The sequence below is a fragment of the Dermochelys coriacea genome, chromosome 1 (assembly GCF_009764565.3).
Source record: "Dermochelys coriacea isolate rDerCor1 chromosome 1, rDerCor1.pri.v4, whole genome shotgun sequence".
Taxonomy (NCBI): Eukaryota; Metazoa; Chordata; order Testudines; family Dermochelyidae; genus Dermochelys; species Dermochelys coriacea.
In genome coordinates this window covers 204,755,545-204,885,299 of record NC_050068.2, presented here as the reverse complement: position 1 = coordinate 204,885,299, position 129,755 = coordinate 204,755,545, and the positions used below count along the sequence as shown (strand labels likewise).

At 46.8% G+C, this 129,755-nt stretch overlaps 3 protein-coding genes across 13 annotated transcripts; 1 reads left to right on the top strand and 2 right to left on the bottom strand.

Moving 5' to 3' along the window:
• Positions 1–21,148: 21,148 nt before the first annotated feature.
• On the bottom strand, positions 21,149–59,904 carry CHD1L (chromodomain helicase DNA binding protein 1 like). Of its 3 annotated transcripts, XM_038387891.2 has the most exons (23): positions 59,671–59,904; positions 56,207–56,319; positions 55,233–55,336; positions 54,624–54,738; positions 52,774–52,805; positions 50,043–50,124; positions 48,599–48,761; positions 48,109–48,264; positions 45,700–45,792; positions 45,080–45,176; positions 43,803–43,876; positions 41,464–41,574; positions 38,471–38,585; positions 37,833–37,986; positions 36,053–36,218; positions 34,641–34,783; positions 34,081–34,244; positions 28,190–28,398; positions 26,234–26,332; positions 25,527–25,597; positions 25,162–25,276; positions 24,328–24,436; positions 21,149–21,439 (listed from the first exon to the last, which is right to left on the bottom strand). In XM_038387891.2, exons 1-23 carry the CDS (start codon positions 59,765–59,767, stop codon positions 21,361–21,363), a joined length of 2,661 nt encoding a protein of 886 aa, XP_038243819.1. In that variant the 5' UTR covers positions 59,768–59,904; the 3' UTR covers positions 21,149–21,360. The 3 variants fall into 3 exon arrangements, with proteins under 3 accessions (XP_038243819.1, XP_043368248.1, XP_043368250.1); XM_043512313.1 differs by lacking the exon at positions 41,464–41,574 and having other exon boundaries at positions 59,671–59,897; XM_043512315.1 differs by lacking the exons at positions 54,624–54,738; positions 56,207–56,319; positions 59,671–59,904 and having other exon boundaries at positions 55,233–55,312.
• A 1,461-nt stretch (positions 59,905–61,365) lies between these two features.
• Positions 61,366–90,403, top strand: LOC119850119 (fatty acid amide hydrolase-like). 3 transcript variants are annotated; one of them, XM_038387876.2, is made up of 20 exons: positions 61,366–61,696; positions 61,881–61,937; positions 66,263–66,300; positions 71,370–71,510; positions 72,839–72,901; positions 74,502–74,622; positions 75,165–75,257; positions 76,932–77,092; positions 77,426–77,511; positions 77,947–78,030; positions 79,741–79,803; positions 79,966–80,043; positions 80,182–80,270; positions 81,180–81,216; positions 83,161–83,309; positions 83,489–83,551; positions 83,941–84,016; positions 84,672–84,756; positions 85,000–85,087; positions 88,143–90,403. In XM_038387876.2, exons 1-20 carry the CDS (start codon positions 61,535–61,537, stop codon positions 88,251–88,253), a joined length of 1,845 nt encoding a protein of 614 aa, XP_038243804.1. In that variant the 5' UTR covers positions 61,366–61,534; the 3' UTR covers positions 88,254–90,403. The 3 variants fall into 3 exon arrangements, with proteins under 3 accessions (XP_038243804.1, XP_043368263.1, XP_043368268.1); XM_043512333.1 differs by lacking the exon at positions 61,366–61,696 and adding an exon at positions 70,067–70,259 and having other exon boundaries at positions 61,905–61,937; XM_043512328.1 differs by lacking the exon at positions 61,881–61,937 and having other exon boundaries at positions 61,464–61,696.
• A 1,878-nt stretch (positions 90,404–92,281) lies between these two features.
• On the bottom strand, positions 92,282–120,504 carry TMEM39A (transmembrane protein 39A). 7 transcript variants are annotated; one of them, XM_038387886.2, is made up of 11 exons: positions 120,003–120,504; positions 105,311–105,468; positions 103,211–103,404; positions 102,006–102,228; positions 98,696–98,779; positions 97,439–97,519; positions 96,941–97,095; positions 96,091–96,439; positions 95,012–95,199; positions 93,909–94,029; positions 92,282–92,793 (listed from the first exon to the last, which is right to left on the bottom strand). In XM_038387886.2, the coding sequence occupies exons 1-11, from the start codon at positions 120,004–120,006 to the stop codon at positions 92,560–92,562; spliced, it is 1,791 nt and encodes a 596-aa protein (XP_038243814.1). In that variant the 5' UTR covers positions 120,007–120,504; the 3' UTR covers positions 92,282–92,559. The 7 variants fall into 7 exon arrangements, with proteins under 7 accessions (XP_038243814.1, XP_038243811.1, XP_038243812.1 ...); XM_038387883.2 differs by lacking the exons at positions 93,909–94,029; positions 97,439–97,519 and having other exon boundaries at positions 120,003–120,503; XM_038387884.2 differs by lacking the exons at positions 97,439–97,519; positions 105,311–105,468 and having other exon boundaries at positions 120,003–120,500.
• Between the last annotated feature and the right edge of the window lie 9,251 nt (positions 120,505–129,755).

Below are 129,755 nucleotides of genomic sequence, written 5' to 3'. Positions count from 1 at the left end.
ATGTATTTGCAATATCTGTATATTTGATCTATATCTTATGCTGATTTATAATAGAACAAAGGCACAAAACTGATTAAGAGATTAAACTTTCATTTCACTCTGATGTGGTAGTTTGCTATACCTACTTTGCACTGGTGTATGCAGGGTATAACATGAGTGGAGTATCTATTTATTAACTCGGAGAAAAGCCACAAGAATTATTAAATGATTAGAAAACATCTTATAATGATAGACTCTATGACAGTCTGTACTCTTACGTTCATCCCTTTTATAGGACTATGATACATTTCATACAAAGTATGCCTTGTAAGGTATCATTTGAAAACTCATAATTTGCTGATCATTATTGTCCAGGTAAAATGTATGTGGCAACATTATATGTAAAGTTATAAGAGTCTACTATGTGCTATTATGACAACATGTTCCAAGTCTGGGGAACAAGCACAAATCAGTTCCTCAGAGACAATAGAGAAGCTGCCAATGCCTCTGCCAGGTTTCAACACAATTAAAGGGACCATCACTTAGTTAAATGATCGTTCTTTGTCAAGAAAGAGGGGTGGGTGAAAATCTACATCTTGACAAAGAAATAGCTTGTGATTCCCACTCAGACTTTCTGTCTCCTGACCCTCAGCTGGAGATGATTCTCAAAGAAGAGGAAAAACTATAAGAGGTGACAGCAGACACCCCAAATCTCCCACAGCATAAACAATACCTGAAGAACAAAGGAAGCAGCATTGGACTGGGGAGAAATCCTGACTGAAAGGCATTCAGCCAGTAAAACTATTGGAATATGTGGTGAGGGAGACTTTGCTTTGAATTCACTTAGTTTGTTCAGTTAGGCATTAGTTGCATTTTACTTTTATATTCTTGTAACCAATTCTGATTTTTATGCCTAATTACCTGTAATCACTTAAAATCGATCTTCTGTAGTTAATACATTTTTTATTGTTTTATCTAAACCAGTGTGCTTAGATTGAAGTGTTTGGGGAAATCCATTTGGGATAACAGGATTTGTGTGTATCATTTTCTATTAATAAAATGACAGACTTTATATGAGCTTGTGTTGTCCAGGAGAGAGCAGAGCAGTACAAGATGCACATTTATGGGGGAAAATGTGGGACTGGGAATTTGGTGGGTTGCTCTGCAGTATAATTCAGGAGTGGCTGGCCATAGCACTCGTATAACTGGGAGTAACTTACATGCTGGAGGCTGTGTTTGAGCAGACCAGGAACGGTAACTCTCACAGCGAAGCAGTGCAAAAGGCAACTCAGGCTGGAGAATTGAGGGGTCAAGGCCAGATTGTATCCTGGGTAATGTCACAGACTCAAAGGGCTCAATCTAGCTATTTTAAGAACAAGAAAGTTAAGAGATGACTTGACTAGTCTGTGGCTACATGGGGAACAAATATTTAATAATGGGCTCTTCAGTCTATCAGGGAAAGGAAGCTGAAGCTAGACAAATTCAAACTGGAAATAAGGGGTAAATTTTTGACAATGAGGGTAATTAACCCTTGGAACAATTTACCAAGAGTCCTGTTGGATTCTCTATCACTGACTATTTTTAAATCAAAATTGGATGTTTTTATAAAAAATCTTCCCTAGGAATTATTTGATGGCCTGTGTGATACAGGAGGTCAGATGAGATGATCACAATGGTCCCCTCTGGCCTTGGAATCTGTGAAAGGACTTACAGAGAGGACCGGGAGGACGTCACCCAGCCTGAAATGCTGATGAGCCGTGGCTTTACAGAAGGAGCGAGCACAGACTAGGATAGGGAATGTGTAAAAAAGTTTACAAACTGTGACATAGTGGGGATTTTCCCTTGTTATGTTGTATGTGAGTCTTACTGCTTTGCATGAATGCTGTGTGTGCCTCAGTTTCCCTGTGTGTTGCACCAGTGTCTAGATGTTGGGAATAAGGGTGTGGGACTTTTGAGGGGACTGCTCCAGCTGCCCGCACAGATGCTATTGCAGCCCCTTCATAACCTGAGACCCAAGAGGGGGATGCAACCAAGTGACTCTTGGCCCGGGAAGTGAGACAAATGCTGGAGGAGGAGCAACGGGCAGGGCAGGGGCCAGGCAGCTGGAACTGAGTCAGTCTCGGGTGACTTGGGGTGCAGGGGGAGGGCCAGAGCTCCCTGAAAGTCTTGGCTGAAAGTCATTGATTTCTGTGCTAACAAGTTTTGTCCTATGCTATGTTTTTGTTGACTAATAAGCCTTCTGTTTTACCGGCTGGCCGAGAGTCACGTCTGACTGCGGAGTTAGGGTGCAGGGCCCTCTGGTTTCCCCAGGACCCCCACCTGAGCGGACTCGCTGTGGGAAGCGAATGGTATGGAAGGGGATGCTGAATGCTCCAATGTCAGACCCAGGAAGGTCGAAGCTGTGTAAGCTTCTTGCCCTGGAGTCAGTATGCTCGCAGAGAGGAGGCTCCCCCAGAGTCCTGGCTGGCTTTGTATCAAATAGTTTCGGAGCATCGCCTCGGTGACTCCATGACACAAACCCCATACAGAACATAGGCAGAAGAGAGCCTTCCCCCGCTCATAGAACCAAGTTGACCATACCCCAGCACAGCTACCAGAACTGCCAACCATGGAGACAAGCACCCATAGCTGGGAGCAATAAGGAAAACAAGCCCAGCTATAAAGGAAGGAGAGCAGATAACGAAAGGGAAGGCAAAGGGGCAACAGCCTTACACCAAGCTGCTTTCAGGGGACCAATAGACTGCAAGCCTGAGGGTTTAAGGGCTGCTTGATTTATTTTATGTCAAGTTGATAAACTGGCCTAATCTGCGTTAAATAGAGGAAAGCCAGTTTGGCAGAAGTGGCCCACCCAAATAAGCCTGCACGCAGAACTTTGGACAGTAGGTCTCAGGACTTCGGTTGTTTTCAAAGACCTGTAACTCTCAGTGCTCTAACAGCAAGGTTTCTCAAAAAGAAAAGGAGTACTTGTGGCACCTTAGAGACTAACAAATTTATTAGAGCATAAGCTTTTGTGAGCTACAGCTCACTTCATCGGATGCATCCGATGAAGTGAGCTGTAGCTCACGAAAGCTTATGCTCTAATAAATTTGTTAGTCTCTAAGGTGCCACAAGTACTCCTTTTCTTTTTGTGAATACAGACTAACATGGCTGCTACTCTGAAACCTAGCAAGGTTTCTGTGGCTAATTCCTTTGCTAAGCCCATGTTCCTTGCTTTCCTGCCACGTTCTCCCAGAAGGGTTAAACGAGAAGCCCAGAGTACCCATAGCCAGGTGGAACTCTGGGGGAGTTTATGTAAACAACTGGGGGTCTTGGGAGGTCTGACACTGGTTGGGGGTCTAGGGCAGCTGGATGGCAGTGTCCCATCAAGGAAGGATGGCTTATGAGCTCTGAACCTGGAGTGTCCCCTAAAGTCCCAGAACTAGAGACAGTGACCAGGCTCTACCTGGACTCAGTTGACTTGGAAGCCTGTGGGACCCAGCAACTGGGTGGATGCATAACAGATTGGTGACTTGTAACACAGGGCAATGGTAATTTGGGTCCACTCTTCCCAGGCAGACTCTAGTAGGGGGTGGGCAAACTTTTTGGCCTGAGGGCCAATTCGGGTTTCTGAAATTATATGGAGGGCCAGTTAGGGGAGGCTGTGCCTCCCCAAACAGCCAGACATGGCCCAGCCCCCACCCCCCTATCCGACCCCCTCACTTCTCATCCCCCGACGACCTCCCTGGGACTCCTGCCCCATCCAACCCCCCCCCCATTCCCCGTGGACCCCTGCCCCATCCATCCCGCCCTGCTCTCGGTCTCCTGACCACCCCTAGACCCCCCGCCCTAACTCCCCACCACCACCCCATCCAACCCCCCCTTCCTGACTGCCCTCACGAACCCCTCGCCGCAACTGCCCCCACCCCATTCAAACCCCCCCTCCTTCCTGACTGCCCTCCGGAACCCCTTCCCCATCCACCCCCTCTGCTCCGTCCTCCGCCACCCCATCCAACCCCTCCTCTCCTTCCTGAGTGCCCCCTGGGATCCCTGCCCCCATTCAACCCCCATTTCCCCCTTCTGACCTCCCGCCCCCATCCATGCCCCTGACACCCCCTGAACTCCCCTGCCCACTATCCAAACCCCCCCCCCGCCACTCCCTGCCCCCTTACTGTGCTGCCTGGAGCACCGGTGGCTGCGGCTGCACCAGGACAGGCAGCCACGCACACAGAGGACTGGGTCAGGCTGGGCTCTCCAGCCCCGCTGCCCAGAGCATTGCGCCACAGGGCAGTGTGGCTGCAGGGAAGGGGGGACAATGGCAGAGGGGCCGGGGCAAGCCTCCAAGGCCAGGGGCTCAGGGGCTGGGCAGGATGGTCCCGTGGGCCGGATGTGGCCCACGAGCCATAGTTTGCCCACCTCTACTCTAGTAGATGGAATGTGTGATGTGTTCATGGTTACACGCTGACCTAGGATTGGTTATATGCTTACCGTTCACTGTCTGTTTAAAGCACAGGGGCGGGGCCGGATTACCTCTCCTGTGGCCCCGGGGCTATTAGATTCTGTGGGGTCCCTGTATACAAGTCTTTTTCCTAATTTAAAACAAAATGATCACAATTATGGCATCAAGGCTATTAACGCTATACTAAACTTGCCTTTTAATTATAATAAAGCCGTTCTGTGATTACATTTCAGTCTTAAAACGTAGAATATAGTTAAGTTAATTTAAAATAACCTACTTCTTACCTTAGAACAGCTGTTATATTAGTTTCTTTCTGGGAGGGAGTTTGGATGCAAGAGGGGGCTCCAGACTAGGGCAGAGTGTTGGGGTGCCGGAGACAGTGACGGGTGCAAGCTCTGGGAGGGAGTGCAGGATGGGGTGCGGGGTCTGGGAGGGAGTTTGGGTGCAGGAGGGGATTCTGACCCGGGGCAGGGGGTTGGGGTGCAAGAGGGGGTGTGAGGTGCAGCCTCCAGCCAGGAGGCGCTTACCACAGGTGGCTCCTGGCCAGTGGCACAGTAGGGCTCAGGCAGGCTGCCTGCATGCCATGGCCCCACGCCACTCTTGGAAGCGGCTGGCTGCTGACATGTCTCTGCGTGCCCCTGCGGGGAGGGGACAGCGTGTCTCTGTGCGCTGTCCATACCCGCAAGTGCTGCTCCATGATCGCTGCCCCTGAAGCTCCCATTGGCTGGTTTCCAGCCAATGGGAGCTGCGGGGATGGTGCTGGGGGCGGGGGCAGTGTGTGGAGCCACCTCCCACCCCTGCCCTGGGCCATAGAGACGTGCCAGCAGCTGGCCACTCCTGGGAGTAGCGTGGGGCCATGGCAGGCAGCCTGCCTAAGCTCTGCTGCGCGATGGTCCCCCTTGGCCCAGAGCCCTGGGCTGCAGCCCCTAAAGCCTCTGCATTAATCTGGCCCTGCATGATGAAATGTTTGGCATTAGTTGAGCTCTTTGTTAAGAGCATGGCTTGGATGTTTCTAAAGTGCTGTGCATATTTATAGCACTGAATACTGAGATAAAATAATTATTTCTTAATTTGACCCCTAAATTGTGCTTTCCCAAGCGAGATCAGTCTGTGCCCCAAGGAGTATGCAACCTCAATGGCACGTGAGAAAACATCTCAATAGGCCAGTTCCTTTCTGTTTTACCTATATTCCCTTTCACTTCTCATAAACAAGATGGCAGAAGTGAGTTTTAAGCAGCGATTTGATTGTGGTGAAGTAGCTGGCTTGGGAGACTTTATTCAGAGTCAGCAAAAAAAAACAAAAAAACCCAGTGATGCCTGCAAGAAAGGGAGATCAAGGGGTTATCAATGTGAAGGGCAATGGAGTTGCGTCCAACATCTGTGAGGGTTGCTCTAGGTGTCTTTCCACAGGTACCATAGATTGGTGTTTGTACACATCCCCATGCCTTGCAATCTGCCAAGGCCCAAATATGGGACATAATATGTGTCAAAGTTCCAGAATGGGGGACACAAAGAACAATTCATGAAGGCAACTGGAAATGCTGTGGGGATACATTCCTTTGGTGTAAACAACTGTCAACAATGATTCTGCATTTCTGTTGTAAATATTTTGCAATGTGAAAAGTGTGTGTGGAATTTAGATAATCTGGACCTAGAATGAGGGGCATGTGAGAAACATTCACATTTCTTCTTCCTGTACTGAACTCATCAGTGTTTTGAGTCATTGTGCCAGCACTTTGATATGCTGCTCATGGCAGGTGACACACTTGCCAGCTTATAAAGCTTGCTAAATAGACTTTTTAAATGTTCTCCTCTAGGACATCAATTGTTTAGTGGTGGCTAAGATTTCTCATGAACTCTAGAGATTTAAACTTCCTTTTAAGTAGTCTCTTTGCTGGGAAGTTTGCTTTTATTTTCCCAGCAGCATCTAAGCTATTGATTTGTTTTAAAGAAGCCCAACTTTTTCTGTTTATTTTTCTTAGTTTGTTTCTATTATATTTTCATGTCAGATTTTGGATTCTTTGCCATCCTGGTAAAATAAAAGACATACGTGGGAATCCCTGGGCCACTTTTGTCAAATACCGAGTTGGGAGCTGCTGTATGTTGATTCTGCTCTCCCTCTTCCAAAAATCTTTCTGGGATTATCATTCAGTTAATAAAGTTGACCCCAGGCTCCATCTCTCCTAGCACCATGGAAAAGCATCCCCAGCTGACCAAATCAAAGGTCTTTCTGGGCCTATAAGCAAGACTGATTTCCCATTTTCCTGTTGCTTATTATACTGCAGGACAATTGGTCACAGAGTGCCAAATGATCTTAAAAGACCTCCCGATCAGAAAAGCAATGGCAATAATGGCCCATGTCAGGGCCAAACCTTCCTTCCAATAGGCCCATCATTGCAATTAAGCAGCTCAACATTGAGGGACTATGCAATGCAAAGGGTAATTATATCACAATGATTCTGGGGACTCAAAATATCGATGTGTCTGTGCTACCAGCAACACACCTAGAGAGTGAAGGCCACTGATCAAAGATCAATGGATGCATCCTTGTATCTGCAAGCCATCACCCCAAATATGGACTCGTTACATACGTAAAACATGACCTTAAGGATTCCATTCAGGTCATGCAGATCCCCAAACTTTACTCAATTGCCATCAAGATCATCAATCTAACAGTCATAAACATGTACAAGTCTCTGTCAATGGAATGGCCATGTCCAGTTTTACCAACCCCATGCCATCCTACCATCCACATCAGCGATTTCAATAGCCACCATAGCCTATAAACCAGTGGTGAGCTGGAGCCAATTCACACTGGTTCGCTAGAACCGGTTGTTAAATTTAGAAGCCCTTTTAGAACTGGTAGTTCCGCGAGGGACAACCGGTTCTAAAAGGGCTTCTAAATTTAACTGGCCAAAAGTGGTGCCTTAGGCACCGACTTCATGGGTGCTCCAGCCCTGGAGCACCCAAGGGGAAAATCTGATGGGTGCAAAGCACCCACCAGCAGCTCCCCTTGCTGCCCCACCCCTGGCCCCAGTTCACCTCTGCTCTGCCTCTGCCTCCTTCCCTGAACGCGCCGCCCCCCTCTGCTTCTCTGCCCCCCACCCCAGGCTTCCCGCGAATCAGCTGTTCGCGCGGGAAGCTGGGGCAGGCTGCGGCTTCCCGCTCAGGCCCAGGGAGGCGGAGGGGAGCTGGGGCGGGGGGGCATGAGGAGGGCCACCCATGCCGCAACAGGTAACCCTGGGGGGGGGCCACGCAGGGGAATCGCTCCTCACCCCAGCTCACCTCCATCACCCTCGGCCTGAGCAGGAAGCTGCCGTCTGCTTTTCTGCCCTCCCAGGCTTCCCGCGCGAACAGCTGATTCGCGGGAAGCCGGGGGGGGGGCGGGTGGAGAAGCAGAGCAGAGCAGGACGGTGCGTTCAGGGGAGGAGGAGGAGCAGAGGTCAGCTGGGGACGAGCGCAGGATGGGGAGCTGCTGGTGGGTGCTCTGCACCCACCAAATTTTCCCTGTGGATGCTCCAGCCCCGGAGCACCCAGGGAGTTGGTGCCTAAGGCACCACTTTTGATGTGATCACTGGGGGAGCAGCCGCTCCCCTTGCTCCCCCCAGCTATGCTCCCCCACCCCTAGGAGCCAGAGGGACCTGCTGGATGCTTCCTGGGAGCTGCCCCAGGTAAGCACCGCTGTGACTCCCCACCTCTCCCCCAGCAGGTCCCTTTGGTTCTTAGGGGTGGGGTGGGCACCCACTACGGTGGCCCACGAGACCCTCCTGCCCAGTTTTGGGGGCAGTCAGGGGACAGGGCAGGGGTCCTGGGGGTGGGGGGGGGCATCAAGGAACACGGGGAGTTTGGATGGGGCAGGAGTCCCGGGGGCCAGGGGTGGGCAACGACCCCCTTGTGAGGTGAGGAGGGAACCCGTTATTAAGATTTTGGCAGCTCATCACTGCCTATAACAAGAATGACCATGCTATAGCATATCTGACATCCTGGTCTTTCACTGAAGACCAGCACCTGCTTTACAATGACAAATAGCCTGGCACATTCAGGTTGGCCCAAATGAGGAAGTGCTACACTTTTGACCTTTGCTTTGTGTTGCATAATATTAGCAGCCATCCAATACCATCTACAAGGTCAGTTCTTGATGACATTCCCAACAGCCATCTCCGCCTGGTCACAATTTGTGTATGTCTAGAAGTTCCACCCATTTGATCCCTTCTGAAACCATGCTGGAATTTACGGTTTGCTGATTGGCCTGCTTTGCGGTAATCATAGAGAGCACAATAAGCCCCATCCCACCATAACCGGCTCATTACCACTGCATTGTAGGCCAACTATTGGCCACCAAATTGAGCACTGCAAAGGGCCTCAGAAAAGCATTCTTCACTCCTTGCTCGACAGAAGAGAGTAAGGCACTCTTCCACAATATCAAGCCAACAAAGGCCCCAAAACCACAGCAGCATTGGTTGAGCCTCTGAATTCAGCAAGATGAAAAAGGTGGTATGAAACCCTGACAACTCTTGACTTCCCAAGATCAAGCCACAAAGCCTAGATTCTCTTCTGTCTTTTAGATAGTGTGACTCCAGAAACCTACAAACCACTTCAAGTAAGTGCAGATGCCATCTCTGTGACAGTTAATTGCCAACTCCCATGTGGCGGTGGATAAAACATAAGGCAGCAAGTCCACAATCAACTTTACTGCACACTAACCAGTACTAGTTGTCTTCACCCCTTTCTGTCCTCTATACAGTACGTAAAATGGACAAGGGTTTCTCCAACACTAAGTCCAAGAAAGTGGCAGGAATGGACAGAATATATCCAGATTTCCTGAAGAACCTTGGCCCAAAGACAGGAAGGTGACTGGCAGACTTCTTTATCAACATCCACTTGTCTGGAATAATACCAAGAGTGGAAGGTAGCTAAGATCATAGCATTGTGAAACCCGGAAAAGAGACCACTGACCCAAAAAACTACTGACCCATCTGCCTCCTGAGCTGTTGCTATAAACTGTTGGAGTGGTTCCTACTTCAAAGTTTACAAGTGATACTGGAGCTACTGGTTCCCAAAGAGCAGGCTGGATTTGGGACCAGTCGCAACTGTTGTGACCAGGTGCTGGGCTTCACCAGCTACACAGAATCTGGCTACCAGCAAAACTTAAAAACAGTGTCAGTGTTAATTGATGTTTCTTCTGCATACAATACTCTATGGCACAAAGGTCTCCTGTAGAAATGATCATTAGTTTCCCATACCAATCAACTATCAGACTCATCACTGAGATGATGAGTAATAGAAGATTCACCCTAAACCTTGGTGAATCTGCTAGCAAATCATGGAGACTTAACAATTGCCTCCCACAGGGATCCATTTTAGCATCTGCACTGTTCAGTCTCTATACCAGCGACATTCCGGTCACTCACATCATCCTGGAAATTCATCTATGCAGATGATTACTGCGCGAACAGTGCAAGAATAGTGCAAGCATCCTCTCTGAAGGCCACAGAAAAAGTCATGAACAACAGTCTCTGGATGCTTGAGGCATATTTCAAAGCTTGGCAACTGAAACCCGATGCTTCAAAAACACTTATAGATGCCATCAACTTGAACAACCACAAAGCCAAAGTGCCTCTGAAAGTGGAATTTTGTGGTCTGCCTTTATCCCATGACCACAATCCACAGTACATTGGAGTTACCCATGATTGGACATGAGCTATCGCCAACATCTTGACAACACCAAAAAGATTAAAACAAGGCTCAACATCATTCAGAAGCTCACTGGCACATCCTGGGGATGTGATGCATGTACACTTTGAATATCAGTATGAGCCCTAGTTTTGTCACATGCGGAGTATTGCATGCTAGTTTCGTGCAACAGCTCCCACACCAATCTCATTGACACTGAAATCAATGCCACGCTCAGGACTCTTAGAGGCTTTCTCAAATCAATACTAATACCGGGGCTCGCAGTTCTGGCAGGCATCGCATCAGCCAACATCAGGTGAGCTGCTGCTGTGGTCCAAGAGTACAATAAAAGCCTGGCCACTCTGGACCTGCCGATACACCAAGATCTCATTCACTGCCACACTCCTGACTCTAATCCAGGAAGCCTTTCTGGATCCATGTGTCAATGCTACAGGGCAATGGAAAGGATGCCAGCACTGGCTGACTTGAATTGTGGGCCACTTGTGATGTTCCAAACAAAGACCTGATTGAAGATCCAATTAAAGAAGTCTTGGGGAGTCTGCCTTCCTTATAGGCAGTGGACTTCACTGCGTTTAGACAACAGAAGGTGTGGATATCTGCTCCACAAATGGAAAATCAAATAATCACCAAATTGTGACCATGGTGAGGTACAAACCATGTGACATATGATGGGCAACAGCCCTCTGACACTTATAGTGGTGGCACAAGGGGGATCCACCTACCTATCCCAGAAGCATTAGAATGTCTTTTGAAGCTTAAGATTCAACTATAATCCCAGCCCGTTGCTTTTCAAATGCCATACAAAAGAAGAAGACTGCATGACAATGAATAACCTCCTTATTAGTCATAAATTTACCTGGACTAACACTTGATTGCCTTGGGTGGATTATGCTTACGAGTCAGAGGTGGCTGGGCCAAAATTAGCAGGGTATGTAGTGCTTCTCCTGAGATAGAACAGAAAGTAACAAAATAAAGGGGCCTGGCCCAGTGAAACCAACAACACTTTGTTCGAATTACTAGTCTCTTTCACATGTCTCCAGCCTGCAGTCTCCTGTGTAATAGGCTGGAGTGGACTGGCTTGTGTGTGAAAGACTGTTACCCTCTCACAGACTGTACGTCAGAGCTGCTTGTTTAAATTATCAGATCCCTATGTGGCTTGTTTGTGTGAGCATGCACACCCCTGCCCCCTCTGTTCAGTGGGATTCGTTAGATGCTCAGGTGTATATAGAGATGTATAGGTATATCAGCAGATAAGCAGAAGGAAAAAACCGTTACTCACCTTCTCATAACTGTTGTTCTTAGAGGTGTGTTGTTCATGTCCATTCCAAGCAGGCAGGCACACACCGCATGCATGGCAGCCGGAAGATTTTTCCCCTAGCAACATCCGTTGGGTTGGCCTGGGTGCCCCCTGGAGTCGTGCCTTAATGATGCTCAATATAGGGCTCTGCCAACCTGCCACCCCCTCAGTTCCTTCTTGCCAGCTACTCCAACAGAGGGGTAAGAGAGTAGGTATTGGAATGGACATGAACAACACATCTCGAAGAACAACAGTTAAGAGAAGGTGAGTAACCATTTTCTTCTTCAAGTGCTTGTTCATGTCAATTCCAAATCAGGTGATTCACAAGTCCAAGTTCCGGAGGTGGGGTTGGAGTTCAGATGTCACCTGACTGAAGCACTGCTCTACCAAAGGCCACGTTGTCTCTGGCCTGCTGGGTGATAGCATAATGCAATGTAAAAATGTATTGAGGACCATGTCACTGCCCTACATATTTCCTGGGTGGGAATCTGTCAGAAATGCTTTTGAGGAAGCCTGCGCCCTGGTGGAGTGAGCAGTGAGCGGAGGGGCATGCACCTCTGCCAGGTTGTAGCACTCCCAGATGCAGGACGTGATCCATGATGAAATTCATTGAGAGGAGACTGGAAGACCCTTCATCCTCTCTGCCACAGCCACAAACAGATGAATGGACTTCCAGAACAGCTTCGTTCTTTCCATGTAAAAGGCTAATGCTCTGCGGATGTCCAACGAGTGAAGCCTCTGCTCCCTGCTGCTTGCATGCGGCTTAGGATAGAACACTGGAGGAAGATGTCCTGGTTGATGTGAAATTGAGAGACGACCTTTGGGAGGAATGCTGGATGTGGCCTGAGCTGAACCTTGTCCTCATAGAACACCATGTAAGGAGGCTCTGATGTTAGGTTCTTGAGCTCAGACACCCTCCTGGCTGTGGTTATTGCTACCAGAAACGTCACCTTGTACGAGAGATAGAGCAAGGACCAATTGCCAGCGGTTTGAAGGGCGGCCGCATCAGTTTGGAAAGGACCAGATTAAGGTCCCAGGCTAGGACTGGTTGTCAGACATGAGGGTAAAGCCTGTTGAGACCTTTCAGGAAACGACTGACCATAGAGTTGGCAAAGACTGACTGGCTCGCTGCACCTGGCTGGAAGGCAGAAATGGTGGCCAAGTGTACCTTTATTGACGACATGGACAACTCTGCTTAAGATGGAGAAGGTAGTCCAGTATAAGTGGTATAGAGGCGAGCATCGGAGATGGACAGCGATGTGCCGACCAGATTGAAAATCTCCTCCACTTGGCCAGGTAGGTAGGTAGTCCTGGTGGAGGGTTTTCTACGGCCAAGGAGGACTTGTGTAACCATGTCCGAGCAGAAGAGCTCCATGAGATTCAGCCATGGAGCTTCCACGCCATGAGGTGCAACAACTTGAGAGTCGGGTGCCTGAATTATCAAGTCCAGGAAGAGCAGCAAGGTGACTGGGGCTTCCGCAGATATTTCCAGGAGAGATGTATACCAGTGTTGGGGGGGGCCAGGCTGGAGCTATCAATACCACCTAAGCTTCTTCCCTCCGTATCTTGAGGAGCACCTTGTGAACGAAGGGGATGGGCAGGAATGCATATAGGAGACGGCCTCCCCATGGGTTGAGGAATGTGTCCACAATGGAGCCTGGGCTGTGATTCAGGAAGGAGCAAAAGTGCTGGCACTTCCTGTTGCGTCGCGTGGTGAAAGCCCCACTGTTGGAAAATAGAGTTTGCGACATCCGGGTGTAGGGACCATTTGTGGCCGTGGAATGACCTGCTGAGGTAGTCCGCCAACTCGTTCTGTACTCCAGAGAGGTATTAAGCTTGCAAGTATATTGAATGCTACACACAAAAGTCCCACAGCCTGAGGGCTTTCTGGCACAGGGAAGAAGAACGTGCACCCCCGTTTGATGATGTAAAACATTGCCATGGTGTTGTTTGTAATAACTGATACACATCTCCCTGCCAAGTGGGCTTGGAAGGTCTGGCATGCCATGCAGACTGGTCTCAGCTCTCTGACACTGATGTGGAGAGCGAGTTCTGCCCGAGACCAAAGGCCTTGTGTCCTGAGGTCTCCCAGGTGTGCTCTCAGCCCAAGGCTGACATATCTGTCACTAGCGAGAGGGATGGCTGAAGGCTGGTGAAGGGGACACCTGCACACACTACCTGCAAGTCAAGCCATCACAGGAGAGAGTTGAGGACCAGGTGAGGCAGAGTCACGACCCTTTGCAAACTGTCCGGACCTGGCCGATACACTGAAGCTAACCACGATTGGAGTGGCTGCAGTCCGAGCCTGGCATGTTGCACCACATACAAGCATCCATGTGTCCCAGGAGTTTCAGGCAAATCCTTGATGTGGTAGTTAGGAACTGCCTGAGACTTCGAATGATATTGCCCAGAGCCCGGAACCTTGTTTCCGGGAGGTATGCCCTGGACTGTGTCGAATCCAGAACCACCCCTATATATTCTACCCTCTGAACTGGGGACAGTGTAAATTTTCCCACGTTCAGGAGAAGGCCCAGTTTGTCGAATGTCATTCTTATGAAGTCGACTTGTGCCTGCACTTGGGCCCTGGAGGGGCCCTTAATCAGCCAGTCGTCGAGGTACGGGAACACTTGTACCTGCCGCCCGCACAGGAATGCGGCCACAACTGCCATGCACTTGGTAAATACTCCAGGCGCCACTGTCAGACTGAATGGGAGGACTGTGAACTGGTAGTGGTTGTTGCTGACCACAAGCCTGAGGTACCTTCTGTGGGACGGTGTAATTGCTATATGAAAGTACGCGTCCTTTAAGTTGAGGGCGGCGTACCAGTCCTCTGGATCCAGGGAAGAGATGGTGGAGGCCAAAGTGACCATGTGGAACTGAAGTTTCTTCATGAACCCGTTGAGCTCTCACAGGTCTAGGATGGGCCTGAGCCCACCTATGGGCTTTTGGTATTAGGAAATACCAGGAATAGAAGCCCTTGCCCTTCAGCTCCTGAGAAACCTCTTCCACTGCCCCAGTGATAGGAGCGAGTGCACTTCCTGCATGAGGAGTTGCTCATGAGAAGGGTCCCTGAAGAGAGACGGGGAAGGGAGGTGGGAGGGCCGAGAATTGGAATGTATATTCCCTTTCTACTGTGCGGGAGCACCCATCGGTCCAATGTGATACAGGCCCACGCAGGGTAGAAAGGGGATAGTCGGGACAAGAAGGTAAGGTGGGTTGGATCCAGTTCATGCACTGGTATGCTGCCCTCTTGTGCACCTTCAAAAGGCCTGTTTCTGGCCCAAAGATGGCTTGGATTGGCCAGAGCCCTGGCGTGAGGACGGGTGTTGTCTTTTCCTGCCACTCCTGTTCCCCCTCTGGGAAACTTCCTGCCGGTTCTGTGGTTGGTACATCCATGGCAGAGGTTGTGGTTTGAAGTGTTTCCTCTGGGTGGCAGGAGAGTGGTGGCCCAATGACTTGAGTGTGGCTCTCGAGTCCTTTAGGCTATGCAGCCTTTTAGCTGTCTTTTCGGAAAAGAGAGCTGAACCCTCAAAGGGGAGGTCCTGGATAGTCTGCTGGACTTCATATGGCAGACTGGAGACCTGTAGCCAGGAGCTCCTTCTCATGGAAATCCCTGTGGCCATAAGCCAAGTGGCCCCATCCACCCCATCCAGAGCAGCCTGCAGTGAGGTCCAGGAGATAAGCTTCCCCTCCTCCACCAGAGCCGAAACTTTGGCATGGGAGTCCTGCGGGAGCAGCTCCATAAACTTAGCCATCACTCCACACATATTATAGCAGTACCTGCTAACAGTGGCCTGCTGGTTAGAAATACAGAGCTGAAAGCTGCCAGACAAGTAGACCTTTCTCCCAAAGAGGTAGAGTCTTTTCGCCTCCCGATTCTTTGAGGAGGGTTCCTGGTAGCTCTGGTGCTCATGCTGATTAGCAGCATCCACTACCAGGGAATCTGGTGGAGGGTGGGTGTATAAGTGCTCATAGCCCCTGGATGGCACAAAATAGCGTCTCTCATTGCACTTAGCCATAGGGAGCAATGAGGCTGGGGTCTGCCACAAAGTCTTTGTGGTGTCAGAGATGGTTTTTATGAGGGGCAGTGCAACGTACGCAGGCCCGGAGGAGGAGAGGATATCCACCGTGGGATCGGTGTCCTCCACAACCTCCTCTGCCTGGATGCCCAGGCCCTGGGCAGCCTGCCGCCACCGCAGCTGCTGCAGAACTCTGCTGTCCTCAAGGGCCAGGGCTACAGCAGTGCCTGCCACTACCTCATCTGCTGAGGAAGAGGATGAAAGCCCCGGAAGATTTGGCTGTTCCCTTCCCTCCGCACCCAGGGGGTCCCATGGCGCCTGGGGTTCCCGGGATGCTGATGTCGACCCCAACAGTGCCGTAACTAAAGAGGGAGAGTCCCCACTCCTCCTGGAAAATCCTAAGATGTTTGGCTGCAGGAAGTGCTGGGAGGTAGGCAGAGGAGCGGGGACAAGGCGTGCTCAGCGGTGGGGGGGGTAGGGAGGTGAGATGGGGTTGGGGGAGCTTGGCTGACAGGGGTACAGAGCACCCATGGAGTCGGCGCTTATGCACACACCTGATTGGAAATGACATGAACAAGCATTCAAAGAAGAACCTTGGTTTAGCTTACACATTGCAGAAGGGCTTGTTTTGAAGAAGATGGGGCTGAAGAGATATGAATATGGGGAATTCCTTCCCTTATGGCTTGGCTGCTATTTGAAAAGGGGGAAAGTGGAGCAGAGTGTACTAGTACAAGCTGTACAACACATAGCAACTTACATACAAAATATCTCCCACAGCCCTTTATAGAGTTAAATAATCTAATAAAGAATTCTACGCGGTGAGGAGTGGGGTCTCTGGGTTTGCACAAGCTCGCTGGCTGGGTTTTGCAAAACCAAACCTTGGTTTAGTTGGGATCTGATTTCCATTTCTCCTAACTTCCTAAAATTTGGAGGTGGGAGGTATATGTTTTAGATAAATGCCTGGTTTTGGTCCATCTCTAATGCAGATTGAAGTAATAATATTTTTAAAACAAGCTATGTAACAATTTCTCCTGTAAAGTTTGAAGGAGCAAAGTTCAGGTAGGTGCTACCTCCAAAGGGTAAGAGGTCTACCAAGCGGAAGAGGAACTGAAAGCAGAAGCTGGCCTGCTTTGCCCGAGAGGTATGAAATATAGTGCAAGCAATGGCCACCCCTCTTATTTCCAAACAGAGTATCTGGATCCTTGCAGAGATTTTATGGAGGAGCTCCTAGAGGTTTGGGGGAGGTAGGACCATGCTATGGAGGTAGCTTTCCCCCTATCAGGCCTATAGGTGCATGTTCCCCTTTGCTCACAGAAGCAGAGAAGAGCATATGAGGCCCCAAGTACATACGTCAGCATTTGGCCTCACGAGTCTGAAGTTGAGTCCCGTGTCTGGCCACCAGTAGCTGACTCAATATTGGTAAATAAACTTCAATCTATTTTGATTTCAGAGTAGCAGCCATGTTAGTCTGTATTCGCAAAAAGAAAAGGAGTACTTATGGCACCTTAAAGACTAACAAATTTATTTGAGCATAAGCTTTCGTGAGCTACTGAATGCATCCGATGAAGTGAGCTTAGCTCACGAAAGCTTATGCTCAAATAAAATTGTTAGTCTCTAAGGTGCCACAAGTACTCCTAATCTATTTTGGAGCACTCAAGCAATAGACCTGACAGAGCAAATTTATCCTCAGTGTCGAAGCCAGAGGACTTACAGCTGGGAGGGATTTGGCTGTAGGTGTTTGTGAGGCTGTGAAAAATGTTGGCACATGCTGAAAGGAGAAACAATTGGAAATTCAACCAATTAAAAGCTGTCGACAAAAGTAAGGGGGAAAGAGGGGTGGAGGAGCAAAGTGTTGTGCCTTTAAACTGCAATTTCACTTTAAATGTTGAGTAAAATTGGTAAAGAAAAATGAAAAACAAGATTTATATTTTAATTCGGGCAGAACAGAACATTTTTCTACGCTGGAGCAGAACATTTCCCAGCTCTTTGAAACCAGCCTAACAGCAACATGTGCTGCTTGAGACAGTTAACAGTGCCACCAGCTGGCCAGTTCAGAGAATGCCAGTGGTTCGTATCAATGAAAATAAGGTAACATATATTTAAATGACAGGTTTCAGAGTAGCAGCCGTGTTAGTCTGTATTCACAAAAAGAAAAGGAGTACTTGAGGCACCTTAGAGACTAACAAATTTATTAGAGCATAAGCTTTCGTGAGCTACAGCTCACTTCATCGGATGCATTTGGTGGAAAAAATAGAGGAGAGATTTATATACACACACAGAGAACATGAAACAATGGGTTTATCATACACACTGTAAGGAGAGTGATCACTTAAGATAAGCCATCACCAGCAGCAGGGGGGGGGGAAGGAGGAAAACCTTTCATGGTGACAAGCAAGGTAGGCTAATTCCAGCAGTTAACAAGAATATCAGAGGAACAGTGGGGGGTGGGGTGGGGGGGAGAAATAACATGGGGAAATAGTTTTACTTTGTGTAATGACTCATCCATTCCCAGTCTCTATTCAAGCCTAAGTTAATTGTATCCAGTTTGCAAATTAATTCCAATTCAGCAGTCTCTTGTTGGAGTCTGTTTTTGAAGCTTTTTTGTTGAAGGATAGCCACTCTTAGGTCTGTAATCGAGTGACCAGAGAGATTGAAGTGTTCTCCAACTGATTTTTGAATGTTATAATTCTTGACGTCTGATTTGTGTCCATTCATTCTTTTACGTAGAGACTGTCCAGTTATTTAAATTTAAATGGCACCTTTCATCTCCAAGAGCTTTACAAAGTAAGGCCCTGATCTTGCAAACTCTTACCCACGTAAGTAAGGGCTGTTCACATAAGAGCTTGTAGGTTTGGTTCCTAAAGGCCTGACCCTGAGAGGTGCTGAGCTCCTGCAACTCCCATTGGTTTTAATGGGAATTGAGTGATCAGAACCTCGGGGGGGGGGGGGGAGGGGAGCCCGGGGGGAGAGGTGGTGTTCTGGCAATACCATGTGTATGCGTATGCACAAATGTAAAATCTCCGTAAGACTGCTTGTGAAAGAAAGTACTAGCTAATGGGAAGAAGGGTGCCAGAATCAGGCTCAGTAATATTATTGAGTCACCCGATGGTGCTATTACAGTGTTACATTCAGCAGAGCGTATATATGCAGGAACATATTTAAACACATGCTTTCAGTTGGCTGCAGTGCACTTTCTTTTAGAAGCCAAACAGATCACCAGGGATGCCTGTTTGCTGTTCACAGCCTCTCTGACTGAATCATTTGTTAGGGATGCTACTCCTGACAGGCTATACCCAGCAAGGATGTTACATGGTGCCAAAAACATTATAGTCACAAACGTTTTACTGTGCCATACCGAGAAAAAAAGAAAAGGAGTATGTGTGGCACCTTAGAGACTAACGAATTTATTTGAGCATAAGCTTTCGTGAGCTACAGCTCACTTCATCGGATGCATTCGGTGGAAAATACAGTGGGGAGATTTATATACACACACAGAGAACATGAAACAATGGGTTTTATCATACACACTGTAGGAGAAAAGAAAAGGAGTACTTGTGGCACCTTAGAGACTAACAAATTTATTAGAGCATAAGCTTTCGTGAGCTACAGCTCACTTCATCGGATGCATTTGGTGGAAAAAACAGAGGAGAGATTTATATACACACACACAGAGAACATGAAACAATGGGTTTATCATACACACTGTAAGGAGAGTGATCACTTAAGATGAGCTATTACCAGCAAAAAGGAGGGGGAGAAAGGAGGAAGACCTTTTGTGGTGATAATCAAGGTGGGCCACTTCCAGCAGTTAACAAGAACATCTGAGGAACAGTAGGGGGTGGGGTGGGGGGAGAAATAACATGGGGAAATAGTTTTAGTTTATGTAATGACCCATCCACTCCCAGTCTCTATTCAAGCCTAAATTAATTGTATCCAGTTTACAAGTTAATCCCAATTCAGCAGTCTCTCGTTGGAGTCTGTTTTTGAAGTTTTTTTTGTTGAAGGATAGCCACTCTCAGGTCTGTAATCGTGTGACCGGAGAGATTGAAGTGTTCTCCGACTGGTTTTTTAATGTTATAATTCTTGAGTCTGATTTGTGTCCATTTATTCTTTTACGTAGAGACTGTCCAGTTTGACCAATGTACGAGGCAGAGGCATTGCTGGCACATGATGGCATATATCACATTGGTAGATGCGCAGGTGAACGAGCCTCTGATAGTGTGGCTGATGTGATTAGGCCCTATGATGGTGTCCCCTGAACAGATATGTGGACAGAGTTGGCAACGGGCTTTGTCGAACAGTGTGTATGATAAAACCCATTGTTTCATGTTCTGTGTGTGTGTATATAAATCTCCCCTCTGTATTTTCCACCGAATGCATCCGATGAAGTGAGCTGTAGCTCACAAAAGCTTATGCTCAAATAAATTTGTTAGTCTCTAAGGTGCCACAAGTACTCCTTTTCTTTTTTGCGAATACAGACTAACATGGCTGCTACTCTGAAACCTGTTATTATACAGAGAAAAGGCAATAATAAAACAACATTTTGCATTCTTTTTTTAAAAAAATTGGATCAAAGGATCACAAAACCTTTAGACCAGCATAAGGAAACCAGCTTTGCATGATAGCGGCAACACTCCAAGCATTCTATAATAAAGAGCAGTGGTGGGAGGAAGAAAGGAGTCTCTTATAAAGACCACCTCAGATTTTGTCAGACTTGTGTGTCCTGGCAAAGGATATTGGTTAGATCAGTGGTTCCCGAACTTTAACAGCCCACAAACCTCTTTTACTAAATTGTGAAATCTCGTGACCCCTCTCCTAAAAATGAATATTTCCCGGGATATAAGTTTAAATTTCCTCCGCACGGCTCCTGCTGCTGGACCCTATTGACCGCCCCAATCAACTGAGCTCGGGCTGCCAGCCCCTACTGCCCGGCCCTGCTCTCCTTGGGGCTCAGGCTGCCAGCCCCGCATGGAGCGCTGGGATTTGGGCGGCCGGCTCTCCCTGCTGACGGGGGCAAGACTTGGGCTCCCACCCCAACTGCCCAGCCCCGCTCTCCCTGGGGCTTGGGCTGCTAGCCCTGCAACCGGGTCCCACCTGCTGCCTCCAATGCCCAGGGTCCTCTGGCCGCCATTAGTGAAATTTTTCTGGTGAACCCCGTAACGTTCTGCGAACTCCAGTTTGGGAACCTCTAGGTTAGATGGATACTGCTTGGTTGCAAACAGGTGACTGTGCAACTAGTTCTAACTTAGAATTTTCTGTTTGAAGAAATATAACTAAAATGGGTTTCTTTGGAGTTGGGGCTGTTTATATGAAGTGTGTGTTATGCTGAGTTTTTACTGCAGACACCTCACTCACCAAAGAAAGAAGCTTTATCATTAGATCGTATCTGTAGTTTACATGACTGATTTTTTTCCTGGCCCTTTGGTGGCTGCTTGAGACAATCGTGTGTGGTGTGTGTGTGTCTACATATTTGTTAGGGATAGCTACAGCCCCACCCACCCAAACTGTCTCAAGCAGCCATCAAACAACCAGCAGAAAAATCAGCGTTGTAAACAAGAGATAAGGTTTTGAAGCAAAAGTCAAACAAAACTGTACTGCCAACCCTCAGAATAATTGAAGATGGTGGCTTAAAATAAGGGTTTATGATTGGTCGTTAGTGAAGGTTTAATTTTCCATCTTAAAAACTAGAGATGGGCCCAAACAAACACCCCAGATGCATGGAGCTCCTGAAGTTTGAAGAAGTTTTAATGCAGCTCCGTTCCATAACTAATATAAAAACCACTCTGAACTATAGAGGTATAGAAACCTGAAAACCAACAGTAACTTTGGATCTGCTTCAGAGAAGCAACGTAAATACAGGCTGGCTGTAGATGTGATGTTGAAGAGATCATGGTCTTTTAGAGATCAGGACACTTCTGAGTTAAATCATTGGATCTTCAAGGGTTTGACGTTGTCACTGAAGTTGTAGATGGTTGAGAAGAAGAGGAAGAGGCTTTATTCCTAGGGAAGTAGTATCTAAGGAGAAGGGTCAAGGCAATTTCAAACCAAATATGTACTAATGGCATTAACTTAAAGAGGTAAGGAGGTAGAATACTCACTATACTCTACACCAGTGGTTCCCAAACTAGGGGTGCCGCTTGTTCAGGGAAAGCCCCTGGCGGGCCGGGCTGGTTTGTTTACCTGCCGCGTCCACAGGTTCGGCTGATTGCAGCTCCCACTGGCTGCGGTTCACTGTTCTCGGCTAATGGGGGCTGAGGGAAGCAGCACAGGCCGAGGTACGTGCTGGCCACCCTTCCCGCAGCCCCCATTGGCCTGGAGCGGCAAACCGCAGTCAGTGGGAGGTAAACAAACTGGCCCGGCCCGCCAGGGCTTTCCCTGAACAAGCGGTGCCCCTAGTTTGGAACCACTGCTCTACACCTTGGTTCTTAATTTTCTGTCTCTCTCACAGCATTGCTGAACATGGCGTTATACAGCAGCTGCATTTTCCCCAAGAAGTGACAAAAATATAGTTTTAGCATTTCTCACTCCTGCCAGCCCTGCAGAACCTACTCACCTATGGAAGAGTCAGCTGAATTCTATTCTGCTTTGCACATCAAGACAGAGAGAAACTGAACAAACAGCATACACAATGAAAATCAAATTGGATTTGTAGGATTCTTTCCCAGTTTTAATAATCAAAAGTTGTCAGTAGCAATGTAGATAAGGACATTGGTTTAAAATATATTCATTTGAAATTGGTAAGTGTCCCTTTTCTTTTCACCTGGCCAATAGTTTATAAAGTGAAATATCCTGGAGCTACTGGTCCTTTTCCCCCCATCTCCCTCAAAGGCAATCCTTTAGTTGATGTTTACTGACTCGCTGATCGTTCCATCTTGCGTGACCTGTGATGGTAAACACGTAATTGCATGCACTGGTGAGCTAATTCAGTGAAATGACAGTGTGGTAAGCAAAGCAGTACCTTTTATATTTTGATATGAAGTAAAGTTATATGGCCATAAAACCCTTAAAGTGACTTTTTTTCCACATAAGCTGTTCACTTTCTATGAAAGTGTATGCTATTTTGTTACATGTGTGTACTCTCTCTCTCACACACACACCAAACTGTAATGGGTGTTCACTCCCCACCGCCCTGAAAGGGTAAAGGTGGCTCAGAAGGGGCTAATTAACCCTGGGGGGAGACTTTGGCTTGACTGACAAGCATTTATTAAGGATGGAGTCCATCTGGGCAGGAGTAGGCAGGGGCTTGCTTGTATAAAGCCAGGAAGTGAGAGCAGAAGGGGACTGCAGTCGCTCTCCGGGCCTAGTGAGGGAACCGGGGGAGTAAAAGCCTTGAGATCCGGACTCTGAGGGCAGAGGCTCACACAGAGGGGTGGTGGAGAAGGAAACCTGCAGAGGGCAGAGTAGGAAGATGTCCAGGGAAACTGCAGCAAGCGCTGAGATGGTGCAGACTTGTCTGCTGACTGTAGGGTCCCTGGGCTGGAAACCGGAGTAGTGGGTGGGTCTGGGTTCTCTTCCCAGCCGCTGGGAAAGTGGCACAGTCAAGGGAATACAGCCTGGAATGGCACCTGGATAGCTGGTCCAGTGAGACTTTTACCCCAGAAGGGGAAACCTGTCTAGCGACCAGGACTGCCAAGCCACAAAGAGGAAGCACTGCAATTCCTAGAGAATAGGAGGGACCACGGCACAAGCAACTGAAGTAAAGCAGCATCGAACCGGGCAGAGCTAGTCCCCGGATGCAGCCACAAAGGGGTGTTCCAGTGCTGAGTAAACCCCATCTCTCTCTTACACACACACTTCTTTAGAATGTGCTTTTCCTAATCTGCTCATTGTGTTTGTGTCTGGGTCAGTTTGATAAATTGTTTCTATAACTTCAATCATATCACTACAAACTTGGAACGTTAGAAGAAGGGCAATGGCTGTCAGCAGAGAACCACAGTATAGTATATACACACACACACACACAAATATCATCACCTAGCATGCTTAGTATCCAGTATGTAATATGTACTTAGATGAGAGTACTTAGATGACTAGGGACCGAATGGCTCGGCAGCAGTTCTGCGGAAAAGGACCTAGGGGTGACAGTGGACGAGAAGCTGGATATGAGTCAGCAGTGTGCCCTTGTTGCCAAGAAGGCCAATGGCATTTTGGGATGTATAAGTAGGGGCATAGCGAGCAGATCGAGGGACGTGATCGTTCCCCTCTATTCGACACTGGTGAGGCCTCATCTGGAGTACTGTGTCCAGTTTTGGGCCCCACACTACAGGAAGGATGTGGATAAATTGGAAAGAGTACAACGAAGGGCAACAAAAATGATTAGGGGTCTAGAGCACATGACTTATGAGGAGAGGCTGAGGGAGCTGGGATTGTTTAGTCTGCAGAAGAGAAGAATGAGGGGGGATTTGATAGCTGCTTTCAACTACCTGAAAGGGGGTTTCAAAGAGGATGGCTCTAGACTGTTCTCAATGGTAGCAGATGACAGAACGAGGAGTAATGGTCTCAAGTTGCAATGGGGGAGGTTTAGATTGGATATTAGGAAAAACTTTTTCACTAAGAGGGTGGTGAAACACTGGAATGCGTTACCTAGGGAGGTGGTAGAATCTCCTTCCTTAGAGGTTTTTAAGATCAGGCTCGACAAAGCCCTGGCTGGGATGATTTAACTGGGACTTGGTCCTGCTTTGAGCAGGGGGTTGGACTAGATGACCTTCTGGGGTCCCTTCCAACCCTGATATTCTATGATTCTATGATTCTATGAGAGGGAGATCAGACATCAGTTTGGAGTTGGACTGTCCTAGTAGGATATCTGTAGCCCACAGTGGATCCATGAAGATCTTACAGTGAACAAAGATCTGACAGGTCATTTTGATTTGAACAAAATAAAATAACCACGCTTCAAAGGATACATAAATGTGGGGATTCCTCTCGTTGCTAAATATTTTCGGATGAGCCGCTCAGTACCGTACCAGTTAAATCCCTTCGTTGCATGTCCAATACGTGGAAGATGGACACTTGCTGGAAGAGAGAGCAGAAAAGCTCTTTAGGGCCTGATGCATTAAAAATAAATAAATGGATGTGCCATTTAAGCTCCACTCAATGGCAGAAGAATTGCCTGTGTCATAATGTTCTAGCTGTAGTGGGTAAATTTGTCTCCCCTTCCATTTCAGAAGACAATCACAGAAGAGATGGAAGAGACCCATTAGAACTAGATCATCCCAATTCGTGGCCCTGCCAGAATCTTTAAGTGGAATTACATTCACAGCTCTGGGGTACATCATTCTTTCCATTTCAAAGGCACACAGACATAGGTGCTTACTCCGTGGGTGCTCCGGGGCTGGAGAACCCACGGGGAAAAATTGGTGGGTGCTCTGCACCCACCAGCAGCTCCCCGCCTCAGCTCACCTCCGCTCCACTGCTGCCTCCTCCCCTGAGCGCGCTGTGTCCCCGCTTCTCCCCCTAGCTCCCAGAACACCTATTTCGCGGAACAGCTGTTTTGTGGTGGCAAGCGCTCGGAGCGGGGAGGAGAGGGAATGCGGCATGCTCCGGGAAGAGGTGGGGCTGGGATTTGGGGAAGGAGTCCAGTTAGGACAGGGTGGGGGCAGAGACTTTGGGGAAGGGGTTGGAATGGGGGCGGGAGGGGGCAGGGCAGGGGTGGAGTCAGGGCAGGGCTGGGGGCGAGCACCCACCGGCGCCAGGGAAGGTTGGTGCCTATGCACACAGATGGACAGATGCACACTTACCATTCCTTTTCTTGGCTGCTAAAGAAATCTTCTTCAAGCCCTCCTCCAAAGCGGACAGCTTAATGCCAGACAAGTTGTTGGACCGATCCCGGTGTTGTGCTACAATCAGGGCCAACTAGGAAGAAAAACACGGGATGTATGTACACTGGCAGTCGTGGCAATGGCTGCTAGAAAACAACATTCAACACACACTTTATAGGCTGGAAAAAAAGCTGTCCCTTGTCTTGTCTTTGTTAACACTTATTTCAAGCCTGTCCTGCGCTGTATTAGGGTCACTGTTATTTTGTGTAACATGTAACATTCACTTCCTGTTGTTTCAAAAATACTTTAGTAGAGAGAACATCAAAGGGGCTTCTTATAGTTACCAAGTCCTGGCCTTTATTTCTGGATTCTTTATCGTCAATGGGGAATAAGAGGGTTCTTCCCAATGCCACGTCTGTCCGAAAATCAAAAACATAAGAAAACATTCAATCCCACGAAGAACAAAGGTGAGTCAATGCAATGCTGGCTGTTATAGACTTCTACACCATCCTTTCTAGTTCTCCTTGACACTGTGCACCACACAGACATTTTCTTTAGAGGGGGGAGGTGAGAAGATGGAGAAAGAAAATGATCAAAAGACATGAGGGGAGAGAGAGACTGAGAGAATAAAATTCCAGTCTACAGTAAGGTCTAATCTGTTCTTCACTAGTTCCTTAAAGGTTTAAGATCACTAGTACTTATGTGTACATAGGAGAACAAGGGGTACTGTAGAGAGCCCATGGCCTGGCTAGACACATATTGAAGTTGCTCCAACCCACCTACTCCTCTTAAAATCATTTTGACATTTGAACTGCAGGTTTAGAACACTGCCTTATAAAGAGAAGAAATACCATGACTAAAGAACAAGTTCTTTTTCCCCAGGAAAAGATCAAAACAACTGAGTTCTATGAAGAATCTTCTCACTCCGGAACAGAGGTCAGGGTCAAAATGTCTTCCTGTATTGTCACTTCCAACACCACACATAGGAAGTACCAGACTAAAAGGAGAGACCATCAGCTTCAAGCACTAAGATTATATTTTTCTCTTTTACCTTTCATCCTTCCTGCCAGCTCATATATTTTCCTGGGCTGATCAGAACGAACCTCAAGAGCTGTAAATAATCCTCCCCTTCCCCACCGGCCAGAATCATCTAAAACAAAATTAGAAGTTAGATTATTTTTTTTAAATTGAGATCCCTGTCCAAAGAGATGAGCTGCCAGGTGTATCTGTGCCAATAATGCCTTCTGCGCGGAATAGACATGTTCTCACTGCACATCATAGGACTTATTAGAAACAGACATGGAAGATGAGATGACACAAAATCCCTCAATAATGCAGCTCCCTCATTCTGTGCCGGAAACAGATCACATGATCCTAAAAGAGGATCCCTGCTCAGCATTTCCGGAAAGTAAACCTCCCACACGATCCTTGCCAAGCCATCCCAGGGGAAATTTCTCCCCACCCCACAGCGTGGCTGTTCACATGCAATCAGTCATCAAATCCTATTTCCATCCTGGTAACCTGGTCCTGAACCCTAGGCATACAGCACAACATCCATTACTTCCCCTCAGATGCTTCCTGAACCTCCAGAAGGCAGAGGATTCCCTGCCTCCCCCCGTGTGTTTTTACTTTTAAACAGAGCATGTTGGCTGAGTTTGAAATAAATGCCACAATCTAGGCATTCAGCCATCACCTTGCGGCTTTAACACCCCACTCAGGAGAAGCTCCAACAGGGATTTTATCTAAGGAGGCACAATTCACTGCCCTACCCCCAAGCTACGTGTAGCATAGGAGGAACGTGTCCTCCTTCCAGGTGCATGCGTCTTCCTCCCCCACTCTCCAGGGGTTAAGGTTAAATGCTCACCATAGAATTCAAATAGGAGACAGAACGGAATCCAGGGACTGCAACTGTTCCTAGCACTAGGCTCCATCCCTCCCCTCCATGCAAGGGCCCAGCGTGGGGTGGCCCATAGCTTTTCCGAGTACAGAGGAGGATTAGAAAAATAACTTTGCTCAGAGTAAGAGATAAGTTCAAAGGAGCTGACTGAAAACCACACAGGCAGGGGAATCCTCGTTCTAGGATTCCTCTCCAGCAGGACATCATGTCGGAGACACTGCCTTAGCCTAACCATTGGCTGTTCAGACCCTGGCGGCGTGACACTGGCAGACCGGGAGAGCTGGAGCCCTGTACAAGTTAATTCCTTCATGGGCATCCCATGCAGCCAAGGGTTGTGGCAGCTTTGTCCCTAGGCATACAGCACAACATACAGTGTAGTGCCAGGCAGTCCTTCTAGGACCATCACCTCTGTGTTTTCACTTCCCAAAGGGCCTCAGCTCTTTCTGCACAAAGCAACATTGAAGCTAAGACACTAAATGCCCAGATGCTGAGTTCAGCTAAAACACTCTCGCCCCATTGCTCCACTCTGCCGATGCCCTTGCCCAGCTAGACTAAGCAGATGCCCACCTTCTGCTGTCTGCGGTGCAAACCAGACACTACTTTCTGCTGCTGGCCCACAGGGCCTGCCCCACCATTGCTGGGTCATCTGGGTGGGCTTACACACATCTTCCTCCACAGAAAATGGACCTTATTAGTGTTAACACGCCCTGCAGAAATTCCGCACTTCAGCACAGATTTAGGGTGGGGGTCTTTGCAGATTTCAATGTGTTCTGAAAAATGTCACCTTTTGGTTAAGTTACATTTCCAGCCCATCTGGAAGGGAAGTAAACCTTCTGAATGGGACTCAAGGCCGAACGGCCCCACTGAGTCTGCAGACGTACAGGGCCCGGGTCTGCCCACTTACTGGGCCCACTGGGATGGAGGGAGGTCACGCTTCACCTTGTGAAGAGAGGGGCTGCATGCTAGGGAAATGCTACCCCCAGTCCTTCCTTTCTAACTGCACCTGCACCATGCCAGTGCCACTCTGCTGTTCCTACTGCTCAGCCATCGGGCTACAAGGCACAGTTCAGCCCTCTCCCCAGGAAGGCTTTTTGCTCTTGCCAGTCCCACCTATGCAATGGATGACGATCGCATCCTCCTCTTCGGCTCTGGGGTGGGTAACGTCACCCATCACATAGTTGATGGAGTTCAGCTCTGGGTCCATGTCATCTAACTCCACAACCAGCCCGTCCTCCCCCTCCTCAAAGGCATCCTCTGAGTCACTCTCCTCTGAAGGCAGACAGGGGGATCTGTAGTGATTTGCGTCCCACCAGCCCATCCTGAAACAAACAAGGCAAAAGAAGAACAGGCTAAATGAAAACTGGGAAGCCAAACTGCTGCTTTAAATCATAATCATGAATTGTAGGAGATGGGGTCGCGAGAGACAACGCTCAGCTCCAGAACCACAATTTCCCCCCCAAGTTCGGAAACCAGACTGTCACAGGGTGGCTGGTCCCTGGGATTGAGGTAGGTCCAGCCCCGCCCCGTGCCAGAGCAGGTGCTCCCAGCTGGGCCAATGAAGGGTCTATGGGTGCACCTGGGGCTAAAACAGGTCAGAGGGCGTTCCAGTGAGAGAGATCTGGCTCAGGCAGGGCTAGGAAGCAGCAGTAGCAGGGCTGCCAGAGTCCCCTGGGAGGGGAGGCAGCTAGAAGCAGCCTGAGATGTAAAGAGGAGCTGGTTTTGTTTAAATTTGGACAATAAACCTGCCTCAGAGAGACTGTGGGTCTGGCAGTGGGTGCTTTAGAGGCTGGGGAGAAGCCCTGCCTTATTTCATGTAGGCAGTTTGGCCAGCTGCTGATACAAGAGGAGAGTAAGGAATATCATTGGTGCAAAAGGAAACGACAGAGGACAAGCCCCTATCGTTGACTGGCCTCACCTTGTAGGGGTGACCCGGAACTAATGGAACCAGATTATGTGGCATCCTGCTTTGCCTGAGGAAGCTCTGCTCTCTCAAGCTGGTGCATGGAGGATGACAGCAGTGGCTAGAGTTCCCATTCCAGTTTCCTCCGGCAGCTAGATGAGAGAAGCAGCAGAAGGTGCACCTGGAGCTACAGAAGTGACTAACCAGGCTCAAAGAGCAGCAGCAACTCTCCTAGAGATTCTGCAGAGGGAAGGGATTGGTGGGTGCAGGTACAAAGCAGGAAAGAGGGGTTCGAGAGCCCTGAGGGCCAACAAAGGGAATGTTCTGCCTATGGGCAAGTGCGGCTTATAAAAAGCGACTGTCCTTATGTGAACTGTGCTTTTAAGACTGGCTCAGCTGCGCAGAGCACAGAAAAAACCCAGGAGACTCTGGGTGGAATCCTGCATTGTTATTGCGGCTCAAAAAGGGGCCAGGACAGGAGGCTTCTCAGGGGTTGTGTGTTTTTGTTGTAGGGGGGCTGAGGCTCATTAGAAGGCACTGCCCCACTAAAAACGGAAACTGTGAGAAACCTAGATGCCAAAGATTTTGGAGCCGGTGTAATCACTGGGAGGTTTGGATCGAGAGGGGTAGGAGGCAGCCAGACTGTTTCAGGTTTGGGGAAATGGGACACATATCTGGCACCCACTGGGAAGAGTGAACTTGGGAAGAATAGGTTTCAGAGTAGCAGCCGTGTCAGTCTGTATTCGCAAAAAGAAAAGGAGTATTTGTGGCGCCTTAGAGACTAACAACTTTATTTGAGCATAAGCTTTCGTGAGCTACAGCTCACTTCATCGGATGCATTCGGTGGAAAATACAGTCTTTTCCACCGAATGCATCTGATGAAATGAGCTGTAGCTCACGAAAGCTTATGCTCAAATAAAGTTGTTAGTCTCTAAGGTGCCACGAGTACTCCTTTTCTTCTTGGGAAGAATAGTGTCTGTGAGAGGGGAAGAGCTCTGCAGGAGGAGGGAAATAATTCCCCAGGCAGAGGCGGGTACTGGGAAGCAGAAGCTCACAGTAGAGACAAAACATGGTATCAGGGAGCCAGACAGGGCCTCAGAGGAGAAGTGAGAGAAGGGCACAGGCACGGAGACAGTAGGAAAAAAATGGAGTCACCACTTACAGCTACTAAAGCCACAGTTACAGCACTAAGAGGAGAGAACGTGAGAGGCCCGCTCTCCTTAGCAGAAAAGCGCTTGGTGGAGCTTGCTGCCTTGGAAGAGGCCCGACAGCAAGCCCAGAGAGAGAACGAGTTGCTGAAAGACCAGCAAGAGCTGGAGTGCCAGACTGAGCTCCTGCAGGAGGAGCAAGTGGGATCTGAAACATAAATCCAGGGCATGCAAAAGGAACTCCAAGGGAGAGCTGAGTTACTCTTTAAAGTCACTCAGCATGCCTGGTGAAGATGTAAATTGTAAGGTTGGTGTTAAAGACTGTGGGACTTGGGGAATACCGATGTGTATGAATCTGTATGGAAATTTTTGTATTTTGTTTTAGGGGTGAGAGCCATCCAGATGGGGCCTCACAGGCTGGTGTGCGGGGGGGGAGGGGGAAGCGTGCCTGTGAAAGAGGCAATTGTTTTCTGAAAAGTAGGGGAGGTGCATCACAGGGTGACTAAAATAGGTCCAACTCCCCTGTGGCAGAGCAGGTGCTCCCAGCTGGGCCAATGAAAGGTCTATGGCTGCACCCGGGGCTACACAAGGTCGGGGGAGTCCCAGTGAGACAGCGCTCAGCAGCTGCTGAAAGCAGCAGGACTGCCTGAATCCCCCAGGAGGGGAAGCAGTGAGAAGTCTGAGATGCAAAGGGCGATGGGAGGAACTGGTTTTGTATATGTTTGGACAATAAAACTGCCTCGGAGAGGCTGTGGCTGTCGCAGTAGATCCTTTAGAAGTTGGGGAGAAGCCCTACCTTGTTTCGAATACTATTATGACAGGTGGGTTTGTGGTGTTAAGAAGGAGAAAGGAGCTTTGCGATAACCATTTATAGAAACATGAAGGATGTGACTACAAAGGAGGGAGAGGAGTTGCCCAGGATGGCACAAAGGGGTACAACTAGAACTAATGAGATAAAATTTAGACATAGGCTCAATCAGAAAGTTCAAATCCAAATTCCATTGTACAGGTAAAGGGCCAAGTGTCAAATATGGATCTGAAGGCAAGCTGCCCAAAGTCTGAGCAGGGTCAGCGATGGGGTTCTTGTTCATAGAAATGGAGGGCTGGGAGGGACTTTGAGGGGCCATCTACTCCATCCCTCTAGGCTGAGGCAGGGCCAAGTAAACCTCGACCATCCCTGCAGGTGTCTGTCCAAAATATTCTTAAAAACCTCCAGTGACAGGGATTCCACAACCTCTCTTTGAAGTCTGTTCCAGAGCTTAACTATCCTTACGAAGTTTTTTCTAATATCTAACCTAAATCTCTCTTTCTGTAGATTAAGCCCATTACTTCTTGTCCTACCTTCACTGGATATGGAGAACAGCTGATCACCATCCTCTGAATAAAAACCCTTAACGTATGTGAAGACTTATCAGGTGCCTCCTCCGTCTTCTATTCTCAAGACTAAACAGATCCTGGTTTTTAAAACCTTTCCTCATAGGTCAGGTTTTCCTAAACATTTTATCGTTTTTATTATTCTCCTCTGGACTCTCTCCAAATCTGTCCACACCAATCCTAAAGTGTGGCACCCAGAACAGGACACGGTGCTCCAGCTAAGGACTCACCAGTGCTGAGTAGAATCGGACAATTACCTTCTGTGTCTGATATACAATACTCCTGTTAATACACCCCACAATATTAGCCTTTTTTGCAACTGCATATGAATTGACTCATATTCAATTTGTGATCCACTAGATGCTCCAGATCCTTTTCAGCAGTACTGCCACCTAGCCAGTTATTTCCCATTTTGTAGTTGTGCATTTGATTTGTTTTCTTCCTAAGTGTAGTACTTTACATTTGCCTTTACTGAATTTTATCCTGTTGATTTCAAACCAGTTCTTCAATATGTCAAGGTCATTTCGAATTCTAATCCTGTCCTCCAAAATGCTTGCAAACCCTCCCAGCTTGGCGCCATCTTCAAATTTTATAAGCCTACTCTCCACTCCATTATTCAAGTCATTAATGTTCTGGACTCAGAACAGACTCACGTGGGACCCCACTAAACACACCCTCCAAGTTTGACAGCAAGCCATAGATATCTACCGTTTGAGTACAGTCTTTCAATCAGGCCTGAATGCACCTTTTAGTAATTTCATCTACACCAGAGGTCTCAAACTCCCGGCCCGCGGGCCATCTGCGGCCTGCGAACCTCCCCAGTGTGGCCCGTGGGGCTCCAGCAGTTTTAGGGTCAGCTCTCTCCCTTGGCCCCACCTGGCATCCCTGGGCGCTCCCCCCCCGCAAGCGATTTACAATGGCCTGGGGCCCTGGCAGTGCAGTGGAGCTGAGTGGTGTCTGCCTGCTAGCTCCACGTGTCTGCTGGCTCCTCCTTGTGGCCCCAGGGCGGGGCGGGGCTGTGCCTCCGCGGGCTGCCCGAGCCCCGAGTGCCCCTGCGGCCAATGGGAAGATGCAGGGGTGGTGCCTGGGGGCAGCAGCACGCGGAGGCCCCCTGGCCCGGCCCGCCTGGGAGCCCCAGTTAAGTGCTGCCCCCCCGACCCCTTTCCATAGCCTGCATCTCCACCCTCTCCCCACATACCACCTCCAGCCCCAAACTCCCTCCCAGAGCCTGCACCCCAATCCCCTACCCCAGACTTCCTCCCCCACCCAAACTCCCTCCCAGAGCCTTAGGCAGGTGTGGGTGGAGTTTTGGGGGGCGGGTTCTGGGCGGCATGAGTAACATTATTGGCCCGCTAGGAGGATTTGAGCACTGGCACTGGCTCTAAGGTAAATTGAATTAGAGACCCCTGATCTAGACAAAATTTCCCTAGTTTGCTTATGAGAATGTTGTGTGGGACTGTAACAAACACCTTACCATTATCTAGACAAATCACATCTACAGATTTCCCCCATCCATTAGGCCAGTATCCCTCTCAAAGAAGGAAATAAGGTTGGTTTGGAATGATTTGTTCTGGACAAATCCATGCTGATTATTCCTTATAACCCTATTATCCTCTAAGAGTTTGCAATTGATTTGTTTAATAATTCGTTTAGGTATCCTTCCAGGTACTGAAGTTAGGCTGAGTGGTGTATAATTCCCCAAGACCACTTTGTTTCCCATATAAACATAGGTACTATGTTTGTCCTTCTCCAGTCCTCTGAGACCCCACCCATCATCCATGACTTCTCAAAGACAGTCGCTAATCATCCCAATATTGCTTCAGCTAGTTCCTCAAACACCCTAAGACGAATTTCATCAGGCACTACCAACTTGATGACATCTAACTTATTTAAATATTCTTTAGCCTATTGTTCCCCTATTTTGGCTTGCAATCCTTCTCCCTTGTTGTTAATATTAATTGTGTTAAGTATCTGGGCATAATTTACCTTTTGAGTGAAGATTAAAGCAAAACAGGCATTAAACAACTCAACCTTCTTGATATCATCAGTTATTAGCTCTCCTTTCCCACCAAGTAGAGGACCTACACTTTCCTTCAGCTTTCTCTTGCTCCCAATTGTAGTTATAGAACCTCTTATTATTACCTCTTATGTTCCTTGCTAAGTGTAACTCATTTTGTACCTTAGTCTTTCTGATTTTGTCCCCATATGCTTGTGCTATTCTTTTGTACACATCCTTAGTGAACGTTTCCACCTCGTGTAGTATTCAGGCCCACCTCTATGAAAGTTAGCAAAAATCGATGCTACCATTGTGTCAAAAGCCGTTTCTACATCAACACCTCTACATCCTGCAATTTAAGCACACACTTGAAAAACCAATGTCCAGCTGTGACTCCTTTTAGACATGACCTGCAGCTAATGTCTCCTCCTCCACCCTTCCCATGTCCCAAATGCCCTGTTATAGCAAGAGTAATAAGAATTTGCAGCTTCCTGACTTGTTTTTATCAGTCTGACATAGCCAGTTTCCCTGTTAACTGTAACAGACACCACATTGCTTAATATCAGGCAAAGCACAATCCTACTTTTTCTTGTGTTCAGCTTCTGCTTTCTTCTGTTTCTTTTCTTCCATGAGCCGTGCTCTCTTTGCTGCTGCCTCCTGTCGTTTCCTCCTTCTGACGTCCAGCTCTTCTGGGCTCAGTGCATGCTTCCTCCTTGTAGGCACCTCCTGAAGACCTGTGACAAGTACCTGGAAAAGAAAGGGGACTTGCAGGTAAACAGACATTTCTCCTCTCAAATTCCTATCAGATCCCATCTTATCCAATGTCCCATATCTGTTCCCTACAGTCTATTCCTCCAGAGCTTTGTCTGAATTGAATCACACTCAACTCATTTCAAGGAGGCCACCAAACCATCAGCTAACGACAGTGACCTGTACTGCAATGACCTGCATTTGAACCTCTCAATACTCATCTCTGATCCGTTCCCAATTCCCCTGAGTCATCCAGTCCTCAGAGTCTACTGTTAATTTCAAGACATTTGAAATTGAGTCTTTAAATATTTCCTCCACAAGATGGAGATTAAAATCTGCCTCATTTTCAATGACTCATTGACTGCATCATACGAGTCATTTCTTTCATTTTACATTTGCTTTATTTCGGAGGGCTCTTCCTTCTTGATTGGTCTCTTCAAGGACTTTCTGAAGATCCAAAAGCTGGTCAAATGCTCTTCTGTCTTCTCTGCTCAGGTCTTTCGAATAATCTTTGCCTTCATATATGTACATATGATCTTTAAAAAAAAAATTAAAACATATAAAGGTCTCCCAATGGGCCAGTGGTACCTGCTAAAATTACAATAAGTAACAAGTAATAATTAAAGTTACAGTAAGTAAGTAATTTAAACTCACACCCTCTTTGTGACACTATTGCCCATTCTAACAGGGATAGCTGTTGGAATAGTTTTGTGAGGAAAAACATAAGCATCTCATTGAGACAACTAAACCAAATTTCTGTCAAGGCATTAATCCTCAACGAGGATTACACGCATGGCGAGTTTGAAGTTTGAAGTGGAATTTCTTTGGCACTATCCAATACAAATGGAATCCTGGCTCCTAAGATCAGAAATTTCTTCAACAGCTACCATACATTGGGATCTGAGAAACCACAGTTCTTCTCTCAGTCTGCAACAGGAAATACCACTGCGTGGTAACCATTGGCAAATGGTAACTTATTACCAGTAGCCACTGGATGTGACCAAAGGCCCATTTTATAGGATCCCATTTCTGTAATATTATGGAAGCCCCAGTCACAATTCCATAGTTAAGGATGAGTTCCATTTTGCACTTAAAGCAGAGATTGTGGATCGAATACAGTGCATAGAGTGACACTACAAGGGGAAAATATGTGAAAAAGGATCTTTAAAAATCAGTTTAATCTAGTCTGGAACTGCACACAGTAACATGCCTTAATCCTAATCATATGGTTATTGCATGCTGTCACCACAGGACAGAGTTAAGGTTAATTGGGTGCCCTAACTCTGCATTTCTTTCCCTAATGCTTGGATTTTTTGAAGTGAAATTCCAGGGTTTGTAACACTTGGTTTGGGGATAATTACAACATCCCTATGATGTTTTTTACCCTTAAATTACTGATTTGTAACTCCATCTTAAGATAGATCTTTCTCTATGAATAAAGTCAATTATAATACAATACTTGACCCTTCCCTAGAGTCTTGCATCCAAGGATATCAAAGCATTTCACAGACATTAATTAATTTAGCCTTGCAACCCCCTGAAAGGCAAATCAGTTATTATTATCCCCATTTTACAGATACATATACAAAAGTAGGAAGGGAGTGTTCAACAGTTACAAATCAAGTCTGTGGCAGAGCCAGGAATAAAACTCATGTCTCCTGATTTCAAGTCCCCTACTCTAACCACAAACCCATCTTTCTTTCTTCCAAAGTTTCTTGAAAAACACAGTATAACCCCTTGAAATCTCCTCTAATAGCATCCAGACTTGAGCATGTTTTGTGTGCATTTAGGATCCCCGAACTTACTTTCTGTATCTTGCTCTCCGCTTTCTTCTTCACTTGGTAGCACAACATCATTTACCCACATTCCTTCTTTTGTCTCTCCAAGGATATTTTCCAGCTCCACATCCTGGATGGTGCTCCCCTCTGACGAGAGCAGCTTATCCAAACCAAACTTCAGGATTTCACTCAGCTTTAACGAACAAAAAGATGAAGTTTAACATCACCATCATATTTCATGCTACTCCAAGCCCACTGTGCCTCTAGGTTGAAATGAAAGTAGTTTGTGGAGATAGAAATCAAACACTTAATGTAACCCCCCAAAACACTCATGCTTTGTCAGCTGTTATTTTCACTCTGCTCTCATCAGTTATGCACCACCTAACTAGATCCATGTAACAAATCATGCACAGCAATATCCATCTTGACAGACATGGGTCACTAGTAGCTGCATAGACAGCTACTCAGACTACATGCAGACTCAGGCAGACAGCTCTGCATTGGGTCACATTCAAGAGGTTTTCTTCACAATCAGAAAGGCCAGAAACTTTTGTTTCTTTTTACAAGAATGCTTAAATGTCTGCAGAAATCAATGGGATGAAAAGTGCCAGCATGGCATATCACCACGCACAGGCTCAGTCCAATTTCTCAAACTGGAAGCCATCATTGCTCAGACAAATTTGTGGGGAAGAGGGAAGGAGAGGAGCTGTGCCATAGCTTTTCACTGTTTCACTTTACATGGAGTTCATGTCCCCCTACATTTCACTTAGTTTGGAGTTTGAAAAGATGATCTGGTTGTTCCTTCTGGCCTTATACTCTACCAAATTCATGGTCCACTTTGGTTAATTTCATGGTCATAGGATTTTAAAAATTGTAAATTTCATGATTTCAGCTATTTCAATCTGAAATTTCACTGTGTTGTAATTGTAGGGGTCCTGACCCAAAAAGGAGTTGGGGAGGGAGAGGTCGCAAGGATATTGTAGGAGGGTTTGCGGTATGCTAGCCTTACTTCTGCGCTGCTACTGGGCGGCTCTCTGGCCGCCCAGCTCTGAAGGCAGCGCCAAAGTAAGGATAGCAATACTGCGATCCCTCCTAAAATAACTTTGCGACCCCCCCCCTGCAACTCCCTTTTGGATCAGGACCCCCAATTTGAGAAATGCTGGTCTCCCCTGTGAAACCTGGATAGTAGAGGGAAAAAGCATACAAAAGACCAGATTTCACGGTCTGTGATGCATTTTTCATGGCCATGAATTTGGTAAGGCCCTAGGGCTCTTAAGTCCCAAAATCTCAAGGCAAAACTCAGCTTTCGGTTCCTAATCACAAATCTCTCCACCCTGGGATTCCAATTTGCCTAGAGCTCAGTGTAAATTTTGTCTGAAAGTTTGGCAAGCCTAGGACAAGTTGCGGGCTAGTAACAAAAAGCTACCATAGTGCTGATGGTATAGTTCTGTTTGTGTGGGAGAAGGAGGCAAAACAAATGAACTCCTAGAAGCAACGATGCAATTTTCATATAAATATCTATTATAGTCAAAAACAAGGAAAGAAAACCCCTCTGGAAAACATGCCCTAGTTAGACAGTGGTTGAGCATAAAAATTAGCATCTGATTGTCCCCAAATTTCAGTGGTGTTTAGATCTGGGATTTTGGCTTGCTCCATAAAAGGGATGCATTCAGATGCCATGTTCTCCAATCCTCCCCAAAGACAATAGTGTTTGGATCAGGCCCATCTCAAATACACACCCAGAATGGGGCCCTCTTACGTTTCTAAGGGATGATGCTGTCGAAGTCATGCTCAGCGATCATCTTACCTGCATGTCTGCTGCTTCCTGGCACTTGGGTACTCCGAGAGCAAACTGCCCCCCTTCGATAACAGTGTTTGTAAATTGGAGCTTCGACGCAGCTCGGCGGTAGATTATTTCTTCTACAGTGTCCCGTCCAATCAAGCGGATAATTTTTACAGGCCTTGCAAAATTGAAGAGAGTCAGTTTAATCATTTATATTGCATTAGAACAGTTTCCCTGAATCTGGGACCAAACCCTGCAGTCAGTCCTGACCCAGTGAGATGCCCAGTTAGCTAAGAGAAAGCACGCATAGAGCTGCAGAAGGAGATGCTGACCCGACCACCATGGTCAAAAGGAGGAAGGGACACTGCAGAGAGCAGCCAACTCACATTCTATCACCACTCCATAACTGCAGAGTTCCAGGTTCTGGAGACTTGGGGAGGCCGGGACTCCATGCAATCAAAGAAGGGAAGAGGTAGAACTATGCTGAGGACCCATGGCTCCTCTTTCTCTCTCCCCCCCGCCAATTATCCAAACCGCTCTTAGGTCTCCTCTGCTGTCAGAACTTGGGGGTGGGAGGGAAGCATTAGTGTGGCATTTAGTGAGAGGGTGAGCAATCAGATGTAAAATGCACTACAAGAAACTGTTCTGTTCCTATTTCTCACTTGTTCTGGCCAATCCTGTGAGCTCTTGCTGTGGCTTGCAAGTCATTTTGTGGGTTAAAATCACTATCAACAAAAATAACTGTATCTGCTGCAGTTAGATTCATGCCGACTCCACCTAAAAACAAGTTTTAAACAAAGGGGATTGTCAGTAACACACATTAGCAACATGAAATAAAGGGAGAAACGGTGTTTACACTTCAAAAGGGTGGATCAGTTCAGCTAAAATAAAAATAAACCCAACTTTGCTCCATCCCTCAAACCAACACTGAATCGTTTATGAGGCTCAGAAAAGTTTGGTTAACCTTCTGAATTTCATTTTCTTGCATTTCTATGCTTCTAGCTTTCCACCAGGCCTCATAACAGACGTGTTGTCTCGTGCACTAAAAAGCAATCTACAGGGGATTGTTTGTTGAGGCTGCTGGACACAGCTGGTGTTCTCTAGCTGACAGACCAACTAACACAGCTGGGCTGCCTAGTATCAATACAAAGGATCTCCCTAAGTCCTGGCAGAGACCAGTGACTCTGCCACAGAAACTGGAAACATCAAGTACAAAAATACAAGCCCGAGGATAGTGGACAGTCTGGGTTCTTACCCAAACTAAAACGTCGGAGATTTGCCCGTCACTACTTTCTGAAGTGCTAGCTCTCGTGGGCTGAAAAGACAAGTTAAACCAGAATATAGATTTGAGATATATACTGCCACTAAAAAGGAAGCACGTATTGAGGAGCATTTGCCTCTATCCAGGAGACGCACCTTTCTTCCTAGCAGGGCTGGTGCAACCACTAGGTGAACTAGGCGGTTGCCTAGGGTGCCAAGTGGTTGGGGGAGGCGGTGAAGTGGAGGTAAGCTGGGACAGCGGGGCGCGGGGAGGGCTGGCTGCAGCAAGTAACAGGGTTGGGGTGGCGCACAGGGGAACCACTCCCCGCCCCGCTCTGCTCCGCCTCCTCCCCTGAGCACTGCCCCGCTCTGCTTCTCTCCCTCCCAGGCTTGCGCGCCGAACAGCTGATTGGCGCCACAAGCCTGGGAGGCGGGAGAAGCGGGGGCATGCTCGGGGAGGAGGCGGAGCAGAGGTGAGCTGCTGCATGCGGCTCCCCGGGCCGAGGGAGGGAGGGGGCGGCGGGGAGCTGCTGCGGGGGGACTGCCCAGGCCGAGGGGGGGAGGGAGTGAGGGAGAGGGGGGCGGTGGGGAGCTGCCATGGGGGGGATCCCCGGGCCGAGGGTGGAGTGGCAGCGGGGAGCTGCCGCGAGGGGGTGGGGGGGCTCCTCAAAGTGGAAGTTTCGCGTAGGGCGTGAAACCTCCTTGCACCGACCCTGCTTCCTAGTATCCCTACCCTCCCTGCAAACGCTGAGACAGCCATACCCCTGAACTTCTGTACTAGTATCTGAGGAGGGGTGGAGATGAACCCACCGTCTTCATGTTGAGCTAGATACAAACATTGGTCTTCACTGACTACTGGATCTGAACCTGTCTAGTGTTGACTGGGAGAGTCCGGGCATGGGAGAGGCACAGTGAGGAAAGCTTACATGCACGGTGGGAGGGAGAGGAGAGCTGGGATAGAGAGTGGGTTTGGTGCTGGGCAGTGGGCATAGGAGAGATCCAATCAAGGAGGTGAGAGGGGGAGAAGGTCAGAGGGGGAGAAGGTGAGAGGGTGGCCCCAGAACGCACTGTACAGCCTTTATGGTGGTGGGGATGGGAAGGTTCCAGTACTTTACTTAAACGAAGACTGTTGCTGACAAAAGGCCAGTATTTTCACAAATTAATGTCAGTGTCATCCCTAAGGCGAAGCTGTCACAGGGACAGGCATTATAGAGCATAAGAATGGCTACGCTAGGTCAGATCAATGGTCCATCCCGTCCAATACCGTGTCTTCCGATAGTGGCCAGTGCCAGGTGCTTCAGAGGGAATGAACAGAACAGGAAATCCTCAAGTGATCCATCCTGTTATTCAGTCCCAGCTTCTGGCAGTCAGAGGCTAGGGACGCTCAGAGCATGGGGTTACGTGCCTGCCCATCTTAGCTAATAGCCATTGATGAACCTATTCTCCAGGAATTTATCAAATTCTTTTTTTAATACAGTTATAATTTTGGCCTTCACAACACTCCATGGCAACAAATTCCACAAGTTGACTGTGGGTTGTGTGAAGAATTTCATTTTGTTTATTTTACACCTGCTGCCTACTAATTTCATTGGGTGACCCCTAGTTCTTGTGTTATGTGAAGGAGCAAGTAACACTTGCTTATTCACTTTCTCCACACCAGTCATGATTTTATAGACCTCTGTCCTATTCCCTCTCACTCGTGTCTTTCCCAAGCTGAAGAGTCCATCTTTTAAATCACTCCTCATAGGGAAGTTGTTCCATACCTTGAATAATTTTTGTTGCCCTTCTCTGTTACTTTTCCATTTCTAATACGTCTCTTAAGAGGGGTGACCAGAACTGTATGCGATATTCAAGGTGTGGGCGTTTCATGGATTTAGATAGTGGCATTTTCATATTTTCTGTCTTATCTGTCCCTTTCCTAATGGGTCCCAACATTCTGTTAGCTTTTTAACTGATGCTGCACATTGAGTGGATGTTTTCAGAGAACTATCCACTGACTCCAATATCTCCTTCTTGAGTGGTCACAGCTAATTTAGACCCCATCCTTTTAAGCTTAGTATAAATAAGTCACTAAATGGGACGCTCTGTAAACTGCATGTTGGCCTCAGGATCCTGAACTTGGGTCTCAGTCTGAATATAAAAGACACATTCAAACACATCATCTGAAACTATAATTAAAAAAAATCTCCACACAGATTCTATCACGGACTAAATTGTTTTTAACTGATGTTATTTAAAAGCCTTACGAAATCCTATTTGAATATTAAAACTGGGGTTCTCTAAAGAATTCAGACCTTCCCAAAGTCCGGTCAATCCCTGAAGACAGCAAAAGGCCAGGAGATTGTGGAATGGGTTGATTATAGTTCTAGTTTTGTCTCTCCCACAGTTGCCTTACCTGCCCTGGTGCTCAGCAGGAAAATAAAGATGGGCTGCTGACCAAAATTCTTAATGGCAAGGTGCCTCTCTTCCCCTCGGACAGATCCATCCAGCCGCTCATAGCTGTAACCTTTCCAAAGGGACAGAACAGCATCTGGTCAAGAAACCACTATTCTGACCCTATCCCCTTCCAGGCTGGTTTCTCCTTTCCCAGCCCTCCTGGTCTGCTCCCTGCTCTACAAGCTGCTTTCCCTGTTATTAGTCTTTCTCCACCAACATCCCACACCTCAGTCTCTCCATGCTCTCCCCATTCTCCACAGATTTTCTTTGGCTTTCTCTCCTTCATCTACATTCTCCTATTTTCGCTCCTTGCTAGTCTACTCTCGGGGGGCAGGGGGTTAGTAGCTTTGTTGCTCCCTCATGCTCGACCAGTACTACAGAAATGAAGGGCCAGATTCTGTCCCTGTTGATGTAAATCCAATCAATTAGACTGACTGCAATGGAGTTACGCCATACTCACTGAGTGCAGGGGCTACCAGAACTGAATGTGCTGCAGAAACTCTTGTGTTTTAGTTTGCTGCTTGGAAGCAGAGTAGAAAAATTCTGAGCCAAAGTAGAAGAGTGCTGGTACAATGGCCTGTTTTAGATCAGGCCACTTTGGCAACTGGCCCCGCATTATGGGCCAAAGCATACAGTCCTTTCTCACTGACCTCAAAGCCAGCTTTTCTGAGTCAGAACTACAGAATTTGGTCTCATGTTCAGCTTTAGACTACGTTATTAGTTGTCTATGGCAAGAAATGCTAAATAAAAGCCTCTCTCATGAGAAATAGTTGGGCATAAAGTGGTGGTAGGCAACCTATGGCAAAGGCAGCACGTAAGCTGACTTTCAGTGGCACTCGCAGTGCCCGGGTCCTGGACACCAGTCTGGGACGCTCTGCATTTTAATTTAAGTTTAAATGAAGCTTCTTAAACATTTTAAAAACCTTGTTTACTTTACATACAACAATAGTTTAGTTATATATTATAGACTTATAGAAAGAGACCTTCTAAAAATGTTAAAATGTATTACTGGCACGCGAAACCTTAAATTAGAGTGAATAAATGAAGACTCAGCACACCACTTCTGAAAGGTTGCCGACTCCTGGCATAAAGCCTCATGGATTGAAATGAAAGAAAATATCACATGTCTCAAGAACACGTCTGGTAACATTGCCAGAAATGATGGGATCCTGTCTACCCTTGCACTTACATGATTTTCAAGGGGACATATTGCTAACAACGGGTTTTCAGCAATAAGTTCATTTCCTGGTGTAGGCTACATGACCTGATTTTTATTTAATTCACAGTGGTGTAAATCAGGAATATATCTATTGATTTCACTGGAGTTACTTTGGATTTATAGCTCTGCAGCTAAGATCAGAATATATGGGAGAGTCCTGAAGCACAGGGCTCTTCGGAGCCAGCACCATTACAGGATGACTATTGCATCATGGCACAGTGTAAAGCAAATAGCATTGTATCACCATGAAATGTCAGGGTGTTATAAACCAAGTTCAGGCCCTCGGGTAATTAGCTGTAACTCCACTGAAATTAATAGTGTTGCACTCACTGACACAAGGACTGAATATATCCTATGACCACTAAACCTGCATTCATTTAGTTTAAGGTATTAGAAAGCAGAATCTTACCCTAATCGTATAGCAAAGGATGGGGGAGTGAGGGAAAGGGTTTGGCCTTCATTTGTCTTTCATTCAAGGATTTCAAAGCTCTCTGATCTCATTGAACCTCGTAACATCTTTATTATCCTACTTTCACAGATGACAATAGCATAGGCGCCAACTTCTCCTGGCGCTGGTGGGCGCTCAACCACCTGCCCCATCCTGCCCCTGCCCCTTCCCCAAAGTCCCCGTCCCAACTCTGCCCCTATTGGACTCCTTCCCCAAATCCCCGCCCCGGCCCCGCCTCCTCCCCTGAATGTGCCACATTCCCCCCCACTGCCTCCGAGCTTGTTTTGCAGTGGCAAGCACTGGAAGGAGAAATGGGGATGCGGCATGCTCAGGGGAAGAGGCAGAGGTGGAGGTGAGCAGGGGCGGGGAGCTTGGCTGCTTTTTCCCCATGGGTGCACCAGCCCCACAGAGTTGGCGCCTACGATACTGAAGCAGAGAGAACTGAAGAGACTTGCCCAACGTCACACAAGCAATCAGACACAGCAAGAAAACTCCTTCTGCCTACTAGAAATAAGTCCCCAGTATTATGGTCCCCTCTCTGTCATGCAAGGATCAGTCGGGTACAGCATCACTGTAACTGATAAAAGACAAATTTGCCAAGACAGCTGCTCCAAGAATACAAGTATTTCACCTCTATAGTCCATGAAGTCTTGCAGAACATCCAGCATCCGAGTCATCTGAGAAAACAGCAAGACCCGATGACCACTGCAGAAATAAAGTGAAATCCCGTAAATTCAATGTACCTTTTGTAGCAGAGCGATAGACAAGGTTAGCTTAGTTTAATATACAGGAGTATATTTAGTCCAAACATTGTGTGATTTCAGTTTCCTCAAATATAAAATGACTTGCCAAGATCATAGAGTGAGTTAGTAGCAGAGCTGGAGCTAGAGCTCAGGTCTTCTGGATTCCAGACCTGTGCCGTGTGCCTTATACTGTGACAGCACTCTATTCAAGCCAGTTGATACTGTCTAGCATCATTTTTTAGGTGCAGCAGGCCCATGGGTCCTGAGAGTTTTTGTGGCACAGGACCCGGGGACGGAGAGACACGCACGCACGCACACTCTGTCTCGCTCCCCAACGCTGCTGTCCAGCAGAGAAGCAAAATCATCCCAGCCACTTTAAACGTTTCATTTTTGCTTTAAAATGTTGGTTTAAGGACTTCCTAAGGAAGCTGTCAGAGGGGAACTGCATGCTAGTTAAGATTCTCTTGTTTGGTAACACTTTGTATCATGGAGGAGGAACTGTGTCACATCCTGCACGAAAAGTCGATTTGAAGTGTGTCCTGGTTTGGTTAGCTCTCTCCTGGGAGATGGTGCAAGTATCTAAAACTTCAATTCCCGATTCTGAAGCCACCAAAGTTAAGTTCCAGAATCTGAATCCAGATCTCAAATCCCATATCTTTGGTGTGTGTGTTCCAGGCTTTGATTTGTCCCAATTCTTAGGTTTGGGGATTCCCCCCGCCACCACTTATGACTATTTTTCATTTTGACTGCATAGTTGTGTTTCCTTGGCCCAGAGGAACTGAAGCACAGCATGAAAATCTGTTCTCTTGAATCTGTGGCCAAAACAGAAGCATGAAACATCATGTAAGACAACTTGTTCTTCCAGGATTTCCAGCCCAAACTTGGAAGACAGAAGAGGTTTGAATAAATGCAGAGAAGCAGCCAGTATTCTGGGTTCTTTTAAAGGGAAGCTTCAAACCTTTTAAAGTTCCTTGGTCATCCTTAATGTAGCTGCAACATTGTAATTACTTCTGTAGAGCTGTCAGTAATTCAGCATCAATTAACTGGACCACTACAGTGTTCGTTTCTTGGTGTTATGTGGGTAACAGTCATGAATAAATTAGTTTGCTTTTCCCAGCAAGGCTTATCTAGACCCCCACAAGTAAAGCTCAGTAACACCACATACCCAGCATACAAGAAAGAAAGGAGTTTGTCTAACAAGCACAGTTTCCCACTGGCTTCGATGAGGTGGTCTCCAATTTCAAAGGGCTCTGGTTCAACACCTGGAAGGGAAGAAAGTCTCAGAGGCAGTACCACTAGTAGACCAAGATAGCGAGGGCCTCCAGGGTCACCCCAAGTTACCCCAGTGTCATGTATGGTAATTCACAATTTGCACATCTGTGGCTAAACAGAACTAGGTAATAGCCTGGATTCCGGCTTCAAAACTGACAGTGCTTTGCTATCTAGTAGGAACACTATAGTAATGATTCCATGTCAACAAACTAGTGTGAATGCATTGCTTAGGCTGAGAAATCAAGCACTCAAAAGAAAACAAGTGCAGAGTTAAGGCTGAAAGCTCAGCCTTGACATAGGCTTATCCTTGAAACAGAGTCCCCTTTATATATATCACTATTAGTCAATTAATACGGATTGTAATTTATCATACAATCTTACATACAGTCTTCAGGCTTGACTCAATTTTTAAGTGTCAATGAAATCTACAAAACAAGCCATGTTTGAAGAAAATTGGCTCATATCCTATGACAATTTTTAGTTACTTTCAAACAGAGAAGAGTTCTTTCTCACCACTGAACAGGTATGGGTGGGCTACACACTTTCGAAGCTGAATTAAGACATTCTGAAGTTTAACCTTCCTCCCTGTTTCATTTTCAAATGCATCTGAAACACAAAATTGAAACGGCAAACCCATTCAACAAGAGCTCTGGGGATACACTGTAAATGTAGTGACTGGAATTATCTGGACACCGAGCATAGCTCTACAGGTTTACAACAGAGAAGGGAAAAGTCTCAATGGTACACTTTACTGTTCAAATTTAGGTTCCAAATTTAACACACTCCCTCTTCATGCACCAACTGAGTTTTCACTCATATTTTTTTGGTCAAATATTTACCCACTTTGGCAGAGGAAACACTGAAAAGTGGTATCTTGTTGGAAATTTTTCCCTGAGACTCTAGTTAGAGAGTCACAGTCCCTGCCACTTCACAGCTCAGGGATTTGACATTTTCCAAATTAACAAATCAAGTTACTTGGTATAACACATGTGGGTACTGGAAGGAAAAGCTGGCAGCAGCGTCAAGATCTGCACAGCCACCACCTGTGTTCTCTGGTGCCGCCAACCTTACTTCCCAGCTCTGCTCACAGCCTGCGAGGGGCCAGAGAGACAGGCTGGTCGGAGGAGGGGAAAGAGGCGAGGCTCTAAGAAGGTATGGGATGTTGAGCTTTCCATAAGAAGCTTGGTGCTGCTGTCTCAGCTCTTGACAGCAGAACCATAGGGAGACTATGAGGATGAGGGCCAGAAGAATGCGTGGGCCTGTAGGGAGAAGTGATGCTCAGCGGGGCTTTGGGGAGGCTGTGCGGAGGTTACAAGGGGATGTGTGGAGGAGGCTGAGAGTGGAAAGGGAAGAAGATTATGCGTGTCTGTTGCAGGAATGGCCTGGGGCAAGCACATTCCCTCTGCACTCCACATCAGCACTTGAAAGGCTCCCCTGGCACTGTGGCCTCAGCTCTCTGGTGCATTGAGCAGTAGCATGCTGGTAGTTTGTAGATACAAGGACCCAGGGACTACAAGCTGGGTCTGCAGAGCCTGGGACAGTCGATATTCCCACAGTGCCACTGGGAGGCCATGCAGAGGTACAACCCGGGAGCACTATGGAGAGTAGGCACCGCAGGAAGTGCTGCCAAAGAGACCTAGAGTGATGGTACCCTGCAGCCCCCTGACTGGCCCAGCATCCTATTTAACCCCAGGGGTTCCCCCAGGAAGTTGTCTGGACAACCACACGGACTCCACCCTGCTGCAATGCCAGACTTTGCTTGATCTCCCAGTCTCTGACTCCAGCCTGACTCTGACCCGAATTCCTACTTCTCGATTCTAACCCGGTACTGCCTCTGATCTCTGGCCTCTGACTCAAGCCTGACTCTGACCCTGACTCTTGTTTATTGAATCTAGCTCTTGAGATCCCTCCAGCTCCTGCGTGTCGACTACCGTCCCTGGTGGGCAGACCTCAGCCCAGCTGTAACCGTTAGGCCAGACCTCCTGTGCCTTCGTCCCTCACAGCATAATGTAGCATTCACACAGGAAAGTGTATGAGGTCAGAATAAGGAATGAACATCTGAGTGCAAATTAGCAGAAATGGTTTGTTCATTTTGATTGCTTATATATTAGAAGTACAAGGGAGTTTGTTATGAAGTATCTGGCTGGTGAATCTTGCCCATATGCTCAGGGTTTAGCTGATTGCCATATTTGGGGTCAGGAAGGAATTTTCCTCCAGGGCAGATTGGAGAGGCCCTGGAGGTTTTTCGCCTTCCTCTGTAGCATGGGGCACGGGTCACCTGAGGGAGAATTCTCTGCTCCTTGAAGCCTTTAAACCCCGATTTGAGGACATCAATAGCTCAGACATAGGTGAGGTTTTTCGTAGGAGTGGGTGGGTGAGATTCTGTGGCCTGTGTTGTGCAGGAGGTCGGACTAGATGATCAGAATGGTCCCTTCTGACCTTAGTATCTATGAATCTATGAAGGTGAAGAATCTACAAGGGTGTTTGGGTGGGTGTTAACACATGTGATTGAAGGATGGTTTAACTGGTGATACTAAAGATATTTCTGAAGATCTTTAACTGTATTTTAATTAGAGATCGGCCCCAACCGGAATCCTGAGATTGACTGCTTCCACACTTTGGGAAAGTGCAGATCCAAACGCCAGTGGACCAAACCAAAAGCCCAGAATCAAGCAGCCATGAACCTTAGGAAAGTTTGCATCAGGCTTTAAATTTTGAGGCTGAGATTAATCCCCAATTTTAATATTACTTGCTTATCAAATGATCATTCAGAAAACTGAACTCAGCACAATCATTCAGAGCATGTTCTGAATGCTAATGCATCTCCCATTTCACTACAAGAGCGCATGGATTTACAAAAGGGAACTAATTTTGCTTTTAAATAAACTGATTAGGTCCAACCCCTCAAAATGCTCTAATTACCTAGATCTTTCATCAAAATAGCCTTGTAGTATTTTCTCTGCAGGGCTGACATCCCATGATACAGAACCACTTCCACCTTCTTAGGCAGCTCTGCTGCGACCTCAGCCTTCACCCTCCTAAGCAAGAAGGGCTGCAGAAGACTGTGCAATTCTTTGGCTGTTTGGGAAAAAAACGTTGCAATAAATGAATTAAGTGTAAAGGAATGTCTCTTGCACTTTATTTTTTATACAAACATTCATGAAACCTCACCCCATCTTGTGAGATGTAAGTATTTTCCCTATTTTATAGAAGGGGAAACTGAAGCAAACGTGGCTGCCTAAAGGTAGGTACCTAAACACATATGAAGGCACCTACATGCTGATGTAGGCAGCATTGTTTCACAGCTAATCAGTTTCAGAGAAAGCAAACCCCAAAGTCCCAATACCCAATCCCCTGCTCTAACCAGCTGACAGCACTGACCCTCAAGTACGTTTTATGACTCATTACTTGCCTGGCTTGCTCTCCTTTTCAATCCCATGGTAACACTGAACAAACTCTTCCACTTGCTCTTTAGGAAAGATGTCAGGCTCAATAAAACTGAGTAGGGAGTATAGCTCCTGGAGATTGTTCTGAACAGGAGTGCCGGTGAGCAGGAGACTGAAGCCCACTGAAAACTGAAATAAGCAAAGATAAAGTAAAATGAATTGCAACATGCAATTGGAATGAAAAGTCACTTGCCACACAAGCCCCCTTCACTACTCTCCCACACAACCAAAATCTGACAGTTAGTAGAGAGGTACCTGCAGAACTCTGCAACTTCAGTGGAAGCCAGCAAACTCAAGATCTGGAGTAATAAACAAACTTACAGGGCCTGATTCTCCTCTCAAACACTCTGATGTAAATCAGGTGCAACTCCTCTGAAGTTAATGGAGTTATACCAGAGCACAAAACATGTATGAGCAAGAGGAGAATGAAGGCCATATATGGTGCCATTAAACTCTTGAGCTCTGTTGCACGATATGCACAAACCACGTGCACTGTGTTAAATAACTAGAGCTGGTTGGAACATTTCTACAAAAATCAAAACACCAAAATGAAATTACACAAAATCCACACTCTGCTCTCCTGTTTTCAGACCAGCTCTCATAATGTTGATATTTATCTGCACTGTGCTATTTGCAGCATTCCCTGTACTTAGTCTGGGGAACACGGCTATCACTATGGCAAGTTTAATACTTCATAAAATTCCCACCAAGTTTAAAAATTGGACCTAGGTGAGCAGAATGAAGGTGGGATTGGGCTTATCTTTTAGCATTAACAAAGACCATTCTGGAACTAGGAACAAAACTGATCAGAAATAATAGAAAATATTGCCCTTAGCATATTCTGCCCTTGGATGTGCTCCTACTGGGGCAGATTTGGATCTGGCACACCTGGATAAATGGAGAACAACTCCACTGACTTCAATGAAGAAAAGTGACTTAACCAAGGTCACATAGCAAGACCACAGAAATAGACCTGAGGAGTCATGGTCCCCTGCACTCACCACTGGACAAGAATTCCAATCTCATGGCTACCTCACTTTGTTGTTTTTAATAATTCATAACAGAAATACAGACTCCTGATGCAGATTGTCACCTGGCTGTGATTTAGTTCCACGCCATTTACAGCTTCTTTATATTAATCCTTTTCTCACATTGCTCAAACTTCTGAAGCCCAAACGTGAGTCAGAATGTGAGACAAGTTCCCGGTCCCAATCCATTGGCAGCATAGGGCTCAATCCATCTGCCACTGAAGACAATGGGAGCCTATCTACTGACTTTGAGAGGAACTGGATCAGGCCCACAGATGAACAAACATGATGAAGGTTAGTGATAACATAAATAATGAACCTGTATCCTTTAAAGGGGAGAAAAGTCCTTTAATTGCTAAAAGGCTGTTGGGCTCTTTTTTACCTCTGAAAGGGTTTTGTGCAGCAGTGAGTTCTGGTTTTTCAACCTGTGGGCTTCATCCACAATCAGAGCAGCCCAGTTAAAACTGTAAAATAAATTAATAGAAAGTACAGTTTTCATTTAAAATTCAAATAATTCTTGACAATATGAAAAGATCAGTATCAGCTGCGTCTCTCTACATCTATACTGGAGATGGCCCTCAATTAAGACCCAGGATCTAAAATCCTCTGAATATCGTAGGGGGCGGGCAGTGGAAATCAGATCTTCACCTAACGTTTGCTACTCATGTGCATTTCTTGGTGTAATGGATACCTCATAGCAATCTATATTTCAAGTTGTAAAACCTTTTCCATTCTCCCCTCTCATTTCCATCACTCATTACTCTCTGCAACAGTCACCTTTCAAGCCTGAAACTTCCCAGGGCTGTGTGTCTGCCCAAAGATGAACTTTTGGGGATAAAATGAGGGTGGGGACATGGGGGAACAGTTCAGCTGCTTTTCACGGAGTAAAAAAAAAAATTACGCTTTTTTCCATTATAAACAAATATTCCTGTGAACAATTTTTGAACAGCTGGGGTAGAAGCCGGCCTTTTCGCAGGTTAACAGACCTGACTGAGAATTACGTCACAGCCTTGTTATGGAGGAAGGTGGCTTTCCACTTGGCCAAGTGAGCCTTTGAAAATCATGTGCTGAGGATATACAGCATATCATTTGATTTGTTAAGCTTGTAAAGCACGCTCTTAAGGCAGGCTGCACTGCATCCCTACCCACCTCTGTAATGTGCTCCGAGGTCTACAGATGAAAACATGTGAAGTATTATTATTATTAGCCATAAGAAAAGGAGTACTTGTGGCACCTTAGAGACTAACAAATTTAGCTGTAGGTCATGAAAGCTTATGCTCAAATAAATTTGTTAGTCTCTAAGGTGCCACAAGTCCTCCTTTCTTTTTGTGAATACAGACTAACACGGCTGCTACTCTGAAACCTGTTATTATTAGCCATATTTTTCATATGGAACAATTCAGGCTCAAAGAATTTGAGTGACATTTCTTGAAGGGGAAATGAGGCCTCGTGGGTTAAGCACTGGCCTGAGAACCAAGAGACTGGTCCTGAGCCTGATGTTTATGTGATAACAGGCAAATCACTTAACTTCCCGACATTCTTTACTCTACATACTGCGCTGATGGTGTAAATCACACAAAACGATATGGAATTAAGCAGAATGTCACTTGGAACGAGGAGGACTGAACTGCATTCTCCATGGCTTTATTTTTTTTACAATATACACAAAATATTTCACGGTGTGTTAATTAACAGCTCAAGACATGGATTCTACGATGATGTGTTCATCAAGCCCAGCATCTTGCCTATAGCAGTGGCTAATACTTGGTGCTTCAGAGGAGCCCCATCATATACCTGACTAGTTGTGAACTGAGGCTGAAGGGATGGAGCGGGGCAAGGGTTTTTTGTTTTTTTTTGACTCTGACTGAGTCCCTGAAGCATTCATCAGATGGGATTGCCTCCAGAATTCATAACTAAGTGTTTGTATTATAAGGCATCAGCATTGTTGTTATAAGATATCCAAATTCCTTCCCAAGTACAAATGCAGCATTATGCAAAATCTTCTGTGATCATGACAGAAATACCTGCCGCTAATTGGTTATACTAATAAAATACAGATCTCACCAGAAAGTGAGATAACTACTCAAAGAGCAGGATCTGCTGGACTGGCAATGTGATGTGATACAGTTTAGGTTATGATCCTAACCATATGATAATGCAATTCACTTTCATCAAAGTTTGTACCTGTCATCTAAACCAGTGGTTCTCAACCCACATGCGGCCCAATTAGCACACAGCTGCAGCCCAGCTGTGTGCTAAAGGTTGTCTGGCCTGCACGGTGGGGTCTGGAGTCACGGTGGGGGCTGCCTGGCCCCACACAGCAGGGTTCGGGGTCCCTGCTGCCTGCCCCAGCACCTGGGGCTCCACTCCTGGCTCCACTCTGTGAAGGGGTCTCTGGGCAGGGGACGCTAGGCATAGGGATCTGTGGGAGGCTTGTGGGGGCACCCTGGGTCTCAACCTGCGGCCCACAATGATAAATAGGTTAAGGACCACTGATCTAAACCACTGCAGCCACTTTTACCAGAATGACAGGTTTCAGAGTAGCAGCCGTGTTAGTCTGTATTCGCAAAAAGAAAAGGAGTACTTGTGGCACCTTAGAGACTAACAAAATTATTAGAGCATAAGCTTTCGTGAGCTACAGCTCACTTCATCGAATGCAACCGATGAAGTGAGCTGTAGCTCACGAAAGCTTATGCTCTAATAAATTTGTTAGTCTCTAAGGTGCCACAAGTACTCCTTTTCTTTTTACCAGAATGTTACTCTATGTACTGCTATGTACTATCTTCTATTGGTGCTATTGCTTGCTCTCTGGGAGCAAAAATCCACTCACTCCTTTTATGCCCGTTACATGTGACCAGTGCACAACATTTACTATTTCATCTGCTTGAAAATTGTTCTTTTAGAGGCTGGGAGTGGGGGGACTGCTCATGTACAATGTGGCTGAAAGTGAAAAGATCCTTCACTAAATGTTGCTAGAAGAAAAACTCTAATAATCAAAGAAGAGTGTCAATGACTCATGTGGAACAACAGAACCGTGACCTCATATCAATGTGCCTAGACAAACTGTTGACAGACCTATTGTATAAATTCTAGTAAAATAAAAATAAACTCACAATTTTAGAAATGCTCCATCTTTTAGGCAAATCTGTAATCAAACAAAATCAGTTTTACACACAATGCCTTACAGTTACATAGTGCCTCTCCACTGAAGATATCCTAAAGTTATTTACTAATATAACAAACTGGTATATAACAGTTCACAGACAAGGATCACTTCACCAACCCTTGAACTGCCGCTGCTTCTTGAGTGGAATATGGCAGCTACTTAACAGCATAAAAGACTACACAACAGAATAGGAGAGAAAGTGAAAGAGAATTGAAACTGCAGGAAGAATTTAGAGCAGGGGTGGGCAAACTTTTTGGCACAAGGGCCACATCGGGGTGCAAAACTGTATGGAGGGCCGGGTAGGGAAGGCTGTGCCCCTCAAACAGCCTAGTCCCTGCCCCCATCCCACCCTGACCCACTTCCCGCCCCCTGACTGCCCTCCTCAGAACCCACCCCCCGCTCCTTGTCCCCTGACCGCCCTCTCCTGGCACCCCCCACTCCTAACCGACCCCCTGGACCCCACCACCATCCAACCCACCCCGTCCCCTGACTGCCCCAACCCCTATCCACACCCCCACCCCCTGACAGGCCCCCCACATTTCCCACACCTATCCAACCCGCCCTGCTCCCCGTCCCTGGACTGCCCTGCCCCCATCCACACCCCTGCCCCCTGACAGGCCCCCGAGACCCCAACCCCATCCAACCCCCGCTATTCCCCGACCACCCCGCCCCCTGCTCCCTGTCCCCTAACTGCCCCTGGCAGGACCGGCTCTCAGCAAAGTCTTTTCACTTCTGTCATGTTTTCTCACATAATGTTTCTTCCCACATTTGAGAACTAGTGATGTTATCTATCTCCCCTCCATGTCCCATTTTCCCTCCTCATTGACCCTGCATTAAAATAAGTGATAATGATGAATTTGTGGCATTGTAATTACTTGCTAATGTCACAAGCACACACACTGTCCACCTTCAAAAAGGAGGAGAAGCTGGGCTCTGTCAAGAAGAAAGCCCTTATTAAAAGCACAGACCTCACCACTGGCAACAGCAAGCAAAGAGAAATACTAGTCAAGTGAATTCATGCATGGATAGGTAGGACTTTCTCAAGCTTGCTCCAATGTGAAAGTCCCCCTCCCTTTAGTGCCCTCAGGATAAATATTCTCATAGCATGGACAGGATCAAGGAGTGAGAGTGGAAAGGTGGGCAGGGTCAGAGGGGACAGCATGGGACAAACAGATACAATCTAAGGGGGAAGAGAAAGCGAGAGACCCCAAAACAGGGGAAGCAAAGGGGCAGAAGCAATAAAGGAAGGTCAGAGAAATCAGATGTCGGAAGCTAATGGGGACTTTTCACCACTACTAGATAGATGTAGATGTGTTTGTTTATTTTTTAAAATGGATTGAACGAATGGTGCTAAATCACTCCCGTTGGAGCGATTTATAATGAAGAAGATTTTTATTTTCCCCTCAAGAATAATTAAGCAACAGAACACTGTTTTAATAACTGCAGGAGAGGCCAAAGCATTGACTAAACCCAGTCCAGTTCTGGCTGACTCCAATCCTGCTCCCATTGGCACCAGTAAGAGCAAGACTGGGTCCTAATCATGGACTCTGTTCAGCACTCCTTATTTAGCTCAGACGCCTATTACCTTCAATGGGAGTTTCACTGGAGAAAGGCCTGAGAACAGGGTTCTGTCTCAGTAAGGAATGTGGAATAGGATCCTACAGCAGCTACTGAATGGGACGAAGGGGAAAGTAAATACAAGCAGAAGCTTCCACTAAATGTGATTGTTCTGAGGCTCCAGCTCGAAATGAACCTGTGTTCTGCATGTGAGTAATGCTCCCGCCTGCTGACAGGTACCTCATATGTAGTGAGCAGCATGTGGAAATGAGAATGCGCTTTCAGGTCCCATTGCAGCTTGGCCCTTTCCTCCTTGTCTCCTGCATATGCCACATAGGAAAGACCTGGAGCAAATCTGTTTTCATTATAAAAAAAAACAAAGTAGTGAGCTAGGCTGAGATTTTCATGTAAATAAAGGACGTAGTCTGCTTTGAACCTAGACTATCAAAGAGTGTATAAACCAGAGACAGGCCCAAACGGCAAACTCAGATCCAAATGCCTTGTGGTTTTGGAGGACTGGGTTTGGATTCAAGTCACTGAGTCGAAACCTACCCAGATGCGTTTGGCGCCAGGCTGGATCATATTTGGTGGTTCTGATTGGAGTATTCCAAAAATCTTATGAGAATGGCTACTCTCTCATGGCTCCTAATGCTCAAGATGGGAAACCTTGTGACAGCTACCAGTCTCATGGGATTTCCACCATTTTGAGCTGAAAAAATCTTATATAAAGGCAGCAAGATTTTGGTTTTGCCAAACCTGAGCCTCAGCCCTGATTCAGCCTCCAACCTGCACCCCGAGATCAAACCTAGCGCTAAGATATAAGATGATGATATAATCACTGAGGCTTACCTCTCCAGCTCCTCCTTCCAGTTGCTCAACACAGATAGAGGACAAAGAATTAGAAATGGCCTTTTGTTTAACTTTCCAGTCAAATAAACAAGCAGAGAAATGGCCTAGAACACACATGGACAGACAAAGAGGAGATTATTTTCCAATAACTAGAATGGACTCAAACCATAGCCCTATATCTAAACACACCCACAGCCTCCCAGCTGGCCCCTGCAGGTTCTCTACAGCAAAACAGGACCAAAAATAAGTAAGTAAATAAATAAATAAATCCAAAATCAAAAGAACTCTAAACTATGGAAAAGTTTAGGTCTGAATGCCACAACTCAGACCCAATAATCCCCTCCCACAAGAATCTTCTCTCCCACAAGGATAGAAGAATATCTACTCTATGTCAATGTTTAAAACAATTCACTTGTTATTTAAGATGCATGGAATATTGTCAGATTAACATGAACGTCAGACTCATTCTCCAAAACTAGCAAGACTTATTTTGAAAAATGTTGTCACAAAAAATCAATATGAAAAATCTACAAGTTTCACTTATCTCTCTGACCCTAGAACTGAACTTCATAAAACTATCTACCCAGACTTGCATCAAAATGACATCACCATTACACTCATAGTATGTTGTTTTTACAACTTAACAGGGGTGTCTCATGTATGGCCATCATTACTTTTGTCTTCAATGTTCAATGCAATGTCTCCTGACAGAAGATCATTTTGCCTTAAAATAAAAATAAAATAAATAAAGTCCTTACTGAGCGTTACTCAGGCAAAATCTTTACTGAGGTCAAAGGGAGTTTTGCCTGAGTAACCACTAAAGGAATCAGGATTTAGGCTTTAATCGTTGCAGTATGCACTTCAGAATTTGATCCTTGGTTTGATTGTTGGTATTTTTCTTCCTCTTGTAGGAATGACTGGGAAAACAGAAATTTGGCCAAGTTGTTTTTCTACACAGTAATGAAAAAATGCACCTGACAAGTCTTTCCGAGACCCATCTCGTCACCCAGGATGCAGCCGCGCTGAATTTCGTAGCACTGTACTAGCCACTTTACTCCTTCCATTTGGTAGGAACGGAGTTGAATACCTAGACATAAAAGTAAATGGTGTAAAGCTACATCCTACTGCAATGCACTTTACATGGCATTACATCCAGAGACTATCCAGAAGCTGAAACTAGTGCAGAATATGCCTGCCTGCTAACCCAGAACACATAGCATCGGTACTTCACCTGAAAACGTATTTGCAGCCAATGCCATTGGTGGAGTTTAAGGCACTGGTTTTCACTAATAAATCCCTAAATGATATGGGACCTGTCGGCTTGGTAGATCACTTCTCTACAAAAGTCAAACTGCTGCAACTGAGATCAGTGGAGGAGATGCCTCAAATGGCCTCAAATTAAACAGGAGGGAAATTCTTGAGTGGAATTTTCCATGATGGGTCCTCAACTTTGGAACTTCCCCCCCTCCCCCCCAGGTCTGTTAACCTACGACAAAGCTCATCTTTTCTCACTGGTGTTTGGGATGGAACACATTGAAGTTTTCTGAGGGAATATTGAAGGTGGGGTATTTTAGATTACTATAATTATTGGCAACAAATTGAGGAATAGGGTAGTCTAGTAAAGTAGTTCTCAACAGTGGTCCGGGGCCCCTAGAGGGCCTCGAGCAGGTTTCAGTGGGACCTCCGAGTAGGGCCAGAATTAGACTTGCTGAGGCCCAAGGCAGAAAGCTGAATCCCCACTGCACAGGGCTGAAGCCTAGGTCCTGGAGCCCTGCCACCCAGAGCTGAAGCCTGATCAATGTAGTTTCATGGGGGCCCCTATGGCATGGGGCCCCGGGCAACTGCCCAGCTTGCTACCCCCTAACACTGACTGGCTTTTATATGCAGAAAACCAGTTACTGTGGCACAGGTGGGCTGTGGAGTTTTTATAGCATGTTGGGGGCGGGGAAGACCTCAGAAAGATAAAGGTTGAGAACCTCTGGTCTAGTAAGTTTACTATTACTGGTGCTTTGTTATTGTGAGTTTTATGCATTGTAAAAAGCACCCGGAGCTTTCTGTATGGATACTTCTTGCTATATGAGTTTTAACTAAAATAGAAATAAATAAATCCACACACTCCCAGATTTCTTTAGCATCCTCCTCTGTAGTCATCAATTGTGCTATATGTAGCTCTGTTCATACTCACTGAAGACATTAATATAACAGACTCTTGATAAGGTGATTTTATTGAACTGTCTTTATGCCTGCCTACATTGGGGAGGGAGGATGATTTTGTGGTTAAAGCATAGGACTGGGGGGGCAGAAGAATTGGGCTCCATTCTAAACTCTGCCAGAAACTCCCCCCATAGTATAGGTCATAGTCACTTTGAACACAATTTTCAGGATCCTCAGTTGATTTGTTACCCAGCTTGAGACATCTAGGCCAAGATTTTCAAAAGTGGGTGCCTAAAGTCAGGCCATGTATTTAAGTACCTAAATGTGGATTTTGGCACCTCAGTGGTAATTGGATATATAGTCAGACACCTTGAAATGCAGCCTCGTTTTCAAGTCAGGCCATTTATTTAGGGGCTCACATATGGATTTAAGTGTCTAAAGTCAGACGTAGACTCTTGAAAGTCTTAGTCTCAGCATTTACTATGGTGTGTTAATCATTTCTAAGCAAGATATTTGCCGGATTTCCTTTTCCTAAAACAGGGTAGGGCCCAGTAAAGGCAAGTACGGTTTTGTAGCCGCCCCTGCAAAGAAATTTATATTTATAGTCTGAACATAAAAACAAAAATTAAGGACACCTGTATTCTTTTCTTCAATACCTTGGCTTGGATACTGTGACCCCTTAATTCCTTGCTATAATGTGTGAAACCTCTCCCCCTGTCTCTGTGAAAGACCCAGAGAGTGGATTGAAATATAACTCCCAGCTGCGATGTAGAGTGTGCAAACAAGCAGACTGGAGAATTGCTCTGCAGTGGATTATCTCTTCACTAGCACCTGCCGTCTAACGAACAGAAAGCACCTTACACCTGTTGAACAAGCGTCCAAGCCTACTTTGAGGTTGGTGAGAATTATCCTCATTTCACAGATAAGGAAACCTAGGCCCCAACAAATGAAGTGACTTGTCCACAGGAAGTGTTGTAGAAGAGTCAGGAATGGAGTCCAGGAATTCCAACTCCTATGCTCTAACTAGAAAGTGAAGAAGCAGGTTGATGAACTACACCCTTTGTAGGATTAGAGATGTAACAAGTGGGTTAGGGAACCATTCTCTACAGTAGGGAACAGAGAATAGAATCAAATGTAAAGTCTCATACCCAAACCAGCCTCCCTCCAGCAAGTCTCTATATTATTGTAAGACTTTAGTATAAGTGCTAACTGATTACAGTTGATCAGGACCAAGAAAAAAAATAAACATAGCATTGTGACAGATGGTATTTTTTTCAGAGAGAGTGACTGTTAGAAACACTAAGAGAACTGGAATATTAAATGTGGATTTATTTCATTTCTGCAATTTCCTAACATTACAATAATCTTCTTTTTGGAAATGCTGATGGTGGAAAAATAGTTGTTGCTTTCTAGGATATTGTTTTAGAAGACAAAACCATGTGGCTGTTATTTTTAGAGCCAGTCACCCTGCCAAAATGAATGCGTCTCCCCCTTTTTAAATTTATTTCCATGTGAGAGGAAGGATTTTGCCATGTGTGTTTCAGTGAGATATGTAACATTTCAAACTTTTTTGTGGGCACATCTACTTTCTCCAAGCTCGAGGGAGCTGGACAACTTCCATGAGAAGAGACAAAGAGAGCACAGTTTATTTGATTTAAAAAAAAAAAATCTTAACCATAAAAATGGGCAGAGTAAACCAAATTCTAGTTTACACCAGTGTAATCACAGAATAACTCCACAGAATTGAATTCTGCTCTTAATTACAGCGCTGCCTGACTAACTAGGTTAGCTAAAAGAACAGGAGTACTTGTAGCACCTTAGAGACGAACAAATTTATTAGCGCATAAGCTTTCGTGAGCTACAGCTCACTTCATCGGATGCACAGAATGGAACATATAGTAAGATAGATAGACACACACACAAGGTGGAAGGTTTCAGAGTAGCAGCCGCGTTAGTCTGTATTCGCAAAAAGAAAAGGAGTACTTGGGGCACCTTAGAGACTAAGTTACCATACAAACTGTGAGAGGCCAATTAGTTAACTGTAATAGAGTTTATTTAGATTTCCAACAATGTAACTGACAGCAGGCCCTGCCCCAGGTAATGTATTATTACTATCCAGTTCTAAGCCACCTCTCACTGATTTAGGGAGAACTGCCTGCAATCTCACCCCAGTTCATACACCATCTGCCCGGGACACTGAGACCCTCGGGATCAGCAAATCCTTAACTTACTTTACCCTACAAACAAGTAACTTCTTCCGACAGCAAAAGTCATCCCCACTAACCTGTCAGCCCCCACTGGTGCAAGTCCTTCTCTTTAACGCCTGGCCCGCCCGTCCTTGCTGTGGGTTTACTGCACAGGGCCTGGAAGAAGTGAGACATCGCGATCTGCAAATATTCCTCCCCGCGGGTGCTACCCCAGTGGCTCCCCGCAGCGCTGCTCTCCCCCAGGCCAGCAGCAGCTACAGGAAAGCCCCTCTGACCTAGCAGAATTATCCCGGAAGGCTGCAGGTAAGAGTAATTACCTCATTGGCGGATTGAAGCACACTCTCTATGCAGCTCCTCCCTGCAGTCTTGGATTGGCTGGTTTCACAAGACGACTTCCCTCATTGGGTAGACACAGCTCACAGCTGTTGATTGGATGAGTGGCTGAACTGCTATTTCCATGCAAGCTAGCTTTGTAGGTGTGCAAAACCACACTGCTGGAGCTAGGGGTTCTGTTGCACCCCCTGGCTTGAAGTGGTTTTCATCATACAGGGTTTTTACAGGTTTCAGAGGAGCAGCCCTGTTAGTCTGTATTCGCAAAAAGAAAAGGAGGACTTGTGGCACCTTAGAGACTAACACATTTATTAGAGCACAAGCATCCGATGAAGTGAGCTGTAGCTCACGAAAGCTTACGCTCTAATAAATCTGTTAGTCTCTAGGGTTTTTACAGTTTGGGTTCAGTGGCTCTCAGCATCCCTGTGCAAAGCTGCGTTAGAGCTTCAACTCACAACATCGCTGTTCAGGAGGGGAATTTGCAAAGCCCCAGGGTTCTCTGCTTTCTCACCTATTCCAGGTTTCTTGTCTGACGTTTGAAACAAAGAGATTAAAACTCGCTTTATAACACACTGCATTTCTCTAGCCTTTCCATCCGAGCATCCCCAAACTCATCAACTAGAAACCCAGTCATTAAAAAAGTCACAGGGAAAAAACGTTTAACACATTAATCTTTGTGACAATTGTATTTACTATCCTTTTCTCTGTTTTTATAGATTTTTCTCTCCCCTGTTACTATGGGAAAAACACATAACGGAGAAAAGCGATTAGGCCTTGAGCCTGCTAACAACTGTGCACCTGCTTAATTTTATACATGTGAATTGTTCCACTGAGATCAACTGGTCTTCACACCATAATGGTAATCAGGTGGTTAATCGAAGGATTAGGGCTATGAAAAGTTTTGCACACAAGTATAGCTCAAAAGGGTTGGGGCATAATTGACTATGCAGGGGAAACGGTGAAATCGACTGCGATCGTGCACTAAGTGCTGCCTACTGCAGGAAGGAGAGAAATTGGGGAATTTTTTTTTTCCATTTACCCCCTACAAACCCCTATTACGTTCACTCCCGCTGCAACCTGTCCGTGCAACCCACCACCGCGCGTCCCCTTCAATCTCCTATGAGCAAGGGCCCACCGCATTTTTTCCGTCCTTGTGCAATATATACACCCAAGCCTCCCGTGGTCCCACCCTCTTCAACCGTCTCCGTGCAACCGGGCTGACTTATATGCCCTCTGTGCAACGCAAGACCACCCCCGCTGCGTTCCCTTTCCTGTGCAACCCTCACCCCGCTACACTCCCTTGCTATCCCTCCTCTGTGCAACCCCCCGCCGCTTCTCCTGGGCCCCTCCGTGTGCACCCCCCTCCCCGTGCATTCCCTCACCCCTTCCCTGCGCGGTGCGCGCCCCTACTGTGCGACCTCCCAGCGGCAGGGCAGGGCAGACCCGACCCCTCCCTCCTCCTCCAATCGCCCCGCCCCGCCCCGCGCCGCGCCCTTCGCTCTTCCTCCCGTGTAAACGCCCCCCATTGGCTCGTGCTCCCTTTCCTGCGCGAGGCGTCTCCTCCCCCTGCAGCCTCCCCGCGCCTGGCCCTGAGGGCTGCTGCGGATCCCCATGGCGCCGCCGCTGCTGCTGCTGCTGCTCTCGCTGGCGGCCGCGCTCCTGCTCTTCTATCTGGGCTTCGTGCGGCGCCGCCCCGGGACCCCCCGCGCCGCCTTCCGCCGCCGGGAGCCGGGCCGGGCCGGGGACAGCGGTCACCAGCCCCCGCGGGACGCAGTGAGCGCCGGGCTGAGCCCCGGCCGGGGAGTGGGGGCGGGTAAAGTGGGCGTTGCCTCCCGTTCCGGCGGTGGGGTTGGGGTGTCTCCCCCGGGGGCGACGGGGCGGGGAGGCTCCATCCACCCGTCCCCGCCCGCAGCGCTCCCCTCTCTCTGTCTCTGTCTCTGTCTCTGTCTCTCCCCAGTGGGGTCCCACGCTGGCCGGCTTCCCGCTGCGCCTCTTTGTCCATGTGGCTAACACGGTGAGTACCTGCCCTGCGCCGGGAGCCCCAGCCCGAGAGGTGCGGGCAGGAGCCCGCCCCGCCCCGCCCCGCCCCGCCACGAATGGGATTTGGCACCTGTGTCATTTGCCAGCTGCTTTACAGCTGTTATTGCTGACGGCCTCCCCTTCTCCAGGGAGGCAGCTCTCAATTAACCCCCTTTGCTTGAGAGAGGGGAGGAGTCCAAGTAAGGAGCCCCTCAAAGCTTTGTCTTCACGAGGGCGAAGGCAATCTTTTAAACCTCTCTCAAAGCTCACCGCTGTCAAAAGCCTAGTGAGGACGAGGCAGCTGTAGAACTACCATGTAGGGTCGGGCAACCCTGAAAACGCTGCAGCGGATGGCTGTAGGGCTCAAGTGAAGATGCTCCTAGGCAGGATGGGAGAAAGCTTTCCCCTCAATGTAGTTAATTTATCTCCCCCAGTGGTAGTTATAAAAAGAAAAGGAGGACTTGTGGCACCTTAGAGACTAACAAATTGATCAAGCTCACGAAAGCTTATGCGCTAATAAATTTGTTAGTCTCTAAGGTGCCACAAGTCCTCCTTTTCTTTTTGCGAATACAGACTAACGGCTGCTACTCTGAAACCTGTGGTAGTTATGTTGGCAGGTAAAGCTCTCAGGTTGACACAGTGCTATCTGTATGGGGGGGGGGCGGGGTTAGGCCAGTATAAATATGTTGCTCGGGCGTGTGAGGCCTCGCCACTACCAAATAGAACAGGACAATTACCTCTTGGGTCTAACATATGACATTCCTGTTAATGCACCCCAGAATATTAGTCCTTTTTGCTACTTCATCTCATTGTTGACTCATACTCAGTTTGTCATCCATTCTTACCCACAGATTTTTTTTTCAGCAGTATTACCATCTAGCCCCTCTTTGTTGTGCATTTGAGTTTTCCTCCTTTAGTTCTTTGAATTTTATCCTGTTGATTTCAGACCAATTCTCCAATTTGTCAAGGTTGTTTTGAATTCTAATCCTGTCCTCCGAAGTGCTAGCAACCCCACCCACCTTGGTGTCATCTGCAGATTTTATAAGCATACTCTCCATTCCATTATCCAAATCATTATTGAAAATATTAAATGCTACTGGACTGAAGACTGACCCCTGTGGGATCCTACTGGATATACCTTCCCAGTTTGACAGCAAACAATTGATAACTACTCTTCTGAGTAAAATCTTTCACCAGTTATGCATCCACTTTATAGTAACTTAATCTAGACAATGTTTCCCCAGTTTGCTTATAAGAACGTGATGTGGGACTGTATCAAAAGCCTTACTAAAATGAAAATATAACTTATCTACTGGGTCCCCCAAATCCATTTGTCCAGTAACCCCTTCAAAGAAGGAAATTAGGTTGCTTTGGCACAATGTCAAATTGATGCTGGTTATTCCTTATAATCCTGTTATCCTCCAAGTGCTTACAAACTAACTGTTTAATAACTTATTTTAGTATCTTCCCAGCTATTGAAGTTAGGTTTACCCGTCTATAATTCCCTGCGTACTCTGTGTTCCCCTTCCTTAAAGATAGGTACTGTATTTGACCTTCTCCAGTTTTCTGGGACCTCACCGATCCTCTTTGAGTTCTCAAAGATAATTGCGGACTGTTTCAAGATGGCTTCAGCTAGTTCCTTAAGTACCCTAGGATGAATTTCATCAGACTTTGCTGACTTGAATACATCTAATTTACCGAAATCCTTTCTCTAAGTTACCAACAACATGGATAAACCATTAAAACTGTAAGAGTGTTGTAAATATCATTTATGATTTGTACTGCAGTATCCTCTAGAAGCCCTAGTCTGGGATCAGACCCCCATTGACTTAGGTGCTATACGTGCACACACACGATGGTCAGTGCCCCCAAAGCATTTAATAGTTTACTTTCTGCATCTGACAGTTGCACTTTCTGATTCTCACATCCTATTGTTGATTGATTACATAGTACCAGTCATCTATGAAATGCCTAGCAAAAAGTTGTCATTTGGGTTTCCAGCACTGCAGGGGAAGTTTTATTTATTTGTTAGTTTTCATTGGAATAAGAATAAAAATCACCTTGTGGAAAAGCCATTTCTTAAATTTGTGTAAACTCTTGCATGTCCCTTCTTTTTAAAACAAATTCTATGTTTTAGTCCCAAACCTAGTCAGTGGGAGGACACTGAGGTGTGTTTTACAATTTAAAACTCCAGTATTTTCCCCTCACTGTTTATAATTGCTGCTTGAAAGAAGAAAACTGGGATCTCTGTTGCATGGGACCAAATCTAGCTAGCTTCACTCACACAAGTAATCACGTTGAAGCCTGAGTGGCTATTCACATGGGTAAAGTGATCAAGATTTGTCCATTTCTGCAACTCATGCATTGTGATTCTTTTGAGAGATCGCACAAACCTAGGCTCCTGTAACAAGAATGGCCAGTTTAACTGGTTGACTGTCTGAGAAGGACTCTGATCAAGCTTTACCAGCACAGGTGCTGGTAGGTAGACAAAGCAGTGAACATTACCAATTTGCACTGGGAAGTTCACCAGTCCAGTTACCTAAGGTTTGTCAGTGAAAACGTTTTGGAATCAAACAAACTTCACCCTTTTAGAAGGGCCATTTCCCTGTTCTGAGCAGGTTTAGAGGACATGATTATTTAAAACACCAGTAGCTGATCTATACTACTATAATGGTGGGGTGCTTTTGGGGGGGGGGGAAGCTCCGTGTGGAGACAGGCATTCTCTAGGGCCCCATGACTGGTAAATATTTGTTTACAATACATTCTGAACTCATTCGGGAAAGACTGCAGCTGAGGCCAAATATAAAAACCCCTTTCCACATGGAAAAAATCATGACATTCCAGCTGTTTATGATTTTACCCTCAGCAGATGAACCTGAGAATCCACTGTCCAAACAATGAAATCTCACCTCACCAGTTTCCTGAGAATTTTTAAGCTCTTCTTGGTCCATTGATTTATTCCTACCTCCCTGGCTGCTCCTGATCTCTTCTCTGATCCTGGCACAATCATGTGATTCATGCACAGCAGAGTGCTGATAGGGATAAGTGACTGACCCCCTGTTTAAGGTGATCTTTGTACGTGACCAGACAGAACACATATTTGCAGTTCCCTCAGCTCCGGAATAGGTTTTTGTAAAATGTTTTGCCTTTACAACATGTTGGTGTAGCAGCTTTCTTTTTAAAGCTATGTACAAGAGCTATTGCCAGAGGTACATAAATTACATCTCCCTTCCCCCTGTTTAATTGTGTGGCTTGTTCCTGAGCGTGATAACTACAGGGAGGGAAAACTAGCTACAGGGAATTTTTCTTAATGGAGCTGTCTTTATGGCTAAATCACAGTACTGGGAGCCAGGACTCTATTCCCAGTTCTGTAACTGACTCTGTGTGCCCCGGGCTAGTCACATTGCCTCTCTGTGCTTCAGTTTCCCCATATGTAAAATGGGAATGAAAATATTTCCAAACCTCACAGAGGTGACTTAGGGGTTTAATCTTTGTTTACATTTGTAAAACATGTTGCTCTCCGAAGAAAGGAGCTATTATAAATACAAGTTAATAATTTAGTCTATTGATCTTTTCTACCTTTTTATCTAAACGCAGAATAAGAGATGCCTGTAGAAAATTTCAGCACACTTTTTCCCTACCCTGTATTCTGTCAATAATTATTTTTTAAGCTTACTCTTGTACTGTTAAATCAGGGCAGAACATGACTGATCTCTGGAATCGTTAATATTGCTACATTAGCAAAGGCATAAAGATAGAGTTCGAGTGCCTTCGTTCCTAGTGTGGAACATTTACGTTTCTAATGCTTTATTGAGATGACTAGGTTGAGGAAGGGGAGCAGGTTCACTGGTATATCAGAGCAACAGAGTATTAATGGCATTGTGAAAGCTCCTTGCAATGGATTCAATAAGCTTCATAACTCTTTTCTTCAGAATTTGTTGTGCAGAAAGCTACAAGGATCGTGGATGGAACTTAGATTTCTTAACTTTTTTGTTTCTTGTCTGTGAGCACATGGCTTTTGGGATTGTGCCTCTGAGGGATGGTATTGATGTATTTTGGCTAGTGAATGGAAGGAACATATATCGGGAATGTTCAGGATTCTGTAAACCTGGACCAAATCTATGGCCTGAAGCTGTTTGACCGTTTCCCTTTAAGGACTGCATGAATGGAATTCTCATATCTTTGGTTTGTATTACAATTTCCTTATAGCATAGAGCTCTCCACAGCTAGCGCTCCCAGTTGCAGGAGAGAGGGGCGAAGGCAGAATTAGCTGTAAACTAAATCTACCTGTTTTTCATCCTTTCTTCTTTTCTCGTCTAGGCTTTCGGGCAGTTTTGTGTAGTGCCGCTCTTATTGAGGTAAGAATATGTTCCATATCTGCACTCTGAGGTTTTGCATTGTTAACAAATCTGGGGTATCAGCAGTGACCTCTTTAAAGGGGAAGTCGATGTAATTTGGGATTTTCCTAGGGCCCTGAAGAGAGTGGGCAGAACTATTGAGCAGAGGCCCTGGTGTTTGCTGGCTTTTTTAAAAAAATTCTAATTTGATGATATTCAGATTTTTTGTCAGGGAAGATTTAACCCTTTCTTTTCACAGCCAACCTTATGCTTGGAAACTTCCTTTGGGTTGCCTCTCTGCCGTCTCATATCTTCTTACTAAAGAGCAATCTCATCTTTCTCAAAGTTCAGGGTATACTGATGTTTTTGTTCACCTTTAGTAGGGGCAGGAGAGCAATAAGGGGCTGTGACAGATCTCTGGGGTACAACCTGAAACTGTGGGACTGCTGTGCCCCCTTAACTCTCCAGCCTTGGCTGTCTCTCATGATGCTTTGTCAGTGACAAGCAGCAAACCCCTCCAGATGTGATGTGATCACTCAGTCAACAGTATACAGGCACACACCCAGCTAAATTGCATGAATGCTCTCTAAGCCACTTATGAACTATACAGAGGGAGACACCAGCAAATCCCCCCCAGCTTTGTAGCCCCAGAAATGTACCCTCTTACACTGCTTAAGACCTTCTCTTGAACAATGCAAGCTCATTAATTAGTTTAATTAATTTCATCAAAGGAAATGGACGTGCACCAATCTTTGTAATCTGAGCAAATTCCCCAAGCATTCTAGATAAACTCACTGGTTAAGATTAAAAATTTAAAATAAATTTGACTACAGAAAGATAGATTTTTTTTTAAGTGATTATAAATTATAGGCATAAAGGTAAGAGATAGTTGTGTAAGAAATAAAAGTAAACGCATTCTAAATACTAAACTTTTAGTCTCGGTAAGATTTGAATCAAACGGCTTTTCTCACCCCCCCACTGGATGTCGCTGGCAGGTTATGCTCTTAATACACAGGCTGAATTATCTTCTCAGCCTGGGACCAATCCCTCCAGTTCAAAGTCTCTCTTCTTTCAGACATTCTTCTTGCCTTCAAAGTAGGTGGGGAAGGAGAAGGGTAATCTCATGATGCCACTGCCTTTTATTTTATACTCTCAATTCACTAGCCCAAACATGTCTTAGTGGACCTTGTTAAGTCAGAGTTGAGAGCAATCATCATTGTGTAGTGCTTGTGCAACTGTCTCTTATTGAATTGGAAATCTCTTATTTACATTTCCCTGCTGGTCAGTGGGCGGTGATGATCATTTAACACCCACCTGAGTGTGTGTCATCTCCTTTGATGCCACTGGAGAACAAACAGTGGGTAACTCCCAAACTTACAACATATTTCAATAACAACCATATAGCAAAATTTTATAACTCCGTATACAATGATGATGTACATATTTTTGACAGAATGAGTTTCAGCAGATCATGACCTTTCATATGCATGCTTTGTATGAAATATCATAATCATATACAGATGAATATGGGGGTTACAGGGTGCTACTTTGAGGTACAATGCATCATGGGTCACTTGAGTTAAAGCCAATTGATAATTTAATTATCTTTGAAGTGTTCAGATTGAAGGTTTTGGTTTAGTTTATTCCAGACCTTCCAGTTGCCTTTTCAGTGTATTCAGTCTTGAACATGCCCTTAATTGTGTGCACTTTAATCTGAAGAGGCAGCTGTAATTCAAGCTTGCAGTGCAGCCCACAAGTATTGCTTATAATTTGGTGGGCAATATCTTGCAGATCCCAATACATTTTAAAGTTCTTCCCTGTAGTGCTAAGAACACTTTAAACATGCCTGATTTTTAGGTAGGATCTACAGTGTGGCCTATAAAAAGAAAGGAGTACTTGTGGCACCTTAGAGACTAACAAATTTATTTGAGCATAAGCTTTCGTGAGCTACAGCTCACTGCATTGGATGCATACAGTGGAAAATACAGTGGGGAGATTTTATATACACAGAGAACATGAAACAATGGGTCTTACCATACACACTGTAACGAGTGGTCAGGTAAGGCGAGTTATTAATAGCGGGAGGGGGAACCTTTTGAACCTTTTGTAGTGTAATCAAGATGGGCCATTTCCAGCAGTTGACAAGACCGTGTGAAGAACAGTATTTGGGGGGTGGGGGTGGGGATAAACATAGGGAAATAATTTTACTTTGTGTAATGACACATCCACTCCCAGTCTTTATTCAAGCCTAAGGTAATGGTGTCCAGTTTGCAAATTAATTCCAATTCAGCAGTCTCTCATTGGAGTCTGTTTTTGAAGTTGTTTTTGTTGAAGTATTGCAACTTTTAGGTCTAATCGAGTGACCAGAGAGATTGAAGTGCTCTCCGACTGGTTTTTGAATGTTCTAATTCTTGACGTCTGATTTGTGTCCATTTTTTCTTTTACGTAGAGACTCTCCAGTTTGGCCAATGTACATGGCAGAGGGGCATTGCTGGCCCATGATGACATATATCACATTGGTAGATGCGCAGGTGAACGAGCCTCTGATAGCATGGCTGATGTGATTAGGCCCTATGATGGTGTCCCCTGAATAGATATGTGGACAGAGTTGGCAACGGGCTTTGTTGCAAGGATAGGTTCCTGGGTTAGTGTTTTTGTTGTGTGGTGTGTGGTTGCTGGTGAGTATTTGCTTCAGGTTGGGGGGCTGTCTGTAAGCAAAGACTGGCCTGTCTCCCAAGGTCTGTGAGAGTGATGGGTCGTCCTTCAGGATAGGTTGTAGATCCTTGATGATGCGTTGGAGAGGATTTAGTTGGGGCTGAAGGTGATGGCTAGTGGATGAAGTGTGGTCTAGAGATACTGAATACCTCCAAAAGAAATGCAAATTAACAAGGACAGAAACTTTCACGCTCTTGTACTGTGGATCATTCCTTAAAATCAGGACCCTCATGGACACTTCTTAATTTGCCTCCTGATTCCCAGCCCTCACACCTTCCCTGTGGCATCTACAGTACTTGATTGCATGAAAGTCACAGTAGGAGAGTGTTATGGAGACAAGACAAAAATATCCTTTCTTTTGTAGCATTAGTGCAATTGCTTGAATATGAATACATGCCCTCATTTTGTATCTGTGCTGCTTATTTTCTCTCTGGGAGTGCTGGGCTTTCTAGGACCAAATCTCGCCTGCCTGCCTGCAGGTCTCCATGTTCTAATAATCTGTCCAAGTCACTCTGCAGTTTGGGTCTGCTCTTCTTGCATGTTTTGCTCCCACTTCAAGTTCAGTGTCACCTGCAGATTTAATGCTTATTTGAATTCACATCACAGAAGTACCTAACAAAGAAGGACATGGAGCGTTTGAGCTTAGCTGGTGGGGGCGGGGGAAGCCTCTTCATATCCTAAAAAAGGAATCCCATATTGGACTATAGATAGCAGGAAGTATATTGCTTGGAGCTTGACTGATGCTTTGGCATTTTTGAGACAGGAGCAGCTTCACAGACTCGGGATTCTTAAGTGAGAGACACTATTTCTAGAGTTGGACAACTTTGATTAACAAAAGTAAATAAAGCAGAGCCAGGATAAGGAACAAGTGGGAAGTGGGGATCTTATCTGCCAAATGAAAAAGTACAAAATGCATAGGACGAGGGGCTTTGATAAATTCTAAAGAAGCATAATATAAAGAACCTTCTTAACCTGGTGGTGATCTATCTTTAGCTATATGCAGTTACCTTTTTCTTTGCCTTGCAGAGACTTTGATTTTGATTGTAGTTCCTCTTGTTCTGCTTGTTCTCAGGCATAAAAAATGGATTGTCAATTGCAGAAGGGCTTCCTACATCTGCCAGATTGCTAAAATGTCTTGTTTTAGCCACACATACCTGCTTTTGATGCTCATCTTGATACATATCTCAGTTTCTGTGTGTTATCAGATACTGTGTGTTATCAGCATTGGAAATGGGGGATCCTGATGCTTGAGGATGTACGCCATGGTATACATAATTTTTTTTTTTTTAAACTCCACATCACTTGAAGTTGCTTGTACTTCTGTTTTTGACCCGTATTTTTGTCTTGGGGATGAAATCCTGGCTAGACTGAACACAACTCCCATTGACTTTAATGGGGCCAGGATTTTTCCTTGTCTTACAATTTGGGCATCTGCAGGTTGACGGCTAAGGACTTGACATATTCTAGGAAGTAGGAGAAATTGCAAAACAAGCAGACTGGGGTAGCTGGGATCCCAGTATTTAGGAATGGATCAGGAAATAAGCTGTAAAAGAGGAGGAGAGTTGTACAGAACTGGTGTATACCATGTGGCCATCACAAGATGGATGCTAGGGTATGGCTCTCTGCAACCCATTTGACACAATGGTTGAGTGATCATTCATGACTTGTTCTTCGGCTTTAACCTGACTTTGCCAGATTGTCATGAATATTTACCTGCGCAGGTACAAAATCTGCCTAAGTCTTCGTACAGTAATGACTGGAAGGAAAAATTTTACTCTTCTCAGGTGAGCAGAACTTTGCAATGCTAGTTAAAGCTGATGTCTCCTTTGACAATTTTCGTTGATGTCTCCAGCTTCTGAAAGGCATAGATATTGAAGACCTCCTTTGTCATCACACTGTGCTCCACTATGAGTGCAGAAGCAGGATCTGATCACTGGGGATGTTCATTTCTAAATGACATTGGTTTCTTCCTGGGACCCTCCTTCTCAATAATAAGAGAATTGTGTGGGCATCCGTCCATGGTGGTGTGCTATCCTTTGTAGAGGATACATAAAAGATAGATAGATAGATATAAAAATCTACTCTAGGAATTATTTTGGGGAAGTTTTATGGCCTGTGTTATACAGGATGTCAGATCAGTGGTCCCTTCTTGGAATGTACAAATTAATGAATAACCTAGTAATCCTTCTGCTCCACCTCTGAAGAGGAACGTGGTGACTGAAAGAGAGAATTGTTTTCTAGTAGTTCTGCAAAACAATGCATTGTTCAAAAGGAGAACTCTCCAGAAGCATTTTTCTTTTAACAAAGTGTTTGTGAATTAAAACATTAGGGTGGGGCTTACGTGCTCAAGCAGTGGCTCTCCGTCTCTCTTGCAGGATGAATAACTTCACTCTCATGCACTATCTTGATATCCAGGAAGACCCCACATTTATTCCAGAGGTTGCTGCTGAGGGAAGAAAGGAAAAGCCTGAGACTAAAAACACATTGGAAATTCTCAAGCAGTTGATGGAGACAAGGTCAGCATGATGTGCAAGGAGTAGGGGGGTTGTATGTGTGTATTAATGCAATACTGGGTCATTATGTCATTGTCAGTAGTCTGGACAAAATCAGGGTTCCCAAAACAGTGACTTTCTGTATGTCTTAAACAGTGGCCCCAGTCATAAGGAATTTTTCCCCCCGTGGTTGCTTTCTGAATTCTAATGTGCAGCATCCTTTCTTTTCTCTTCCTTTGCAGTTTGTGTCCTCTCTCAATATCTCTCTATCTCTGCATCTTCTGATATCAAAAGCGCCCCTTACTTCGTTAACCCTTGTCTAGACTTGGGGGGGGGAAACTGTTTTGAATTAAGTACTGTTTTTGCTAGGTACTTAAATGTTTTTAGACCAATTATAGCAACTTTAAAAACATGTTAGCTGCTCATAGTCAATCCTAGGCTCTACCCTGGGCTGCTGCCCTTCCCCCACCTAGTATGTTAGCTGTGTTGTTTATGACCAGTGAAATGCCTTTTTAAAAGGTGTTGAAACTTGTCGACATTAGGTTCTGATGCAGTTTTTAACAGCACGTAGTTCCAACTTACTAGGTAACATGTTTAAAGGCAAGGCTTTAATCATCCACATACTTAGGAAAGTTGTATGTTTGCTTAGAACATATACCGGTCAAATGCAGATTTGTCTATCTTGCCAATTAACCTGTTTTAACTGATTTGTACATGTCTGTCTCGATTATTCTAACATATTCCATACCAGAAAATTCAGAAAGCTATATATTGGATCCTTTTTAGGCTTATGACATGTTGAATTATTCTTTGTGCTGTGTTTTGAGTGCAAGCTTTTTGGGGAAGGAACATGGTTTTCGTATGGTCTTTAACATGCCTAGCATACTGTTCGTGCTATGCAAATAATAGTAATTTTTCTGTGGCAAGTTATTCCTTAAACCTTCTTACAAACTCTGGATTTCAGTTGATGGTAGTTCTAATGCGTGCCTATTAGTGTATTTAGGTTTTTTTTATTTACAAAGACTTACGGCAAAATATTCAAATGTACCTAAATGATTTGAAACCCTTAATTCCAAGACTCAGACCGTTATACCATCAGACCATTATACTATTATATAGTGAGGGATTTCTTAACAGCTAAAGACCTCAGCTGATATTTTCAAAGGGGCCCAAAGCAGTTAGTTGAATTTCATTTGGATTTTGGCAAAGAAGGTTTTCTGGTTGTTACGCTGGAATCCGAAGTAGTAGCTGAAGCTTTCCTGGTCAGGACCTTATCACACCCTTGTTGGCATTGTGAGTCTCGAGGAAGGTTCTTTGGTGGCTGACCATCACTTTTTTATTTCTCTTGGCAGGTCTCATCCTGCCAACACTGGGTTCAGTTTCAAAGAGATCCAGGACTATCTGAACTGCTACCGGTAGGTGAGATTAAATGATTGGTGGAAAGACCTACAATATTAGGGCATCTTGTCTTCCCTTTTCCCCTCCATAGCTTGATGTGGTTCCCTGTACCTGATGGCTCTGTGTTAGGAATTTCTCCCCCAAAATTTGGCCTACATGTATCTCCTCTTAACTTCATCCCATCACTACTAGTTCTTCACTCTAATCTGCTGAATAAATCCTCTTCCTAATTGGTTTTTACACCTTTCCAGTAATTGCAGAGTCTCTCACAAAGTGCTTCTAGGTTGGGGACCTACATCCAAGTTCCTAGTTCTCTGCTTATCTGTAGTCTTCTCAGTGAAGTAGGAAAGCGGGGGAAGATTCCTTGTCGCTTGTTTGTTTTTGGGCGGGTGGATGGAAGGTCACCACAATGCGGAGCCTTTGAGGATCCTGAAGAAGTTCCACTTACTGTCCCTGCTGCTTGCCCTCTCGGTTTGACACAGTTCCACCCAGTGAGTGTGAACAGACCAGAGGTCACTGGAACAAAAAGGTCAAAACAATTCTAGGGAGCAGTGACCAGAAATTGGCCTGAACAAAATCCTCTCCCAAACTTCTAGGAGCTGTGTGCTTCAGGCCCATCTCTGGTGCTAACACAAATTATTCTGTCAGAACAAATGGAAAGGTGCAGCCCACCCCATGGCTAGTGGTGTGTGTGCATGTGCATGCCCTAACCTCATGTAACCTGTCTCTGCATCTCAAGTGTACACATCAACCTGGTATCTAGGAGCCAGAATTACTGGAAGTGTTACTGCAGCCTTTCCCCCCTAGGGTACGTTGACTTTCTGAAGGCTCATTTTTGGGGGTTGATCATGAAGGTGATGTTGTGAGGCTGTTTGCAGCCTTCATTGTCAGTAGGAGACCTGCACAAAAAGCTGACTTCCATGTTGTGCTCTGAGTTCAGCCCACCCTCTGGCCAAAGCAAGTTCCGCAGCCTTGGATCCTTCGCCAAGAAAGTGTAATAGTTCTGCCTGTAGCTCTGTCATCTACAACACTCCTGCTGATCTTGGTGTTCTCAGGCTTCAGACAGGGTTTCCAGCTCCTATCTCTCTCTCTGGGGCTGGGAGTGCTGTGGAGACAAGCTCTCATGGGGAAGGAAGCATTTCATGTTGCTCAGTAGAACTAGCTGTCTAGGGAATGTCACTGATCAGCTCCTGATTGATTTGATATCATCTAGTTCTCCACTCAAAGGGTGATGGCATAACACCTTCCTGCCAGAGGATGGTTTCCTTCAGAACTGTGCCTGGGAAGCGGAGAACCATCCCAGGAATCATAGGTGCCAACTCCGTGGGTGCTCAGCACCCACCAGCAGTCCTGTGGATCAGCTCCTCCCCCTCTCCCCAGCACCTCCCACCCGCCAATCAGCAACTCCTCCCCCTCCCTCCCAGTGCCTCCTGTCTGCCACAATCAGCTGTTTGGAGGGGGCGGAACAGGGTAGGAAGAAGTAGGGTGGGGCGGGTGGAGTGGGGGTGGGGCCTGGGGCAGCATGGGTGTCGAGCACCACTCGGGAACACAAAGTCAGCACCTCTGGTGGGCACTGTAATAGGATCCCAATCTCTAAACTCTCCTCCTATTTTATAGGACTGGGGAGTTGACGCCCTTCCAAGTTGCTAAGAATATTATCTCCTCTCTGGAGGACTGTGAGAAATCCAGTCCCCCTCTCCGAGCAATCGTGCAGTGGGACCGGGCGCAGATACAGAAGGTATGTCTGCCTTTGGTGGGAGTGGGCTTCCTCCTCCCTAGAGTGATAGCAGCCACTGGTCACCTGAATGGGCACACTTTCCCTGCAGAAGAGGATATGATCGACTAAGAGGTTCTTGCTCTGATCTGCTGCATAGATGTTCTCAGATCCTGGGTTATGATTGCTGGAATTAAGTGTGAATATTTCACCCTTCTCCCCTGTTTTCCTCATTCCCTCCCTTTCAGAGGGCCATAAACGACTTTCACTTACTCCAGAGGGAAACTAATATTACAGCAGTTGCAGTTCCTACTGAATGTTGCTTAAACCAGGATGTGATTCCTCTGTGGTGTACACACTATTCTTCCCACCCTGTGTCTCCTTTTGCTCCATGACCTCCGGACCTAGACATAATCGATCAGTAGCTTTGCCCCTCTCGCCCATGGTAGAAGGGCTCGAGCCCATCACGGGGAGATCTCTTTGGGTTGTATTTAGTTTGCAATATTGATCATGTCAGTCTTCTCAGACATATCCCATTGTCCAGCTAAGAAAATTTTTCTTTCCAGATGGCTGAAGCCTCCACTATTCGTTACAGGAATAAATGCCCCCTTTCTCTTCTGGATGGAATCCCAGTCTGCTTGAAAGAAGAGATTAAAGTTGTGAGTTTCCCTCATGGTTGGAGTGTTGTATGGCCAGCTCGCGCTGTGTGAGGCTATAAGCACTTGTGTATCCTCCAGTTGAGGGACACTCAAAGGAACTTAAAAACAGCACAGTTTAAAATGCATAAAAGGAAATGTGTTACACAGGCCAATCACGTTTTTGTTTTTTTTTTTTTTTAAAGTATCTCACTGCTTCAATTGTTTAGGCAAACATCTCGGTAAGATATTTGAAAAAAGGTGTAGGCATTTATGGGAATAAGAACAGAATCAGCAGTTACAGTAGCTAAACTAAAATGGTAAGACCAACCCTGGAATATGAGCATATAAAAAGCATATTCCATATCTGGTATTCGAATCGTAACTTTTAACAGCGTTTAACTTAGGGGGTTGGAGGAGGAAAAAAGATACTTCTTCTTTTGACCAAAGCAGAAAGTCAGTAAACTTAGTCATAGAGTTGGAGGATGGGATTTCCAAAAGTTCTCAGCGTTGGCCAAACTCTGGCAATTGAGGTCTTACCATTGATGTCAGGGGGAGTGGAGTTAGGACTTGAGTTAGTTGGAAAATGCTAGTTCACTGAAGCAAAATGTTTTGCCGGAACACAAGTATGTTTCCATTGGAAACCTACTAATGTTCCAAGCTCCATAGCTCTGACTGAGTCTGCCAGCCCTAGTGGGAGCCAGGGCTCTGGAAAGTTGCAGGTTCCTGGCTTCACAGTGGCTGGCAGTGGTGAAACTGACAATGTCAATTTCACATTTCTTTTTGGGAACACCATTTCCCTGATGCTGAAATGAAATTTTCAGAGGTCTTTGGATTGCAAGAAACTTCAGTAAAATTTGCTGACTAATAATGAAAGAAAATTTGCAAAATAAAAACAGTGCAATTTCTTGTGAACAGAAGCCCTGAGTTTGTTAGGAGGATAGTGAATGCTTTTGTAAATCCCACACCAGTTTTTTGCCTGTGTCCTACCAATAGTTACCGTTAGTGACTCCTGACAGCGATGTCAGCAATTAGATGGTACTTCCATACTTGTCGTCATTGAATTATAGCTATATTGGTGGGAGCTGCAGGTGGTGTTGTGTTGTGTTCTATTCGGTCTCATTCGCATCATGCAAAAATGAGGCCACTTATTTGGATGCTTAAATACCAATTTAGGTGCCTGACTTCAGGCATCCATGTTTGAAACCTGCAGCCCCTTCTAATATATGAATATGGAGAGTGGAGCCGCACGAAAGAGCCATCGTTGGCCATCTGGCCAGCAGGTTGGAATTATCATTGATTCTTCTATAGCGCTCTCCATCCAAAGATCTCCAAGCCTTATTCAAAATTGAGTCACTGTTACCTGACTATCTACATAGTCTTAGTACTCTCCCCAGCCTGATACCTAACTAGCTCCTGTACAGAGCAGTTAGGGAAATATTAACTGTTTGATTTTAGGTTTTCTGATTCCAAGTAGCCTCCAGAGAGCCCCATCACAAGGAAGGCAGTACCCTGCCTAGCAGTAAGGCTAAAAGCAGCCATGGTACTTGCCCAGCTCAGATTTCACCATAATGCCTTGAGCATCTGGGCTAGATGGGCACTGATTCCTCAGAGAATTCTGTTCTGCTGTTGTGGAGAAGAAGTTGCTGGATCTTATGTGTTCAGTACACCTAATGCACTCTTCTGTTTTTTACTAAGGTGCCTTATCACCACCGTGCGGGAACAACATACCTTGGGACAGAGCCAGAGACTGAAGACGCTACAGTGACCAGGAAGCTGCGGGAGGCTGGAGCGATCATTATCGGGGTCTCAAACATGCATGAACTAGGGACTGGAACCACTGGCTGTAATCCCAACAGGTAAACAAGTCACATGCACCCTCCCCCTCCCCTCCTTTTTTTGGGGGGGGGGGTGTCATTCAGGTAAATTTAAAAACCCCTCAGTCATGTAACTCAGCTGTTGAACATTCTCGCATCTCACCCGCACAGTAGCAAAGAGCATCTTAGCCATGCGAAGGTTTGAGTGCCTGATGGGTAGGGGTCTGAATCGAGGCAGCAGGATGCCTAGAGATAGCACAATATGCCTGGTGGGGGGGAAGGTAGGCTACTTTTGAGACATGATTTTGGTTCCTCCCCTGCCCAAGGTGTGTCCAACCTTTTTGAAAGTCTACACTATTCTTTTATCTCATTCAGATTCCATGGCACCACTAGGAACCCATACAACCCCCAGCATTTCACTGGTGGCAGTTCCAGTGGATCAGCCGCTGCTGTAGCGGCAGGTGAGATGTACTGAACCCAGCCAGGGGAAAGGGCCACTTCAGAAGTTGCTGGAGCCTTTGGGGAAGATTCTGGGATGTGGCAGAAGTTTTGTGGGTGGGTGGAGAGAAGCCTGTGATAGATGCATCGGGGTGTTTTAGGAGCCGGGCAGAAAACAGAAGATGGCAAAATCCAAGGGGAGGGGCTTGGGAGCATGAATAAGCCAGCTGGAGTAAATAGGCTTTCCGTGCAGTGCTTTGTCTGGTGTAGAAGCTGTTGGTTGTGGTTGGGCCTCTGTAAGGGGATTTGGAAGTCAGTGGGTATTGCCCTTTGTAGAGATGGGCACTTCAGATGTACCATATGCCCTCTTTCTTTCCTGTTCAAGATGCTGGGAAAATGGTGTGGGAAGGGCTGTGTACAGTCTTTATGATCCCATGCAAAGACACATTTCTTTGTAGGTCTTTGCCCATTGGCTCTTGGCACTGACGGAGGCGGCTCTGTGAGGATTCCCGCTTCTTTCTGCGGTGTTGTGGGGCTGAAAGGTATTGCCCCTTTACCTGGCTGGGGATCCTGCATTTCCTTGGGGATGGTGGGACCCCACACAAAGGCCACTACCCTCCTGAGCATGAAACTGTTCCCCAGCCCTCTGCGGGGTTGATAGGGCCAATTCAGTGTGTGGCTGTAACTAACTGTGACAAAGATTAGACTTCTGAGATCTCTTGTATTTCACTTGTGACTTTAAATTGTTGTTCAGGAACTTAGAGCTTGTGTGTCCATGCATCTTACGGATTTTAATTAAAATGAAAATAATCATTTGCAGCCAAACAGGGATGTACCAACTAAGCAGTAAACGTCTCCATGGGTCCAGATGACAATTGGGTCACTCTGTACTCCAGCCCCTCTTATCTGCTAGCCCTGGCACAGTGACTTGCCCTGGCTGAAGGAGCAGGAATAAGTAGATGTCATTCTGAGCTGGATAGTGGGGACTTGTTTGTTTGGAGGGGGAGGGGTTGGAAGGGAAGGGAGCCGCAGCATGAGCCCCACTAGCTCTGGGCTCAGGGTCCAGAGATATCTCTGACATGACATTGCTGGGCCCCATCCTGTTACGGGTTTGGAATGTACACCATGAAAATTGTCTCCCTCCACAAGTGTTGAATTTGCCCCTTCTTTCCTGTATTCCTCCAGGGAGGAGAGAACTAAGGGGGCAGAGAATCACCCAGTTGTAAATCCATCTACCTCTGTTGGAGATCTTCTGCAAATACCCAGGATTGATTTACAGCCTGTAAATAAATCTTCCCCAACCTAGGAATTTTGTAGTTTTGAATAAGGTGGTCACCCTAGCCATGTATCTCAGGTTAGGGCGCCAGTTACCACTGGATTAGTAAACTTGTACTCCTTTCTTGGGCGGGGGGGGGCATGTGTAGTAGGTCATGGCAGAACTTCTTGGAAGCGGGTAGGAATACTGCTAAGTAGAAAGGCAGTGTTACTGGAAAATAAAGTTAAGCATGTGCATGAGTAGTCCTGTTGACCTCAGTGGGACTCCGTATGTGCTCAAGGTTAAGCATGTGTGTGTTTGCAGAAGGATCTTGGCTCCTAGTAGAAAGGTGGGGGTTAGTCACTTCTGCTCTGTAAAGGCTCTCCAAGGATCTAGAGCTTGGTTTCCAAAATGTTAGTCCTCCTTCTCCCTGAGCACATGCGCTACTGGTGCCTCCCCTAAAGTAAACTTTTCCCTAACTGAAAATTGGACTGGAGGCCAGACTTGGGAAAGCAGCCCTGCTGTGGGCCATCTGGGAGTGGCAGGATGGAATGTCCTACTGTAGTTCTCTTCCATCTCCTAAATGTCTGTGCCGTAATCAATGCTAGCTTCTAGCTGAAGCAAATCCTAAGCCAAAGATTCTCTTAGTGTTGGGTCTCTTTCCCCCCCCCCCCCCGCCCACACACGCACACCCTTGCATTCTTTGGAATCTCCTCTGTGAAGGGTTCTGAACCTGACTGACTTGATGAAGAAACCCAGTCTAGAGCCACTAGGTCTGTGGGACTGATGCAGTCTCACTCAAGGCATACAAGAAGAGGGTTGTGAGGGTTTTTAGTCTCATCCCCTTGTAGGATAATATTAGAGATGGACCTGAACCAAATCCCAGATCCCAAACAAGGAACTTTAGGAAGACTGGGTCTGCTGAGCTGCCCAGCACTGGTCTGTCTCCAGTTAATACTGTTTGTTCCTCCATCTGACCTCTGTGTCTTGCTTGCAGGTACATTTGGGCGCATCAGTTGTCACGGCTGCCTTCCACTCTCCTACTCCACCGTCAGCCTTGGTAAGAGGGCTCTTGCACCACCGCTGTGACTTCCCTGTGCTTGCACACGTGGGAAGACCCACAGCAGTTGCAAGCCCCTGCATGAGAGTGCATGTCACTGGGAGTGGATGTGTCCTGCTCACCTCTTGTCATGTTTGTAACCATTTCATTTATTCTGGACAGGCCCCATTTGTACGTCAGTGACCGATGCAGCCATTGCATTCAGCATCCTAGCTGAGCCAGATCCACTGTACCCATATGGTGAGTGAGCCTATGTCTCTCCATTATCCCCCCTCTCCCTGCCTGCCTCCCCTTGCTTACCCCATGCTAATGACCTGTTTGATATCTTGCTGTGGGTAGGTCCCTGCCTGACGGGATCTTCTTGTTTGTCCTTTGCAGGACTACAGCAGCCAAAACTGTCCCTGTCTGAAATCCTCACCCCTGACCTCAAGGGCTTAAAACTGGGAGTGAACTGGACTTTTTTTAAGGTGCCTGTTGTCTCTTTTCTTTATGGTGCACTGTGTCAGCTGTTAGAGTTCCTTCAATTCAGCCATCTCCTCCCCTAGCCTGCCAGCTGAGGATTGATTGCAGAGGTTTCTCTCCTCGCTGCCCTTAGCACTACAACCTGGTTGGAAACTTCACAACGAAAAACTTTTTTGAGGGAAAACACGGGTTCCAATGAAATTGAAATTTTCCAGAAGAAAACATTGATTAGGATGAAACTTTCTACTTCACTGAAGCAGCATTTTGAACTGCAACCTTTTGTTTGTTTTTAAACAGTTTTTAGCTTAAAATACCATGGCAGAAATGGAAATATCAACATTAGGAAAGAAAGTATTTCCGTTTGCATTATGCTTCTGAATTGACATTTGTGAAAACACTTCATTCTGTGAAAAAACGTCAGTATTTCAGCTTTTCACCCCAATTTGGGACAAAAATAAGCCTTGAAATATCGGGATTTCTCACAGGATGGGAATTCTGTTTTCCAGCCAGCTTCACCCTGCGCCCACCGCCTGTCTCTGGAAGACTCTGCCGAGGTCGCATTCCTTCCATCCGAGCCAGACGGAGGGGGGGCTGTATGCTACTGGGCTTGATGCTGCAAGGAAGGGATCATGTGCTGTGTTAGCTGTGCCATGGCTCTATTTTTCTCCCACTTCTCCAGAGCAGCAAATGCAGGGCTGTGTGGTCTTGGAGCTGGGGCCATCAAAATAGCCGTGGCGTGGGATGTCTTGGATTTACACCCAAGACTGTGTTTCAAGGAGAAGAGGAGCATGTGGCCTTAATTTAGTGCTCAGGATGGTGGGGAGACTAGTGTTGGGTTCAGCCAGGGGGAAGAGGGGATGACAATTGATAAAGGCCTTTAGTTAGTTGATTTATTTTTCTGTCTTGTCTTTCAGGCTTGTGATCCAGAAATTTTGGCAGTCTGCCAAAAAGGTAGAGCAAATGTTTCTCCATTTCTGATAGCTGCTCCACGATGTCCCCATAACAAGCTGCAGTAAAGGCTGGAAAGGCCCCGGAGTCTCCAACCTGTGGCAGCCTGCAGCCTTGTTAGTTTGGAGGATAAATGTGTTGAGGGCAGCTGACCATAACTCAAACTGTATTGTGTTCTCTTGCCTCTCACTTGAGGGGTGCTTCCGTTCGTGTAGCTCACTTTTGAGTTTGGGAATTGTAACCTGGGCTAACCTAGCTCCCACTGGCTGACTGTAGTGGCCATGGTCCCTGAATAACCCTGATCTTGCTGGAGTTTTAAAGCTAAGTAGGTTTGGGCTTATTTAGTTCAAATGGGAGCGTTGCCCATTCCCCCACCACTGAACTTGGCATTCTAGGCTTGTTATTCCTTTGCTGTTGGATAACCCAGCATATGTGCCATCATATTTACAATATAATCGTACAGACTTGTCTTCTGAGAGCCATTGTCTGCTAGCCTAGTGTTAGTGCTTTGTTGCATGGGAGATGTGGGCATGAGTCCTGCTCCCGTCAACCCGCTATTTGGGACTTCCTAGACTACAGCCAAATCAGCTGTGCTGCAGGGATACTATCTTAGGAGGCAGGGTGGGGGGTGTCTTCTCAAATCTTGTAAATTAAGCAAGGATGGACCTTGTCATTAGTGGAGGAGACGCCTCACCATGGTCTGTGTAATATATGTCATCCACACATCAGTGTTTAGCTGCTGATCCATCTCCTCCAGAGTTTGTTGTTGTCCTGAGTGCATTATCCTGTTTATTTCCAGCTCCTATTGTGACTGTATATATAAATATTATTGCAGTGTCTCCCTGTAAATTTTGAATTCAAATTCTCCCTTGCAGTCCTCAGGACCCCCCTCTGCCTCATAACTGGCATTTAAAACTTGGATGCTAAGATGACAGACTCCTTCAAAATACCAAAGAGTTTTTGCTTAATTAAATGCAGCATCAAGATTGAGTTTTAGCTACCCAGAAATCGGGAAATTCAGAGCTGTTTCCCACAGCAGATTTAAGCCTGCTCCCTCGTGTGTAGCCTCGAGATGTCTTTCGCTGTCATACATTGGGGGCAAATTGTCAGTATATTTAAAATGCACACTGTGATGTGGTCTGAATGCATGAGGGACTGAAACTCCACCTACACTAGTACAGGTTGGAAAGCAGGTCAGATGTTTTAATAATGTTCAGCTCTTGTATAGCATTGTACAAACACCAATTCATATTTGAAATGTGTGCATGCCAGTGAGATGGGTAAATCGCCTTATCCTCATTTTACAGATGGCAAAATTGAGGCTCAGATAGGTTGAGTGAATTGTCATGGTCCCGGCGTGAGTCTGCAGCAGTCAGGGACAGAGTTCATGAGTCCTAACTCCTCATTCCATGTCTGTAACACAACATACATGCCACCACTTAGAGCCCACTCAATTTGCACCATTGTATTGATTTAGTCTTTGACTTCAATTTCACATTGTCTATTCTGAATGCTCTTTGGATGAGAGCCTCCAACTAGTAACATTGATAGCAACCTCACACTAGTCTAACATTGTTCATCCCAGCAGATCTGGAAGCACTTTGCAAAGTCAGGGAAGCATTATTATGTCCTTTTTACAGACTGCGTAACTGAGCTGCAAGCAACTTACCCACGATGTAGTAAACCAGTGTCAGAGTTGAGAGCAGACCTGTGAGTCCTCGCTCCTGGGCCCGCTCTGTGTAGTGGGTAGCTGTGATCTAGTGGACAAAAGCCCTGCAGTTTTTTCTGTAACTAGATGTGGCCAGGTGTGATATTGCCCATGCGCTGTGTGATCATATGAGCAAAGAACCTGCTGTCATGTGTGAGATTAAATCTTGGCCATCTCATTGTAGCCTTCTGAACACAAGGAATAGTGCATTCCTTTTGCTCCTCCTGCTTTGTGCTCAGCTATAGAGCACTTGCAGGCTTTAGGTGCCTCTGTGGTGGATGTGCCCCTGTCGGAGATGGAGGAAGTGCGGGTGGCTCATGTGATCTGCATTCTCAGCGAGATGAGGGATTTCCTGCAGCCTGACTTCAACACCCACTTCCAGCAAATGGTAAGGGGCAGATGTTAGTATCAGCCTTACTTGTGTCAAGCCATCTGTGTTAGTCACTGCTACACATGAGTGGATGGGCTCATGGGGTGTGGGATCTGGGGCTTTCTCAGTCTTTGCCCTGCATGGGAGTGGAAACCAGTTGGAGTGTGCAGTGCTCACCCACCGCTCTTTTGTTTCAGAATCTGGAGACTCTCCTTAACCTTGCTCTGGCTTCCCAGTTCACAGCTCTGGATTATATTAAGGTGAGGAGTGTGCTGTGGAAGAGGGGGAGGAGGCAGGCAAAGAAGGCTTCTCCCAGCCTGGCGAGGTTGTGGGGAGGAGGCAGCCTACTTGGAAACTCTCTACACCCAGGTAGAGAGCCATGGAGAGATGTTACCCAGCAGTGCTCTCCTCTGCATGAGAACCGATGTAAGCTTGGAGGGGCCCAGATGGGGAGGAGTCATTTGGTCTCATGCTCTTGCATAGAGTCGGATCAGTGAGTCTGTGGTGGTGCTGGCTCTTTATCAGGGAAGGAGGCTGTGACCCCCGGTGACAGGGATAGGCACTGCTAGAGGACTCTGTACGTTCTGTAAATTGGTGCCGCCTTGGTACTTCCCACCTTTGCACTGATGCCATCTTCTTCTCTTTGCAGGCAAATCGGCAGAGGACTCGGAGCATGAGCTTTTTGCGAGAGATCTTTGCCAGCGTGAACTGTATCCTCACCCCAGGTATCTGCTCTGTGGGCTGGGCATGGGATTTACTGTGGCCTGGAGTGAGACTCTTGGCATAAATGTGCACCTATGTATGATGCACTTGGCTTCCAGGGTTAATGTTTAATCCATTTGAACTTGCAAAATGATACCTTTTGTACCTACAGTGAGTCAAACGTCCTTACTTTGCTCTGCCCCAGCTCTAAGGAAATGTGACTTTAAAATTGCTTTTCAGACCTGCTCCCTGTATGTTTCAGTCAGAACTGCTCATTTTGCTGACTAAAATAGGAATTGTAACACATCTGTTAGCTGAGTTGTGCTGGCTCTGCAGAGCTACAAGGGAGGGAGTGGGAATTGATGAAGTGAGCTGTAGCTCACAAAAGCTTATGCTCAAATTTGTTAGTCTCTAAGGTGCCATAAGTCCTCCTTTTCTTTTTGCGAATACAGACTAACACAGCTGCTACTCTGAAACCTATTCTCTGTTTTACATAATCAAGAAACTAGTTTTCTAGTTGGAAAGTTGTTGTTCCTGAAGATGATGCACAAACCAAAAAGAACTAGGCTTGACTCCAGGGATGAGGTAGAGCAAATGTGTGCCTTAAGGGAGGCACGGGGGGCTGAATTGTGCCTGTAGGAGATGGTGATTATTGTTTTGCCTGTTTCTCTCATGCAGCCACCGCTTGCACTGCCCCAAGAATCCACGACTCTGACCTCTTGACGGGGAACAATGACGTTCTAACTACACTTCGGACCATGAGGTGAGAACTCTGCTGTTTGCGCTGGACAGTAAAATGTGTTTGTGGTCAGGCTGTATGGAGAATGCTGGGGAAGCTCACAGCTGCTCCGTCCCTGCTTCTGCCACCTGCAGTAGCTACAGGAGCACTGGCTGTTGAGCAAGAGAGATCACAGCTGCTCCAGTTTCTGCCTCTTCACATAGAAATGACTTCACTGCAGTCCAACAATGAGCATGCAGGTGATTTTTTTTCCCCACTCTCTTGCAGATACATGCAGCTTGGAAACTTCACAGGCATCCCGGGTCTGGTGGTGCCAGTCGGGTACACTGCCACTGGGCTTCCCATCAGCTTTCAGGTATACACTTACCCCCATTGCTAATGCTAGTATGAGAACTGCCCACACCACACTGCTCTGCGGGTAGACGGGTGTCTAGTGCTGGGTCCCCATAGCCAGCTTAAGAAGTGGGTGGAATTCGGTGCCCAAAAGTCTCTAAGATTCTGCTCTTGTCAACAGACCTAATACAGGACTATGTATTCTGGGCCACCAGGAGAATGTGAGCCCAGGGGCCAGCGGAAAACACTGGATCCCCCTTCGCTACCCCAGGTCCTCCTCAGTTGTTCTCCTGGGGTCTGCCCCTCTCCCATTCCTGTTGCTTCCTCTCCCTTCGCTCTCTTGTTCCCACCTTCGTTGCTCCCTTTGTCTCTAGCGCAGTGAGGTGCCCCAACTTTTCCTGTCATGCCCCCTCTTACCAGTAATGAATCTGTCCATGCTCTCACTCCATTACTGCACAGTCTACTCAGCAGAGGAGCTTGGGCTGAAGGCGGGGATGGGGGAGGAGCTGGGGCTAGAGGTGGAGCTGGCCTGGGGCAGAGAGAGAATGAGGGCTGGGTTGGGCTGGGAGCGGAACGGGGCGGAGCAGAGCTGTGGCTGGGGCCAGAGCTGGGCTGGGGGGTGCTCCTTCACCATTACCATGGAGGCTGGCCTGGACCCTACCACATGGCCCAAATGTTCCTCTCACCCCACAGTGTGGGGACGACTGTTCTAGCACCTTCCCCACTGAAATAAGCGACAGGTGTCTGGGGGATATATAGGGGTGCCCTTCTAAAACTTGACAAGGAAGGATGGCCCACTGATTATGGCTCTAGCCTAGGACTTGGGAGACCAGGGTTTAATTCCCTGCAGTGCCACAGACTTCCCATGTGATCTTGGCCAGGTCCCTTAGCCTCTCAATGCCTCAGGTCCCCATCTGTGACGATGGCGTTAATAGCACTGCCCTAGCTCCCAGGGGTGTTGGGAGGATAAATACATTACAGAATGTGAGGTGCTCAGGTACTACAGTGGTGGGAGCATGGCCACAAATCCATCTAGCAAAAGGTACTTATGTGGCCCCCAAGAGTCCTGCTGTGGATTCTATTTCTGTTGTCTTGGGTGGAGCGAGGGGGAAAAGACCATGACAGGAGGGAGCAGAGATGGTTGTGAGCGAACATAACCCTTTAGTCTAGGCATGAAGCTGTACAGGGTCTGCTTCCCCATTCCAATCCGCACAAGAGGGATTTGCCTCAGCAGAGCAGGGAGCAGCTCTGCATATTATTTACAGCACACGCCTGTTCCTCTGAATGGCCTGGGGGACATCCCAAACTTGCAGATAACCAGGGGTTGGGAGAAACAGACATGCTGTTAACTAACAGAGGGATAGCTGGGGACACCCTGCACATTCAGGTAAGCAGGAATTTTGCGATCAAGGGAATTTGGATAACTGGAATTACACTGTGCTGCTATTCGTACTGGGGTAGCACCTAGGAGCCCCTGTCAGGAACCAGGACTCCACTGTGTGGGATGCTGTACAAACACTGAGCAGAAAGATGGTCCCTGCCTCAAAGAGCTGACTGTCGTGCACTGGAGGGCTCCTGAAACCAGTGGGAACAGTGTCCCTTTGCATTAGCATGGGAGTCTTCAGACAGATCTAGCATCTTTCTAACTCGTGCAGCTCAAAACAAGAAACTGCTGGAGGCTCTAGCCTCATCGCAGTCAACTGCAGCCTGCTGCTTGGGCTGGCTGGTTGTCTGTGATTACAGGTCCCCCCGGCCCTCCCCACCCCCAAAAGAAAACCTAGAGAACCCGTCCCAGTGCTTGTGGGAGGAGGAGGAAGCTAGGATTTGGAATCAAGTGGGGAGCCATTCCAAGGCAGTGGTGGGAGGACGTGCCATGGGCTGCAGATGGCATAGGCTAGCTGGTATTCCGCACCTTTTAGCCTAGTAAGGCGGCAGCGCCAGCTGGGGTTCTCAGGCAGGGCTGCAGTCTCATTCCTGCCCCACGTTAACAGCAGGCTTGTACCTTGGTGGTTCTTCATGTTGCAGTAGTTAGTGCTTCCTCCCTCTAAATTGCTTCCACCCCCCACTGTTCCTTAGCTCCTTGCCCATCTACACCTGTTCCCGTCCAGCCTCTCTGAACCCCATGCCAGTGGCCCCCTGCTGTGTTGTGAAGGTGCTGCCTTGTGCTGCTTCCATTCTGCTTCTGTTCTGAGGATGGGCAGGCACATGGAGGACAGGCCAGAGAGGGGTGGTTCCTGGTCTGGGGTTGGCAGCGCCCAGGCAAGACTAGCGGCAAGGAGTTCCTACCTGACCCTATTTTCCATCCATAGGGTCTCGCTCTTTCAGAGGCCTCGCACCAGAAGCACACACCTGACCCACCAACCGGAGCATCATCCCTAGTTCCCCAGTCATAGTCCCATCTGACTCAGGCATAGGCTGAGTTCCTGACATGCCTTCCCTTGCTCGGCAAATCCACCTCCTGAGCCATTCATGTAAAAGGTCCTCTGCCTTCAAAGCCTCGCACACAAGGAGGTGTGGGAATTCCTGCATCCTAAGGGAGGTCAGAAGCACAGGGACAGCCAGGAAGACATCATGGTGTACAGAAACTGGGGCTATGGGAAGAGACAGTCTTTGGGAAAGAGCTGGACGGGGCCCTCTAATTGTTACCTCCAGTAGACATCTGCAACACCTAGAGCCAGCCCTCTCCCAGCAGCCACAAGCCTACTTTCCTCCAGGGACCACCCAGTTTCTTAGGAAGCTAGTCATCCCCCAGGAGACGGCATCCTCTGTCTGTTTCATCCTGTCCCTCCAGAAAGCTCTCCTACCTCGGTAGACTTCAGTGCCCCTATTTTTCTCCCTACATGTCCCTGGTGGTGGTAGCCTTTCAGTGTTGGGACCTGTGATTCCCAGGTGTCGTCCAGCTGGGTGCTAGCTAGATTCCAGAGGGTGGCTTCAGCAGGATCCTGACCCCGTTGCTGAGAGGGTTACAAGTTTATTCATTCTGTGCTATTCCTGCTGGTGAAGCCACCCCTCAGAGCTTTCTTACCAAGCAGTGCTCTAAAGCCCTGCGAGTGACGGTGACTGTCTTCCACTCACAGGTCATGGCAAAGTGGTGGGATGAGGCCGTTCTTTTCCGAGTTGGCCTGAAGCTGGAGCAGTTCCGTGACGTGACCAGGAAGCCGGCCATTTATTACGACATCCTTGCATGATGAGAGCCTCAGAAAGGAGATGCTATGATTGTTCTGGTCTGATCCGACTGAGTGTTACTGGGGAACAGAGTTGCTCCTTTTTACGTTGATCTCAACAAGGGGTGGCGGCAGAAGCAGGGCTGTTTACGTAGTGGAATAGTAGTTTTGTTCTAGGATATTTATTCCCAGCCAGGGTCAGTGCTGCCCTCAGGTGCAGAGGCTGTAAGAGGATACCAGTCTATATATGGACATGGGGCTAATGGATGGGTGCAGAAATGCTCATTTATTTTTGTAGTTAGGGTAGGTTTGAGGTATTACATGGATAGGACCAGTCAGGGACACTCAGCACGACTTCCTACATATGGGATGCACTAGTAAAAATCCGCTATGGGTGCTCAGCTCCCACAGCCTTCCATGGGAGGTGGGAGAACATCCCTGGCTCAATGCAGCCCATGGTCCTTGAGTAAATCCTTTTGCCCTAGTTACTATAGAAAGAGGGAATGAAACACTGCACTTTCCTGGGTGTTGTGTGTTCTGTTTTGTTTGGGCAGGGGTGGTCTTTGGTGGGGGAGGCAGCATCCTTGCTGCAGCAGGAGAGTTTTTACACTCAGGATAATTTAATAGGATCTGGCTGCTCCTGGAGCAAGTAGGTAGTGCATATGAAATGTCATCATAGGACCAGTCTCTCTTGCAGTGTATGTGATAACTAGAGAAACTAAACAAAACTCTGCAGGAACATAGGAAAATTAAGTCTTTTAAAGCTGCTTTTAGATTTCTCCTGCTTTGCCCTCTCTGCTGGCAGGATAACTTGGCATTTATCGTTGGTGGGGGTTTTCCCTGGGAAATGTTAAGAACTGAGCCCTTCGTAGAGCCTGAGGTTGGGATGCACAAACTGCAGCAGCCCAACAAGCATGTCTAACTGCAGCATAGCAGAAGGTAAGAGAAGGGATGTAACTACCCAGTCCTTATGACTGAACAGCCAGCGCCGCCTCCTAAGACATTCGCTAAAGAGGAGCGGCCAAAGCACTGCAAGGGGAACTAAACTCTGGAACGAGGACATGGCAGCTGTCCCTGTCTAGGAAGGATTTTTACTGGTCCACCCTGTCATACATCAAAAAAAGCACACACAGTGAACCCTGTTTACCACATTGTCACTGTTCTTGTTTCCATGAAGGAGTTAGGCACTAAGGCCAGGCCTGGCCAATGATCGCAGCCTATGGGAAAACCACCTGTCTTTAGTCTCTCATCGGTGCCTACCTCCTCTACCCCCCGGGATGGCTTGAGGCTTGTGCCTGCCCATTCCTGCCGTAGTGCATTCAGTTTAGTCACTTTATCAGAACAAGAAAAGGCCTAGCACTAAATCTGAGTCGGTGGTAGGGCTTCCAGCTGAGAGACTGAAGAGACAAGGCTCCTTATGTACCCTATTCTGTAACACACTGGACACAGATGCACTTAATAGAGGGAAACTCCTGGATTCATTCAATATATTCTTCCTGTTACACCCTCACTTCCAGAAGGCTTTAAATGTAACATTGTTGCAGAAGCTGTTGCTGTGCTAGAGTAGGACAAGAGCCATACTCCCATTCCCCTGACTAAGAAAGCTGCAGCTTTCATTGTAGTTAGCCCATGGAAGTGGTTTTTTTTTGTTTAAAAAAAAAAAAAACAAAAAAAACCCTCAATCCATTTTCATCTTCTAAATGGCCCTGACCTTACCCCAAAGGATTAAGACTGCTGGTTTCATGGCATTCAAATGGAAAAGCACCACACTGGACCCTACTGTCTCATCTGTCTTCAGTTCCTGCTGGGAAACCTCAGCAGTCACTGCTAATTGCTAGCATCATTGGCAGTTTGAGATAGTGAAACAGCATTGGGTCTCTGACTGTTTTTCAGTTCCTCTTTACTGTAACTACCTAGCTAAGCAATGAGACCTAGGCTCTGGTATCTTCTGCTGAAGAGCAACTGATCTTATCACTGATAAGTAAGTTTATCACTTATAAACAAGTACTTTCCCTCCTGTGACATTAATTCTAGTTTGGTACATTTCTGTGGAGGGGCTGCAAGTGTATGTATATTGCCTAAAGGCACCAGGAGACTTTACTAGAATGTCCTGCATTGGGATGGTTGTGGATGATGTATTTTCACTCAAATAAACAAGTTCTCTCTGTCGGTGACTGAGGGTCCTTACTGCAGTGGTGGCATATGTGACCTCAAGGTTGCTGTAAAGAGGGGTGGGAGGGTGTTGGAAACATTTGCTGTAATTCAAATTCATTTAAAGTATGTCCTAATATCCCAGTGATGGGAACCTTCTAAAGGCATATTATAAACTGCCAGCAGCACCTGCAGGGCAGATGGGACCTAAACTGCTTCAAGTCCACTCCAGTGCCATTGGAGTTCAAGACCTGGTTTCAGTTTGGCCCATTCTCTAAACCAGGGAAACTCCTCTTCTGCTCTGAAGTGAAAAATCAAACCCTTTGACATGAAGGGGCTCACATCCCTTCAGCCTAGGGTGACCAGATGTCCTGCTTTTAGAGGGACAGTCCTGAGTTTTGGGTCTCTTATATAGGGTCCTATTACCCCCCCATGCTGTCCCAATTGTCTCATCACCCTACCTCAGCCTCTAGAAGAAAATGAAGCACACGAGCCTTTGCAAGTAGCCACTGACTGAGGGCTAGATTCACAGAGTGAGTTAGATGCTTAACTGCCACTAAGTACTTAAAATCCAAAATTTAGATCCTCAAAAGCCTCACTCAGCTACCTCCTAACCTTGTAGGTGCCCAAATTCTCCTGGCATCTAAAAATCTGGGCACCAGAGCCCCAGGAGGTTCCTCAAACAAGGCATTATTCCACCTGGCTTGATTGCAGGGCCTGATATAGTAGGTGGGCAGGAACAGGAACTTGGGCCTCCCATGTCCTGGAGGAGTACTCTAGATAGGCTTGAGAAATTAGACTTTTATTGGTAAATGTCAATTTCACCAACACATGCACACTAAAAAAAAATATTTCCAGGGATGAGAACTGTAATTTAGATAGGCAAAGTAAGGAAAATCTCTCAAATTTAGGAGTTCGTTTACTCTATTTTGACAGCTGGTGTTGACAATTTCTGTGAACAGCTAAAGCTTCAACTTTCTGAATCAACAGCAACTTATTAAATAATTGTCTGACACCCCCATAATTTTGCACAACTCTGAAAATGTAAATAGATAAAAATGCTTAAAAACCAATCACTATTATCCAGTGATGTAAAAAAGAATAAAAATCCAATGCTGTCAAGCCTATTTGTTAAGCACTAGAGTCACTCATTCTCTAGCCTTAATGACAGGTCCATTATTTGTACAAAGTAGTATGGCAAGAGACCTACAGCATAAAATCCGAGATGCGAGTTCAAATCCCTGCTCCCCATCAGGCAGAGGGAGATAGTGAACCTGGGTCTCCCCTATCCCAGTTAAGTGCTCTTACCCCAGGGCTACTATGGCACCACTATCACTTTTTTTGTGATGAGCTAGACACCCAACTGAAGGAGAAGGGTCATGATGAGAGGGAGGTGCTTCCCTCCAAATGGGAAAGAGGTGCTCATGTCCCTTTGCAATGGCTACTGTTTCAGCTTGCTGCCCCTCATGGATCCCATTTTTGGACACCTAATGCAGAGCTGTGGCTTCTACTAGGCACCCAAGCACCAGGGTTAGGGTTTAAGTTCCTTTGTGGATTTAGTGCTAGCTTCTGTGGTAAGTCCTGGCACCAACCTTGACCTGCTAGAGCAAAATGCTTTTCTTCTTTATGTCACCAGAGGGGCATGCATGTCCCAGAGCAGCACGTGCCTGTGCGCAAGGTTCTTGGTACTAAGCAGTCAGAGGAAATCCTCTGGAAATCCCCTGGTTTTAGTTGGCTTTGTTGATTAGTCTCCACCATTGGGTTTGTTCACACTTCCATAGTAGGAGACAAGTCCTCTACCTGGTAACAGACTCCTCCTGCTTCCCAAGACAGGGCTTAAGAGACAGTGGCGGTGCAATTGTGTGAGCAAAGCAGACACAGTGACCACACGCACAAGCCTGTTGCTTCACATAACTGTATGTATGGATATAGATAATACGGTATATACACACTGATTTTATAGATATATATATATATATATATATATAAAATAACACCTTGTTTATAAAGCAACATTTAATTGCTACTTGCCCCCTTCCCACCCCACAAAACAATAGTATACAAAATATAAAATATCTTAAATATTTATAAACAGCGCAAGAAAAAAATAGAACTGTACGAAAATAGGTTTTCTGAGATTCCCTCCCCTTCCCCCCCACCCCTTGGTGCATCTGGCAGGTTAATATGCCTTGAGTCCGTAGCTGTTGAGGGGGTAAGAGTAGGCCCTGCCCAATACTATCCGGTCCCGAAGGAGCTTAAATAAGACATAGTAGTTGCAGAAGAGGATGAGGGCCATGGAGAGGGTGTGGTTCCACTTCTCCGAGCGCAGCAGGGAGTACAGCTGGTAGCAGACGACGCTGCCTTCGATGAGGATAAGCAGATTGAGCAGCCGTAATGGACGGTGAAAGAGGAACTGCAGGGGGGAAAAGAAAAATCAGCACATTTGTAGTTTGCTCTGGTAAAGAAGCTGACAGAATATTTTTGTAGCAGTTGTAGGGCGTCGGGCATTGGGGTAAATACTCTGTAACGTCCAGATCAGCTGCTAGCCGGCAACCAAGAAAAATGCCCTGGCAATCTGGATTCCCTGCTTTGGAACGTTACTGTGCCAGGCAGCAATGCTACAGCGATTCTGGAGAATGGGTATGTGCTGCTGCTCTGGACTTGACACTGCTTTCCGGTTAGCTGCGCACTGTGATTAGAAAGCCCCTCTTCCCAGAGCCAGCAGAAGGAATTACCCAGGGCTGAAATCCCTTCCCCTTCCCACCCTGACTGACAGAAGAGTTCACTCTCTGTGGCTCATTCAGTCGTTGGCCTTTTTGCTGTGACTGCCAACAAGAGTGCCCATTTGGAGCTGAACTGAGATTCACCAGTGCATTAAACACAGGCCCCAAACAAATGCATACGAACCTAGGTGCACACTGCAACAGACAATACAGGCTCCATCTCTCCCTCCCACTCTGTCCTCAAAGTGCCAGAGTGACTCTTTGCATTTCAATTCTTTTGCCATTTTCAACTTTCAGGGCAGCAGCAGCTGCCACCAGGCCACATCTAGAATTAAACATCTTCAAAACTACAGGGGGCCATATAGTTAACTACTTGAATCGAGAGAAAATAAAATAAAGGGGACCTAGAATTAGGAAAGAAAGCCAGGCCTTCTGGGGACTCAAAACTAAAAGCGGTCCAACCACCTTAAGTCTTATTCTTTGCTAGTCACTACCCAGCAGTTGTTTCAGTAAGAGGTTTAGTTCCCAGAATGAAACAAATCTATGAAGTATATGTTTATGGCAGAAATGGAGCTCTGTATCTAGTGCCCGTCTGCAATGCACATTAGAAAACTTTAGAGGGCCGTAAAGGAAAGATCAGGAAATTAAGAAAAAGGGGGGGGACCAGGCTCTGGCTTTGCTGGATTAAAGAATCCAATTTATTCCTTCTGCCTGACTTTCAATTCAGTCTCATCTCAACCTGCTCTGCAGCAGCAGTGCTCAACCCCCCCACCCAGGATGACATATCAGGAGAAGAGATACTTGCATAAAAGCGGGCGTGGGAGACATCTGAAGGCACTGCTACATTATAAGGCCCTACTGCCTTGTACAGGCATCGACTGTGCCGCACCAGCACGCCCTGTGGCCAGATCGTACTTTCTGACCAGCTGAGGAGAAAAAGAAAGACGTGCCATTAGCCTACAGGAGGCAGCAAGTGGTGATGGGAGTGGTGGGGTGGGAGGGTTCCCTTGATCAGCTCAAGAGCTCATGTCTCATGAGAGAATTTCAGTGCACCTGCCAAAAGCAGGTAAGTATCATTATTCCTTTCAGGGAAACAGAGACGGAGTGGTGACAAGATCACAGACGGAGTCTAAGATGAAGTCAGGAATAAGACCAGGCAGAGCCCCATTAATAAGGATAAGATGTCCCAGATTCTGAGACTTCCAGAAACCTTCATGACATTTTCCACCTCAGCCCCAGGGCAGCAGGGCCGGAGCTCTCAGCCTTCAGGGGACCCCCCATCAGCTCCCAGCCATGCAGCTCCAAGCCGCCGCAGGCAGCAGGGGGACCCTGGAGCCCTGAGCACAAGTGCTGGGCCTCCCCACAGCAGGGCTTGGGTTCTCCTCCGCCTCCCCAGGCTTCAGTCATCCCCTGTCAGCCCTCCCCCCCCCATTATTTTTAATACAAGTCAGACAGGGTCACGGGCTTCCATGAATGTATTGCCCACAACCTGTCTGACTTTTTCTGAAACGTGACAAAATCTTAACCTTACCCATTACTACAAGGCCCAAATGGCTGTCACCACAAGAACCAAGAGCACCTTGTATTAGTGTCAGTGGGGCTGTTAGGCAAACATCCCACCACCTGCTGTGAACTAACTGCTCTGAGTGGTTGCAAGAGAGTGACAGAGAGTTCCAGGGGAACAAGAGCCAGTACTGCCAGGGCACTGCCATGAGGAAGTGCTCAGAGGGTGGGCAGTGCTGGCCCTGGCAGTGCAGACAGAGCAGAACAGCCATGACCTTTCCATCAAATACTAGGAAGAATGGAGACGCTTCCTCACTGTAAACCCAGCAGGCAAACAGCCGCCGCATCTTAGAATGCCCTTGTTTAATGGGGAGAGCACACTGACCCCTCCCAGCCTGCACTTACATGTGCTGTGGGGCGTTGCTGTATGAGCCATGTTCTAGCTTCTGCCACTTGCCCAGGTGGGCAGCTGATCTGTGCAGCAGGTCGCAGTACTTGGGGGGCAGCAGCTGCGTAGTGAGCATAACGAAGGCATTGATCCACACCATGATGAGGTGCTCGCAGGACCAACGCATGTCGTAGTACTGGGTGCTCTGCAAGAGACCGGATGGGAGGTTAGTGCCGCTGCATGTCACAGCAGAGAGCACAGGGAGGTGCTGTGTGCAACCAGCAGACCAGCTCCAGACTTCACAGGCATGCACTGCCAGGCCAGTGAGTTTGGAGGGTTACCACCTAGGAGACACCTCAGAATTCCTTCTCCTGGGCCTAGAGGAGAATGGGCAGGGGATGATGCACCCTGTGATATACTTGTGCATCTCCTCCCCCAGCAGCTGATACCAGAAGGGTAGCTGAGCCATGGAGTGTACATGGACCAGGGTCGCTCCATGGATAGTGGAGCCCTTTCCCTTCATTGCAGCAGATTAATGATCAGACAATCTTAACAAGCTCCTGTCACACAACAATGGACAACAGAAACTGGGTTGACTGTGAAAGTCCCCAACTTTTTAGTTAATAGACACTGAGCCTGGCACAATTTAGAGAACCAAAACACAGCCCTGGCACCAACACTTCAGATCTTTGGTTCAGGTCCAGACTTCTCTGCTGGCCCTGTTCTACAACAGGCCGAACCAAAACAGATCTGAACACACACCCCAACCTTTGGCAAAATTTGGGAGGTGAACATGGCAGTTGGTGCCCACTTGTGGCACGACCACAGTTATCTGTCAGTCTGGGGAAGAGAATGGGGGTTAGTAAACGGGGGAGGGGACCACGGGTGCATCACGTGTATACCTATCCGCCAACCAGGAGCGGTACTAGTGCATTCCAGATGCAGCCACACTCCACCATCCAGGCTGCCAAAAGGGGAGACAGAAAAAAGGGGATTAACCAGTAATCTGGCACGTCAACGATTTCGTGCAAAACTGAGGAGACAGCAGCGACGAGGGGGAGAGCAGGGGAGAGTGCCGGAGCTGGACAACAGCTACCTTCACGAAGCACAACGGCAGGAAGGCCACATAGTAGGCACTGAAGAGGGAATTGAAGAGAACCTCCTTGATCCTGCGGTTGAAGTCCGCTTTCAGGCACTCCACCTCATTGCGGATGAGGTCCGGGGAGAGGGGGCAACTGTGGGTGGGGATGGCCATAGGGTTATTGAACTGTTCTTTCAGGGACTCCCGCAGGAGCGAGAGGAAGTCTTTGGGTTTGACCAGGCTGCCAATGCCTGAGGTCCCGTCATCCACCATCTGATCCTGCACCAGGTAGCTGCAGTCCGCTGGGAGGGGCTGCGCTCTGCTGTCTTGGTGAAAGCAGCAAAGGGGAACGTAGACACCGAACCTGTGGGAAAGGAGGGTGAGATGGCTGCTGACCACACACAAGACCGAGTGCCATCACTGAGCAGACACAAGCACACTCCAGAGAGAAACTCCACGGAAGCCAGCGCTGTCTGGTACTCAGAGCCCAATGTAAGAAACGGAGCCTCTGCAGGGCACAAAGTTGTCTCTCTAAAATTCTTGGCTAGGAGATCCGTGAGCCCACCTACAGGCTTCCGAGGTTCAATAAACCCACTTACTACTAACAGTACATCCACCACTTCTCTCCATGGCGCCAGAGCTAATGGCTCCCCTCTCCTTCAGACACCTCCCCCACACACACACACTCCTACCCAACTGGGGTTCCGAAGCCAGGAGCTCCTCTAACCACACACCCCTCCAACATGGGTCACAGGTCAGCAGTTTCTCTCTGTATAACATTCCCAACATGGCTGAGGCCACGCATTTCCCACCTCCACTGGGGCTCATGGCCCCGTCCTTTCCCCAAGGTAAGGGCAATACTCACGGGTAGCCCAAGAAGAGGAGGTTGAGCACAGAATGGCTGTGGAAGAGATTGACCAGAGTCCAGCAGAGCACCCAACCGCACAGTGTGAGCAGCACCAGGCGCGCCATAATCAGTGCCATGTAGTGAATCACTGACTTTGCGCTCACCTGAGAGGCCTGCAAATTCAAATCCCAGAAGAAAGAATTACCTAATGCCATGGTATGGCCATGTGGCAGGCACCTAAGGGGGAGAAAGAGGGTTAGCAGGATTCCAGCTGGAAGTGGAGTGACTGCTGCCCTCTTCCTCAGAAACAGAGATGGTGAGGGGTGTTGGGAGGTAGCTCTTCGAGCCCATTCATTGGTTGGGACAATCCAAAATAATAGTGACTATTTAGAGCCCAGCCTGAACCCACTGCAAGTGACAGGCCAGCATGTCCCTGCAGCCCACGGCTTCCCGCAGCTCCCATTGGCCGGGGGGCTGTGCCTGCGGATGGTCAACGTCAGCAAAATGTGTCGCGGCCTGCCAGCGGATTATCCACAGGCGGAAGGTTGATGACCCTCGTGCTAGGTTACTCCTAGAATAGGGCCTTTTAAAGTTGAACTGCAAAGTAGGAAACAAGTATTTTGTTAGCCCTTTATTGCTCCATGACAACGAGACATGTTGCATCTTGAACATTCTCTCCCCCTCCTCCAGTATATTTACAGACTGCAGTCTTGCAAAGAAAAGATGCATTCAAGATTACAATAAAGGAATTATTCGTGGTCTCTGAAGAGGTCAGAGCAGATTACATTAAGAAAAAATTCTTAGGAGTCAGAAGCTGAACAGGCCATATAAGAGATGACTTAGCAAGGAGTTTCAAGGCCCCATCATCATAGAAATCCAAGAACGGTCTAGGGGAGGCATTACTGAGGACGATAACCTAACTGAAAATGATAGAACTCAGAGATGGAGAAGAGCTTTTGAGGTCCCACTTAATCCAGTTGAACATGGCAGGATTACTCCCTACTGTACGTTCTCCAGTGCTTTGTCTGTCCCAGCTTTAACTATCCCAGTGGCTAGAGCTTCCAACACTTACTTGTCTTTTCACTTGCAAAACTGTTGGCGGCCCAAGTGATCTTTCCCAGCCCAAACTTGGACCACTTCTGCCCTCAAATACACAGACACAATTCTCAGTGAAATCAAGGAACTTTGTGCTCCTGGGAGGCTTCTGAAAAGCAACCAGAGCTGAAGAAGAGCAGGTCTACCAGCTACGCATGCTTCCTATTTCACTAACTTCTCAGCCTTTATTTTATACCCATTTTAGCCATGACTTTGAACTCCCTCGAATCTCTGACATTTCCCTTGTCTGGAAATCTCTTATTTTCCCCTCTAGAATATCATCAGAATTTAGCCTTGGATGAACAACCTATTCTTTCCTTCACTGCCTCAACTATTGCAATTCCCTTCACTGCTCCTCCCAAATGACAGCAGCCAGATGATTCCCACAGAGGAAGTGAGACCATTTAACCTCCTTCCAGTTCTCAAAGAGAGAACACAAAGGCCAGGATGCTCCTGAATGCTACAGGGCAGGTGGGAGCCAGGGAGCAGAGCACAGCCCAGAGGTAAAGGGGGAGTTCCATGGGCACCATCAAAGCAGCGTGCTCAGCCCTTCACACCCATACTGAGGTGTTGGACATTTGGACTGTTCCTCCCCACACACAAATTCACTCAGCTCACTAAAGACCTCTCTAGGACAAGTATCTAGATGTGGTAGAGGAAGCAACTGTAAAATGTTACCTCGGAGATGAGGGCCCACACCAGCCTCCGTGCCAGCATCACCGTGATGAACGCTGCCAGGTGGTAATCAATGAGGTGAAAATTCTAAAGGAGGAAAAAGAAAAGGTTTTCACCAGGAGAAGGCACCAGTGAAATCTACCTGGCGAGGGTGGGGCTGCTCGGCTGGCTGGAGGGGGGAGAACCAGGAGCTCAGATGAGCAAGAATCAAGTCTGCCTGTTATGGGGGAAGAGAAACTAGCAAATTTGTCACACTGGATCTGCCTGAGGAGTGAGGAAGCAAGACATGCACCATACACAGGTCCCGCCTCCCTTAACAACTACCGCTTAGAAAGGAAACCCTGTGCCAAAGACAGATCTATAGTCAGTAGCATCTTGAGGAGCACTATGCACAAATTCTCTTGGAAAGGTAACATTACCAACCAGAAAAGGGGTTTCCAAAATGCAGTTCCCAGAACAAGGCAGCCTGCCTTGTTCTTTAGGCAGCAATATGGGCTGTGGAGAATACAAGTTCCAGCAGGCAATACTCCAGCTTGATTTGAAAACTGTCATCTCCACAGGCCACAGCTCTGTATTAAAGTTAGCAGCAGCTGCAGTAGTATCAAATTAGATACAGCTTTTGGGCTCCTTGGAAACTGCCAGTACAGCTGTCCAATGGGCTAAGCCTGGGTGCCACTGAACTTTGTGTCTGGTACCGGAAGTTCCTCGAGTGAATGAGAACATTTGGCTTCTAATAGGGGCAGAGATGAGATAACTAAGGTAGATTTTGCAGAGAAGATCTAAGACAGAACATTCTTTCTTCACAGAGGAGAGTGATCAGGCCTGTACTGTAGCTGAATTTCAAACTAACAGCGAAATAGTTTCATTGCCAATAATATTTATAAGTATGAATACTGAGAGATCAAATCAAAGCCTCATGCTTCAAAGAAGGATTACTGCCCACCCCATATGCAGTACTGCTTAACTGGCTAAGTGCATTCTGAGGAGGTTTATCCAGCTTGGAAGCATCAGGCATAAGCCACCACCCAAAGGCAGTATGCTCACCTTGCTGGACCAACCCAGTGTGACTCAGTAAGGCAATGTTGGTGCTTAAGGCCTACATTAAACTCAGGAGAGCTGAAGTCAGTAGAGATCCTCAGCTGTTGTATATCAGTGTATCTCCTGTATCTATTCCTAACTCTGTTGCTGATTCGCTCTGTGACTCTCATGGAAATTCCAGCTATCTTCTTCGATTGGTTTCTGTTGGTCTCAGTTGGTTTTGACTATAGGAGTAGCCACTCCACGAGCCAGGAGTCTAACAGACTCTTTGCTCCATTCCAAAACCAAGGTGCGGACTAGAACTGGTAAATATCAGATCAACATTTTCATCTACAATTTCCGTTAAGGGACCTTGCAGGTCAACTAAAGGGACTAAGTCTCTTCACCTCTATAACTCTACCGGATTGGCAGATTGTGGGGCTTATTTCACTCATTTACGTCAAATGCTCATCGATCTCTGGATTGAAGGAGCCACGAGGAGAAGCTATGTAATGAGGAGACACGGGCTCTCTGAGGATGGGTGTGATGCTCCGTACCTCAGGAGAACACCCTGTACCATAGGCGCTGACTTCGTGGGTGCTCCGGGGTTGGAACACCCACGGGGAAAAATTGGTGGGTGCTCAGCACCCACCGACAGCTCCCCACCGGCCCCCTCCACCCAGCTCACCTCCGCCTCCTCCCTTGAGCACGCCGGCGCCGCTCCGCTTCTCCCCCTTCCCTCCCTCCCTCCGAGGCTTGCCGCGAATCAGCTGTTTCGTGCACGGCAAGGCTGTGAGGGAGAGGGGAGGAGGCAGAGGTGGAGCAGAGGTGAGCTGGGGCAGGGAGTGGTTCCTCTGCACACCCCGCCCCCAAGCTCACCCCTGCTTCCTACAGCCCTCCCCGTGTCCCGCCCCCAGCTCACCTCCGCTCCGCCTCCTCTCTTGAGCACGCTGCTGCTCCACTTCTCCCCCTCCCAGGTTTGCCGCGCGAAAGCCTGGGAGAATGGTGGAGGGGAAACGCAGCGCGGCCGGGAGAGGAGGCGGGGGCAGGGATTTGGGGAAGGGATTGGAATGGGGCCAGGGTTGGGGCAGGGCTGGGAGTGGGGTGCGAGCACCCACCAGTGCCGGCTAAAATCGGCGCCTATGCCCTGCACCCCCACGTTCATCCTTATAATACGATTGTGTGGTATCCAATGCAAAGTTTGTCATGTTGGATGTCTTTGGAAGGCTCATGATGCACTGAACATTGTTGTTATAGTAATGGTATAGGTTGTAATTTCAGGTATATAGTTAGGAGGCTGTAAATGTGTCCTCATGGCTTAAAACAAGCCCAGGCAGGAGCCGGGAGTGGGATGCGAGCACCCACGAGTGCTGGTTAAAACTCTCCAGGAGCAGAGGGGCAGTTCACACCTCATCAGGGCATGTATGGGACAAACCCAGCCCAGCCTCACAGGAACAAAGGACACTGGCCTAGGCAGCAACAAAAGAATCTGTTGGACTTTCAACTGAGTCACCCCCATTCCCTTGGTCAGTTTGGGACTACAATGAGGTAATGCCCACCTGACTCTGAAGGGTGGGGGAGGGAGGGAAGCCAAGAGGGAAGAAAGAACATGATAAAAGGGAGACACGTTTGCCATGCTGTCTCTCTTCCACCTCCATCTACAGACCACCACCACCAAGCGACTAAAGAGCTGATCAAAGGGGAGAGTCTGGCTGAAGGGCAACCAGCCAGCCTGTGGTGAGAAGCATCTAAATTTGAAAGGGCACTGAAAGTGTTAAGATCAGCTTAGAATGTGTTTTGCTTTTATTTCCTTTGACCAAATCAGACTTGCTGTGCTTTGACTTATCACTTAAAATCTATCTTTTGTAGTTAAAAAATTTGTTGGTTTATTCTACCTGAAGCAGTGTATTTGGTCTGAAGCATGTCAGAGACTCCCCTTGGGATAACAAGCCTGGTATATATCAAATTCTTTGTTAAATTGACGAACTCATATAAGCTTGTAGCATCCAACGGGCATAACTGTACACTTCCAGATGGAGGTTCCTAGGATTGTGTCTGGGACCGGAGATATTGGCTAGTGTCATTTGGTTGCACAATCCAAGCAGCGGTTGGCCAAAAGTGCTCCCTCAAGTAGCTGGGAGCAGTTTACATGCCAGAGGCTGTGCGTGAACAGCCCGGGAGTGGGGGTTCTCACAGCAGAGCATGGTAAGGCTGGCTCCCAGAGTCGAGGATTGGAGTGACCTAGCAGATCACGGGTCCAGATAACACCAGAGGAACGTCACAATGAGAAACTCACCAGAGAGGTGCAGGAGGCAGGGTGATTGTAGGGATACCACCAGACAGTCTTGTAGATATTGATGTACTGAATAAAGAGCGCCACTAGCAGATAGATGAAGAAGAGGAATTCAAAGAGAAGGCTCCCGTCCAGTGGCAGGTCAGGGATCCGGCAGTGACGCACAGGTTCTGGGGTGATCAGGGCCGTTATGGGAGGAGCTGAGAGGCTGATCGCACTACCATTCCTGAAACAGACGGACGCCATTAATTATAGGGTCAGCATCCTGTGCTGCCTCAATCTGCCTCCCTAAGGTTTCAGGGTGATTACTGAATGGTGCAGGGAGCATGAGATTAAGGAAAGCAGAACCCTGATGACCAGAGTTTGCATCATTCACACATCTAGCACAGGGCAAGTAGATGCTCCCTGCTCATCTTAACACAGTTGACACCCTTCCCTGGCCTCTTCCATAGATGCCTCTCAACTTCTCCAGGATTATTATAACCATTTCACAGAAGAGGACTAAGGCATAAAGAAGAGAAGTTACTTCCCCAACCTCATACCCTAGTGGCAGCGCATCTCCCCTTATACACACTTCTGTTCTAGCTTTCCTCACAACCTGCAGCAGAGAGAGAATCACGCCTATGCTCTGACACATTACAGTGATTCCCCAGCAGCACTGCAGAGAACAGAGCGGAACGGGCTAGGATTGCACAGTTCTAGGATTCATGGCCCCCAATCTTGCTGCTGGGGAAACAGATGAAAATTGTGCCTTCCTAGTCTCTATCACTCTGTCCTTTCCAGTGACACGGGGAATGCTTTGCTTGTGAACAGAGCCACAATTCTCCCTTTGGGACAGATATTAAAATGTAAAACAGAAAGGAGACATACAGGGAAATGGGTCAGTCAGTGGCACAGCCAAGGGGACAACCTAGGAATTCCCTTCTAACCACCAGATCACTCTCCTTCGGAGAGCCAAGAATAGAATGCAGGAGTCCTCGGTCCCAGCTTGTGCTCTAACCACTAGACCTACTCCCTCCCAGTGCCACTAAAAAGAACTCAAGGTTCTGGTCTACCAATTTGCTGCTTCAGCCATTAGGTAAGACTGCTTCACAGAGCTTGGAACAGAACCCAGGATTCCTGGTTTCCAGGCTTCTGCTCTAACCATTAGAAAACACTTCCTCACTGTATCATAGTGTGTCTTGCTGGCCATACTGTTTTGTCCTCACCTGTTTCTCAGACCAGTGCCGTTGCCACAGCTCCCACCAACCAAAGTCTGGAGAGAAGGCAAAGCTGAACGGCTTAACTGCTGCCGACTGGGTCCCCTCCTTCCACCGGGCATGACCAGGAACCGATCCACTTCCAGTGCCTCCAGCAGGCTCTGCCCTGAGACCCAGACAACAACCCAAAAGCCTTCCCAGCTCTGCAGGGGAGAAAGAGGTGTGGGGAGGAACAGTAGTATTAATTAAGCTGAAAACCTCCAGTGACCCACCTCATAGTTGAGACCAGGTCAATCCATCCAGAAAGAAGCCACATTTATTTGCACAGCAAATAAACCTGGGACTGGTTTACTGGCAAACCTGGGACTCCTACCAATACCCTAGGGCCCACTGACCCTTTAAAACAATCTTAGATCCCTTGTCTGCCTGAATAAATAGGATGGAATAGTGCTTACAGGTAAACATTAAGACATATTAGCACTATGCTTTTAAGAAGTGATTGTGTAAATGAACTGCCAATGAACAGTATAACCTCCTGTTGGCTGAGAAGCTGGACAGATGATCTCTAGTCACTAAGCAAAGAAGAATTATGTGCTCTAGTGTAACAGCAAGAATAAAATGAACCTCTCTTTGCTTCAATGTAAGAAATTGTGAAAGATAAGATGCTCTCCATAATTTTCTAAAACAATTTACAGTTGGAAAACAGTTTTTGAAGTTGGTGGATAATGAGGCTCTGTGTAACCGGACGTCAAACAGTGTCAGCCATTGACTAGTCTACAGCTAGTTTTAGCAAAACAGCACCTCACTCTACTCTGGCAAAGAAAATTATATTACTGCATTGCTAGCAAGAGCCATGTTTAAACTAACTAAAATTGTCTGATTTCCAGAACAGACGGGGTCATAAGGTATAAGATATATGTGTGTGTATAACTCAAGTGTACTGTGAGGTAGGAAACAAAAGTCCAGTGGTATTGACCCCAGAGAGATGTGAATGTCTTACTCTTACTCTGCCCTTATAAAAGCAAGCTTTTTAATGCATGTGAATTTATTAATTTCTTTAAACTGAAAACTACCATGTGTTTTACTTTTTTTTGTTTTTAAAATTGATCCATAGAGACTGTGCAGCTCAGATTAATAGTGCAAAGCTGGAACTTCTGGAGCAGCAGTCACCAATTCCATGATTATTGTTTTTAAAATATATCTATGACTTATCCTTACAGGATTTTAGTGGGATTTGATGGTTAACAGATAGACAAATGTGAGTGACAGCTGTAAATTGGAGCCTCAGTCCTGCAAGTCACTCCACGTTGGCCAACTTTCCAGGATCAGGGTCTTGAAGGTGAAACCCAGACTAAAAGCACCTTGACCTGTTTGTACGTTTCCAAGAAAGTGTACCTTCCAATATCTTGGAGCAAGAACTGAGCCTGAATCTGAACACCTGAAAGCCCTGCATCTGAACACCCCAAACTTCTAGGAAAATTTGGATCTGGCTTTAAAATTTGCAGATGGCCCCTATCTCTAATTATAAGCCAATTATCACCTCCTTTAAAATCCTAAGGAGTCATAGCTGGCAGAGATGCCAAGAAGTATGTTGAGCAAGTCACAACACTGTCATCATGGACACAGCTTACGAAAGAGTCATTCCACCCTAAACATGTCCTCAAAGAACTTCCATTTTGTACTAAAATATTTTATGCATATTCTCCAGCTGAAAGCCAATTTTCATAAAGTTTCAACGAGATCGGTTGAGCTCTTTTTTGAGATGACTATTTTGCATGTGCCCCTGTAAAAGTGGCTTGCAAAAACGGGGGTAAATGAACTAAGACCGCCCCCCTTTTTTAACCTGTTTATATTTGTACAGTAGAATTTCAAAGTTTTATCTAGAGTGGAAGAAATTGGCAGATATCAGCTCTCTCTGCCGAGACTGTTAGGTACCTGGATTTGACACCATATTGTCCCTCACAGGCCACCTGCTATCCTCCTGCACCATGATCACACGCACAGAAAATGTATCCTTCCTCTAAGCCCCTAAATAGACATTCCTGTCTCGACCCCATCTCCTTGTGCCCTACAGGCGCATGTGTACATTACAGTACATACACAACTCACAGGTGAGTTCGATTCTCCACTTGGATGCCCCTGCTTTCTGGCTAAGCAGAGATGACGACCAGAGTGCTGCCATGCCTGTGAAGCTGTGCACTGCCGACCTGATGCCCCTTCCCCCTGTCTCCCACAGGGATGCACAACAGGTGGTACCCGTGGAATCACTAAGAAGAGCAGTACCAGCAGTAAGCACAAAAGGAGCTATCAGCAACTGCTGACAGAATGCTATCAGCATTTCCAGTACCTCCGGATATTAGTCACCAGAACTAGATCCACTGCCAGTGTCCAAATCCATTAGTGCTGGAAGGTGGGGGAAGGGAGGTAAGCAGCAAGGAAAAGGAATGAGCAGAGAGAAGACTGGGGACAACTGAGGAAGCAAGAGGAAAAAGACCAGGGGGACTTCTGATGTCCTTGCGACAGTTCCCTCGCTTGGGGTAACTACATGATGTGGCAGGTCCCCTCATTTATTCCTGTGGCTTAGCACATCTTACAACCACACCAGGACCAGTGCACTCTAGAACTCTTTCAGTACCTACCCCATTTTGCCTTGCCCTGCTGCTGGGAGCAGGGGCTTTTGTGTAATTTCCAAACATGGGGCACTGCATTCACAGGGATGTGGTTCAGAGGATTGTCTGAACAAGTTCAGTTGCAATTCTAATGGCAAGAGACCTTTTAAGACTACATCCGTTCAGCCAGGTCTGAATGAGAGACTTAATCTCAGGTGCGGCAACTGAATGGTACAGCCACCACCTGCAGAACACTTGGGACAGCTGCTGCAAGGGGACATGAGTAGCTGTACAGATGAAAGAAGCTCAGTGTATCCAAACCAATGGCTTGTTTGGAATGCCTGTTTTGCACAGGGCAGACAGAGCTTCCTACCCAGAGGAGGGATAGAGGAGAGCAAGGAAAAGTCCTCTGGCTTTTGGGAGTATAACAAATAAAAGGTCGAGGCATGACTTTTACTGTGCAAATATACAATCCTTTCATTCCTTTCTGTCTCTTCTTTTTCCTCCATTTAAATTTTTTCCTCAAAAAAATCAGACAAATAATGTTAAGAACCTTGGCTATAGCTGCCCCAATCAACACCTTTCCCCGATCCATCTAATTAATGGAAGTTTGGGATTAGATTTATCTCACAAACCTAATCCCACGCCTACAGGATCAATGAAGTTACATTACATACACCTTGAAAAAAAAGAAATGCTTCTCTCTCTTCAAGAAACTTCTGCAGTGAGCCCTGACATTTGGGTCAATTTCTGACTTGCTTTAAACCCTCTGCACCCCCTCTGAAACCAGAGGATCTTTGTCCCCAGTTTACAGATGGAGAAGCTTAAACAGAGAGAAGGCAGGTGACATGGCCAGCATAACATAAAGCTAGGAACAGAAGGTAAGAGTCCTCCCAGTCCCATGCTCTATTAATGACACCGCTCGCTTTGTCACGTTGTAGCTAAAACTGAGATGGTACTTGTACTACAGCATTGTACTAGCATCACAAGAGCTAAAACGGAGGTTGTACTTTCATTTTTCCAAACCCATTTTCATGCAGAAATAACCAACAGGTTGTCAGACTGCAAATTAAATATTTGGCTTGCATGGCCCCCAGCAATAAACACAACTTTTCAACTCCCACTGGTAATAAAAGAGCACGCCTGCCACCTGGAAGCAGAACCCTGTACCCCTCCCCCATTCAGGGAGGCATAACCGGTTAGCAGACCTCTAAAGTCAGCACATTTTCCATGTTCCCGCGCTGCATGGAACACTCGGAAGCAACAGGGAAAGAGTATTAAACCACCAGAGAGAGAGAAAAATTATAAAGTATAGCCAAGGTCTGACTCTAGAGCCACTGAGCCAGCAAATTTAGAGTTAAGGCTTCAAATCAGTTCCAAGATCCAGGGTCAGGGGACTCATGATCAGTACTATTGGATTCATTTTTAATCAGTGACTGAGAATTCCTCTCCCCTTCAAAATTTAAATTCAGAAGTAACAAGCCGACTAATTCAGGGTTCCATCATAAAGCACAATATTGGCAAATGGAAAGGAGCCATCAACCGGTCTCAGTGTGTGACCCAAAACTGGGAAAAGTGCAGAAATTAATAATGAAAGGCAGACAAAGCCTCATTTGCTGTATATATACACAGTACCAGGGTGGATTTGATTTAAATTGGGAAGACTCGATTTAATCATGATTTCTACATAAAAGTGCATTCTTGTTGGTTGTTATAACCTTACCTTCACAACTCAGAGATAGATGAGACCCAAGCTGTGTCTCTTTTATGGCCTGCTGCCATTATAGGTTTTTCCTTCTAGTGAGAGAACGGTATGGTACAGGAGCAGGCAAATTTTTTGGTCTGAGGACCGCATCAGATTTCAGAAATTGTATGGAGGGCCAGTTAGGGGAGGCTGTGCCTCCCCAGACTGCCAGGCATGGCCCACCCCCCGACCCCTATCCAATTCCCCTACTTCTCACTGCCTGACGGCCCCCCCGGGACTACTACCCCATCCACCCCCCCCTGCTCTCGGTCCCCTGACCGCCCCCAGTCTCCCAGCCCCTAACTGCCTCCCACTGCCCCATCCAACCCCGCCTCTCCTTCTTGATTGCCTCCCCCAGGACCCCTGCCCCCTTTCAACCCCCGTTCCCCGCCCTCTGACCGCCCCAACCCCTATCCATGCCCCTGACTATCTCCTGAACCCCCCTGCCCTCTATCCAACGCCCCTCTGCTCCCTGCCCCCTTACCTTGCTGCCTGGAGCACCGGTGGCTAGCAGCGCGGCTGCACCAGGACAGGCAGCCGCGCAGCACAGAGCACTGGGTCAGGCCAGGCTCTGCAACCCCGCCGCCCAGAGCATTGCGCTGCGCAGCGGCATGGCTGTGGGGATGGGGGGACAATGAGGGAGAGGCCGGGGACTAGCCTTCCAGGCCAGGAGCTCAGGAGCCAGGCAGGATGGTCCCGTGGGCCAGATGTGGCCCGCGGGCTGTTTGCCCACCTCTGGTATGGTAGTTTCAAATCAATAAAGGCTACACTCGGAAAGACCTCAAGATTTCTGGAATATGCTGCTCAAACAGTTTCACTTTTGTTTCTACTGCCTGTCCCTCCCTTCTCACCTTTATCTCCAGACTTCTTCTCCTTCTCCAGATCTATTCCACCCCCAACAATCTTCTATTCATTGAACTTTTTGAAACTTTGCACTTTTAGAGGGAGGTAAGGGACTGACTCTGTGTAGACAAATTTGCAGAGGGACAATAGAGTTGATGTCTGTTATTTCTCACCTCTATATATTATTTATTTATTTTGCTGTTAAGCATGTTATCTCTGGGGACACAAATCTACAGTTTGAGAATTGCAAAACTAAGCATCTCTGATCGTGAGTCCCATTGGGAAGCTAGAAAGATTAACCTAAATAATCTATACAGAAGCCCCTGGAACTCTGTAAGATTGGGTCCCTAATCCATGAACTACTGGAACACATTTACAAAACTTTTCTTAAACATTACACGAATATATTGTCTCATACTACAGAACTAGAATTTATAATCTCTATTCCATGATGAGATATCTTTGAGCTATAATGTATCTTAATTAAAACTATCTTTAGATAAAATGCTTTTGAAGGGAAAAAAAAAAATCAAAAAATCCGATTTAAGTAAAAAATAAAACAGATTTTTTTTATTTTTTTTTTTTTTTAAAAATCATTGATTTTTATCCACCCTGCACAGTATCAATGAAATGCATCCATCTCTGAAGAGGAAAACAGCTGGCAAGAAGGGCACTGGTGGGGAAAGTATTGGTCAAAGACAATAGGACAAACACCTGCTCTTTAAAACTTCCACGGCACTCGATGTCCATGCAGGAGACAGGAGCTTGGCTGTGAAAGTCTCACCTGAAAAAAAACTACCCACAGCAAAGCGCATGGGACTCAATTTAGCTACATTTTTGGGGCATACTCGCTGCAAGTTTGGAACACATCTATACACACCTCATTTTTATATCTCTCAGCCATTCCCTCAGACCACCTTAATGGAGGGGTGTGAAGAAGAGACTTTCAGAGGTGGGGATGGCACATGGCCATCTTTAAGGTACAGGGGAAAATGTGGGTGGGTGGGAGGGGGCAGTCTGGCACTCTTACTGAACCCTTCCCTTTATAGAAAAACAAAGCAAAACTTTAAAAGCAGTAAGAGAAAATACTTCAGCAGCATATAATTATCCTGTGGCACTCATTGCTGCAGGATGCTGTTGAAGCAAACAGCTTCATAAAATTGTAATGAAGGATTAAATAATTGTATGAATGAGGACATTATGCTAGCAAGGATGGAAAAAATTACAGGAGCCATCAGTCTTCATGCCTCAGGGTGTAAACTGATCAACAGCCAACCGTCAGGAAGAAATTTCTCACCCAGAGTATAGGGTTACACAATTACCCAGCAGCACAGTGGGTGTCTTCAGTCTCCTTTATAATATGGCATTAGTATCTGTCAAAGGCAGGATCCTGGACTACAGACACCATTGGATTGTTCTGGTAAGATAAGGAGAAAGAACTGCAGAGCTGGTCTGTTCTAGAACAAGAGTTCCTGACAAGTTGGATCATTGGTCTATTTTAGTCTTACAATTCCTATGTTTCTCAATCATAAAGAGAAGGGGAAAGCAATGCTCAAGTCTCATCCAGCATGTGAGATTTAAAAGAAAGAAGCTGACAGGAATTACTAAACTAAGAACATTACCCAAAAGCCACTTGGCATTGTCATCCGAGAGCTGGAAACAGTTTAAATTTGATACCCAAAATAGCATTTCTATACATAATAATGACATAGTTATAAGCTCTGATATCTCACATCCTACCAGGGTTAGAAACAAAAGCCTTATACACCAATAGGAATGAGTAATCCCCTGTTCATCTCACTGGTATAAAACAACTGCTGCTACACCTGAGTTATGAGATCTTAGACCTCAAATGTGCCACTAGTCCAGAGTTGAATATCACCCACCCCAGGCCTCAATGTAGAATAATTTTGGGGGAAATTTAAAAAAAACAAACAAACAAAAAAAAACAAAAACAGTTTTATAAATGGCATTTCTGAAGCAGCTCAGAGATTAGACTATTAGAATAAATCCCAGAGAAGATGGATTAGCAGGCAGAGTGCACATGAGAGAATTTATTGCCGCTGTATGTGTATATAAACACACAATCCTTGAATTGTCTTCATTCTACAGACTTTAGCAAGTAACTGTACATACACACAGTACCACTGAAACTCACCCACCATTGAAGAGCAGACATGCAGCCCTCTGATTGAGTGCCTACTGCATGACAACGGGGAGGGAAATTTCAGCTAGGAGCACTGAGAATTTAAATATTGTGCGTTATGTGAGTGGAGGGGGGAAAAAACATTTTTTAAAGCCATGACAAAAGAAGATTCTGACCTAGGATCCTGTGTGCTAATTTCAGTCAGTGGCCATTTTTTTATGGCCAAGTTAACTACTGAAAAATTCAAGGTTTACTACAAACTCTGAGAAGCCCCATATATTCCCACCCAGCCTCTCACACAAAAGACACATGGCCTAGTGGCCCATATACAGGACTGGTAGCCAGGAACTCCCTGTGTTCTTGCTCTTCTACTGACTTGCTGTGACACGTTGACCAAGTCACTTCATCTCTCTGGGCCTGAATATCCTCATCTGTAAAACAGGGATTATTTTTTGCCTTGCAGGGCGGTAGTTAATGTTTGTACAGCCCTATTTACAGTAAAAGCTGTGTTATCTGGCCCTGTACCAACTGGAAAGCTCCATAAACCAGCATTTCTAATCTTCATGGAAAGTCTAGTTTATAGACTGGTTGGTGCGGGGCTAGCAGGCTCCCTACCTGGCTCCCCAGAAGCAGCAACATGTCCCTGCTGCTCCTAAGCAGAGGAACGGCCACAAGGGGTTCGGAGTCCGGAAGGGGGTGTGGGGCTGCAGTGTGGGCTCTGGGAGGGAATTTGGGTGCAGGAGGGGACTCAGGGAAGGGAGCTGAGGCACAGGATGGGTTTTGGGGTGCCAGATCTGGGGGGCGCTCACCTTGGGCGGCTTCCCGCAAGCGACAACCTGTTCCAGCTACTCTTAGGTGGAGGCACGGCAGACAGCTCTGCACACTGCTTCAGCCCACAGGCGGTGCCCCTGCAGCTCCCATTGGCCACAGTTCCCGGCCAATGGGAGCTGCAGAACCAGCGCTCAGGGCAGCACACAGAGCCGCCTGCCGCGCCTCCAACAAGGAACAGCAGGGACAGGTTGCTGCTTATGGGAAACCTCCTGAGGTGAATGCCCCCCAGATCAGCACCCCAAAATCCATCCCTAACCCCGAGCCCCCTCCTGCATCCAAACTCCCTCCCTCTTAGTTAACCGGCATTCTTCACTTACTGGTACCCCCCAATTCCCCAACATGCCGGGTAAAAAAGCTTATACTGTAACTGCTAATTTGTTTGTTTAAGAAAATCTTGTAAAAACAAAGCAGCATTTCTCCTGTCCGTGCCTGTTTACCAACTAGAATTTTTAAGGTAATTCAATCAGTACAACGCAAAGCAGAAATCACTAGGATTTTTTTTTAAATATGCTCAGAATAGGATAAAGAATAATTACAAACCAAATGGGAAAGCTTCCCCCTTTACTGTTTGATGACATGCAGTAGGACTTGGGGGATTCCATTCCAATCAGAAAGCTGGAGACTTTCAAAGCTGTTTCAAATTCTAGTGTGTGTGTCTGTATGTGATGTTAAATTTACCTGTAATGTATCTAAAAAATGAGAATTTATCTGGCAGCAACTTTGAATGTCCCTGCTTTCTTGTGCAATCAAATGAGAGATGAATTGCCCAAATCCTATTCCATGTCATTAGACTAAAATTCATGCTGGAGAGTATCAATCCAATGGCAACTTCTAGCGACTGTCCATTCACACTTATGGAGACAGTGAAATTGTGACAGGTATTTTTAAAAACTGTTCTAAACATTTAATTTGTGTAAGGGAGCCTGTATATACACAGTCACACATGCCATTGCTCAGATATACACTGCTCTTATTATATACATATATAAACACACACACACACACACTCTGTGGGATCTAGATAGCAAATATTTAATTATGTAAGACACTATAACTAATCACCTTGTCCTGTGAGGTTATGAATGCCTCCTGCCAGGTGCAAGTGCCTTCAACTCTCATTGACTTTGGTGGAAGTAAGCATTCAGGACCCTATAAAAATCATGTGGCGGGAAGGGGGGGGTAATCTCACCCAAGAAAAAAAACAACAGGCCAAGAGGATTCATTCTCAGTGTAACTCCACTGAAGTGGTTAGTTATACCCAGGGACTAATTTGGCCTACTGAGTTTATCTGCATGCTCCTTTAAAGATATTTCCAGACCATGAGGTCCATTGACATTTCTGTTTTAAATCAACAATTCTGAACCTGCCCCCACAGGCACACGGGTTATGAGGCAGCAGCATCAGTACGTATTGTATCAGTCCGCCAGCCTGCCTGGCTTTTACAAGCCAGGTTGCATAATGCATACTGTCTACTTTTCACCAGAAGTCTCTGCTTCCACTTGCAAAATGTTCAGTCCAAAAAGTCAAACAGGGCTGGAAATGACTTAGTAGAATGCACATGCCCCATTAAAGATGTCAGGAAACCTTTCACGAGGCATTGTGATGTCTAATGAATGATTTTGCCAAGTCAAATGATTGAAGATTCACCTATTAAAAAAAATGCACCTGTTAAAAAGTTTCACACTGTAAAATGTTTGGGGGGGGGGGAGAAAAATGCTCCCCCACCCCAAGAGGGGAGCATAGAGCAACAGATCTAGTCGTGGGGAGTATTGTTCAGAAAAGCCAGTGCTGGGGATTGAGTAAGCTCTCCAAGGAGACTAATCGGGGGGGGGGGGGGGAAGGCTGCTAAATGTGGCATCATCACCCTCCCTCCCCCCCTTAGCCTGTGGAAGCTTTCTCAGCAAGTTAAAACTATGGAGGTCAGCATAAAATTGTACAAGCTCCCCAATCATGCTCTGGAAGTCCAATGCTCATCATGAAAGTAGCCCAGAAGGCCAAGGTACCAGTGCTAGAAGAAAGAGCTAGAAGAAAGTAGGGCGAGACACAGAGATGTGTGGAGACAAGGCTCACCACACACCGCCAATGGGGGAACTCCGAAAAGTTGTGGAGATGGGTTGGGTTTGAGGGGCTCAAACTTCTGCTGTAACTGAGAGCAGAATTTGATCCCTGTCTTGTCTTTCTCTATTAAGCACTAAACAGTTTATAGTGCTAGGTAAACAACAACACTCAGCTTACTAAAAGTAAAAGAATTTTAGAGTACTAGGAACAGAGTTTTCTATTCACCTTTAAAAAAAAATACAATGGTATCCCCTTTAAAAAAAAATACTAATCTCTATTTAGTATCTATCTGGGGGCAATGGGGCATATTATTTAATCTTTATAGATATTACAGTAGGGACCCAAATGTGATAGACACTTTATAAAAATATAGGTGGCGCTGAATCTGCTATAGTATAAGGCAGCTCTCAATGGGCTGCTCTGCAGCCCAGAGTGACCAGAGCACATAGCATTCCAGCTATCCTTCAAGCCCCTCCTCCCGCCCTATGTGTGGGACTGTGCAGGGCTGGAGCCAGCTAAATTGGCTTTGCAGCCTCTTTGTCACAGAACAGAACAGGGCTGCAGGACTCGGGCTGTGAAAAGAAATATATTCAAGTCCAGTGAAGGGAAAAAAATTACTGCAGACTTAAGGTTGCAAGATCAGGGAATAAAAAGTCCGATTCCAAGCATTCAAGTAGTTCCTGTAACCTTAACTCAGCCCTGCTATATATCAATAGTCTGCACTAATTCCATAACATTACGATTCACATTTAACAAGGGAAAGAGGAGTGGGATGGGAACTGGCCAAAATTTTAAAATTTGGGTTCTTGCACCTTAATCTGCATTTAGGGACTTGAGTAAAAGTGGCTTGATTTTCAGAAGAGCTGAGCTCCCCCAGCTTTTCATAGTATCTGGCTCCTTTGAATACCAGGCTACATTTATTTCGGTCCCTTAGTGTGCATTTAGATGCCTAAATTGAGTTTAGGCCATAAATACACAACAGTAATGCTGGCTGATTTAACACTGCCTAAGCGATCTTAGTGTTCAGATTGTCCTGATTTCTGGGCATAGAACGTGGGACCACAAGGTACTTAGGTGGTTATGTCTGGGGGCTGGGTGCCTACATCCTAATTTTGGCTATACGGTGACCCACAAAACTGCTGTTGAATGCTCTGCATAAACTCACTCGGCATCTAAGTTTTTCAGCGCAACATTTCCCTCAGTACCTATGTTCCTGCCTGCCTCCGGACATGCACACTGCTGCCTCCCTCAAGATGTCCGGACACCTGTCTCCCACCTAAGCCCGAGAGCGATTCACAAATCAGGGGAAGACAAGCATTTGTCCATCTAAATTACATATGGGGCGTAATCTGGGAGGAGTCAACGGCAGCAACCACCTTATAACTTTTAGTCCATCACTACAGCACTTGCCTAGGATATGGAAGACCCAGGTACAATTCTCCCCTCTCTGTCAGCAGAGGAGAAGAGATGGGAAAGACTCATCTTCAAATCCTAAGAGTGCTCTAACCACTAGGATCCGAGATAGTCTGATCTGAGGCTCCCTCAATCTCTCCTGTTGAAGCTGGTGTACTCTGGATAAATAATGAAAGAAAGAGTGGAGCAGGGACACTGGACCCAGAGTCTTCCACTTTGGTGTCCTAAACACTGGACTACAGACTCATTCCCATTTTCTCTCTGTCTAGTCCAATGACTATTTAAGTATTTCTCCACAGTGGAACAATCATTGGGCCAGAGAGCGCACACATGGGAATGACTCTGGAGTCCAGTGTTTAGGGGAAGTTTGAAGTTTCAATGGGGCATATTAAAGATCATAGATCAAAGTTCATCTGTTTTGAGTTTTATACACCCACACACAAGTGGTTTGTTTTTACCCTGTCCTAAATCCAAAACACTGGATGCGATTTTGCTCAAACTTTATTAAAAAACAAAAAATCTTCCGAGAATTTCAGCCCAAAAGGTAAAAAGTTCCCACAAAAAAAGCATAGGAGTAAGAAAACAATGCATTAGAAGTAATGTATACCAATGTCATTACACCAGTGCAAACATTTCCCTCCTCAGGCTCCGTCTAGGCTGGCAAGCTGATCAACTGACCAGTCAACTGACTTCTTATTTAACCACCATCAAACATTCCAGCAAGAATGCCCTGGATGCAGGCCCAACCTACCTTTTTTATTGCCATCTATTAGCAACCCTATTTAAAAGCCTTGATCACTTACTTTACCACATGCTAATGCCACCTGTTGGGGGAAAAGGGCAAACTAATTAAAAGTTTCAGAGTAGTAGCTGTGTTAGCCTGTATCCGCAAAAAGAAAAGGAGGACTTGTGGCACCTTAGAGACTAACACATTTATTTGAGCATAAGCTTTCGTAAAGCTTATGCTCAAATAAATGTGTTAGTCTCTAAGGTGCCACAAGTCCTCCTTTTCTTTTTAATTAAAAGTTGAGCCTCTTGATGGGCTAGAATCTTCTAGAAACAATATTGTATGTATCTATATCCTTATGTGTAAACAGGACATCAACGTACACGGCAATTTACAACGCACATTAAATAAGACAGAGTCTCCCTGCCCCAAGAGACTACAATCTAAACTGACTAGACAATCATAGAAATTCATTCAGAAGGGACTGGGGGAGGAAGAAGAGGGTTCATGGTCATTAAACCCTTTCCCCCAGCACAAAGAGAAAGAAGCACAACCATTAAGCTACTTGAACGCCTATCGCTTACCTAGAAAAAGTGGATTTAAAAATGATTTTTTCTCCTTTTATAGTTGCTCTGTGTTTGTTTTATTTATTTTCAATTTTTTCTTTTGTAACTGTTCAATCTTGAGTAACGTTCACATTTAAATGCTAGCCTAACATAGCTAAAAAAGTAATAATAATTATTCCTTCACTTTTTATAACTTCATTTCATTGTGTTTTTCATTTCTCTGAGTTAAAACAACTCAGTTAAGTAACTTGGTTTTTGAAATTACACATAAGTATCTATCTAGGGCTAAGCCTGTTTGAGACCATAAAGTCTTACTTGTCTTGTTACTGTTGTTACTATTCTAATAAATTAGTGCTTTACAATATTTGTCTATATCTGACATTATTTGACAATATTTGACCAGTCAATTGGCCAATTATTTTTGGACCCGTCAAATGCCCAACCCTGGTTCCATCTACATTGAAACTACATGGGATCCTGCTGTAGCTAAGGTTGCAATCAGTATCACTAGAAAAGTGATATCTTGCAAGTGCTATTAATCTAAAGAACTCAAGATGCTTTACAAGAACTAATTTACCCTCACAAAATCCCTGCTCAAGTAGGAAGGTAAAAATTATCCCCTTTTTACAGATGGGAAAACTGAGGCACAGAGAAGGTCAGGCCGAAATTTGCAAAATCATCAATTTTGGGTGCTCAACTGGAGATAATTTGGACCTCGTTTTCAAAAAAGCACTGGGCATCTGCAACACCAGCTGAAGACAGACAGAACTGTGGTGGCTCAGCCTTTCTAAAAAAAATTAGGCCCCAAGGCTAGCATCCATGAAAGGACTTAGGCATTGCAACACTGAGTGTCATGGTGCCTAACTTTTAAGCACCAAGAAAATCAAAGGAACAAGTCAGATCCACAAAGCCAAGCTAAGCACCCAGGCTCCCTACACAGTGACTGTGGAGAGAGAGAGAGAGACGCACCACACAAAAGCAGGGATGCACAAAAGCACAACGCTAGGTGCTGAGCTGCCTAAACTACCTAATTGGGAGAGGCTGATGATAGGGGTGTGTGGTAAGCCTGCCCCTTTCTGAGATAGGCCCCTCCCAGATGGATGCCCTAACCACTGGACTGCAGAGTCATTCTCCCCTCTCTCTCTGGCTGTAAGAGTCAGTCATTGGCCCAGATAGTGAGAGATTTCTGTAATCATTGGCCCAGAGAAAGAGAGAACGGCTCGGCAGTCCAGTTGTTAGAGCACCCATGTTGGAGACGGAAGACCCCGCGTCTCCAATCACTCTTTCATTATTTATCTTCAGTGGAACAGCTTCAAAAGGAGAGATTAAGGGAGACCCACACCAGAATATCCCAGAGCATCTCTCCTGAGATGAGGCAGACCCCAGTTCAAATCCTTTCTCCCCCTCTAGCAGAGAGATGGGAATTGAACCTGAGTTTCCCATATCCCAGGCAAGTGCTCTAAGCATTGGGCTAAAAGGAGGACAGCAGTGCCACCACCTCCTTCTCCAAACTGTTTTTAAATGGGCCCCGATCCGCCAGGTGGCCTCTGAGCATGACTGCTAGATTGGGCCCCACAGGCAACTTAGGCAGCTGAATGCCTGTATTCTCCTGGTTTATGAAACACTTGGGTGTTTAGGCAGGAGATAGGCACCTGGACACCTAGAGAGAGAGGCATCAATGTACATGCCCAGAGGCAGAAACAGGCTCCTAGGGAACTTTTCCCCAGAAAATGTAGGCACCGAGGGAGTTTAGGCCCCTACAGAGTTCATCAACAGTTTTCTAGATCGCAGTAGAGCCAAAACTGGGACTTAGGCACATAAGTACTTTGTGAATCCCTCCCAAAGTGCTTCAAATTAAGCACCCAACGTTGCTAGCCACTACTAAAAAGTTCTACACAGTTGGGTTTCGTAAGTGTACAGACTAAGTCAGCGTCAGAGGAAAGAATAAAAACCAGCAGTGCTGACTCCTAGTCCCCAGCTCTCAACGATAGGCAGAACGCCCATCCCATATGCTGGTTTGGGCTGCAAAATGAAAATTGACAGCTGTTTGAGAACAAGATGCAAGCAGAAATGTCCACATCCTAGAGAATCCCAGTATGATCAGGGCCTAGAGGTACTGGGTAAAATCCTGGGTTCAAAAAAGTCAATGGCAAAACCCCATTGACGTCAGTAGGGTCAGGATTTTATCCACTGGGTATTGATAGGGCCGGATAGTATAGTGTTTTGTGTGAAGGTGTGTTTTAGAGTAACACTCAAAGAAACGTCCTAGAGTGGGGAGTACGAGGCACCAACAAAGCAACTTGAATGGACATAAACATCAAGAATTTTAGGGGAACCAGAATGGGGAGTAAGAGATTTGGCTTCTATTTCCTGTTCTGCCACTGACACGCTATGTGATCTTGGAGCCACCCTTTCCCATCTCTGTACATCAGTTTCCCTATCCAAAAAATTCCTGATGGCAGCAAATACATAGTCTTCTGGGCTAAGATGAGGCCTTCTCTCTTAGAACTTCACAATCCATTACTTTGGAGTACGGACATCTCATTCATTCATGTATAGTCACCACAGATGGGAGCAATATGAGGGGCCTGCTGTTCACATCCAAAAATCATGCACAAGAGCTATCATACATTGGAAACAAAGCTATCCCTGTTTCAGCTGAATATTCATTGTTAAAGGGACCCCAGAATAGTTAGCATGCAGCCTCCTATAATAAACAGAGTCGTCATCTTAACTGCCACTCCACGTAATGGAGGATAATCAATACATGGCTTTCTTAGGAGTACAGGGAATTGCAGACTTCCCATCTTCTGGAGAATGGGGTCTTAGCACAGGGCTTAGACTAATTATGTTTCAACATTTATGATATGTGGCTGTGATCAGTTCTATATATCCCATGTCCTACTCAATCTGTCATATTTTCCTTGATCACTTAAAATGCTGGGTAGTGTTCTAAAAAACAAAAAACACCAACCCTAAACATAAGCCCATATGAACTTTGTGGTGTTTAAAATCCAAACACTAACTTTGCAAAAAGCACATCTCTCATCTCTTTTCCAAGCACCTCCCTATCCCTGGGGTGTCTGAAATCCAGAGCTGGAGCTCAATTTTGCAACTTAAGCTCATCTCCAGAAAAGCTGCTGAAATAAAGTTTAACAAAATCTCATCAGCCCTGCTGCAACCGTGCATTTCAAGGCTTCTTTCAGACAATGAGTACTTGGGCCAGAAGAGAGGCAACATTAGAATTACTGGTCCCCCTCGGAAGTAGCAGCCTTTCCTCTGGGGCAGTAATTTTCCCCACACACCCTGCAGCCCAGAGGCATCTAAACAGTAACTCCCTGGGATAAGCGTGCAGGATCTTCACGCATTCCCAGTTTGGGTTTGTAGAAACCCTCCCAGAGCCACATTAACGGGGAGGTTTCAGAGTAGCAGCCGTGTTCGTCTGTATTCGCAAAAAGAAAAGGAGGACTTGTGGCACCTTAGAGACTAACAAACGTATTAGAGCATAAGCATCCGATGAAGTGAGCTGTAGCTCACGAACGCTTATGCTCCAATACATTTGTTAGTCTCTAAGGTGCCACAAGTCCTCCTTTTCTATTAACGGGGAGGAAAGCCCCAGGCAGAAGCCCTGAAGGTGCACTAAAACCAATCCTCCCCTCCCCCAACTCTCTGTTTAATGCATTTCAAACTCCCAGCAATTCGTGATTAAAAGGAACAAAAGTTGCCTTGACAGAGCCATGGCGGAAAAGGGGGCGGGAAAAGGGAGCCAGGGCCTTAGGGTGGGGGCGAGAGAGATGGGGCCCACAGGGTGTTGGGGGGGGGAGGGCCCCAGGGGCTGGAGAAGGAGCAGGAGCCGGTACTCACACATCGAAGTGCAGACGGAGGAGGTAGCGGTGCAGCTCAGACATCAGCCAGGAGGAGGGTCCCCTTCACACAAGCAGCAACAAAGAGCCACACTCTAGCCCCCTCCCCCAACACCAGCAGCTGCCGCGGCAGAGCCCGGGGGCCCTCCCCAGCCCTGGCAGCAGCCCGCGGCGTGTTGCCCCGGGGGGGGGGGGGCACGGGCGGGCAGCCTGGCTCCGGCTCCCCACCCCGCGGGGGGGGGGGGGGGGAGGGACTCGCCTAGCACCTACCCACCCTGCCAGCACCCTCCAGGGCCAAACAGGCGGGCGCAGCCACCTGCCCAGCCGGGCCAAGCCGCAGGGGGTGGGGGTTCAGCAGCTCCCCAGGGGGAGCCGTGGGGAGGGCGGGAGAACCTAGCCCAGCCCCCCCGCACGCCTCCTCTCTCCACCTTTGCCCGCTCCCTTTCCCCCGCTCCGCTGCAGCGGCGGCGGCTGCTCCCCAGGAGAGACGTGGCAGTGAGGGCTGATGCTCTCATCACAGGGCGACAGCAGCCGCCGCCGCCGGCCCAGGAAGGGAAAGGGGCGGTGGGGGGTGGCGGCCAGGGAGAGGAGCCATGTTGGTGGTGGCAAAGCCTGCTGTGGGGCGTGCCCCCCCCCCCCGGGTCCCTCCCTTGGGCGCACAGGACTGGCCTGTGGTGCCCGCTCTGCCCCTCCCCTGCCTCCCGCGCCCTGGGCGGGAAAGCTGCAGCAGGAGCTCAGCTGTCGCTTGGGAAGAGGCAAAAAAGAAAAGGAGTGCTGCCGCACCTTCGAGGCAACTAACACGGCTGCTACTCTCAAAAAGAACAGGAGGACCGGTGGCACCTTAGAGACTAACACATTTATTAGGGCATAAGCTTTCGTGAGCTGCAGCTCGCTTCATCGGATGCTACTCTGAAACCTGGCGTTGTGCGAGGCACTGAATTTAGCCGTATGGCGTGGAAATCTGTCAACTTCCCGACACAACTCGTACCGATACAGACAGTCATCATCTTCCTCTCCAAATGCAAACAGATGTTTAGTCTCTGAGGTGCCACAAGCCCTCCTTTTCTTTTTGCGAATACAGACTAATAGGGCTGCTACGCTGAAACTTGGGAAGAGGCAGTTTCCCAGCCCTCCCCCTTGCGAAGAGCCTCCCAAAGGCAGCTGATCTCTAGGAACTGAAAGCCAGACATTGTTTTTTTTTTGTTTTTGTTTTTTAAACAAACAAACGAACAAACTTTGTGTTCTTCAGTCGCTGCCCCGGCCCTCTACAGCCACCCACCCAGGACTGGCTTTCAGGATCTACGAAAACCCCCCAGTAGTGCCAAGGCCAAGCACTCAGCTCAAGCACCAGGCACCTTCTGAGATTGGCTTTCAAACCATGGGATTTAAAAACAATACTCCAGGCTGGGTTCCTTCTCTTTGCCTGCTGGGTTTGGAGCCTTCAGGGTGTGCTCAGTTCACGGTTTCCAAGCTTCTCTCCGCAGCCATGAAAGCTAGATACTTGGGGGGTTTTTAACGAAAGATGAGATTCTTGTGTGATTCTGGGACTCCGGCAGTTGGAGTTTTAAGAAATACACCAATTATCCTGACAATTACAATATCGATGTGAGAGTTGGCAACATTAAAACCTGACAGAGCTGCTGCTGCCTAGGGTGGCCTCACTCTCACCTGGCTGGTTGCACTTAGGCCCCTCCCCCAGACTGAGGGAAGGAGCCACTGGACCCAGTGAATGCGGCGGACAACAAATGAGAAAATAGGGACAGGCGTGAGGGTCACAGGCATAGGCACCGACTCCGTGGGTGCTCCGGGGCTGGAGCACCCACGGGGAAATATTAGTGGGTGCTCTGCACCCACCAGCAGCCAGGCTTGCCTCCCCACCTCCTCCCCTGAGCGCACCATGTCCCCGCTCCTCTGCCTACCTCCCAGCGCTTCCCGCCTTGCCTCCGCCAAACAGCTGTTTGGCTGCATGCGTGGAGGGAGGGGGAGGAGTGGGAACGTGGCACACTCAGGGGAGGAGGCGGGGAACGGGCAGGGCTGGGGTGGGGATTTGGGGAAGGAGTCGGAATAGGGGCAGGGACAGGGTGAGGTTGGGGTGGGGACTTTGGGGAAGGGATTGGAATAGGGGCAGGGCACGGGTGGGAGGGATTGGGGCGGGGGTGGAGTCGGGGCGGGTCCGGTGGCCGAGGGGGGTCTAGCACCCACCGGGGGGAGCAGAAGTCAGTGCCTATGGTCACAGGGTCAAAAACAGGGAGCCAGAGGAGGACACTGAGCAGAGAACCCCAGACAGTGCCTACTGCTCCTCAAAGGTGTCCAGGGAGCCAGTGGACACGGCCCAGAGGAACTATACCCAGAGACATAAACTAAAGGAGGAGCAGAAATAGGCCCCACAGTCGCAGAGCACTTCCCCATGCAGCATCCTCCTCCTGGTATGTTGGATGGCCAACTTGGCCAATGGTAGGAGGAGGTTGATGAAGTCTCACCTGGGGCCACAGATGTGGTGTGCATAAATGAGGAGTTGTGGGGAAAAGTGCAACCAGAACCTAAGGAGAAGATTCTGGAGGAACCGAAAAAGGGGCTGCAACCTGGCACTCTCAATGTAAATATATACCTGAGTCTCCCTCATGCCACAGAAGGGGCAGGTGTCAGGAAGGGGAGTGAACTGCACCAGGTACACGCCCATGTTCATGGCTCCATGAAGGAGCTGCCAACTAATATCCCTGGTGGTCCAGGGAACCAGGGTGGAATGCAGACAGGCCCACCGGGGTCTGCTTGCAGTTGAGCAGATGCTTCTGCTGAGTTGTCAGAGTGCCCTCTGGGCATAAATTTGGGCAGCACAATAACATAAGAGGCAATGTGGTTTAATGGCCCAGGCAGGTAACTGAGAGGAAGGGAGTCCGGAGTTCAAATCCCAGTTCTGTCACCAAGAGCACATCGATACAAGAAATGCTATAGTTTCATCTCTTTAGTATAGAGTAGATATTCATTACAACAATAAAGGGATTCTTCCATCACTGTAGTAAATCCATGTCCCTGAGAGAGGGGTCAAAGAAAGAATGCTTCCATCGACCTAGCAGTATCTATACCAGGACCTAGGTCATCTTAATTACATTGCACAGGGTGTGAAATTTTTCACAGCCCTGAGTGACATAATTAAACCAACCTAGCTTTGTAGTGCAGACCAGCCCTGAATCCCTCTGTGCATTTTGGCCCTGGCAGGTTTGCACACGCTGGACAGAGAATGACAGGTTTCAGAGTAGCAGCCGTGTTAGTCTGTATTCGCAAAAAGAAAAGGAGTACTTGTGGCACCTAGAGACTAACAAATTTATTTGAGCATAAGCTTTCGTGAGCTACAGCTCACTTCTGTAGCTCACGAAAGCTTATGCTCAAATAAATTTGTTAGTCTCTAAGGTGCCACAAGTACTCCTTTTCTTTTTTTGGACAGAGAATGGGAAGGACAGAGGGTTATGTACATGCTTGCTGGGAGAGTTATCACACCTTCTGAAGCATGAATGGCAAAAGAGGGAGCAGGATCAGGCTTGTGCTTGCCTCACAACAGTTACAAATAGATCACAAAATTTTTCACTGAGAGTCAATTTTAGCTCTCGTGTGAGTGGAAGCAACTCAAGTGAGGCCACTCCCACCAACCTTTCCGCTGTCTACACATTTTACTCCCTTCTTTCCTCCTTTGCTTCAGCCAAACTGAATGGCTCACCACCTCCTCCTCCTCCCCACATATCCTTTTCCCACTCTTTCCCATTCCCTTGCCCATACCTTAAATCCCTTCTTTGGCTATGCCCTCTAGGCTTTCCCCCTCTTCATTCCTGAATACACCCTTCTTTCATGAGGCCTTTCTGTCCTGGTCCTCCTCCCTTGCACCTAGGAAGTACTAACAAAAATAATAAAATAAAATGTAAAATGAAAGAAACCATGGAACTCTCAAGACATGTCTTGAATGTGGCTGCTCATTTATTAGCCTTTTGGCTTATTCCCATTCATCTCCTCCACATTGGCTTGATTGTGGGGCCTTCAAGCCAGATATCTCTACGTATTCTTTAAAGCACCTAGCACACTTTTACCGCTGTAAAATAATGTATAATAAATCTTGGAACCAAGTTGTGTTGCATTATGAGATGTCACAAAAATAGGGAGTTGCTTATTTAAAAAGTAAAAAAAAGTTTGCTCTATAACTCAAAAATGGCAACAGAAAATTCAGCTGCAATCTGTCTGCTCTCTGTAGGAGGCAATGAAGATCCCATTGATGGAGAAGAAGTGGCAAATTATGATAGGGAAGCAATTTACAACCACTTTGCCCAGGCATAAATGACAGCACAAGGGGCAAAACAATGGAGAATCATGCTTATTCAAGGTATGTCTGCACTGCAATAAAATACTCACAGCAGGCTCATATCAGTTGACTCAGGCTCCTGTGGGTCAGGCTGTGGGACTGTAAAACTGCAATGTAGACATTCAGGCTCAGGCTGGAGCCTGGGTTCTGGGACCCCTAGATGGAAGGGTAAGCTCTGGGTGTTTTGCTGCAGTGTAGACATACCCTGAGAAACTTCTCAATGAAGAGGTAATAACCAGTTTAGCCACAGAGTGGCAGCAAATAATTAAATATTGGCTATCATAATCTATTGAATTAATGAAAAGAAAAGGAGTACTTGTGGCACCTTAGAGACTAACAAATTTATTAGAGCATAAGCTTTCGTGAGCTACAGCTTACTTCATCGGATGCTCACGAAAGCTTATGCTCTAATAAATTTGTTAGTCTCTAAGGTGCCACAAGTACTCCTTTTCTTTTTGCGAATACAGACTAACACGGCTGCTACTCTGAAACCTGTTATTGAATTAATGAAATGCCTTGGGATGCTGCTCCTGCTGCTGCTGAGGAGAAGAAAGGAGAGAAAAAGGAGGAGTCTGAGGAGTCTGACGATGACATGGGATTTGGTCTATTTGACTAAACTTTTGCTACAGAAGCTAATAAAACATTTTGTTTAAAAAAAAAAAAAAGAAGCATAGGTTAACTTTGTGGGCCAGCTAGTACTTGCTGTCTCAAACCAGAGGGATGTGGTTGCAAAAAAGAATCCCTCTGCGTGATCAGCTCTCACAGCAAAATAAAGGAGCAAGTATCTTCGCCATATCAAAAAGTTTTGTCATAAGACATATGAATGAGATAGAGGGAACTAAACTGATGTAATTTAGAAAAGAGGAGGCTGGGGGACATAATCACAGGCTATAACTACCTTCATGGTAACATAGAGGTGTGTGGTTCCAGATGAAGCAAGACAGGAGCAATACCCTGACACTAAGGAAGAAACGTTGAGGTTAACTATCCTACAGAGTTTGCATTCTAATCTCTGGTTTTCACATGCAGCAAAACCTTTCACTCTTTGGGCTAAAATTTAGCTGGCCTAGTGTCTGCTTGCTGGTGATTTTTTTTTCCATTAAGTTTGCACACAACCTCTCATTTGTTATTTTTTAATTTGACACTCCCACCCAACATGTCCCATTGAAAAATAATTCAAACCACACCTTTTAAAGACAGGGTTACCTTACAGTAGAATTCATCCCTTTTCCCCCGTTCTCTTCCTCTTGCTGTGTCCCAGCACCATCAGATGAAACAAAGCAGCATCACCACATAGCATCCTATGTCCTGGTTATACATCCATCGTCGCAACACCTATCACCATCAAATCACCATCAAATAAGCCAAAACCACAGGTCTAGGATGGATATTAGGAAACACTATCTAGGAGGGTGGTGAAGCACTGGAATGGGTTACCTAGGGAGGTGGTGGAATCTCCATCCTTAGAGGTTTTTAAGGTCTGGCTTGACAAAGCCCTGGCTGGGATGATTTAGGTGGTCTTGCTTTGAGCAGGGGGTTGGACTAGATGACCTCCTGAGGTCTCTTCCGACCCTGATATTCTATGATTCTCTGATCCAGTTCGCATGCTACATGGATCCCATGTCCCAGAGTTCTGGCACCAGATTCCCTTTCATGTGCATCAGCTGGAGATGGTTCTGTTTGGCAGATGGGTTTGTTAAGGGCTTTACTTTATGAATTTGCCACAGTGGCCCCGTCACAACCTGGATAGTCCCTTGTGAGTGACCCATGCCTGGCCCATTCTGCACCTCTCCCCCTCTATCCTTGCTTTACCCTTATAGGCCTGGCCTAGAGCTGAGCTGGGGGCTGTGGCCTTACTGGCCCCCACTTTGCCCAGGTCTGTCCCTGCACACTGACCCTGTGGTCTTCCTCCTCCTTCTCTGCCAGCACCTCAAGGTCTTGTGGACAGGTTCCTCTCTGCCAGTTTGGCAGCCTCTTGGAGGGATACACACCAAAGCCTTCATGACACCTCTCAGGAGAGCTGTCCCCCATTTCCCCCTGGTGTCAGCCTGTACCATGCTCAAATCATGGGGGGGGGGGGAAATAGAGGGGCCTAGGGTTGCCAGGCATCTGTTTTTTTACCAGAATGCCTGGTCAAAAAGAGACCCTGGCAGTTCAAATCACGCACTGCTGACTGGGCCATTAAAAGTCTAGTTGGTGGCGCAGAGGAGCTAAGGCAGGCTCTATACTTGCCCTGGCTCTGCACAGCTCTCCGGAAGCAACCGACATGTCCCTGCAGCCCCTAGGTACAGGTGCAATCAGGGAAGTTCTGCATGCTGCCCCCAGCACCGGCTCCACAGCTCCCATTGGCTGGGAATCACAGCCAGTGAGAACTGTGGGGGTGGACCCTGCAAGTACAGGCAGCACGCACTGCGCAGAGCCGCCTAGCTGCACCTCCGCCTAAGGGCCAGACATGCTGGCTGCTTCCAGCAGCAGCGCAGAGCCAGGGCAGGCAGAGAGCCTGCCTTAGCCCCGCTGCACTGTCAACCGGGAGCCACCTGAGATAAGCACTGACCTGAACCTGCACCCTGAACCCCCTGCCACAGGTCAGAACCCTCTCCTGCACCCAAATTCCCTCCCAGCGCCCACACCCCACAACCCCTCCCACACCCAACCCCCTACCCCAGCCCTGAGCCCCCTCCCACACTCCAAACCTCTTGGCCCCAGCCCAGAGCCCCCTCCTGCACCTCAAATCCTTCATCCCCAGCCCCACACCAGAGCATGCACCACCTACTGCACTCCAACCTCTTGCCTCAGCCCTCAGCCCACTCCTGCACTCCAAACCCCTTGGCCCCAGCCCCCGCCCAGAGCCTGCACCCCCAACCAGAGCCCTCACCCCCTTCCCGCACCCCAACCTCCTGCCCCAGCCCAGAGCCCCCTCTCGCACTCTGAACTCCTCATTTCTGGACCCCCCCTGGAGACCACATCCCCAGCTGGAGCCTTCACACCCTCCTGCACCCCTACTCCAGCCCAGTGAAAGTGAGTGAGGATCGGGAGAGCGAGTAATGGAGGAAGGGGGGCTGTAATGAGCGGGGATGGGGCCTCAGAGAAGGGGCATGGCAGGGGCTGGGGCTGGGGCAAGGGTGTTCGGTTTTGTGCAATTAGAAAGTTAGAAATCCTAGGAGGTCCCTGAATGTCAGGTGACTTGTTTTGATTTGAAATGGTAGTGAGAAGGAAGGTGCCATAAGACAAAAATGAGGTAGCCCCTAAAAGCAGTAAGGGGGCCCAGTCACCAGTATTCAAGCACTGGGCCTGCACCAGCTCCATCCATTTATTAAAACATTTCCCCCTTTGTGCCCTTAGTTCACCAGCCTCTTCTGGGAGCAGCCATTGACTGGCAAATGCCATCTCATCTCTGGCTGCAGACTCTGTGGCTTTAGTCTCTGAAGCAGTAACTCTGTGCTGCCCAGTAATGATGACTATATATAAAAACACCTCACACTAGAATCTTTCCCAACAAATTTTATTGCACCAAATCCTCAGTATAAAATCCAAAATAGGGCCAATTATTCTGCAAAATTTGCAGTCTTCAGGCGACTAAAACTGTTCTTAGCCACACCTAGAAAGCAAGCAGGGCCGAGATGCTGCCAATGCCCGAGACCTCTGCAAGGAAGCTAGTTGTGTGCAATAGGCCCAGGTGATCCTAGAAGATGAACCTGCTCAGTGCTGCATATGAAGGCAAAATCCCTCCAAAGTCTGCACCAACCTTAGTTGAAGAAAAATTCCTCCCTGATCCCAAATTTGGTGATCGGTTTAACTCTGAGCATGCAGCTAAGCATCTAGGCTCATAGGATTTACTCTTCCTGCCTCAGACCATTGCTGTACCTGGACTGATGTCCTGCTTTCAGCCCTGGCCAAGATTTGCTACCCTGAAGGGCGTACACACCACCTCCCTGATTTCATCTGGTCAATTCTAGCCAATTGTGAATTGGGGGGATTCCTTCCTGATCTCTGCTAAAGAACTGCTGAAGCCCTGAAGCCTGGCACTTGATTAACGTAAAAATGGCCATACTGGGTCATACCAAAGTCCATCTAGCCCAGTATCCTGTCTTCTGACAGCGACCAATGCCAGGTGCCCCAGGGGGAATGAACAGAACAGGTAATCATCAAGCGATCCTTTCCCTGTCACTCATTCCCAGCTTCTGGCAAACCGAGGCTAGGACACCATCCCTGTACATCCTGGCTAATAGCCACTGATGGACCTATCCTCCATTATTTTATCTAGTTCTTTTTTGAACCCTGTTATAATCTTGGCCTTCACAACATCCTCTGGCAGAGTTCCACAGGTTGACTGTGCGTTGTGTGAAGAATTACTTCCTTTTGTTTGTTTTAAACCAGCTGCCTATTAATTTCATTTGGTGACCCCTGGTTCTTGTGTTATGAGAAGGAGTAAATAACACTTCCTTTTTTACTTTCTCCACACCAGTCATGATTTTGTAGACCTCAATCATATCCCTCCTTAGTCATCTCTTTTCCAAACTGAAAAGTCCCAGTTTTATTACTCTCTCCCCATACAGAAGCCATTCCATACCCCTAACCATTTTTGTTGCCCTTTTGTGAACCTTTTCCAATTCCAATATATCTTTTTTGAGATGGGGCAACCACATCTGCATGCAGTATTCAAGATGTGGGTGTACCATGGATTTATATAGAGGTAATATGATATTTTCTGTCTTATTATCTATCCCTTTCCCTACAATTCCCAACATTCTGTTAGCTTTTTTGACTGCCGCTGCACATTGAGTGGATGTTTTCAGAGAACTATCCACAGTGACTCCAAGATCTCTTTCTTAAGTGCTAACAGCTAATTTAGACCCCATCATTTTATATGCATAGTTGGGATTATGTTTTGCAACATGCATTACTTTGTACATTCTTATTATCTTAGCAAAATAGTTACCAATGTAAAGAAGGTGGAAGCAAAAAAGGGGTTTGGAAGTGAGGAATGCTGGGAGGTGTTTATCTCCTTTCCATGGAGCGGAACCGAGGGATGTAGCACAGGGTTATGGTTATATTTACATCTGTAGTGCTGTAAATATCTTTACAAACCACAGACAAGTCTTACCCTTGCCCAAAGGGTTTACAGATTAAAGAAGATATGACAAACAACAAACACACACGGTCAGCTTCTCTGCCAGCAGTAGCTGCAAGGTAGGCTTTTGGAGTTGCCCTGAGAGTCCCATGAATTTTATTGGGGGGCTCCAATCTCCACTGTAACACTCTCTGTATGTATAGGTTCAAGATTCTTATGTACCATGAGACCTATGGAAATTTTTTCTTTATTAGAGCAAAAATATTGACATTTGCTGAGCCTTCACCTATCCCAGCCTGACCTCACAATGACAGGGGCACGAGAGAGTAAATTATGGA

What these genes read in the sequence shown, in the direction of transcription:
- CHD1L (XM_038387891.2), bottom strand. Translation starts at nt 59,767, where the DNA reads ATGTCTCACTTCTTCCAGGCCCTGTGCAGTAAACCCACAGCAAGGACG. An exon ending in CCACCCATACCTGTTCAGTG is followed by an intron (nt 45,177 to 45,699) that starts GTGAGAAAGAAC and finishes CTTCCCTTCCAG; the next exon opens with GTGTTGAACCAGAGCCCTTT. An exon ending in CCCTCCGAAATAAAGCAAAT is followed by an intron (nt 34,245 to 34,640) that starts GTAAAATGAAAG and finishes TTTCTTTTCCAG; the next exon opens with GTACTTGTCACAGGTCTTCA.
- TMEM39A (XM_038387886.2), bottom strand. An exon ending in GTGGAGAATCGAACTCACCT is followed by an intron (nt 103,405 to 105,310) that starts GTGAGTTGTGTA and finishes TCTCCCCTGCAG; the next exon opens with AGCTGGGAAGGCTTTTGGGT. An exon ending in AGCAACGCCCCACAGCACAT is followed by an intron (nt 94,030 to 95,011) that starts GTAAGTGCAGGC and finishes TTTTCTCCTCAG; the next exon opens with CTGGTCAGAAAGTACGATCT.
- LOC119850119 (XM_038387876.2), top strand. Translation starts at nt 61,535, where the DNA reads ATGGCGCCGCCGCTGCTGCTGCTGCTGCTCTCGCTGGCGGCCGCGCTC. An exon ending in TTTGGCAGTCTGCCAAAAAG is followed by an intron (nt 81,217 to 83,160) that starts GTAGAGCAAATG and finishes CTTTGTGCTCAG; the next exon opens with CTATAGAGCACTTGCAGGCT. An exon ending in GGCTTCCCATCAGCTTTCAG is followed by an intron (nt 85,088 to 88,142) that starts GTATACACTTAC and finishes TTCCACTCACAG; the next exon opens with GTCATGGCAAAGTGGTGGGA.